Source organism: Excalfactoria chinensis, chromosome 1 (genome assembly GCF_039878825.1).
Source record: "Excalfactoria chinensis isolate bCotChi1 chromosome 1, bCotChi1.hap2, whole genome shotgun sequence".
Lineage (NCBI taxonomy): Eukaryota > Metazoa > Chordata > Aves > Galliformes > Phasianidae > Excalfactoria > Excalfactoria chinensis.
The window spans coordinates 70848949-70990608 of record NC_092825.1 but is presented as its reverse complement, the minus strand read 5'-3'; the positions used below and the strand labels follow the sequence as shown (position 1 = coordinate 70990608).

Genomic DNA, 141660 nt, shown 5'->3' with positions numbered 1-141660 from the left:
CCTTTCTGTTTCATTAAGATCGAAGTGATGTTTCTATTATTTCAAGTCACTGGGAAACTTGACTGACAGTCATGATTTTTCAAATGCAGTGGAGAGCAACCATATTAGCCCTGAGATGCATGTTATTTTGCCCCATAAGCTTGTACACATTCAGCCTCATTTGTTGGGTCTTGGACTGGCTCTACTCTTACACTGTGAGGGATTTTGCTCCCAGTCCCCACTTAGAAATTCGGGAAGAGGCATGAGTACCCTGACTGGTCATGAAGAATGAGGAAAATACCTTGTTAAGTACCTCAGCCATTTCCATAACTGAGGAGGCCAGCTCTCCTTTCTCATTTATCAGGGGAGGTACGATCTCATTTGCCTGTCTTTTCTGACCAATGTATCTAAAAAACCCTTCTTGTTTTTTTTTGTTTTGTTTTTTTTTTGTTGTTTTTTGTTTTTGTTTTTGTTTTTTTGGTTTTTTTTGTTGTTGTTTGTTTGTTTTTTGTTTTGTTGTTGTTGTTGTTGTTTGTTTGTTTGTTTCACATCCCTCACCAATTTAATTCCTCACTTTAATTCCATTTGCAGCTTGGCTTTTCTGACTCTGTCCCTTCACATCTGAACAGCAACCTGTAGGGCAAATGAGGGCAATGATAGGGCCTTTATTTGAGAAATAGGCGCTATAGGAGAAGATATCAGAAGGAATTAATTCACCGCTCCTGGTAACAGCTTGGAGAAAGGGACGAGTCGAGGAATGTGACCCTCCCCCCATTCATACAGTCGTACCACAGGAGAACAGGGAGGGTGGAAGGGGGGAACCTGCGCAGACTCAGATTGCACGGAAGTAGGGTGGCTCCAGGCCTCCCCCCTTCCACCCCACCCCCCCCCCCCCCCCCCCTTCCACCCCGCGCTGCTCCAGGCGCTCGGTTACTCTCCTAGCTCACCCATTGGTTCAGGCTGTGACCCTGGAATTCCACTACACAATCCTATGATTCTTCCCAGGCTGCTCATCCCTGCTTCCACTGTTTATACTTTTCTTTTTTTACCAGTAGTCTGACAAACAGATCTCACCTCAGCCATGATGGTTTTCTGTCTCATCTGCCTTATTTCTTATTCTGAAACATGGAGAGCTCTTGCAAATCCAAGTTGCTATTCAGCAGGAAGCCCATTAATACACTCAGGAAGCTACTTTTCTTTTCCAGCATGTACCTTAACCGTGGGGAGTAGTATGTGAGTAGTAGCTACTGTGTTATGAAGCAGACAGCTGTTACACTGCAAGATAAACATAGTCTGCTTCAGGATTCTTCCAAGTTATGCAGGGGGTTTGGAAAACCTACATGTAAGATGTGACATTATTTTGTATTTGTCATGTGCTTCTGTTTGAAAGAAAAATCTTAGAGATATTGGAACTGCGTTAGTGGTGAGCACTGAGCTGTATGGAAGAAGAGTGCAGCAAGACAGACTGCACCAGAGACTGTGTCCAACAGTGTTACAAAATGTGATGATTAAAGGTAAAAAGTTAGGAGACGCAAAGAGCATCATTAGCTCCTGATCTTATAGCAGACATGAATCTTGTGAGCAGTGATTCTTCTGTGGTGCTTCAGATCTCGCACCCAAGTAGATGGGCCACTAATGGATTAACAACCTTCCTTGCTACAGCCACACCTTCTGGTGTACTTCTGAACAAAAAGTGCTAACAGTTACTATTTAATTAGCTTGTATCAAAGTGTATGTCATGTCTCTGCTCTACATTTGGTTGACCACTATGATCAGGGCAGTACCAGAGTATTCATTCCTACCTGTGAGTTGTGTTTTGCAGTTGCCATTGGCAATGACTGCTTCTAAGCATCTTGCCTGTGGTTGAAGTGCTGTAGGAAGTTCAAGTTTTTTGTTTTTTGTTTTTCCATGAACTTGCAATTGAATTGTTGCTTTTAAAGGCAGCAGAAAGCACACTCTGGTATGGAAGAGACACCTGATTCCAAGTACATGCAAATGTGTTTTGATGTGCTGCTTTTCTACTCCTTGGCTTGTGTATTACAGGAACAACAGTGGAAATAGTGGGAAATCCTTTTAAAACATCTAGTATTTCACTGTTTCTTTGAAGACGGCTGTGCTTGCCTGTGGAACAAAGCTGTGTTGCCATTACAGTGGAATGCAACCTGACCTTCTTCTCGAAGAAGTCCTGGTTTATAGTCTGGCAGAGCCTATTTCTGATAAAGCAGGTGGTATCTTTCCATTCAGACACTTTTCTTTCACCGCCGTAGAAACTTTGTTCTGCCTTACTGTACAGCTCTTATTTTACAACTCCGTGTTAAGGAAATGGTTATATTTTTAACTTGCAAAATGTCTTTCTTATTAGTGCTTTCCCACTGCATGGGTGGCCTCAGATTCTTAATCCCAAGTTTCCCTTAACCTTAGTTAATCTTCTTGTCAATTTATATTGTCCCCTGCTCAGAAAATATGACTGTCTCTGTCTGTGACACAAAACTGGGAGGTGCTACTAACTCCCTGAAGGGATGAGAGGCCATGCAGATGGATTTAGGTAGGAGGGTTGCTCTGAAAGTAATGCCTCCTATTTTGTTATGTTGCCCCATGATGGATGTTGATGGAATGACAGTAGAGGTTGAATCTTTCTGCCAATATTTTGTTTAATTCTGAATTTCTCTTTGTGGAAAAAAATGCACCCATTGACAATCACTAACACTTGCTAAGTGTTTATGGAAATAAAATGGTGTATGTTAGCACAGTGAGGTGGTGGTGGTGTGTTTCAGCAGTAGCAATGGCAATGTGTATGAGAAGCCACATTCTTTATGGCTGTATAGATTTTTGTGAGCATAGCATGCAGATTCTTATTCATCATTAGCAAAAATACATAGCTAATGGTGGCAACTGTGTTGAAAAACTGCTTTGTAGATAAGAACTTTCTCTATTAAATAGTGTTATTGTTCTCACTGTCTTTGTTGTGGTTTTCGTGGAAATAAACAGCAGACATTACTTTTGGAGCAACCTACTTACTTCATAGCATTGGAGATTAGCAGTGACTGTGTTTAGCATTGATATGTCTTCACCTTGAATATTGTATGCAGTTCTGGGTTTTGCAGTGTAAAAAAGATGTTTATATCTTCGAATGCATTCTGAGGAAAGCAACCAAACTTGTAACAGGTATGAAAGGCAAGTCTTGTGAGGAGAGGCTGAGGACACTTGGGGTGTCTGTTCTGGAGAAGAGAAGGGTTGTGAGGCAACCTCATTGCACTCTGCAGCTCCCTAAGAAGGGGAATTGTAGAGAGGTACTGGGCTCAGTTCCTTGTTCACTGATGGCCGGGGAAGGTTCAGACTGGACAGAAGCATACATTTATTTGCTGTTAGAACAGGTTTCCCTGTGAAGTGGTTGATGTCCCATGCTTGTCAGTGTTTCTGGCTATTTCCAGCTGACAGAAGAATACATCTGTTATTTGTTACCTTTCTTCAGACTCATTCACATGTAAGTGACATACTAATAAATTAATCGGGATAACTAGTTAAGAAGAAAAGTAATAGCAATCTAGTTTATCCTGAAGTAGTGTCCTACAGTTCAACTCTCATATAAAACTGATTGCCTTTTTTTTTTTTTTTTTTTTTTTTTTTTTTTTTTTTTTTTAAGAAAAAATAAAAATAAAAAAGAAGAAGAAGAAATAGTAGGTCTTTGTGTCCAAGCTGGTAACTGGTTCATAGAATCATATAATATCCTAAGTTGGAAGAGACTCACTAGGATCATTAAGTCCAAGTGCTGGTTGTGCACAGAACTACCTAAAAATTAAAACAAATTTCTGGGAGCATTATCCAAACATTTACTGAACTCTGACAAGCTTGGCGCTGTGACCGGTGCTCTGTGGAGCCTGTTTCAGTTCCCGAACACCCTTTAGTGAAGAACTTTTTTCTAATTTTTTCTAAGAACTTTTTTCTCCCCTGACTCAGCTCCATGTTGTTCCCTCAGGTCTTGTTACTGTCATCACAGAGAAGAGATCAGTGCTAGCCCCTCAGCTCTCCCTGTGAGGATGCTGTTGGCTGCCATGACGTCTTCCCTCAGTCTCCTCTTCTCTAGGCTGAACAAACCAAAGGACCTCAGTCATCCCTCATACATCTTGACCTCCAGACTCCTCGCCATCTTGGTAGTCCTTCTTTGGACACTCTCTAATGATTTGATGTCCTTCTTGTATTGTGGCATCCAGAACTGCCCACCTTTCTTCAATCACACTGCTTAGACTTCCCTGTGTTAGTTGTGATAGTTTCCCAGTTCCAAGGCAGTCAGAAATTCCATCTAGACCCAAATATTAGCTGCAGATCAGAGAGAGATATGAAATCAAAGCTTAGTGTTGTCTCAACAGCAATTTGTCAGCTTCAGTGAAAAGTATCAGTCCTTATAAACCTCTAGATTTCTGCAGAGAATGCTTACCTATCCTGACATCGAAGATAATATTATGTGGTATTTAAAGTCAAAAGTGAAGGCAAGAACCTCATAGGGAAATTCAGAAAGCAAAAAGCCCTATTATTTTCATTATTAGTACATGAAATTTTAGTCATTGAAGCACTAATCAGGTCATGTGAGACAGAATAGGATGGGTGCTATTCATTGATTTCCCCAAGGAGGTAGCCTCTTCATAAGTCTCCATGACACTTCCAGGATCTTTTATCATGATCTGATCAAATATTCTGTTCAGTGTTTGAAATACTTCCTTGCCTCTTTCTTCCACCCACCACCATGGAGGCCGTGACGTGACCATGTTTCTGCCAGGTTATTTTTCCCTGAGAGGGGAGAACTCCAAAGTGTGCCATCAAAAAGAACTTGCTTTTATGCTCCCAAAAAGCAGGTTATATATTCCCCTTTCAGCAGCTTCAAGAGCTGTGGCTGACCAAGAACTGAGCAAATAATGAAGTCTGCAGAGATGGTTGCCTGTATAGCACTCACTGCCAGCAAGACTCCTGTGGAGGCTGCCATCAGCTCTTAATAACATAAATAGTGGCACACTACTTCTTGTTTCTAGCAGCCAGGGTTCCCTTGTTGGTGGTAGAAGTGGATCTAATCTTAAAGACCACTGCATTTAGAAAGACATCTCTCATATTTGTGAAACTGGCATGTGGGATGAGGGCAATAATCACATTGCAGAACTTACATCTTCCTTTGCCAGGTTGCTTTGGTAATGATCTCCTGAAGTAATTCATTTGTACTGGCCCCAGAGGTGCTCAGGCAACTTGATGAATGGTGCTCATGAATGTGGAGTGACCAAGACATAGATGTGAGTCCCACTCTCTATCATCCAAGTTACAGTAGCAATTTCTTCTAACAGAGTAAGCAGTACACTTTTGGACTCCAAGTTTAAGGCAGTATCGACTCAAGCTACCAGGAGAAATGGTAGCTGGAAAATAGAAACAGGAAAATAGAATATGTTTTGAATATGAATGAATATGAATGATTCACTCAGTTTGTCAGTGGATGATACTTGGATTCTTATATCCTTTTTCAGAGAAATGACATTCAACATAACAGTATGAGAAGGCAAAAATGTGACTTTTATGCCACATACCCTTTAAGTCTAAATTCTAGCTATGTTCATACTGGACAAATCCCTCATCTTTCCATGTCTGCTTTAAAGCTGCTGGAGCCATCTACCAAGGACTTAGAAAGGTGTAGGATCTCATTATAGCAACTAGCTAAAGTTTAGGATACTGCATATAAATGTAGGGGAGTAAATTCACAGAAAATGCAGGGAAATTTATTTGTGTGTGTCACTTGAATATTCACTTGCAGTTGTAGCATCCTTCTAAGCACCTAAATGAATAAAGGGTCACTGAGCAAAGAAATCATCTCAGATAATTACCCAAGCCACCTTCTCCTGACTTTCACAGCAACTTTTAGAGAGAACTGGTGCCAAACATCTCATTTGATGGAAGGTGGGCAATTTGCCTTCAAACTTGAAGTATAAGCATCTTAGCCACTGAGGTGGTCTTGATAATTTTAATCAGATCTACAGCTGTTTTTGCATTTACCCACCAAATAGCTTCTTCTCCTTGATTCATCACATTTCTAGTTTTCTTTGCACTTTATTCTTATTCTTTCAGCAGGCTGCCAGTCCAGGTGACTGCTTTCATATCCAAGTCTTCTTGAATATTGTTTTCAAGTAAGAATTCTTAAAGTACTGCCAAATACACGCTTTACTGCACTCTAGACATTATTTTATTTGCTAATTCTCTCCTCTGTTTAAACAAGAAAAAAGATCAGTTTTTTTTATATGTTCTTTTTTGTCTTTTATCCTGTGAATTCATAGCATTTTACTGATAACGTTTCAATTATTAAACACGTGATCCAGGATCCACTGGAAATTCATGGAGCTTTTTACAGACTTCCACTGATCTTGGATCAGTTCTTAAATGTTTACAGGTTACTTGTTCTGCTTTTATTTTCTCACTCTGGATATTTTGAACAATATTTATGAGATGGGAATTCACACTCTTGTTCTGCTGTTTTGTTGTTTTTGTTTTTGGTTGACTGAGTTGACTGTTTTGCTGTCATTTTTGGGGTTTTGTTTTTGTTTGTTTGTTTATTTTGTTTTGTTTGTTTCTTTGTTTGTTTTTTGACCTGAATCACTATTATTTCCAGTAATATAATCTGAAACCTTATTATTGTCCTGGTCCATCTAAGCATGTGCTTAGCTTTAATCACAGTTAATCTTACCAACTTCAAGACTGCTATTTGTCTTTTTAAAATTGAGCATATGACTAAATGCTATCTGTCTTGGACAAAGACCTAGGCAATCAGGCTGAGTGAACTAAATCCCCTTCAGTGCAGCTGAATCATGGAACTAGTTCTCAGTAAATCCTGACTATGTTTTGTTTGTTTGTTTGTTTGTTTGTTTGTTTTGTTTGTCTAAGAATAAATCTATAAGCCACTCTCACAGCCAGATGGGCAGTGGGATTACAGGTTTAAGAGAGGAATTTTTTAGGAGTGGTTACCCTGATTATAAGCAGAGGCATACTACGTGTTTGAAGCATGAAAATATCCCTGGCAGCAGAATTTCAGCACAAGCTACTATATTTTGCTTTCACAAGAAGAGAATGGATTTTATAAAGCAATATTAAGATAGACAATGTGAGAAAAAAAAAAAATGAACCATTTCTTTATCAAAGGCTAGCTAATTTTTAAGTTTACAAAAATTTGGATTTTTCTCAGTTTCTGCTTCTCTCTCTTGTTCTTGTTGTTAACCTTATCAAACTTCAGTTTTGGCATTCCAATGAATTTCTTTGTATCAGCTTCTGCATTATTTGCTGTATTCATGACTACTGGGCTGTAGTTCTTCACTGCACTGACTGTACTACTCTGACCCAAGGGTATGTTGTTGTTTGAAGTAATGGAGTATTAAGTAAACACTTAAGAGAATCATGATCTTAGATCTGACAGAAGAAGATACATCAGATAATGTTTTGGATCTGTAGAAGCTATAGCAGTTTTGAAGAATCCATGAAAGAGAAGTAATAAAATAAAATAAAATAAAATAAAATAAAATAAAATAAAATAAAATAAAATAAAATAAAATAAAATAAAATAAAATAAAAATAATAATAATAATAATAAAGAGCCTAAAAGATGTTTTCCAAGTCCTCAGTCAAGAGTCAAGATGTATACATTAGTTTCCAATGACTGTCTATTAATTCTGTGATGCTTAGGCAGAATGAATCATTTCAGTATATTTTAGACTGCAGTCCTGGAGTGTTTGCAATGTACAAAAAGTTATGTTAATTGTACTCAACATTTACCTACTGAAAACTGCTTGGGAAAGTTTTGGTGAAGTTTTGGTAATACAAATTGGCTCAGGTGGTGTAAACGGGTTACCTAGATTTACCTGTGATAGAGGCTGCTGCCCCTGGAAGGAGGGTAATGGACAAAAACAGTGGCAGCAATCTAAGGAGAAAACTTATTTTACTAAATACGATATTGGAATACAAGATAACACAATATGATACAATATAATTACGGCTAATAAATCAAAGAAGACAGAGAGAGAAAGAGAGAGAGAGAGAGAGAGAGAGAAAGAGAGAGAAAGAAAAAGAGTCCCCGAGAACCGGGAGGCCTACGGGCTGGAACGTTGCGAGAGAGAGACGACAGGGCCGGAGCACTCCGAGAGAGAGATAGAGAGAGAGAGCATTCCAGCCTGGGAGCGAGATTATATATGTGTCCTCCTCTGGTGATTCATCTCTGGCCGCGTCGTCCTCTGGGATATGTAGTTCTCCTCCAAGAGCTGAGTACTCGGGACGCTGACATTCCACGGAACTGGAGCATGAACCTTCCACACTTCCACATACCCTCTATTACATTTCCACATACCCTCTATTACACTTCCATATACCCTCAATTACACTTCCACATACCCTCGATTACACTTCCACATGCCATTAACAACTACACTTTCTTATACCATCAAAACAGTTTGCCACTATTTGTACTCTCTGTTAATGATTCATACTGCACATGATGTCATGATGTAGAATACTGACAGCAACAGCACAAAACCATGACAGGTGGAAATCTCTGTTTGGCAGGACTCAGTTCTTTGTATTATCTGGGATTAGATTGCTGTTGTCTCAAGCAGTTTTGTTTCTGAGCAAAAGAATCTTTACCAGTCTTGTATTGTGTACACTTTAAGACTTAATTTACCCGTTTTACTTGAGTTTGATTTCAGAATTAATTATGAATGCCAGTAGCGGCAAGTCTAGCTTTTGTTTCTTAATTAACATTTCTTCAAGCAAAACAAAGCCCGGTGGAGTTACATCTGAAGCAAGAAATAAATTCAGTTTTGGATGAGGCAAATCCTTAACTGCTATGTGTGGTGGTTCTTGAGGGAGGCTATTTATTCTATGCCACAGAAAGCCCCTGAGTTTACTCAGTGAGCTATAATGAATCAATCTGAGTTCTGGCAGTCATACTGCTCCATGAAGAGCAGTTGTAGTTTAAAGCTTCTGCAGTATAGTATAATGCTCCTGTAGTCGATAATATTAAATAATTATGTTGGTATTCATCATGTAGCTCCACAGGCAGTAGCTACATGGTATACAGAAAATAAATTCAGAGTTCACTACCTGCTTTAAAATGTCACAGGCATGATTCCAAGCTTTAATGTGTCAGTAATAACTTGGGCTAATCCTGCTGAATTCAGACATTAAACCCTCATGAGATCAGAATTGTTATGTATTTATTAGCTTTGTGTCAGATGGTTCCCCCTAAAATTTTATGGGCGACTTAAGCATTTTCCTCTATTTGAACTAGATTTTTGTGATATTCTGAATACAAGTGAAACTGTTAAATAGAAAGTTTTGTTCAAAAATGCAAAAGATATCCCTTTAGTCTTAGTCTTTCAATTATTGTGACCTAGATCCAAATCATTACAGCAGTGTTTTGATTTTTCTTACAGCTGATTTACAAAATGATGGTGTGAATCCTCTCCTCAAAGATTACACTGTTAGAGACAAGGAATCTGTATCCACCACCTTGGTGATGGTGGGTTGAGTTCACTCTCCCTTTGTCTGGGTGTTGTGAAGATGAAGCACACCAGTCATCTTTGGTAAAGAAAAAAAAAAAAGAAAAAAAAAAAGAAAAAAAAAAGAAAAAAAAAAGAAAAAAAAAAGAAAAAAAAAAAAAGAAAGAGATAAATAAACCTCTTCAATCCAGACGTAGTACTATAGTACTGCAGCTATTTTCTTCCTCTGCAGTTGAATTTATAACAGAAAACGGCACCACACATTTTTTTAGTAGGTCTGAAATATGGTAAGAAGAAAGCTGAAAGGAAAATAGATCACTGAAATAAGTTATTGAAAGAGAAATTTCCTGTTTCTGTCTAACTTCTGTTTTCCAGTGCCCTCACATCCCTCTGAGAAAACTGTATGCCACAAGCCAGAAAACATGGGAGTCTGAGACAAGACTGTTCCCATAAGATCTCTATTTTGCATATTTGCTGTTATGTAGTTATAGTGGAAGAAGGTATTTCTTCACCCTTACTCTTTCCTATAACAACTACCATATCCTGACACCAAGTCTCAAGAAGCCAAGACCGCTAAGATTATTGGCCTGTGCCTCTGAGTCAGATTCTGAGATCAGGAGTACCCTGAGGGGCTACTCAGACTGTTTCACATGTTTGAGGGGTTTAGTTTTCAAGGAAACAATGTAGTAATTATTATACCATCCATTCCACCTTTTCTACCTTTCATCTCTTCGGTCTGAAGAGTTCTGCCTTCTTGAGACTTCAAACACAAGGTTTTGTGGTATCTTAGTGCAGACACTGCAACTGTGGTAGCCAAGCACTTTTTGTAGTACTGAAAAATTCCCTTCCTGAAAGATTTTTCTCCGGGCATAGATGCAGGAATCATGTTCTGACCTGCAATTTGTCTCATATATTGGGATTATAGTGTACAATCTGTCAGCAATGTAGAAATGAGCAAATTTCTGTCCTCCGAACTTAATGGGAATCACATTTAGTCAGTGTGTGCAAAAGCAAAGATAAAACAGTATGCTCCTTATGAGCAGTGGGCTGTACCACACATTAATCTGACTGAAGGTATTTGTACTAATGTAACAAAATTACTGTTCAGTATTTTAATATGTATTTAGCATTTGCCAGCAAAAGTGTGGTGCCAGGGGGCTGGACTGCTAGGCTGGCACTGCCCACTCTTATGTCTTGAGCTTGGCCTTGACCCTTTGCTTTGAAGCACTTGGGAGGGGCCACATAATGTGCCAGGTGTTAAAAGGGTGTCCCCTGATAACAGAGAGGGAAGTCAGGGTGTAAGCATGGTCATGTTGCTCATACAGTAGCAGATGTGGAAGGTGGATCTTGTGGTAGGACACATAAGAGCTCAGGAGACCAGCTCTCCTACTGACATACCCTGAGACCACAGGTTCAAACATGGTCTCTAGTAGCCAGCAGGCTTGCCCCAAGAAGACTGTGGTGACCCAGACAGAGGGTAAGCCCAGAAATCTGGCAGTACAAGTCTCTAGCTGCAGGGGGTGACTGAGCCTGCTGCTGCAGGGGGTGGTTCGGAAGGGCACCATCTGCATGAGGTGCAAGCAGGTGGATGAGCTGCTCAGTCTGGTGGTAGAGCTTAGGGAGGAGGTAGAGAGATTAAGGACTGTCAGAGATTGAGAGTGGAAGATTGACTGGTGGAGTGACTCTCTGAGACAAAGACACAGGGGTTGCACAACCCAAACCATAGTGGACCCTCTGCGTTGCTGTAGTCAAGCAGAGAAAGCCAACTTGAGAGGAGAAGAGGAATGGCAGTGGGTCCCATCTGGGCAATGCAGGCAGCCCAATCACAACCTACCTCATTTCCCCAGGTGCCTGAAATGGGAGAGTGGTGTGAGTGAGGATGAGGTGGGAGGACTGCCTCCAAGCTTGTCTAAGGTGAGGCAGTCAGCTCCATGTTTGAAGACTGCCTCCTCCAGAAAAGAAAGAAGGGTGATAGTCATAGGTGATTTCCTTCTGAGAGAAACAGAGGGCCCAATGTGTTGGCCTGCCCCTATCCATAGGGAGGTGTGCTGCCTTCCTGGGGCCCGGGTCAGGAATATTTCTAGAAAACTTCCCAGTCTGATCTGCCCCACTGATTATAATCCTTTATTAACAGTTTAGGCTGGCTGCAATGAGGTCACTGACAGAAGCCTGAGGACTATAAAAAATGATTTTAGGGGACTGGGGAAGTTAGTCAATGGAGCAGGCATAAAAGTAGTATTTGCCTGTATTCCTACAGTGGCAGGGAAGAGCACTGAGATGACTAGGAAAACCCATCTTATAAACACATGGCTGAGAGGCTGGTGCAAATGCAAGAATTTGGGGTTCTTTGATTGCAGGGCTGTCTACTTGGCATGTGGCCTGAGGTCTGCTGATGGATATCACCTGTCTCAAAGGAGGAAATGGATCCTTGCCCAGGAGCTGGCAGGACTGGTAGAGAGGGCTTTAAACTGAATGTGAAGGAGGAAAGGGATTAAGCCAGGCCTGCTAGAGATGAGCCTGGAGGAGCAGTAATGGGACTAGGAGTGAGATGAGGGGCTCAGCTGAAGTTCGTTTACATCATTGCATGCAGCATGGGCAACGAACAAGAAGAGTTGGAAGCCATTGTGCAGCAGGCAAGCTATAACCTAGTTGCCACTATGGGGGACCTCTCCCATGTCTGCAATGCGGCAGTGGTTGTTTACAAACTCTTCTGGAAGGATATACAAGGAAGAGGTGTAGCTCTTTATGTTAGAGAGTGCTTTAATGTTACTGAGCTTGTGTCTGGGGATGGTAAGGTTGAATCCCTATGGGCAAAGATCAGGGGAAGGGCTGACAAGGGAGACATCCTGGTAGGCATCTGCTATAGATCACCAGCCCTTGTCCTCATGGTGGACTTCAACTTCCCTGATGTGTGCTGGAAATACAACCTAACACAGAAGAAGCAGTCTACGAGGTTTCTGGAATATATGAAGGATAACTTCCTGATGCAGCTGGTGAGAGAGCCTATGAGAGGAGCTGCCCTGTTAGACCTACTATTTGCAGAGAAGGTCTGGTGATAAATGTGGAAGTTGGGGACTGTCTTGGACATTAAGTGGTAGAGTTCTTGATTCTTTGTGGAGCCAGGAGGGGGAACAGCTAAACTGCAACCTTGGAGTTCCAGAGGGTAGACTTTGAATTGTTCAGAAGACTAGTAGGGGGAGTCCCCTGGGATTCAGTCTTAGAGAGTAAAGGGGTCCAAGATGGCTGGTTGCTCTTCAAGAAGGAAGTATTAAAGGCACGGGACAAGGTTGTCCCCCTGAGCCACAAAATGAGCCAGTGGGGAAGAAGACTGGCGTGGATGAATAGGGAGCTATTCTTAAGGCTCCAGGAGAAAAAGAGAATCTATCTCCTGTGGAAGAAGGGACAAGCAACTAAAAATAAAATAAATAATACAAATAAGTTGTTAAGATGTGTAGAGAGAAAATCAGAAAGGCAAAAGCCCAGCTTGAACTTGATCTGTCTGCTGGATTAAAAAGGAAGAAGAAACTCTTTTACGGATATATCAACAATAAGAGGAGGACCGGTGGCGCAGCGGTAGAATTCCCGTCTGCAACACCAGGGGGCCCGTGTTCGAATCCCCCCTGTGGAGCAGGGGGTAGAAGTGCCGCTCTGCTACACAGAGGGCTTGAATCCCGGGAGTTGGACTCGATGATCTCTAAGGTCCCTTCCAACTCGCACGATACTATGATCTATGATCTATGACCAAGGAGAATCTCCATTCTTTACTGGATGAGGCTGGGAACATGACCACTGAGGATAAGGAAAAGTCAGAGTTTCTGAATACCTTTTTTACATCTGTCTTTATAGGTCAGACAAGTTATCCTCAGGGTCCTCCACTCTCTGACCTGGTAGTCTCAGCTGGGGAGCTAAGCCCCCATGATTCAGGAGGAAACGGAGACCTCCTACTCCAACTGGACTGCTATAAGTCCATGGGGTCAAAGGTGATAGCTAAACCGCTTTCCATCATCTATTAGTACTCCTTCTTGACTGGTGACTGGTCAGCAGATTCCAGAAGACTGGAGGCTTGCCAGTGTGACTCCCATCTACAAGAAGGGTTGTAAGGAGGATCCAGGGAACTACAGGCCTATTAGCCTTCCCTCAGTGCCAGGGAAGGTTATGGAGCAGTTTCTCTTGAGGGTGATCATGTGGCATGTGAGGGACACCGGAGGACAAGGCCTAGCCAGTATGGGTTCATGAAGGGCAGGTCCTGCTTGACCAACCTGATCTCTTTCTATGATCCAGTGACCCATCTGTTGGATGAGGGAAAGGCTGTTGATGTAGTCCACCTAGACATCAGCAAAGCCTTTGACACTGTCTCCCACAGTATTCTCTTGCAGAAGCTGGCAGCCCATGGACAGCTACACTCTTGGCTGGGTAAGGAACTAGCTGCAGGGCCAGGCCCTGACAGTGGTGGTGAATGGAGCTAAACCCAGCCGGCAACGAGACACAAGTGGGTCGGTGCTGGGACCTGTCCTCTTCCATATCTTTATTGTTGACCTGGATGAGGGCATTGAGTGCACCCTCAGTATGTTTGCAGATGACACCAAATTGGCTGGGATTATCAATCTGCCTGGGCGTAGCAAGGCCCTACAGGGGGATATGGACAGGCTAGATTGCTGGGCTGATGTGTATGGGATGAAGTTCAACAAGACCAAATATCAGGTCCTGCACTTTGGTCACAATAACACCAGGCAATGATACAGGCTTGGGGCAGAGTGGCTAGATAACTGTTTAGGAGGAAAGGGACCTCTTGATTGATGCTCGGCTGAATATGAGCTAACAGTGCACATCAGAAACAGTGTTGCTAGCAGGAACAGGGTAGTAATTGTCCCCCTGTACTCAACACTGGCCAGGCCACACCTTGATTACTGTGTCAAGTTCTCGGTCCCTCACTGCAAGAAAGACATTGAGGCCCTGGAGTGTGTTCAAAAAAGAGCAACAAAGCTGGTGAGGGGTCTGGAGCACGGGTCATATGAGGAAAGGCTGAAGGAGCTGGGAATGTTCAGCCTGGAGAAGAGGAGGCTCTGAGGAGACCTTACTGCTCTCTATAACTACCTGAAGGGAAGTTGTGGTGAGCTGGGGGTTGGCCTCTTGTGTAACTCATGATAGGACTAGAGGGAATGGCTTCAAGCTACACCAGGGGAGATTCAGGCTGGATGTTAGGAAATACTGCTTCTCTGAAAGAGCAATCAGGCAGTGGAATTTACTGCCCAGGGAGGTAGTGGGGTCACCAACCCTGGAGGTGTTCACATAACATTTGGATGTTGTGTTGAAGGGTATGGTTTAGTGAGAACTATTGATTAATATTTCTGCTCCATTATCCACAGATTACACACTGTGAATGTCTCCAAGCAGTTAGCAAGGTGTTTATTACACAAAATATGTATAAGTAAAATTAAGTTTTGTATTAACATTTCTTTCTCAGACACAGGGAACATAATTCCTGTTGATTCCTTTTTACAGTGCTAGATGTGGTATTTTACTACATCCTTCTATTTAGTTTCTTTTTCATTTGCTGCTAAACATTTGTGCTCTGATCATAGTAAGTAGTTTAAAATACCATTTAAAAGTTAAATATGGAGAACTAAATTGATTTCTCAATGATTTTTATGACACTGATGATAAAACCTTGGGTATTTTGTTGTTGTTGTTGTTGTTTTGTTGTTGTTTGTTTTTTTTTGTTTGTTTTTTGTTTGTTTTGTTTTTTGTTTTTTTTTTTTGCATAGTGGATGATACTTTCAACTTAGGCTAACTCTTTCCCATTCAGTTTGGATTAAGCCAAGTTCTACCTTTACTTAACAGCTTTTTTTTTTTTTTAGTCCAAAGTGCTGGCAACAACGGCTGCATAACGATAAGCAAGAGCAAGACCTCATCTTCTGTCTTCATTGAGCAAAGTTAATTCCTAATCAGTGCAGGAGGATTGTCCACAATTAAAAGAGGTTAATTTTTATTTTGAATCCATGTTTCAGATTATCTGGTGGAGTTTACTTAACACTTGTAATATCAGGACCAGCTCTTTCACCTGAGATTATTGCTGGATAGTCCCTCAACCCCACCTTTCTAAAACTCCGTTAGACTTTTGCAACTCCACACTTCTGACTCCCTGTCTTCTCAGCAGCTTTACTGTCATCTGCCGTGGAAATATATTTACTTAGAAAAAAGCAGTATTACATCTTCGTTAGAAGCCTCCCTGAGCATATTATCATTTTCTGTCAAATGACCTGAATGTGATTTACAAATCCAAGTAGTCAAGTGTTCTCTTTCTTCTCTGTGGCACTAGTAAATAGTAGCAACATCCTCAGAAGGAGCATCTTCTGTCCCTCTTTTTTAGAGAGGGGCAGACAACATTCTGCAGTTATAGCTCTGCCTTACGGAAGGACTACTCAAGTTCATGAAAGGACTGCTTCTGGGCAGACAAGAAATGTGAACTGAGGAACACCCACTGTACTTGTTGCAAAGTTTTATTTTCTGTCTCAGCCCCCTAAATAAACAGGAAGCCACTCTTGATTAGCCACTCCTTGGTTAAGCAACTTGCATCTCAACTGAGACACTGGGAGATTTGGGAGGGTGAGTGAAAAGACAGTATAAAGTTCTGTCACATTCTCTTTTTATTCCTTATAGAACTAACATACACACAGCTGCTTCTCAAGCATGATTTAGAGAAGGCTGCTCATGTTCTCACCTAGTTGTATGGTGAACGTCCGCAAAATGTGATCAAACTGGCTAGAAATATAAGGTCAACATCAAAAGTTCTGTTCTACAGTGAAAATACGACTTTCAGGTGCTGCTGGCTTCAGAGATCACCAACAAAACAGAAGAAATATATACTTGGAGATCTTCATGTAAAGTATTGCCGTTTGCTGTTCATCAAAAGTACAAAATTAGCTTTTGTTTACAAGCGTATATATATATGTTTAATAAAATTATTGGGCTTGTGAATTTAAGACATTCCAGAAAAAAAGTAGTAGATACATTTTTTCTGACACAGATTTTTGTTATGTAATTTAATGGAAATGTTACTGCTAAATTCTCCAAAAACCTGCTCAAAACTGTACAGATCTACTGGGGCAGAGAATAGCAGACTCTCACAGGGAAAAGTTTCATTATCCTTACATTGCTTGATTTTTCTTACACTATGTCTGTGCATGCTTCTTCATTCTGCCATCTGCTGTAACAAAATACAGGCAAAGCATTTTTGAAAATAAGCCCTCTGCATGTTAAAAATGCTCCTACCCTTCTCACAAGCTGTGGAGCTGATTACCCTCTCCTCCTCAGTCTCTCTTGACCATCACATGCTTGATGAATTAAATACACGTACCAAGCAGGGAGAACATAGAATCCCGCTGATTTCGCCACAATGTTTCTATTTTAGAAATGAATGGTTATGCATTTTACTTCACATTGTAAATGTATGTACTGAAAGGACAGAAATATCAGGTCATTACCATTAAACTTTTAATTTTGGAACTCCCAGTCAAATTTATTTCCTGTTTGGTATTGTTTGCAGATACACAATGTATAGAGATGTTGATTGCTATAGCACTGAAATTATAGAGTATGAACAGAGTGGTTTCTAGTGCACTCTCTATATAGTCCAGTCAAAGTTTCTTCCTGGTGCAGCAGCACAAGTCTCTTGGTAGCAGTAAACTCTCTACACATACTGCATTCCTGAACACATGTTCAAAGGTGATAAAATAAGTGCAGATGGTTTCCCAAAACCTCAGAGGAACATTTTTTACTGTTGTTAAATGGACTGTAAAAAAAAAAAAAAAAAAAAAAAAAAAAAAAAAAAGGAAAACTGGAGAAAATTTAGTTTGACACAGAAAGGCAATTTCAGAATAACATTCAATCATTTGGGAGAGAAGTTAAGTAAAATAAGTAAAATGTGTGTTTATAATTATCTATTGTTGAAATAACATTGAAAATATATTGGAACTGCCCAATAGGAGTGAGTTTCAAAATACTTAAAATAAATATTGTGAGCTGGGTATTTTGCTTAAGTACTTAAACTTTAAAAATTTTACTTATTTTATTTTATTTTACTTAATTTTACTTAAAAAGAAAATGTCAGACAGGAAACTTTTAATTCAGTGTGCCATCACTGGAGACGACAATAAAATCATCCCACGCTACAGGAAAAACAGAACTAAGCTTTAACAAATTTATTACAGGCTTTGTTTACAAACTTGTTACAAAATTATACAGCATCTTATGTGTACACAGATTTTACAAGAACATGTAACTGATGTGTGCAATTGCTCTGCTCTCTGATTGAGATCTGCAGGTTTTTCTTCACTCATGGCCTGATGCAGCTTTCCCCACAGCATTTTTTTGTTGACTTCAATGTAAGTTGGATCATATTGAAAGTGCAGCACTTCTGTTCATTGCTACACTGAGGTAAGAAAGAGGCAGCTGATCCCATAAACTTTCACACTCTGTTTCTTTCCTATTTAATGTTTCTGGTGTTATATTTACTCTGATGTGCTTTTGCTGGGCACTTAGAAAACACTCAATGCATTTGCAATATTAAGAATCATAATGACTTTCTTAACTTGACTAACAAATTGTTTATTTTAAACACATGAAGAATGATCATCCCTTGATTTTCAGTGGTAGAAATAACTAGGTTATAATCTATTCTGATGTTAATTATGTTGCTATAATAATACATTTTCTCACCCGAATTTAGTATACCTTCTCTGGATATACAGTGATGTAAACAAGAGCACCATCCATACGTCAGGAACAGTGAATTCTCCGATTAATGGGATGTAAGCAACAGTGTATATCCAAGTTCAGTGGATGTTCTTCTTATAGACCTAATTGATGCATGGAAGAATGGAGACCTCTGAAGTTAATGATACATGGTAATATCTGCTCTTAGTTATTCACCACATCTGAAAATCATCTCTATTTAGAAATTTTTGGTGTAAAATTAGGTTTATAACCTGGAAATTTTTTTCACTGGGACAGTCCTCTTAAAAATATGCCTCTCCTCACAAACAGAAAAATTAATAGTCAGGGTTTATTATAACTTCGACTTTTCTGCCAGTAAAAATAGCACAAGACCTGTTGGGAGTGTTCTTTTGTTTGTTTTCCAAGGAGGGAGAATTCAGGAAAAAATCTGATCACTTTTATTAGATACTGAATTGCTTGTTATGTCATATTACTTTTCCTCTCAGGTAAATACCCTGGCCTCATACTGAAAACTGAGAGAATTCTCAAAAAAAAAAAAAAAAAAAAAAAAAAAAAAAAGCTTTGTTTATGGCCTCCCCTCCAGAATTATACCTCCATGCTCCAGCATAGTTTTCAGAGTGTCAGCTATTCCCCTGCTTGTGCTTATGAGAAACTTGTCCATTTTATGATGTGTAGGGCTCTCTGCAAGGGATTAGGGGAGACCACACAATTTGCTGCATTGGTCACCTGTTACAAAGTTGATTCTCCAGTAGTGAAAAGTATATGAATAAAGGCACCTTGTCACCATCTTTTTGCACACTCTGATCTCATTTTCATTTCTGATGTGGAATGTGCTACAGCAATGAAAGCCGTAATGTAAAAATTTAAGAAAGACCACTATGGCTGCTTTTTTGAAGGGCTTTGTTTTGAGCACTGATTGTGGATTAAGAACTAGCTAGGGGCAGATGATTTATGTGGTTCAATCTTAGTTCTGTTGACCAAAATCCATGACATGTCTCTAATTTACTTTTATGACAGTAAAGTACCATCCAGGGCATAATACAGCTAATGTAGAATGGCTCTTGTCTTCAGGTAGGGTAATTATTAGTGTCCCCACTGGAGCTACATGACAATGCAAAAAATAGCTTGAGGTATATGTTAGCAAGTTTTTCTTCCCTAACTGCAAACCTGTGTGATTGAATAACTTCATTATAGATATGGTTTACCCGAATTTAATGACAATATGGCTCAAAAAGAAAAATAAAATCATTTATATCTCTCTGAAAGGAACCAGATTTGTTGTGAGGTTCTCCCATTTTTTCCTCCATTAAAAATGGGGACTGTGTTACTGAGGAGAACAGTTTCATATAGGTGTGTGGCTTTGACAGCCATTCCAGGATGTAGTTTCTTTCTTTATTACAATTCTTAATTCTTCTTTTAACATTAAGACAATACTGCCTTTGTTTCTAATTTAAAAATTCAGATAGAGAAGAATGATGTGAAAATTAAGCATGAGATAATAGATTAGTGTAGAAGATACTACTAAATAAATAAATACTATATCCAGAAGAAATAATTATTTATGTATTAATGATCCATTTAGATCTGCTCTTGGTCTCATTAGTTTAGTTACAAATATTTTAGATTTTTAAAATACGGTTTATAAGATTACTTGTCAGCATTAGAAATCATTGCAAAACTAATGTCCTTTAAAAACAACAGTGGCTGCCTTGATTATAAACAATCATCCAGAAATGCTAACAGGGAAAATGGTAATTTCATTGACAAAACTGACACAATAAAAATAAATTCTATTATACAGTTACTTGGTGACTCTGACAACATCAGGTGCAGGCTACAACTCATATTTTAGTTCTTTTTTGTTTTGGTAGCGAGGAGTTGATACTGAATCCAATTAAATGTGAACGTATAGTGAGAAATATAAATATGTGTACAACTTTTGACATTGACCTGATTTTTAACAAGTTTACTAAGTGACTGTCACTGGTGTGGCAATAGCGAATGAAGAATACTGATTTTACACAGATTTTATGGTCAGGTTATAGTGTTCTGCCAACAAACAGTGTCACAAACATAGTCTAAAAAAATCTGGAGTTGTCCATAGCAGAGGCACACAGCCTTTAGTTTTGTTTATTGAGAGAGAAAGCTTATATGCTGCTGATTTGCTGAAGTTTAATAAATAAAGTCAACTTATAATATATAAAACAATATAAACATTTTTATGCTACATGCATATAATATAATTTAAAGTAATAACTTATATAGCAAAGAGATGCAGATTTATGTTCTTCCTATTTTTCTTGATAATGCACACACACAGGAGGTGTCTATTCTTATCCATCTCCAGCCTACAAGTTTATTGTTTTCTGAAGTCAGTGCTCTAACATAAGTTTGGGATGTCTTGCATTGGGAGTTCCAGTGCTTGTCATCAATGCCTCGGCAGCCATTTTTAACAGGTTTGGCTTCTTTACACCTTGTTTCATAAAAATATTGCTTAACTGGAGAGTTGCCCGTTTTGATTTCTCCCAGTACAGTTACCTGGTGTCCTCTAATGTCAATAGCAGATGATTTGTCCGTGACCCATAAGCTTTCACTGTCACAAACAGAATATTCCCCTCGGTGGCTCTTGTGCTCTGCATACCTTTTCCTCCGAGAGGTTATGTTTAATACCACTGAATTTCCAACATAATCCTCCGTGAGGTACAGTGGTGGTGGTTCCAGTGGTGTGTTATCACTCAGGAGAACTCGAGGAGAGCTGTAGCGTCTCTGCTGCCTTAGAAGGTCTGTATCCATTGAAATAACTGGCTGAAAGTCTGATTTCACATTTTCATCTCCATCCATCGCCTGGTGATCCTCTACTTTCTGCACTATGTTTTGATTGTTTTCCTTGACATCTATCATCTGCTTGGAAAGCTTGTTTTTCAAAATGTCTGCCCGAATTAGTTTAATAATGAGAGAATTCATTGAATCTTCTGGCAAACTCCTTTGATCCATATTGGTTGACTGAATGCCACAAAGATATGTAAGAAATATCACATAAAACAAGATGGACATCACCTTGTTCACCTGTAAGATCTAAAAAGAAACAGAAAGTCGAGATAAAAGGAATTAAATAAGATTTACTAAATGCTGTAAACAAACATTTGGATTCATTTTTAACGTTTTACATACTATGCAGTAAGGATAGATACAGATAGGCTATGTGTATTTTAATATCTTATTTAATTTTATTCTGTAATAAATGCAAACATTTTACAATTTCTTTATTCAGCATTTAATCAATGTTTCATGCACTTTTCAGAATGATCTCATTCCTTGCATAGTGACAGACATGCCAGTTAAGTCCCATCTCCAAAAATTTAGGTAGCTACTCTTGGGAAAGTATGACCAAGCCTTGATAGTGAACAGATGCTAAATCACTTTTGCAGAGTCTGTTCTGATGAGTGGATGATTTCAAAGACACAAGGAAAGTAGCAGACTCCCAAGTGATATAAAATGAAAAAGTTCTGATTTTGCTAAGTGTCAAGAATTTGCATGGGTTGAAATCTCATGATTACATCAAATTTCTTTTCATCAGTTGGCTTGTATCTAACCTTAAGAGCATCATCATACACTGAGAAATACAGTGTTTGAATAGTGCTCTCTCACTCATGCTATAAGATAGAGTATTCTTGCAGAGAAAATACTCAATTAAGCTGTAAAGTTGTGTTTCTTATATTTTGAACATCAAAAAACAATGTTTAGGCTTTTATAATACAAGTAGGAAGTTCAGATAGATCCACTGAGCTTTTTTTTTTTTTTTTTTTTTTTTTTGTGTGTGTGTGTGTGTGTGTGTGTGTGTGTGTGTGTGCGCGTGGTTCTTTTCTGGACTGGGGCCTGTTTCCTATTTTTGTTTTTTTAATGAAGTTCCCTTGTTTCATGAGTAGAACAAAAGTGACTTAAGACAGAAATATTCATGGACAGGAGGAAGACTCTCTCCTCACTCCCTGCTCTTGAAAATGAAGAGTTTTGTTCAAACAGGTCAAAATGAACTGAAGACTGAAATTTTGAAAAATGTGGATCCTGTGCTTCTTTTTTGTACTGCACTTTGCCATACTATGCTTAGTGTAGATTCCTGCATTGTCTTCCCAATTTAGCTTCCCAGTATCTTCTGGAAGCCCTTTGGCCACTTCTGGTTTAATCTTTCTATCATACTGAACTTGAGAACTGTGAGCATTTGTGTAAGGAAGTGTTTTTTCCTTTGTGGATAACTGTTTTGTATTTGCAATTGAATTTAAATGAAACTAATATTCTCTGTCAAATATAAAATCATAGAAGAAAACCACTGACTTTGAAGCAGACCAACTGAAATTTTTACACAGGCAGTGGACTGAAGATGAAAATATTAAACTCATGTTGTTACAGAACTGTCATACCACATGAGAGGCCCTGGGTGAAGTACTGCTTCAACTGACTGAAAACAGTCTTGAATTTCATTCTTCCACATTGCAAACTAGTCCACCATATGTCAATTTTCTAGCATTCTGGAATAAAGTCACAGACTCAAAAAACTGCAGAACAGCTGATGTTGCAAGGATCCTTAGGAGATCACCTAGTCTAATATTTCTTTCCAACAGAGTCAGCTGGAGCAGCTTGCACAGGACTATGTCCAGTCATTTTATTAATCTCTTTATGGATGAACACTCCAAAACCTATTCAGGCAATCTGTTCCAGTGTTTTATCACCCTCATCATAAAAAAAAATTAAAAATAACACTTCTTTCAGTAGTTTCTTCTATTTCAGTTTGTGCCCATTTCTTCTTGTCATTTTATGGAACACACTCAGTGGAGTTAATCTCCACCTTCTTTACTTTTCCCACTGAGTATTTCTACACTTTGATAAGATCCTTGAGTTTCTCTCCTCCAGGCTGAGCAGTACCATCTCTCTCAGCCTCTCTTTGTATGATATTCCCTTAGTCATCTTTATTTTGGTATGTCCATGTCTCCCATACTGGGGTGCCCAGAACTGAACTGAGCACTGCAGATGTGACTTTATTGGAACTGAGTAAAGAAAAAGAATCACCTCCATTGACTTGCTGGTAATGTTGTGGGTACTGTGTGATTTCTCAGAAGAAACTGCAGAGAAATCTGACCTTTTAAAATAAGATTTTCTATTTCAACAAACCATTCATTTTCAACAAACCTTCTGTTTAAGAAGGAAAAAAAATTAAAAAAAAAGGGAGGGAGAAAAAGGAACGAAGCAAGCCTCCTTTTAGCAACAGTGATTCCCTCTTTGTAGTTTGGAACTGCAGCAAAATCAGAGCTATGCTCTGTGGATGTCCTTTTATGGACAAGAAATGTGTTTTCTCCATTCTCAGTTTGTCACAGTATGAGTTCGCCTAAATCTAGACAGTTGTTTGCAGCAAAGCTATGTTTTGAAAGAAATTCTTAGATTTGCAGTTACCATGCAGTTACTGTCGTACCTAAATAAATACTAACTTCATGTAGAGGGATCTCAGCACCCAGACAGAGCTGTATTAAAAGACCTTTTCTGGTTTGCCCTTGGTAAATTACATTCTTTTTAAAACAGAAAAGACATTTTAAAACTTGTGTCATCCAGTAGATTTTTCATAGCACGCAGAAGAGCTAACTCACACATAATGCAACACACAAGGCCATAGAACTGTGAGGAAAGCTCTGAGAACACACCATTCAAAAGCTAAAAGCATTATTCATGCCAGCATGCAGCTGCATGTAATCACTGGTCTGCTTCATTTCAAAACTAAGTGGCACTAGCAAAATACACAAGTTGGAGCAGGTGATGAGGTGAGAAAAGTGAGACTAGAGTTCCTGCAAACTCCATTTAATGTCTCAAAATCAAATTAGTTCAAATAAACTGTTTTTTCTTACCCATGGCAGAACTATGTTAATGGTAAGAATCTTTTGTTGAAAAATATTTTGTTGACCCTAAAATAAAATGTCTTATAAATTTGGTGAGAAAGGTTTATAATACTCTGAAATTTAACCCGTAGTTTAACTTAATCTTGCTAAATTATGTGCTACAAAAAGTAAATTGTTTCATAACAAATCTTTATGATTTTCTGACATGTTTTGGGGTCCAGAATTTGGAAAGAAAATACAAAGATTGGGTTAAAGAAATTAAAGGTTTGAGTGAGTTACTATGAGACAGTTCTCCCAGGAGCTGTGTTTACCTGTGAAGATAGTGGTGTATTCAGAAATCCCAGTCTAGAAAGGTCATATAAAGTTGACTGTGACACACAGCCTTTTGACATTAAGGTATATAATCTTACCCGATTTAAGTGAGTCTTCAGCATATATCGAGTATAACCTTACGTAAAATTGAATCAGTATAATTATCTTTCTGTGCAATATTCACTATACCTGACCTTCTTGTTCTGTGGTTGTAGATTTTAGAGATCTCAGTTTGAATCTGGAAAAACTGACCTAGCATCTTCTCTGGCTTTATATCAAAATGTATCCCTTATGTTTATGATGAACTCATCATCTGACTAGGAACTCAGTACTGGAAGAACATAGCGGTAGATACCTTGATTCACTTTGTGCCTGTAGCCTCCTGTACCTCTAAGTTCCATTTCCATTCCATGTACTGCTAATTCAGGAAGGGCAGCTGACATATTCCATAAAACTTTTTTCCTGAACTGCTGAGAATCTTTGGATTTGGTTTGCTTTCATCTTTCATTATTTTATGTAGTCTTCTAGATATATGGGATGCAGTTTTGATGCTTTGAGCTACTGCTAGACTCTTGCTAGAGGTGATTTAGAAGACTGGGGTGAGTACATGGTTCAAAGAAGCCATTGTGCTATGTGAAATTTGGAGAAGTACTGGACATCACAGAATCACAGAATCACAGAATTTTTCAGGTTGGAAAAGACCTAGAAGATCATCTAGTCCAACCATTACCAATACTTCCCAGCTAAACCATATTCCTCAATGCAACATCCAAACGTTTCTTGAACACTCCCATGGTTGGTGACTCTACCACCTCCCTGGGCAGTGCATTCCAATGCCTGACTACCCTTTCCGAGAAGAAATACTTCCTAATGTCCAGCCTGAACCTCCCCTGTCGCAGCTTGAAACCATTCCCTCTAGTTCTATCACTGTCTACACGAGAGAAAAGGCCAACCCCCAGCTCACCACAACCTCCCTTCAGGAAGTTATAGAGAGCTATAAGGTCTCCCCTGAGCCTCCTCTTCTCCAGGCTGAACAATCCCAGTTCCCTCAGCCGGTCCTCATAAGGCCTGTGCTCCAGACCCCTCACCAGCTTTGTAGCCCTCCTCTGAACACGTTCCAGGGCCTCAATGTCTTTCTTGCAGTGAGGGGCCCAAAACTGAACACAGTACTCAAGGTGCAGCCGCACCAATGCCGAGTACAGAGGGACAATTATCTCCCTGTTCCTGCTAGTAACACTGTTTTTGATGCAAGCCAGGATGCCGTTGGCCTTCTTGGCCACCCGGGCACACTGTCGGCTCATGTTCAGCCGTGCATCAATCAGTACTCCCAGGTCCGTTTCCTCAACACAGTCCTCCAGCCACTCTGTCCCAAGCCTATAGCGTTGCCTGGGGTTGTTGTGGCCAAAGTGCAGGACCCGGCATTTGGTCTTGTTAAACCTCATCCCGTTGGCTTCGGCCCAGCTCTCCAGCCTATCGAGATCTCTCTGTAGGGCCTCGCTACCCTCAGGCAGATCGACACTCTTAGCCAATTTGGTGTCATCTGCGAACTTACTGAGGGAGCACTCAATGCCCTCATCCAAGTCATCAATAAAGATGTTGAAGAGGACAGGCCCTAGCACCGACCCCTGGGGGACACCACTCATGACTGGTCTCCAACTGGATTTAACTCCATTTACTACCACTCTCTGGGCCCGGCCCTGCAGCCAGCTCCTTACGCATCCAAGAGTGTACCCATCCAAGCCACGGGTTGCCAGCTTTTGCAGGAGAATAGCAATCATCATTCCTACATCAAAGTAGGAAATTATTAATTTCTTCATATTAGTCCCTTTGTATAGTGTCAGTTTCCCCTTACTCAGATATGCCACCTCAGCTTTCAAAAGTGATTGAAAACATATCAACAGGAGCAAGGATCCTTAGCAGAACTAGGAGTAGAACTGAATGGCAACTAAGCAGTCTGAATAGTATAGAGGACAGATTGGAATAGACATCACATTGTGGCAGGAAAGCCAGCAAAAACTGGTAGTATATAGAGCAGATTGTTAATGTGCACTAAACAATTTTGACTTGGAGATTGCTGACATTCATGGCATAGCAGGTAAAAACAAACATTACTAAAAAATTTGATGTATTTCAAAGTTGTTAGATCTTTCAAGTGCAGCTTAGCTTTATTTTATTTTAATGGTTTATATTCCTGTGATGTTGACAGTGCATTGATGCTGTCTAACATATATGTCTTGGGGAAGTCCTAAATTAAGGAGAAATAAATAATCTTACCTATTAGTCTCATTAAGAAATGAAATCTCCAGCAGACTCTGGTAAATTACTTTCCAATCTATTCTGACACAATGCTTTACATAAGATTGGAAAGCTTTCTTTTGTTTTATTTGTGGTGATTAAAAATAATAAATACATTCTATTTTGATTACGCTCTGAACAGTCTACACAGCTGAAGAGCAAAATGTCATTTAATATGTGCTGTGAAAATAGTGAAACCCTAGTACTGTGAGACACGGCCTAAGTATCCACTTTTAAGTCAGTGCTGAGAGGAGCCAGAATAGAAGCTGGTGGGACTGGTGAATTTTTCATTCAGCACTGTAATACCCAACATAATTTATGTAAGTCAGCTTGAAGTATGTGGCACTTTCTAAAAAATGTAAGAGCAGCCTTTTTTTTTTTTTTTTTTTTTTTTTTTTTTTTTTTTTTTTTTTTTTCCCCAGACTGATCATTGATCATTTGTGGTGGCTGACAGCATATTCAGGCTTTTGCTGATAACAGTGCAATTATTCTCATTGCTTGCTAAACTATTTTCACGAACTCTTGGAAAACAATAAGTAACAAAATGCTCTTTTCATTTTCTAATCTGTACAACTTCATTGAGAAGAAATGCAGCCCTTACCTTCTGTGCTTCTGAAGGGAACGAAAATGCACAGAATGAAAAATATCACTGCATCATGGATATTCAGATGGCAGAAGATAGATTATGAAATAGTTGTGTATTAACATTTGCACCATATTTCAGAATAGAAATTGACTGTTGATACGAAATATGCCTGCAGAAGAATTTATTATGATAGATGGCTGCAAAGCAGTGATTTCCCCAAGAGATGCTATGACCCTCCTGAACATTTCTGCTTCTCAAGACACAGAAATTTAAACATACAGAGTTTGAAACCAAAGATTTCACAAGAGCCTGGACCACTAAGAAGCCTGAGAATTCAGACATAAAATCAAGTGGGACTAGGTTATGGCAGCTCTATGTGTTAACCCTCCCATTCTCGGGGACAACCAAACTGTAAGCTAGAGTGGAGGAATATGAAACCAATTCATTCCTCTTGCAAATGGGCTGGGGAGTAGGGAAACACTGTATCTGAGGAGGAGGGACCCACAGTACATCAGTGGCTTTTAATTTAACTCAGTTGCTCAAAGCCATTTTCAAGGGAGAACACATCTCAGCACTGATAGCCTCCAGTGAGAGGTATACATAAAATACATTGCAGTAATGGAATTAAGCCTACTGAGACACTGTTGTTCACTCTTTAAAAAGTTAAATACTCAAGTATGAAAAGCTCACTTGTGCTTCAAATTACTTATTAATGCTATTTACTAATTACTACTTATTATATTAGCAATCTTGACCCTACATTTCTCTATAGAAAGCTTTCCTGACTGTTAAGGGCTTTCTGAGGGACAGTGTTGTGATAATACACCTCCTGTGAGGGATAAACTGCTTTTAGAACTGTTAAACACACTATGTAGAACTGCAGCAACTTCGGTTCTTTTCTGATGCAGCTGATTGCAACTTTTTGTGTGTCTGCATTTGTATCTGCTTCTGTAAATACATCTTTTTGGAGATCAGAATGTAATCAATTTACACCTATCTGTTTCCAAGAGAAAGGTCAGGAGCAGTTCCTCAGTGCTTGCCTCACTACTTGGAACAACTGCTTCTCTCACCTTCTGTAATGGTAATTCTACTATGGTTTGACCCTGCACCTTCGTCCCACCACCACTGACATGGAATTCAGGGCAGCTGAGACCTCCCAGAGGTCTTCTAGCTACCCACCAAGAGCCTCAAATATTAATAATGTGTATCATCTGCACTAGTTGCACCCTCTGCTCTGTGATTGGCTACAGAAGCAGGAAGATATTTCCTCAGTCACAGCTAGGTCTTTTTCTATTTTAATTCCTTTCCTCATTTATATTTTTGTGACATGATGATTACACCTGTCTGCTTCTGCCCAGAATGCCATCATGTAGTTTTGCACTAACAGATGAGTAATTAATCTGTATATTGAGAAGGTCAGGGTGAGGTCAAGGAAGGTTGGGATCCTGGTTCTTCTAATGTGTTGAAAGATTTTAGTAGAGTCAGAATCTCTGTTCATGACTTTCTACACCTGCAAAATAAAGAATTCCATGGAATGATTTGGTATTTTGTTATCCTAGATAAATACTCCAACATCCTTTGCTTTCTTCCCCAAAGAGATGTCTGTTGTTGCCCTACTAAGATTAAGGATTTTATCTCTCCACATGAGGCTTGACAAAATTACAGTATAATGCCCTTAATGCTATATGGGAGATGTCTGTCTGTTTAGAGACTAATGAGACATTTAACATTCTGTAAATGTAAATCATCCTGTTTTCTTTTGCAGCTCTCATGTCACAGATATTTGAGCACTCCAAAAACATTTATCTGCATTAATATAGGAAAAAAAAAAAGGGGGGGAAGGATGCTCTTGTTCATGCTTTAAACAGACTGGAAACAGAGAGAGGTCAGATGTAATTAAAAAGGTTGTACAGGCTTTCTGTTGCAAACCTGGAGTACAGAGAATATGTTTATGTGTTTTCATGCTACACTGACTGCATCAGAAAACCCATCTGGAATGTTGTATGGTAAGTTGATCACTAGTGCGATAACTGTGAAATGTATGGAAATAAAAATAACACTGAGATGAGCAATTAGCCCCAACTTAGTCATTAGAAAGAATTAAAGCTGTAGCTGGGGTAAACAATTTCTGCAAAAGTCTTCTGCTACTGTGTAGCTCTGAAAATTGTTCAAGGTAACAAGAAATCTAATGGTCAAATTCCTAGTTAAATCAATAAATTCCAATGACTTGTGTCTGTGTTAATTTTACAAAAACTTTGCCCATGGTTTTGCAATTTTCAGTTTGTTTGTTTGTGGTTTTTTTGTTTGTTTGTTTTGTTTTAAATCATTTGAAAAAATAGAAATAGAAAGCAGAGGAACTAAACCACGATGGTCATATAAGGTGAAATAGTATTTTCATTGCTAATTGTTAATAGAAAAAGGATCACACAGCAAGCAAATTAAATTTGCAGCAGAATTGAGGAGGTTTGCAAACAGCAGTTAGCAAAGAAAAATACGATCATCTCTGCTGGGAAGATGAAATATTGGTAAACAAATTCAAAATGAGAGTCAAACTAGAAATTACAAGTTAGTATACTGGGAGAATAATGATCGTGAGCAAAGACTGAAGAATTACTGAAAACTTTAGAAAGCTGTAGTATCTAGAAAGGTGTAATATTTAATAAATGCAATTATCATGGCATTGCATTGCAGAGCTAGGAAGGAACTGGCCATTTTTGTAGCACAGCAGAAAAATCAGGAAAGCTGTTGGAAAGCTGGAAGGTACTGTCATATGAAAATGAAATAAAGAAAGAGCAGCAAAAAAGACTAGAAAGTTTGTACAACTGACCTTTAAGGAATTTGCCTTGAATGTGCATATTTTTGCTATATTGTGATAAAAAAGGCACAACAGCAAACCTAGTGCAAAGATCTAAGAAAGTGTAAACACTGCTAAAAGCGAATGCTCACTTTAGGGTGTGGCAAAGTAATGCAGTCAGGAAAAATGAAACTAAACTAAAGAAAGAGAAGTTAGGCTGATAACCAGAAGAAATTCTCAAGCTCTAAAAGATGTTTGCAAACAAGCCCAAAGCCATATCAAAGAGGCCTGTTTATGAGTTTTGCTACAGCCCTAAAACTCCATCTAAATCTTTTTTTTTTTTTTTTTTTTTTTTTAACTGTTTGACAATCCTTTCAAGTCAATCTGGATCTACTTTGGCTCAAACAGGGCCAATAAATTGTCTTGTATTAGTCAGACAAAGTTCCTCTTTCTCCTTCTGGTAGGATATGGAAGAGCAGCATTTTAGAGACTTTGCAAAGTAAGATATGAGGTATGAAAACATCTGAGGTGTTTTAATATTTACATTCCCACTGGATGAGTCATTTGCATGCAGGATTTTTTCTTTTCAAGAAAAAAATGAGTCTTTTTAAAAAACATATTTTTAGATTAGATTTTCTGGTGTTAAAAAAACATAAGCAGGGAAGTCTTTCAAACTGTGAAACTCAAAATAATGTTTTGTTGGAATTTACTTTGAAAGCAACAGGATTTCTGTTTTGTTTTGCTTTGTTTTGTTTTAAAAACGGAAACTTTCCTCATCTGTCTTTTTAATTTTCTATTTTTTTTAATTTATTATTATTATTTTTTTTAATAAAGTAAGGAATAAAGTCAAATCAAGCAAGCAAGCAGAATTCCAAAGCAAGAATCAGAACTCTAAAAGTATTAGACCCTCACTATGAAGTCCCAGATCCCTCGACCTTTTTAATGGGTACAGGCAAAGCTCATATTCAGAAGGAAACAGATAGAGGAATTGTCAGTCAGAAGTTAAGTGACCTTTCGTTTAGTTTGAATGAGAATTACGTAACAGAACCTGGGAAACTTTTGTTGAAAAGAGAGCTTCTCTTCCATTTTCTGAAGGCATTACTGTGACCTGAGAATGCATACTTGCCTTGAAAGCAGGAATGCTATTTGGGTAATAAAATATCTCTTAAGGTCTGTAAGGTAGCATTTGATTAGAAGGGGCAGCATTCTGGCTCAAGAGCTTCTCCTAGGTACTGCATGAGACTTGCTGTGTCTCCACATGTAATGCACTGATGCCTCAGCTGTGTTCCATGGGACTGGGACTGTCATTGTGCAAGGGGCTCAGTGGAGAAGCCCTATTTCATTTTAACTAAAACTGCACCTGTGTTTGCTTTGCAAAATCCCTTGGCTCCCGGTTGCTTAAAAGCTGTGCAGAAATACATCCTTGGCAATTTTGTGAATCAAGTTTGTTTTCTGAAATGCCTCTCCATGCTCCTCAAAGGTTCACAAACCTCCAAATACAAAAGACAACATGTTAGACATACATGTGCAAAGTCTGGGATATAGATGCTGTGAAGGCAGGATTTCTGAAGGACAAGATGCCTGGTCCAAACAAACTTAATCACCAGAAAGGTTTCATGAGTTCAGCACAAACTGGACAAGTCTTCTGCAGATAAAAGGGTGGTGGATGTGGATACAGACAATGGCTGCTGGATTCTTTCTTTGTCATACATGTAAAATGTAACTCTATTGTTTGTGTTCAGACCATAATAAGGAATTTTTACTGCACAATAAAACTAATACATCTTTCATGACTATTGCACAGGTGCAGCAGTTTGCTTATAACTAGCTTACAATATCTTTAAAGTCATTCTCAGGGAAAAGCAGTCTGTATTTCTCATAGAACATAGGGAAGTGTGGGAAATATAAGATTATAAGTTTTTCTCACAAAATCACAGAATTGCAGGGGTTGGAAAGGGCTTCAAGAGGTGATCACGTCTAATCTCCCTTCCCCCCCTCTGGCTAAAGATTCCCAACAATAGGTTGCACTTGTCTTGACACCATAGAAGGTGAATCCACAACCTCTCTGGGTGAGCTACTCCAGTGCTTTGTAGCTCTGTAAAACTTACCACAAAAAGAAATTCTTCTGCATGTTTATTTGGAACATCCTATATTCAAGTTTTAGGCCATTACTCCTTGCCCTAACACAACACATCACTGAGAACAGCCTCGCCTCATCCAATTTGCTTCCAACCTCCTTTTAGATATTTATAAACATTAACCAAATTCCACCTCAGTCTTCTTTTCTTCAGGCTGAACAGTCCCAGATCTCTTAGCCTTTTCTCATTAGGGTGATACTCCAGGTTCCTAACCATGTTTGTAGCCTTCTGATGGACTCTCTCTATAAGTTTCGTATCTCTCTTGAACTGGGGAGACCAGATTTGGACACAGCACTCCAGATGTGGCCTCACTAGGGCAGAGTAGAAGAGATAGATCTCCTCCCTCAGCCTGCTGGCCACACTTTTTTTAATGCACCCCCAGCAAATTATTGGTCTTCTTTGTCATGAGGGCACACATTGGCTCATGGCCAAACTTTTTGTTCACCAGAATACCAAAGTACTTCTCTGCAGAGCTCCTCTCTACCCTAACCTATAATGCATTAAATTATTCCTCTGTAGGTGCACATGCTCTTACTGAACCTCATAAGATTCCTCCGTGCCCAGCTTTCCAGTCTGACCAGGTCCTGCTGAATGGGAGAACAATTTTCTGGTCTGTCAACCACACCTCCTAGCTTTGTACCATCAGCAAACTTCCTGAGGGTGGAGTAGGCCACTGATGATGGTGTTGAACAAGACCAGACATAGAACTGATTTTGCATGAAATGTAAAAAATAAATTTTACATACCTTATGTAACTTTTAGGATTGCATATTCTGTCAAGTTACATTAACTGGTATTGTGATTTAACCTGGCAGCTGGCTAAAGACCACACAGTCATTTGCTCCCTCTCACCTGCCAAGGTGACAGGTAAGAAAATCATGGAAAAAAAAGTAGAACTCGTGGGTTGAGATAAAACTATTTGCGAAGAGAGAGAAGGAAAAGAAAAGGAAAAGAATAATAGTTATGGCTATCTTTGTTTATACATATGAATGTATACAACAAGTGATGCGCAAGCAATTCCTCGCTACTCCCTGACTGATGTCCAGCCAGCCCCCTGAGCAGCAGAAGAGAGTGAGATAACTCTTACCCCCTTCAAAACTCATTTCACATGATGTTATATGGAATATAACATCCCTTTGGCCAGTTTAAATCAGCTATTCTACTTCTGTTCCATCCCAGCTCCTTGGGCCCTTTGCTAAGAATGGTCCTGGCACTGTTTAGCAGCAATTGTAAGCATCAGTATTATCAGCATTGTTTTTCTTATAGAGCCTATGCTTAAACATAACGTCACGCCAGACACTCTGAAGAAAACAATTCCTTCTCAGTGAAACTAAGGCAATATCCACCCCTTATCCTTATTCCCTTACTCATGTTCAGGTCCCACAGTTTCTACACATCCTAACTAATTATCATCACCTATCTTGTTTTGCTGTTGTTGTTTTAATACATATATACATGCACATTATTTCCATAGTCTGTGGTGTATCCATTTAAATTGTCCACATTATTCATGAGCTCCATCGACAGTCCTTCAGTGCAGGAGGGATTACTGCAGTGCAGTGTTGGGTTACTGCATGCAGAAGCTAGTTCTGGTTCTATCTATCTAAAGTTTGTTATTCTTTAACCTGGGTACTTCTAACTGTACTACTGTTAAAAGGGAGTATAAGAACCATAATAATGATGACATACAGTACTGTGTAGCAATTTAACATCACGCAATTCAAATTATTGGCTCTTCGCATCCAGCATCAAGCCATCTTGAGGTACACAACAGACATCCCCATCCACATTACCCACCATATGCACTTAGGTCCCTGAGCAAAAGCAATCCTGTGAATAGGCTTGCCTTTGTCTGAGGCAGGAATAACCCAGTCTGTTTTGCCCAACTCTTTCTTTATGTGCACCACCTGGTCATTTTCCTTTTCTGTGGTATGCAGGAGTTTTGACTGGGCAGGATCAGCTCGGTTGGCAGAATCCTGAGTGTTGACTAACCACACAACTTTTGTCAAATGCACATTGCAGCATTTGAATGTCTCAGTACCCACTGGTCTCAGTGCAGTCTTTAACAGTCCATTCACCCTTTCCTTCAATAGCTTCCACAGCTGATTCTGTAAGACTCCATACAGCAGCCTTCCATCTCTCATGCTTTCTCACAATGCAACAAGACCCACCAGCGAGTATTTTCCAGCAGTTTATGATGCAGGGGAGCCTCTTCAGCCCATGTAACTTCCTCTTCTGGTGATATTCTGAAATCTTAAGTCTTTGGGCCTGTCCATAATCCCTTCTAAGCTTCCTGGGTGACTGAGATTCCCCTTTTGAAACTGTTGTGTGATCCATGTGACCCATATACTCCACATAGCATCAGTTGGACAATGCGGAGACAGGACCCTCCCTTTGAACGTCTGTATGGGAGATTGGTAATCACAGCCTGAACCTCTGATTAATCAGCTGAGGCAAGTATGGGGTCAGCTGTGGGAGCACAGGTGAGAATAATGTAGCTGTGCTCCCGGGAGGGGTGGAGCTTGACTCCATCCCCTCTGAGACCTCATTTAAGGGCTGACTCCCACTGGAGCAGTATCTCTTGGAGATCGCTCACCAGGGAGGACTGCCCCAGCTGCTTCAGTCAAGGCACCACCATTGGTGAGTTTTTCCTTTACTTATTCCACTTATACCTTCTGTACATTTTGTTTCCATCTGTACATTAAAAACCAATACAACGTCAAACCCAGCACAGGCAGCTGGGGGGCCAAAAGGAGCTGTGCTTCACTACCAACCACTTCTGAAGCAGCTCAGAACCTTTCATTTGCTGCCAATATCTCTTTATCAGTAGGAGTATAGCAGGCCTCAGATCCTCCGTATCCATGATTCCAAAACTGTAGGAGTCAAACTAGGTCTCCCCTGGGCCTTTCTTCCTGAATCTCCAAGTAGAGACATTCTCCCCACCTGCAGCATAGAGCACATTTTGTTACATCTTGCCTTGTCCAAACTGGCCCTAGGGCTACTGTGTGAATTAAAGGGCTACCTGCCCTTTAATTGGTCCTAGGGCCTGTTGTTGTTCAGAGCCCCAGGTGAAATCATTCTTCATCCAGGTCACTTGATAGGGGGAGTTTACAATCAGATGTAATCTGGAATATGCATTCTGCGGAAGCCCGCAACATCTAAGGAAGCTTGTGTTTCCTTTTTTGTTAGTTGGTGGAGACATAGCTGTTATTTAATTGATCCCGTCCTTGGGGATCTGACAGCGTCCATCTTGCCATTTTATTCCTAAGAATGGGATCTTCTGTGCAGGCCCCTTGATCTTACTATTCTTTATGGCAAGATCAGCTTTTAGAAGGATTTAAATTATTTTCTTCCTGTTCTCAAAATCTTCTGCTGTGTTGCCCCACACAATGTTGTTGTCAGTGTACTACAAGTATTCAGGAGCTTCCCCCTATTCTGGAGCAGATAGTGAGAAATGGCAGGGCTGTGTTTTGATGCCTGGGGCAGTTGATTCCAGGTGAACTGACACCCCTCTAAGTTCTTACTATAGAATCACAGAATCATAGAATTACTCAGGTTGGAAAAGACCTTAAAGATCATCAAGTGCAACCGCAGCCTAAGCATAGTACCCTAACTCTAACAACCCTCTGCTAAATCATATCTCCGAGCACCACATCCAAACAGCTCTTAAACACATCCAGGGACGGTGACTCAACCACCTTCCTGGGGAACCTATTCCAGTGTTTAACTACCCTTTCTGTAAAGAAGTGTTTCCTAACATCCAACCTAAGCTTCCCTTGGTGCAATGTGAGGCCATTTCCCCTCGTCCTGTCACCTGTCACCAGTGAGAAGAGACCTGCCCCACTCTCGCTGTAAGAACCTTTCAGATACTGGAAGAGAGCAATAAGGTCACTCCTCAGCCTCCTTTTCCCCAGACTGAACAGCCCCAGCTCCCTCAGCCTCTCCTCATAGGGTTGATTTTCCAAACCCTTCACAAGCCTCGTTGCCCTTCTCTGGACCTGCTCCAGTACCTCCATGTCATTTTGTACTGAGGTGCCCAAAACTGAATACTATACTCGAGGTGGGGCCTCACCAATGTTGAGTACAGGGGCAGGATGACTTCCCTATTCCTGCTCACCACACCATTCCTGATAAAAGCCAGGATGCCATTGGCTTTCTTGGCCACCCAGGCACACTGTCAGCTCGAATTCAGCCGACTGTCCATCAGTACATGAAGGTCCCTTTCCATCAGGCACCTTTTCCAGCATGCTGTGACCTGAACTCTGCTTCCAGAGGGACTGAGAAAAAAAGCATTCACGATGTCAGTTTTGGCATACAACTTGGCTGCCTTTGTCTGCACTTATTATCTGGCAGAACAATGTGTAGACTTCATTTAGGCCACAATTGTCCACTGTTAGGCAACACTTTTCACTGGATTTTTGCACTTGCCACATGGGACTACTGAAGGGTAAGTGAGTCTTGCTGATTTCTCCTTGGTTCTCCAGATGGCAAATCAGCTTGTGAATGGAAATTAGGGAATTCCAGTTGGTATGGTATTGTTGCCAGTGCACTGCTGTACTAGCAACTAGCACCTGCAGTTCCATTCTTAGCAGCCTCACAACAGAACCGTCTTCTGATAGACCAGGCAAGGGAGACAGCTGCTTAATATCCTATGTCTCCAAGGCAGCTATCCTGAAAGCCCACCAATACCCTTCTGGGCCCTTGAAGTGCCCTATCCTGAGATAATGTGTACTAAACATGCGCAGGGCCTCTGAGCCATCTGCAATGGAGTCCTTTTGCTTACTTTGGCATCCAGTACAGTTAACCATTGGGATCCCCCCTTATCCCAGAAATACAGTTGGGTTTTACTCCTTTATAACTGGATGGCATTAGAATATGTTGTGCACAGGTGTCCACTAAAGCTTCATATTTCTTTGGTTCTGAAGTGATAGGCCATCGAATCCACACAGTCTAATACACCCGATTGTCCCTTTGCTGCATCTGGCTGGAGAAAGGTTATGGTATTCATTACTTATCACTTGTGTATGAGAGCCAAAAGGCACCCTTGTCATCCTTGGAAATAAGATTGCACTGTCATCTTTGCTGTCTGGAGAACTGCCTGCTGGAAACTGAAGCCTCCATATTCCATGGAAGACTCCCTCTTGTGATTGTTTTCCCTTACAACTCAAGTATCCACACCTGTAGGGTCGAGGTGGATTTTCCATTCCATATTGTTTAATCTTAAATATAACCTTAGACACATTCATGACTTACGCTGGTTTGAACATCGCATAGAAATTCAAGTTTCTCAAGAACTACTGTAAGTAGCTCTTGAGTTCTAGGGAAAGAAGGAAAAGTGAAAGAGGCTGACAATCTGATAACGCTGATAGTATAAAGAATATGGCTTCCAAAACTCAAAGATGACTGCAATGATGTATACACACAAAACAGCAGTTTCTCGGCTGCCAATTTTATCATTGTATAAGTCAAAGTCACACAACACAGCAAAATAAAAACCTTTTCTAATCCCCAGTAATGACAAACAATGCAGCAGGGAAAATAAGCAGCACACAAGTTTACGCAATACAGTTTCTGGAGAAGACTCTTAAAGAACTTCTGTTAACATGCTGTGGTCAGCTCTGCTGTTATCTTAATCCTTTGTGTCCCATGCTGTGTGCCAAAAATGATAGTTGTGGTTTAGCCCAGCAGGTGGCTAAGTACCACATAGTTGCTTGTTTACTCTTCCCAGTGGGATGGGGAAAACAACTGGAAAAAAGAACCAAGTAGAACTCATGAGTTGAGATTTAACTAATTTAAATATACTAATATATAGAAATGATAATAGTTCTGACTATGTATATATATACATATACATACAAGAATGTATATAACAACTGATGCAAAAGCAATTGCTCATCACCTATGAATACCCAGCTCATTTCCTGGTCAGCAAAAGAAAGACAAGCTTCTGCTCCCTTCAAAATTATCCTCTGGCATTTTTAAGTCATCTGCTCTGATTCTGTTCTCTCCCAGTTAGTATGAGATGACAAACTGGTATGGCTTTGACTATGTATTACACTGCTAAGCAGCAACTATAAACATTCTCCGTAAACTATAAAGTTTCTCCTAGACCCAAAGTATAGCATCATACCAGACACTCTGAAGAAAACAACTTCATCCCAAGGGTGAAGGACTAGGACACTTCAAAAATATATAATACTTTAGAGGATTGTGGAAGCATGTCTACATTTGCCCTTGCTCTTCCCTCCCACTCCTACCTATTCCTAGAATGTTAGCAGCATGCACAAAACCAAAATGTAAGGTATTAGGAAATACATAGTCCAGTGACACTGTTTTAGCAAAAGATAAACTTTACCCTGCTCTGGATTAGGTAACAAATGTATCAGTATTAAGAAGGAAAATGTCATTTCATGTGCTGAGATTTTTCTTGGGTTGTAAAAACTAGAAAAGATCTATTTGGTTCTTCTTTTTGAGCTCCCATGTTAAGTACAAAGTTATTTCCTCCACTCATTTATCAAACTAATTTTTAGGGATACGTATTACAGTTTTCTAACTTCATTTCATCCACATCTTCATACCACTAGTACATCCAAGACTAACAGTGATATTCTAAAAGTATAAGATATCTTTCATCTGTCTGATACCACTCTGCATTTGCAAATCTTATGTAATTATATTAAATTTTTGCACTATTTCTCTTATCTTTCTCTCCTCTTATATAAAATTATCTTCCTGCAATAAATCCAGCACTAATTTATTATTTAAAGCATAGCTACCTAATTTTTAATATTGTGCCTTTCCAATTTATTCTCTAGTATTTAATATACATTCTTTGAAATTATTTTCACTAGTATACTATCTTGGGCTTTTCATTCTGAGTCTCTTATTTCCTGCCTATTTTTCCTGTCACTTTCTATCCTATTATTATTTTTTTCCTCATTCTTTTCACCCTTTTATTCATTTGCAATACATTCATTTTCTTCTGTACTATTTATTGGCAGCTTTACCCTTTAATATATTCACAGGGCTAAATGAAGCAGCTGAAGAGATCAGTACATCAGCTTTGGTAGTTTACTTACAAGTATCCTGTTTTACAACTTACATTTAATTTTCAAGTCAGGTTTGTTTTGCAGAGTAGATGAGAGACACCAATGCATGTATGTGTGTATATGAATGGAAAAGTAGGGTTTGATGTGTGACTGCACTACGAGTACAGTGCATCCTGTTTCTTTGTCCTCCTCTTTCTGGCCTTCCTAACACTCTCCTTGCCCTCTCTTTAGGTTACTAGGTCTGCCACTATAATAGCTCTTGTTTGCACCAGCCAATTCATTGCCCTTCATGACATTTCTAACTACTTTCCTATAAGGGTTCAGAAATCTTGCTGTAGTGTTAGTGTGTAGAGTAGCTCATTCCTCACCACTCACAGCTACAGTATCTGTTCACATCCCAGAGTCTTTACGGAGCCCCCATTGAGCCCTTCCTGCCCTCCTCCATGCCTCTCATTCACTTGCTCCTACTTTCAGTTCACTTTTTGTAGCACAGGGAAGCCAACAGCTTCCACTGGCAGAATTGTCATCAAGTCTTTGGGCAAAAGAAACTTCTTTTTCAATAAATTAAGGAAAATAAACTTTCATTTGATAAAGAATGTGTGTTATTAAAGCATTTCCTTTTCTCAAGGACTACTCAGAAGCTTCTTCAGTCATACACAAAGATGAAAGTAGCTATAGTTAGAATTCTGTGGTATTAGTACAGATAAGTACTATTAGTCTTTTGAAACTGCTGGTCCTAAGGTTAGGAAAGTAGGATTTTCAAAAACAAAGCTGATACTTCTTTCCTTGAAATAACCAGAAGTTTGAGCATCGACAGCAAGGAAAGCATTGTTAATCCAATACTATGAAGATCTTAGCCACAAACCAAAACTCTTACAAACATTCATCTCATATATAAGAATATCTTAGACTTTACAAGTCTCTGCGTTAAAAAAGTCACCCTTTCTGCTCTAACACAGTGAGTACTGCTAGCAGCACATCCTTCTGTGCTTCTTCATGGTACTTACATGAAAAACCCACATGATCAACACTATATCTTGGTCTTGCTTTATTTATAAGTCCCAGCTAAAAGTAAACCCTGGAAAGTCTGTGTACTTACAGAGTCTGGCTGCTTCTGTGTACTAAGAGTAATTTGTAATAGACTGCTTTTCTTAGTTTTGTTTGTTTGTTTGTTTGTTTTGTTTTGTTTGTTTGTTTGTTTGTTTTTAATTCAAGAGAAACAGCAAAATAATCGTAGAAGATGAGTTTAAAAAAAAGCTTCGAAAATTAAATCTTGCCCTCAGAAGCTAAAGCTCCTATACATTTCTGTTAGTATTTGGAGTAGGTTTTGCATTTTAGGAAAATATATATGTTTTTAATTCCAGTAGAATATTCTAATTGTTCTCTCTTTTTTTCTTCTTTTTTTTTTTTTTTTCCCCTAGATTTCTTCTATGAGGATTATTCCTTTCTTTTCAATTTTTTTCAAATTTTTTTCTCCATAGTTTATTCTAATTTCTCTAATTTTTCGTTTCAAATGGAAACTGATGAATTTTCAGTGTTTGCTGCTATTTGAATCATCATAAAGCAAATTAGGATTAGTTATTTTATGGTGAATTCATTTCTTTGCCTTCATCCTTCTCAGTGTCTCAGGTTCAGATTGTGCCTTTACTGACTCAGTCTCTGATGACTGTTTGACAACAGCACTTAAATTAATTCAACACATTTATATTTATTTTCACAAGTGTTACAAAAGCAGGATTTGCCAGATGAGTAAATGATTAAATGCTTCTGATTACAGGCCAAATTCTGATCTCAGCAACACCTAGACAATCCTACCAAAACCAGTGAGTATCTCAACAAACCTTAAATTTGAGTCCTGATGTTTGTTTTAAAAGCATGGACTCACATGCAAAGCATTTTAGTATGTTGAATCATATACATTCAAAAGAGGAAGAGAGTATATCCATATTAGTCAACTGTTATATTTGACAGGAATAATTGTAGCGCATAGATTTCTTTGCTGGCATTTGTCAGTTTCTCAGAAGGAAATAATTCCCCAAGTACACTTAAGTTTCAAGTAAGGCCACTAGGACATACACTTTAAAACTTGGCAGATTTCCCCCTTGGTTGAAAACCTGTCTTCTTATTGATCTCTCTGTTGACTGCTAGTGATAGCCATCCAGGAAATTATTCAGCCCAGGAAATTGATACTTGCAGACTGAGACAAAGCCAGTGAAGCTTGGAGCAATCCAGGGCTTAACAACATCCGCTCACAGGGGACAGTGAAAGCTGCTGGGGTTGAGAGGTGTGAATTCCTCAGAACTGGATAATTAAAACCAACAAAATCCATCTCCTAATATAGTCCAATATCTCCTAAAATGATCTGTGGTCCAAAGATCCAAACCAACCAGGTGGCATATTCTTCAAAGATTTGTCATGTCTAATTTACAATTCCAGTGGGCTTCCATTACTCCACTAACATCTTCATACTAACCCCATCCAACATGTATTTTATTCATTCCTTTTCAACACAAAAGATGTTAGCAACAGGAGAGCCCTGAATAATGGTAGAAGGGCCTAACACAGTATGATTTTAGATTAGAACTTTGTTTTCGATTTTAGTTTTCATTATTTCACTTCTTCTGGTCATTTTTATAATGGTATTCTTCAGGAAAGAAGTCAAAATAAAGGCTATCATTACTGAAATTAAATAATATTTTAATAAATATGCTTGGAAAGTTCATTCTTTGGAAAAAGATCTTTTTTTGAGAGAGCACATTGCAAGGACAATGGAGGTAAACCTACAGCCAGGCAGAAATCTGGACAGAGATCCCCAGAGTAATGTTAAACAAACTTGCATGCTTGCACAGTGCATCACTATGCTATGGAAGATCCTCTTGATCATCCATCCCATCAATTAGCAAAACTTCACCAAGATAACTAGGTTTATTTTTGATCAAATGGCTCTGCAAAGCTCTCCAGAAACAAGTTCCCCAAATGCATTTTGTGGATCCCTCAAAAACTTGACTTAGAAGACTAGACTACTAATAAAACATTCCTACATGTAAAGAAGCTCAGATGGAGCAGAAGAGACAACACTTTATGAGCCAGCACTCTGTAACACCTGCATTGCAGGTGCAGTCTGTGCCATCTAGAAGACAAGCATCAGCTCTTCCATGTCCCCTCTCTGGATTCAGACTCACTAGGAAAGGTGAACTAAGTCATAGATTTTTTCCAAATCTCCCAGGACAATGTGCTCTTTTTGGGTGGACAGAGGCAGAAACCTTGATCTGTGCCAGAAGACGAAGGTACAGAGAGCTTCTTGCTATTTAAGATATTCATGTGTTCCTTCAGCCAGGACAATAAAACTGATTACGTTAACTTTAGTTAATAAAATAATCCCTAGAGACTTGTTTTTCTAATTGTTTCTCAAATGTTTTCCACATTATCTGATAGCACTTGTCTCTCTACAAAATCTTTTCTGAATGTAGAAACAATTTTCCAAATCTAGAACAGTAAATTTTCATCTGAAATTCTGCTCTGACCTATTTACTGCTAGATTACATCAAATATTATCTAATCATGAGTCTGATGCCACGTTCATTTGTTGGTTTTGTTTGCTCTTTCTGCAAATATGTGTTGATTTGGTCACTCTGCTTCTTTCAATGTTTTTCTCCATGAATTTCATTCAAATGAATTTTCTCATGGAAGAACTGAAACATGAAACACAGTATTTAACTTTTTAAAGCAAAAAGTCATAGGGATCACCCCTAGTCTTTACAGGTACAGAATAAAAAAAAAAAAAAAAAAAAAAAAAAAAAAAAAAAAAAAAAAAAACAAAGCTCTTGAAGTTGTATTTTAGCACTTTTCATTGAAAATTACACAGTTACTCTTATAAATTGTTCTTTATCTTAGATAACACAGGAAATTCTGTCTTCATTCTTCCTACACTGTTTAACCCCACCATTCTGGATTCTAGTTAAATTTGCATTTGTAGTGTCATAACCTTTCTATACAATGTTAATGATAGTTTATTTATGAGTAATTTCAAACTTGTTGTTTTACCAACCAGAAATGAAAATACAGCAATTGTAAAACTTATTTTGAATAGGAGTTCAAATATCCTCATAGTTCTGCATAGTCTCCCAGCCATGTCTGATCCACTGGCTCCTCTGTTTTGAATAACAGAAATTACATACACATTAGATGTATGGTATGTTTTATACACATGCATGCACATGTACATATATATATGAGTGTACTGTACATTGAACAAGACTGTAGATATTATGAGCTATGTCTGAATAGATTTTCTGTTTGATTTCTACATGACAATAGAAAGAACTAGTAAAGCCTTTGATTTTAGCCTTATAATACATTAGCAGGTGTTCTGTTTTTAAATTTTCTAGACTTTTAGGCACATAATATTTCCTTGGCATACTAATGAGGCTGGTGATACAGATCCTAAAAGTACAGTTTTCCCTCCAGAATAAACATTATGCATCAACCTTGGATCATAGATATGACCTCTGGGAAATCATCATCATTGCTATTGCGAATTCAATTTTTTAAAGTTTTTTTGCTTGTATTTTGGTTTTCTTACACTCTCTTGATGCAAACATATTTCAGTTCTTCTTCATAGTGTTCAGTGGTGTGCTTCTACTAGTCTTTTAAAATAAAAGAACTCTTGGCACTCCACTGGCCAGAAAACTTACAAAAACAACAACTAAAAAAACAGTCCAGTAGTTCTTACCTTAAATTTCATTAACAAGGATAGAATAAATTATCATCTGTCTATAATATCCCTTGGTGTCTATCCAAATGCTACACAATTTATGTCAGAAAAGTTTTAATTTGTATTCATGGTGATATTCCAGCTAATATATATATATAAGATAAGATATATATATAATAAGATATATATATATATATATCTTTTCAAATTTCCAACTAATATTTCTTGTCAAACATACAGAATGAATACACAACTGTGTTTCTTGCTAAGTATACTCTGTCCATTTTACCATCTTTTGCAGAACAATTTTGTTTTATAGTTTCAAAGAAATTCTTTACAAAATCTGGACCTACATAAGCTGATACTTTTCAATATATATACTGCAATTATTTATGCTTCTTTTACAAGTCTGCCCTAACTGGCTTTTGTCAATTCTCTCTTGTAGTACTCAGTGTAGTACTCCTGTTTTTGCATATTCCTGTGGGTTTGTGGTCTGCTAATCCAGACTGCCAGCTGTCTCATACTTTCCCCACAGAACTTGTAATTTGTTTTGTTTCTACTGGGCATTCTGGCAATTTTCATAACATTTTTCCCCCTGAATATACAGCAGGAATTTGTAAATTTTTCATGTCTCAGTTTGACTCCTTTGTGCCCCATCACTATCCAACCAGATAGAATCCAGAAGTTCCTTTGAAATTTCTTGTTTGCTCACAATTATATTTAAAAATTATAAAATAGAATTAAATAATAATAATTGCTCAGATTATAATTATTTGACATAATTATTGCTGCTCATCTTCTTTTTCAGTATCACTGTGAAAAAACAAAACAAACAAACAATTTTCTATAAAAATGAAGACAGAATATTTTATGCATGCTGACATCATCTGATCTCTAAGTGGAAGAGGCTTGCTAGGTTTCAAACTTGGTGTCCCAGTATTTGGGAAGTGGAATTTGCAATTAAGAAAGCAAATTGTTAAACTTAGTACTGTTTATCTTGCTCCACAGCTGCTGCTCTGAACAGCTTTTCTTGTATTCCCACAGCTTAGTACATGTGTACTACAGAGAAGCCTGAGAAAGGAACACCCTTTGCAAAATAATCTTAACCATTTACAGTGAAAGATACCCACATCTCAGAAGGACAAGGATAATACTTTCAACTGTCTTGAATTAAATTCTATTTAAATGTGTACTCCAGATATGTTACATTAATGTTGTTCAACAGCTTGAAAGCATGTAAAACTTCGTGGCTCCCAACTGGAGTTGGTACTAGGAAAAACTGTGCATGCTATTTATCATACAGAACATGAATATTGTATCAAGCACTATCTGTATGATAATGTGTTCTGTTTACTTGCCTTCCCATTTCATGAACAGCTTTTAGTAACTCTGACCTTTGTCTTCCCACCTGGATGTTATCCTTCATACAAATTCATTACAATTGTATATAATGCATCTTTGCTACAGAATTAGAATAATTTATCCAGAGTCAAGATTGTGAAATCTCTCCTTCAGAATTCTTTGCAACATTATCTGTTTCTCATAGAGTATATGATCTTACTACATGAAAAACAAAACAAAATGAACAATCAAACAAAGGACATAGGGATATAGTGAGAATTCAATGCGAACTACATATTTGTCAGAATTTCCAGCTACACATAATCCAGTTCTGATGTGTTTGGTTTTATGATTAATAGAAATTCATTTTCAATTAACAAAGACTAAACCAAAACTAATTGTTGGTGTACAGCTATATTGATAAAGCCAAATTGCTCATGAACTTACTTTCTGTGCCAGTAAGTAGTCCTTTCCTCAGTTTCACTCCCTTCTGCATTCTCAGCTCTCACCTCCCTGTCCATTAAACAACTACAGTATCTTATCTCTTTCTCTCTTCTCTGACTACTGGGTTGTGAAAAGGTGAAAAGAGAGCGCATCATTTTGCTGTTTGAACTCTGTGATTGCTAATGCTGATACTAGGAAGCTATAAGGTTTGTTCTTTAAAATGAGACACTAACCTTAGTGTGTTTTTTGTGGCAGTTATCATAAAACTTGTAGGACTTTCATATTTTTTGAAAATATTGCACTTCTTGAAAATTTGGTTAAATAATTGACTTCCAGATTTAGAAATTCCTGGGAAGGATTAGCAGGCTATTTGATAACACTTTTTTTTTTTTTTTTTTTTTCTTCAGTAAAACAGTCTAAAGGGCACATAATAATAATAATAATAATAATAATAAATATAATATAATAATTATTATTATACTTCATGGCACTAGAGGCACCTGATCACATGCTAGAACAAGAATTTCACTGCTGACAACTCCATTGATACAGTCGTCTCATCTACCGTCGATGTAAAACTACTGAATTCAAAGATTCATAATAGTGCTGAATACTTCTCTGGTTCCTAGCACTGCACCTTGTTTTGGAAAGATTAACAGTCTCTGAGAATTCATAATCATGCTCTTGAAGAAAACTGGGAAGAAACTTTTCAAGCTCCTTCCCCCACAGCAAATACGAACTTGCACTAGTACACAATCACATGGTAATAAGTTCCTCTTATTACTTGACTGTGGAAGGGAGTGCATCTGAAAAATGCAGTTCTTTCCACTGAATATGGGCATGCATTTTCTTTCAATTTTACATGCATTTTCTTTCAATTTTTACATATCCAAAGAAAAATTAACTATCTGAAAAGAAGCATGTTGTGTCATATTGTAGTGCAAGATCATTACATAGGACATTATCTGCCAAATGAATGCCTGCTAAGTATCCCACATAACTGTATTAGAACCTTCATGTCAGGAGCCAAGGACATTGGTTGATAAAGTTAATGTTAGCCACAGAAAGTCTGGATTCCTCAGAAAGAATTGGATTGACTTGTTCATCTGTTCTTAGGTCCTCAAATTGTATTATCATCTCATTGCGACATATTTTCACAGTAAACTTATGCATTACAATATCTGGGGTTTGTTATTTGTCAGGCTTAAGGAATATTTAATAAGCTCTTATTATCAATACTTTGCTAAAACCTAGGAATATTTTAGTACTCCTCTCTGGTCCATTATTGCTGTAGTTTTAATTTTTAATGCTATATTTTCTAAAATAGGCTTATATTTACATGTATATACTCATATATTAAACTAGAACAGACTTCTGCCATTAATTCACTCATTCTTGTTTCTTTTTTGTTACTTTCATTAACCTGTTCCATTAATTTGCTATAAACTCATGTCTTGGGGAATAAAATGACTTACTAACATGAATAGAAAACATTCAAGCAATTTCAGTTGGAATAGATTTTATTTGTTATGTGTCAACTGCAAATCTTTCTCTAGCCCCCAACTCTTAAGTTCCCATGTGTGAAGAGTTCATGGACACAAAGTTGAAACACAAGAGTTTCCCTGTGAACATCAGGATCCACTTTCAGTGTACAGGTGACCAAGCACTGGGACAAGTTGCCCAGAGAAGCTGTGAAATTTCACACCTTGGAGACTATTATTGTCTGTCCAGACATAGTCTTGAGTACCCCGCCCTGGGTGTTGCAGCTTGAACAGAACTTGTACCAAGAATTTGTCGACAACCTCAGCCAGTATTGTCATTCTGTGACTACAGTCTTTACTGAGTCATTGACATTTCATATGATAGGTGATATATAACTCAAAAAAAGTTATTATACAAAGTCTGAGAGAATATAAATATTTTTCTCTAGGACAGAGAATATTCTAACAAAATCGCTTTTGTAGGTTTCAGTAACTCTTTTTTCTTTGCTTTCTGTATGTTCACTCTCCATCATAAACACGAACAAGAAAGGTGAATTTTAAGAGAATTTTTTGTGTTGATTCCAGAAATTGCGTATTGCAAATCTGCAAAAATGAGGATATGTATGGTTACTTCTTGAAAGTGTAGTCTCTGTTGGGTAGGATGGGATAAACCTATTCTACATCTGAGTGATGCATCTACTGGGGAAGCCTGATATTTGAGTAGTAGGTATGCTGCCATAGGATGCATGTATGAGCTGTTGTCCTTCCCCTATGGAGGTCCTGTGGATCTCTGGGGATGCAGAAAATAGTAGTCTTCGCTGATAGATGCTGGAATGAATGCAAAGAGGGAAGTGAGTACAGAGGATTGCTAAAACAGGCTCCAAACTGCTTTGTTGTGAATGACAAAAAACTACCCAAATTAGTTCCACGTCAATAAAGTGATCATGTAGTGAAAGTTGTTTGATACATCTGCCCAAATAACAAATACAATTGGATGTGCACAGGGGTACAAAAATCCACTTAAATCGAGCTCTCTGTGGTTGATGATCACTCTGTACAGAGAGCCAATGACGGGCAAAACCACCACATTGATGCCACTTAAGCTTTATTATTACAGTATTTTATCTTGATCAATATCTTGATTCTAGTATTCTAATGGAGTGAATTTAAGATAGAAAGAAGGAAAATTTATTGTATTTATTCCTTTTTTTTGGAATTTTTCATTAAATTCTCCACATCTTAATTCTCCACTAACCCACTGAGATCTGGTCCATGTATAAGGGTGTCAGGAGTATCTGAATTTGCACAAATACCTGTGAAAATTGTTGCTATGTCTACTTTGGCAGTTTGATGGAGGTATTCTGCCAAAATGAGACAGAAGCCTCAGAGTGAGGCAGGAAATTTTCAAGCAAATTCAGGAGCTGACTTTTGAGTTAGGAGTGTTGACAGGAACAGAGCTGCCTGTCTGGCAATTATCAATTATTCCCTAAGTCATAGAGCAAACCTAAGCATCTTCAGATTTTGGCTGAGCAGAAGGTGTACTCAAGATTTATTTTTCCAGAGACATTCTAGTTCTGCAGATCTGGTTCTGACTTAGATCCAAAACTGCAAGAGGTATATTTCCATGCTTCAGGAACATCATAGCAGAATCTGCTGCCCATGAAAGGCTTCTACCCAACATGAAAGAAATTTCAAAAAATATCTTGCAAGATTACAGCATTGTCAAATAAGAATATAAACTCAGCACCAGTCTATTTGTCTATTTTTAATTCAGATCCAGAATACTGGTTGGTTTTTTTTGTTGTTGTTGTTTTTTTTTTTTTGTTTTTTTTTTTTTTTTTTAGTATATTGTACTGTTTCTTTAGCACTAAACAAGACATACGGGCTGTGGTAGGAATATAATCAGACAAAAGGTGAATGACAGTTTTTCTTGAAGTGTGAAACTTTCTTAATTTTCTGTTAAATTATTCTGTCACTATCAGCAGTTTCAGTTATTTCCATAGACTTGGCTCATAAATGTTGCATGTCTGCCTAGCTGGGAAATTGCATTTCCATTTTCAACACCTGCTATGTGCTAGACTTCTATTAGAGGGCTAGCTGGATTTCTATGAGTGTGGGATACTTACATCTAGAACTGTTACCCATGGTCATTTTAAAAACAAAATTAATAATCATCCTAGATTTACCTTTGCTGTAAGATGATTTCAGTTTTTTATTAAGTTTAGAACTCTTCCCTGATTTTTGTTGTTCTTACAGTGAAATCATGCAACCATATTCCTAGCTTTTCCTTATAAATCAGCCTACAGTTTTCTTGTCCAGTATCTACATCTGCATCCATTGTTTCACCGCGTGCTTGTTGGTGACTATTTTCCAAGATTTGCATTTCATGCTGTTGTATGTATACGGGCTGCAGAGAATTCAGCAGATTTACTGAAGACAATAAAACATATGCACACCAGAGGACATTATTTATAATTGCAATTACACATGGCTGCATTCAGTTATTCATGGAAGCTCTGAAGCAATCATAATATACTTAGTTTACCAGATTTCAATGACTATTTTAGTAAAACAGACTGAAACAGATTCAGAGCTACTCTCTTAGAAGACTGGCAAACTTTGATTTTTATTCATACACAGAAGGAATATAGAACTAACACACTGTTTATTTCCAACACCATGACATAAAAATATGTAAATATTGAACAACTTTCCCTCAACCTCCACAAAAGCACACTGAATGAAGCACAAAATCCTCTCAGTGCTGCATGCCATGAACATATCTTTCCCAACCTTCTGCTTACCTTTACTATAAGGCTGAGGCCCGCAAGGGCAGCACAGGGACCTTTGGTGTCATTCCTCCAGTTTCACTTGCCCTGTCTCAATAATTAGATGCACAAGGATGTATACTATACCATTAAATTGAGAGATGACTGTATGCCTTGTAGCTAAAAGCAACCTAATGTTCAATTATCAATCCTAATACTTTAGGAAATCTAGCAAAATTATTATTTTTTAATACATATTAAATTTATGATTATTCCATGATATATTTATTAATTTCAAGTACATACTAATTAGTTATTTTTCTCAATTTTTAAAAATGAAAATGTAATCTGTAACCACAAAATTAAAATTTGTATACCAGCTCTCTCTTTAGTGCATTCTATATTCTATTCATTTTTTTCTCTACTGTCTTTTGCTACTCTGTGAATTTACAAAGGCAATGAATTCGGAAATAGGAATTTATTGAAATAACATATGACACCTCTGTGCAAACTGTATCATTCATCAACCAAAAATCTGCAAACTTTCTTCTGCATAGGCACTTCTCTCTGCTGTAGTAGCCCCAGAGTTCTCAAAAACAGAATGTTCCAGACAAGAAAATAATACAGAGTCAAAAATGAACATGAAGAGATTACCACTCCCTTGCTCCCAAACTCTTGCTTCCTCTGTATAATCTGTTTATGTATCTGCTTCTCATTGGCATTCAGAATGAAAACTTTACACATTTTATAAAATCTGTAGCTGTGCTGTAAGGATCCCTACATCTTCTGCCTGATGTGTCCTTCAACTAAGCAGGGTTTATCTTGCTGCATGTCAGAAGCCTTTTTCTGGTCTTTGAGTGCTTTGCCAGTGTGGGAAACCTAAGTGGCAAAATCTGAAACATGAATTTCTTTCATGTATGATAGCTAGTAAATGCCATTTTTAAATGCCACCAAACCATAAAGCAAGAATGTTGCTTACATCCTACTAGTCTCATGGGGATTGTTTTTCATAGACACCCAGGGAGAAATTTGCTTAATGTCTTAAGAGACATTTGATATGTTTGAAACATCCCTGCAAGTCTAGACCCAGTTTATTAAAGACTCCTTCTTGTCCAGAGTTATATACAATATCGGAGGATATGTTGAATCTCTTTGAGCACATCAGATGGCAACAGAAATCAGTGCTCAGGCAGCAAGTCAAGCCCCTAGCTTACTTTGACGATTACAAGATAAATAGCCTTTGGTGGCACGTTTGCTATATTGAGGAGTTTCTGAAAGCTTTAAAACTGACTACCACACTGTCTTGTTTGATGTTTTATTTATTTATTTATTTATTAAAGAAACATAGGCCTAAGTGCAGTTTTTAATCTTTATCTAGGATATTAATAACAAAATTTTACTGGAATGGTTAACACGTGTCTGATAGACTGATGATATCTCCCCTGTATGTTACGATCTCTTATTCTGAATTACAGTATTCAAGCTTTCTTCCTTAGATACGCACTTAACGATTCTTCAATTCTTAGAGTTTCAGTAGCGTTAATAGCCACAGCACTAAGCAAAGCCTCAGCTGTTAATCCTCTAAGTTGCATCACACAGCAAGAGTCCTCATCCATATGTTACAACTCTGGAAAATGGAGGCACAGAGTTAACATGTCCAATGAGCACAGTTACCCTAGTTTCCAGTGCTTAATGAATTTCTTGCTGCAGCCTTCAAGAAGTATGAGTTTAGCTTACAGCTGGCAGTAGAATGAATATCAAAATGCAATTTCCTGCCTCAGACTAAACTAAATGCACCTAGGGGAGATATAAGTGTCTGTAGCCATCAGAGTGGAGGCTGGATGGCATTTCAGTTTTGCTGTGGCACTTTCTGTTGGAGCCCATTTATCAGCTGTGTTCATTTCTGCAGATTATGCTAAAGGTTATTATTGTTCTAGATTTTATGCTAGTTTCAAACATTAATCAGCAGAAATTTCCCTTGGAACTTTTACATATTTACTGTCTTGCATGACATATGTATATATCATTACTGAAGGTTGATAACAAATGAGAAGGAAATATTTAACAGACACAAATAACCACTATGTTTAGCCCTTGATTTATAAGTTTTAAATGGTGTCCAAGTTCTAGAGAAGGGAACTTTGTAAACTACATATTCAGCTTTGTATTTTGCATCACTGTTAAAAACAAACAAATAAATAAATAAATATAAAAATTAAAATTAAAAAAAATCAACAATTATTTTCATTTATTTAGTCTAAAATGAATATCTTAAGTTGTTTATGAATTCCTGAGATGTGTTTTCATGCCAAGTTAAAAATAAGTATAAAAAACCACCCAAACGCCTACAAGAAAACTCAAGTACCTCTACTTCACAGAATTTTCTGTGTTAAATACGATGTGCTTATGCCCTTGCAAGGCAGTCTGCCCAAAGACAAAACAAAGCAAAACATTGCAGAGTACTTGAAAACAGATTAATTCGCAGGAAAAGTCCTTTACTTGTCATTCCTGGAAGGCTGAGGGAGTGATCTCTATTCTCAGCCCTGTGCAGAAGGATTACATTTTGCAAGGACCAGTGAAGAGGTTTCAGTAAGAGATAGAAACAGTGGGAACATGTTATGGGTTATGTGTCCAACCCACAGGCCAGGGGCCACAAGGGGCCTTGGACAGCTAAGAATGCAGCCCTGCAAGATAATAAAGTTTTAACATTATTATGTCATTTCTACTGATATTTCTCATGAGTTGACCGCATGCAGGTTCAAGCACAGACTGTGTAGGCAACAAAGGAACACTGTGGAGGGGTGGGACAGCCACGGTGCAGTGCTAACTCCCATCTCTCACCACATGCACTTACATGAATCAGAATTTTTGTGCATTCTATGTTACAGATAGTTGTCGCATTTGGCCACTAAAATGAAGTGATTTAGCAACAATAACATCTTAACCTACCTACGTGTCTGTGTTTCTGTGAAGACATGTCTTTTCTGTTATTAAGCAGATTAAGATTTCTTAATTACAAAACTTGAGCTTGTGTTTTGTAAAATAATAAGTTCATAAGTTAACATATTCATTAGTTTCACAAAAACACAGTCAAATATCCCAGTACTGTTATGTACTTTTAGCCATCTTTTTTATGTTTTAATAAAAACAGTTAAAAAATAAATTACATTGTTAATTTTATACTTTTTCTACATTTTTATTTGTGGCCCAAGCCAATTCCACTTCACTCAATGAGGCCCAGGCAAACCAAAAGTTTGGATATTCATGCTTTACAGTGTTGGAGTTCCTTTTCTGACAGCTAAGAATTGGATATTCAATGCAAAACAACAGTGAAGATGAACAAAAGTATTTTCCAAATAAAATGGAAGCATAAAACAGAAATAACATTCCTTATCAAAAAGCAAAGCAAAGTTCTGCTCTATTCTGTTCTGTTTTATAGTGAAAATATTTGGACTTCATAGATCAGTTCAAATAAAGTTAATTGAAAGGTTCATAAGGACTTTGGTGTTATACTGAACCGGTGTTTTGTGGACAGGCTTCTGGCAGGTGAGATTCAGTTCTGTTTACTTTATTCCAGAAATAACACAATTCATTCTTGACTTACACTCTCCTTTTGTTGAGTGACAAAAAACAGGTAGGCTTCTGTGGAAGTGAGTCTTTTTTGTCTCTCTTCTTCACAGTGATTGCGAACAGAAAAGCAGGAATGGAAAGCAAGACAACACAGTTGATGTACATAGAAATTAAGAGCTAGAACTAACTGTGCTAGCTGGTGAAGTTATGGTGCTCAGGGAGACACAAAGCATTGCTGAGATGCAGTGTTTACATAAAAAGTCTCACAGCTCATATTTGTATTATATATTTATAAATTCCTGGAACCCAATTTTATAGGGTTTTTGATTAATGGCTGTATTGCAGTTCAGCTCCAAGCCTATTGAACTTACTGTACAGGAGCTGAACAAGACACACTCTAGCCAAATATGAACACTACTACTAGAGAGTGATTTAATAGTGGTTCACTGCTTAAAGGCATTACTGCGCAGGCACACAGAAGAAGGGCCTCTTAGAAACTTTCTTAAAACCAAAGTCAAATGAGCTTGTTTCAGATGCATCCATGGCAGAAGAGGTGAAGAACAATCAGAAGTGCTGTTTTCTCTCCATCAGATTTAAATTAAATTCGGTGCAGTTCCTGAAGATTTACCAACAGCTAGAAAAATTCCTACAGACCCCTGCATTCAATCCCAGAGATGGTATATAGGATCACTGGAATTTCATCTACCCTCTTACAATTAATCCTTGTAAAAAAATAAAATAAAACAGAGGGTTGATAACTGTTGTTTATAATACAGATCTTCTGAAAACATAAGGAACATTTGTTGTCCCCTTGAAAGTGTAGGACTTAATACTACTAATCCTGTTTTATCTCAGTTCTTTCTAAACTTCTACCTTACATATAATAGAAGGATGAAATGACACTTGAAGTGAATGATGAAGTGAAAGATATGACATTTGGAAATGCTCAGACTCTCTCTTAAGAAAATAAGTCACTTTCCCCACCCAGTGTATAACACCACCACCAACCCACACTCAGTGTAAATTCTGTAAAACTGAATTTGCAAGTGAAAAATTAATGCTGGAGTGTTTCTTGTTATTATTTTCAATTAAAAAAAATATATTTTCCCCTTCTGGAATAGGGCATTCTGATTTTAAAAACAGTAAACAAACAGTTGCAATGATAAAAGAGGTATGGGATTGCTGATATTAATTTAATTATGCTTCTGCAGCTTACTTTTGGGCATGAAGACAAGGTTTATTCTTCTTTAAATGAAAATATTACAAGTTGCTATGGCATTTAGAAGAATGTCCTTCATTGTTGTGCACAAAATATTATACACAGGTTTTACATCAGGATTTCAAAGAAGGAATTATTTGTAATTGTGTTTGACATCAGTAAGAGAAGAGAGAATTTATATGTATATGGTACACAGAAGACCATTCACTCTGGGTAGTTAACCTACTCACAAATTGGTATTACTTGCCATCTTGGATATAGCCATCTCTGGGAGTAGCAGGAGCCAAAAGGGCAGAAGAAGAATGAGGAACTTCATTCTTCTATTCCCAGAGCTAGAAATCTCTTTGACACAGTACTTAGATGAATCATGTAAGAAGATGACAGTCTTCATTACTTGATAAAACTGTGGGCATAATGGATTTAGAGGATAAACTCCAGTATCCAATATCCTGACATACTGTATTACTGGATATAGGAAGGGAATACCAGATATATATTAGGGAATACCAGAGGGATTGTGTATTTTCATCCATACTCATTACATAACTTTAAGTACTCACAAAGCATTCCCCAGTGTTTCTCACAGCTTTATCAGTCCAATTCCATCTCACCAAATGGAGACAGAATGACGCCCACTGATTTCATCTGGAGATGGATTAGAATACAAGTCTTATGAGGAACAGCTGAAGGAACTGAGATTGTTCAGTCTGGAGAAGAAAAGGCTCAGGGGAAACCACACCACTCTCTAGAAGTACCTGAGAGGAGGCCCTAATCAGGTTCTGACTTCACAGACCTAAGACTGTAAGACCTTATTTGTAAGTCATAATGAATGAGACCCAACAGACTTCATCACATAAGGGGAGAGGAAGTGGGGACGTGCCTTTGGCATTTAGTGCTGGAAGGCAACTAAGAGGCTCTGGGACTGTCCAGTGGGCACACATCCAGTCAGGAAAAGGGTTATAATAAGCTGCAGCTGCAGCTGAAATAAATTCCTGTAGTAAGTTTGCTTTCACACACAACCCTATGAAGTAAAATACACAGCTGCAATTCAGTGATATTTCTCCTGCTTCATGACCTCAGTTAATCCAGCATATAGATTCACAAAGCAGGGAAAAATTCACAGAAGTGTTTGTTAAAGAGAGAAAACTTGGCCTTCTCTGTACAGGAACTACAGGACTCTGATGCTAAGCACTCAAGATCTGACGGCTTATGTACTGTCATGAAGCAAGATATATCCTCCAAAGTTTGCAACCTAAGAAAAAAGTTTTACTGTATACCTTACAGAAAGACATTAGGAATAAGACTGATAAAAGAGTCCATTTTAGTAGACATATATGTGGCTTGGTGCTCAATTCATAGTCACGCCATTTAGGCAGTCGATACCAGCAAACACAACAATAAACCATACTGGTAAATATATATTTTGCTTACTCAAACTGTTAACAGTAATGACAGAGAAGAGAAAAATAACAAGGATGGGTAGGAGGGAGGACACTTTTTTAAATTAAGAAATAAAATTACCAGTTTTAGAATTGATGAAAAAAATTCACTGGCATCAGATGTTAAAACAGTTCCTGCTTGGTGTGTATGCTGGTTTGATAAACAAAGGATTATTTTCTTCCTTAGGTGATATTGTTTCATAAAGCTTTGGAACACTTCCAGTGAAGAACCAGATCCTCAAAGTGATGCAAACAGGAATGATACTGTGCTGCAGAAGATCTGGACATCTAGGCAAAATCTAGATACTGGTAATGTCAGACAGAAAGGACTTCAAAGGCTTTTAAAAGTTTTATCTCCTACTTTTTGAACAGTGTTTCTAGTTACAATAATTCCACTGCAATTATATTATACTTCAGGTTATTGATTTGCTAGTATCTACCAAGCAGATATCATGCATCCCACACTTCCCAAATCCCAGAAAATATATTGAATAAGAAAAGTCCAGTCAAACATCAAGCCATGTGGAAAGAAGCCCTATTAACTTCAAGCAAATAGACAACTTGTGTTTTTAAATTGTTGCTTATTTCTTTTAAAATTCAAGTCAAGCAAGAAGCTTTAGTTTATCAAATCCAAAGTATTTTTAGGTGGTCAACTTGTAAACTTTCTGACATTGACTCATGGATTTCCTTTCCAAGTTTCTAACTTTTAATACTTTGAGACTACCTCTGCTTTTGAGATTCCTCTCTTCTAAATTTTAAACAGTATTTCAAAAGGCATTTAATTTAATCTTTAGGACTGTAACTTTAAAGCTTTTATTTTTTGAAATCCCAAGACTTAGCTCTAAGAAGAAGCTAATACTTGTTTTATTTGTTTTATAAATTTAATTTAATTTCCTTCTCATTTCTACTCAGCAGACTTTATCAGCAGAGCATGTGACTTCACTCTGTTTTGACAAGCTTTGAAAATGTCTTGTTTTTCAAATGCATATTCAACTTTGCTATGTTAAAGAAGACAGGCCAGCGAAGAAAGCTTTCTTCTGGGCTGAGATAGGCTAACAAGGTCTTGTATACAGAGAAGTTAGCTTTGCATCAGACATTTGTACTGATTGTCAAGAGATAATCCTTAGCTTCATGAATTGATTTGAATAAAATGCCCTATAGACATAAATCAAGATAATGGTACAGAATAGAATTATCCTAAAAGCTTTTTGTGCTGATAATTACACAATTAAAAGTGGAATTAAAGCATTGAATAAAAGCACACAGTCTGCACCATGGCATGTTGAACCAAAAACATTTACTTCGTGATCTTTAGCTATGCTAGAGCACCAGTTTGCACTGAAATTCCAGTTGTGCACAATATCTGAATACTAAAGAAACAGTATTTCTGAAACCATGATATAGAGAATGTCACTATCCCTCTCTCACTACCAGAAAAGTTCAATTAAATGTGACTAAGATCCTAACACCTATTTCTTTTGCACATCGTCTTGGCTTTACGAGCTGTGAGTGATTCCATACCTGTTCAAGAGCCAGAGTAGAGGCACATATTTTAACCACTCCCAGTTAAATTGGCTTCAGTTTCTTCATTCAGTTACTAGTCTCCTTTGACTGCCAGGATTCTCCCTGGAGTTGGAAAATATCTGCTTAACAACATGGGAAGAGATGTCCATGTTTTGCAGAGCTTACACCTCCCTGTGGAAGTCATTCTACAGAAATGTCAGAGAGGGATTTTCTTCGTTTCTTTGGTCTACTGTTGAAGTAGACATCAGAAGGAGTATGGGTTGTGGCATGAAGAATGAAATAACAGTTGTGTACAACAGAGACCCTGTGGCTAAAGTAGGGATAATGGGGGAAAAAACAAACAAACAAACAACAACAGAAGTGTCTTAGAAACACAGAGCCCATCACACCTATTTTAAGGCAATCTCTCTAAAATATGAGGTTTTACATAGTGATACAGTCTACATTCCTCAGCCCCTCAGTAAATTTTGGAAGAAATATAAGATCTATGTAGGAAAAATTTACATGTAGATCTGGTCTTGATCTTCAGCTGAATTATTGCCAGGTTGTCTCCATCAGCCCAGTAGGCAACAACTACAGGTTTACAAGTTTCATTTCTGTTCTTTTTATGGACATAGCTAACAAGCAGAACAGACTAAAGAGGAAAATTCATTTTTTGCCAGGACAGATTCAGAGACACACAATCTTCTGCCCATATGGCTGTGTTAATGACAAGAATTAGAGCAGCCCTGAACGATTTTCCTGTAAAACAGTACATTTCTGATATGGGTTCCTTGGAAATTCCATGGATTAATTGATTCAGCTTTTATAGTTGTCCATTTTAATCCTGTTTCTTTGGTCTTTTTGTCACCTGCAGAACACACATAATTGACAGCAAGCAGTATAGACCAGACGTGAAGAATGTGAATATTGGAAGAGAGGTCAGGAGGACAGTCTTTTATCACTCACACTTAGCTTACTCATGTTTTATTACACTAGATGCAGTGGTGTTTCCTCCAATCTAAAACAGTGTTTAAGGAGAGGCACAGGAAGCATCCAGTTGAATTAGCTGGTAATTGCACTGAACAGTTTGGACAATTTTAAGTACATCCATTTCTTACACAGCAGATGTATGTAAAGGCATACAGCAAATAATTATTTAGGAAGTTGCTAAATTAAATTTCTTCCAAGAAAAAAAAAATCAAAAGGAATGAGCTGCCCAAGAAAAATGTTATACTTAGACAAAGCATAGAAAAAATTCTTGAAAGGCCTTTGATAATTGAAAATACAACCTAAACAAATCCTACTTGACACATACTGTAGAGCAAAGCAACGGAGAAAAAAAAAAGAAAAAAAGATAATAAGCTTCTGTGCTGCATTACTTCAAAAATGCACTTGAATGAATTCAAGCAGTATGATAATGAACTAAGTCAGAGAGCACTGTTTAATCAGCTGTAGAATTTAAGGGAGTTAATAGTAGGAACACTTACAAATGAAGAGTTGTTTGGGCTTATTTTAATGGAAAATAAAAGCCTTGTGGTGAGTTAAATGACATTTAGAAGATGGAAGAGAGAGAGTCTGATCAAAGTGATCTATACTAGCTCTTCGTACCAGTAAGGCCTTAAAATCAGGTCATGGGGGTGAAATGAGAATTTGCTTTAAACTGCTTCACACAAAGGGTATGTGACATACCTCCGGTGGCACAGTGGTAGAATTGCTGCTTGCAACACCAGAGGCCTGGGGTTCGAATACCCCCTGTGGCGCAAGTGGCAGAAATGCTGCTCTGCTACATAGAAGGGCTCAAATCCCGGGAGTTGGACTCGATGATCTCTAAGGTCCCTTCCAACTCACACGATACTATGATATGATACTATGATATGGAGCCTAAAGAGTAACAGAGCAACTTACTCTAAAGAGTAACTAAAGCAAGGAGCAAGAATCTTTTAAAAAGAGAAAATGAAAGCAAAATGTGTGAGGAAATTTTCAACTAGAGAATCTTCAAAAGGAATACAATTCCTTTGTATTTATTAATTCACTCATCAGGAGTAGCCAACCACTATCTGGGGACTGAAGAAAAATTGTGATGGAAGTAATTTGTTTCTTTTCCCCTCTTCCTAACTGTGTAGTCTGTAGGATTTTGTTTCATCACAAATACTAAATTTTGCCTTCCCAGAGCACCAACAAGAAGAGCTAATAAAATCTAAATAACTGTGGATTCAACATGAAATGTTACCTTTGCTCTTTTCATTCCCCCAGCTTTAACTGAAAGTCTCATGATTGCGAAGATTTTATTTTACTACAAAATGGACAATTTATTTCCTTTTACATCTCTGGAAAAACTTTTTGCCTTGAAAATGTTCTCCTGGCATGGTCTGTGTAGAATAAAACATTGACAAGAATGCCATAGGACTTTTCATATCTTGCTGTAGTTGAATTCCTTTAATAAATTCTTTGATACAATGGATTTTTGCCTGCTAGATATCTCAGGTACTTACTCTTACATTACATATTGAGCTGAAGTGTAGTAATTCCTTGATTAACATACAGTAAGTGCTAACCAGTAATATAATGCTCTAGGACAAGAACTCTAGGGCCTAAGGTGCAACAACTAAACTAAATGAAGTTAGATAAAAGTGGTAAAGAGGCTAAAACTACATCTTCTCGTCTGAACCCATTCAATCCTTAGAATTACTCAGGTTGGAAAAGACCTTAAAGATCATCGAGTTCAACCATGACCCAACCATACTACCTTAACTGACAACCCTCTGCTAAATCATGGAGAAAGCCTCAGAATGGCTGAATTCATAATACTACAGATTTTCCTCAACTAACACAAAACACATTACTTAGACATCTTACCACAGATAAGCAGAATGAAAATTTGCCTACACTTTGTATGCTGGAATGTATGTAAAGTTAACACTCATTAATGCAATGGCTTTAAATCCATTAACAAAACTGAAGGCTTCTGGAACTGAAGTTGTAGGAAAATACTGAAAATGATTCCAGAATTTTAATTTCAAATCTTGAACCCACAATATTCACGTACTGTCAATAAATTTCTTTAGCTATAAACAAACAAAAAAAAAAGTAAGTTAAAAGGTCACTGTGTTTATGCTGTGATTAAACTCTTCTTCACCTCAACTGACAAGTAGGGAAAAGGCAGTGAAATTACAGTATATTCTTCAAGGAGTTGTATTTGTATTTTAAGACATTTCTTTCATTACAATCTAGATAAACTAAATGCTTTCCTTGCAATATTTTTTCTTTCTTTCACATAGCTATAGGCCATCAGAACCATCAAAGATGACTCCAAGTTTCACAGCACAGACTCAAGCTTTCCCCAAACTTAAGGAAAACAAAAGATTTTGGAAAGTTGCAGAGGACAAGTAGGCTTTATCTTCTTGTTCACAAATTTACATATACTTCCTTCCTTGCTTTAGCTAGAGATGGAGAGACATGGAAAGGTCTCCTCGACATTCTCTCTTAACTTATACCATGATAAATCTGAAGAAGCATTATTTAAGACAGTAGTTATTTTTAAGTCTAAACAAGTAACTTGAATCGGAAGACAGGACAATGTTTCATAAGATTTTCTCAAGTAAATGGAATTTCACTGATGAGGAACATTAACACCACACCAATTCCCTACAGGGTTTCCTCATAACAATTCATCAGTACTGACATTAACTTAATACAATATTTAGCCAGTTCAGACACTATACCAGATTATGATCTGTTGTATGTGTCTACAGTCTGTTCCTTCTGGACAAATGAAGGCAGAAACTGGCCTCTGAGCTTCAGTTTTTATGAGTTACATATACAGATTTCTCCCTAGGCATAGTAACTTAAAATAAGAATAGATAGTCTGCAATTTTATTTAATTTCTAGCAGTCACAAAATTTCTTCTATCTTCCCTAAATAACATGGACATAGCATTTTCTCTGTAAATTTAATCCCTGCACATGCAAATGACTTCAGTGCTCCTGATAGCCTGAATCTTTCAGTCTTGATCTTCCATGCTCTTTGCTGCTTTTCACTTAACTATATTTTGATTGAAGGTGAACTGAAAGCTTGAAATTGCAATCTGTTCTCCCCTGTGTACAGTAACAAGAGATAGACCTTAATTACATGGCGAGGGAAGAAATTTCTGAGGCTTGATGTGTTTTCAATAAAAAGATGGAGGAGGGAGAAAACAGAAGCGCAGAATAGAAAAGAAGTACGTGCATGATACAGCTTTTTCTGGAGGGTACAGAAATATAGTGTTTGTAATCTTCCCATCAGTGCAAGCCATGGATAAGGTTACCTTCACTCCCTTTGCTGTTTGCAGCTCATCAAATCTCTTTGTATTCCCACTGTCAGTAAAGTCTGAGAACATTATCCACTCTGCAGCCAGTTACCCCAAAAACATTGATTAGTCTCTTGACTTTAAAGAGCTTTTCAATAAGTTTATCTCCCAAACCTTTATAAAGATGAAGTTGCTTTGTTTTGTATTTAAAGCAGGATCCCTCCCATATTTTCTAGTAAAAGACTGAAAGTTGGTTCAGAAGCTTAGGAAGATGCTGATCTTTCACAGGTTTCAATTAACACAGTCCCACATCTTTGAGTACCTGTAATATCCTGTATTGTTTTAACACTGACCTTCATCTCTGTCTACATATACAATATATTTGCTGGGTTAAGTCCACCATATGTTGCAACAGCCACTAAGTAGTCAGGCGGGAATGTAAGTGAAGAACACATCTCTCTCCTTCCCCACAACTTTGTTCTCATAACTGTTGAAGCTCAGCCTGCACCTTGCAATTCTGCTGGAAGCAAGGCTGCTCATTCAATGCACCCTTCTGAAAGGAAGTAGATTGAGAGAGGGTGTTAAGATGACAAAAGTGCAGACAGTTCAAGCTTGAACCTAGGCCCCTTCCTTACTAGGAAAAGTAAGGAATAACAGGAAATTAAAATGCTCCATGAAATTAGTTAAATAAATTAAAAAAAAAAAAAAAAAAAAAAAGTATCAGAGCAAAGGGAGCGTGTGGTGGTAGACAGAGGACAGAGAGGAACCATGTCTCTAACCTGATGTGTGCTACAATTGGAAAGATTAGCATAGTAGAAGGGCAATACAGGAGTGCAACAGCAAAGGGACTAGCACAGACAGAATGGAATTTCAAATGATGGGTGCTCACCCATCTTCAAAGACCTAAACTCAGAGGAAAGACTCTGAAAGGGAAGAATCACCAACCAGAGATTCTTCTAAAGTGGCAGTCAGCTTTTAAATGGGATCTAAGAGAGGTGGAGCCAGGCTCCACCCCTTCCAGTCACACAGGTGAAATGCCTTCACCTGAGCTTCCAGGGCTGACAAAGTTCTTTCCCCAGGTGCTCAATCAGTGGTTCAGGCTGTGACTCAATAGTTACCATACAGTGTGATTCTGGACTTTGCTACTGGGGGATGCAGCTGTGTATTTCTCTTTGTATAGACTACACCATGAGGTTATACTATTATCCAAAATAATCTTCCCTTATTCCCTTACTTCCTGAAGCACAAGAGCGTTTGGCTTCATTTTAATTGTGGATTTCTACTGTGAAAATTGAAGGCTAGGACCACACCTTTGCTAAGTGAAAAATTAAGTCTTTCAGTTGATTGCTTTGTCTTTGAGCATTATTATGCCTGATTTGTATTGTTCTACTTTTTTAAGGCATACTGCAAGTTATTCTTATTTTCTGAAGGCCCCTGATATCTTCTACCTGATCCAGGCTTGGACAGTTTTGCAATGTTTTCAGGATCTTCTTCTTTCACTTTTCTTGCATCCCAATTACTTTTGGCTTCACTAGACTTAGGATTGTTTTTCTCTACTACCCTTACAATATAAATAAATATGACATAGAAGCTCATCTCATTTTGATCAGCTCACTCAGTGAACTTTGGTGTAGAAAGGAAGTTGGGGCCTGAGGTCAGTTGAGAAGAAAGAGGAAGAGACTAGTTCAGTGAGTAGAACAAACCACAACTTAGGTCTCTTGAAAAGGAAGCCTGCACTTCTTACATGGCCTTGGACTTGCATGACAAGTCTCATAATCTGTCTAGGCTTCTCTTTAAGGAGAGATAAAACCAATGTTTAAGCCTACTGCTATGTATCTCATTTGTCTCCTTTCTATTCCCAGTGTATAACCTTGCTTATCTATCAAATACTTGGAGATCAAATGCCTGGCAGCAGACAGTATGTGTTAAAGTATTCCCAGTTATAAAAATCTTCTTTCAAATATATTTCTCAAAAAGGAGGAGGGAGGGAATATCATTCTGTAACTACATCAAAATGGCAGCTGAACTGAAATATAAGAAAAAGTAATGCAGTGCCAAAAAGGAAGGTAGTTTTTAGATTAGCTTTGGACCAGGCAGAGTTGCAGAGATTGCATTAGTGCAACAGAACACAGACATTACATCCTGACTTCAGAAGGGAGGTCTTGTTCTGCAAATTAGCAGATACCAAGGATGCAATTTTGCAGAGCATTCAGCTCAGAGATTCACACAGCAACAATCTTGTATTTTAGTAGGGAAGCATTCAACTTTAAAAAACATACACCAAGTTAGGCTAGGAGCAGAATTCTCACACCATTCCTGAGCACTAAGCCCTAAACATGTGAAACTCACAGTAAAGTGTTAACTGAGAGTCAAAGTTAGAAAACTTTCATGTCTCTAGGAGAACTGCATACTGAAAAATTTCTCCATATGAACACTCACAAACTAAGGAACTTAAAAGCAATTTTCCACTTTAGGCACATTTTTACAAGGTAAAAAAAATAATAATAATGCAGAATATCTAGAACACCCTGAACAGTTTTTACCCTCAGGGCAGACTTACTTGTCAACAATTTGTTACAGAATAATGCCAATTCTTTGAATGACTTTTTCTCTAAAAGGACAGTGGCTTTTTTTAAGATTTAGATGCAGCAGAAAAAAACAGTCTTTCAGGGCTCATATTGCATTTGTAAGCTCTCACTGCAGTTAGGAGTTGTTCTATGAGAGTCATCATTTCAAAGTGTAAAACTGGGTAACATTGCTGGAAGAGCTGTCTCATACTAGACAAGCCATCTTAGTTTCAGTTTGGATGGAACTATTTACTTCAGAGGGTCTGGTATGATTTTGGTTCTAGGACAAAAACAATGTCAATAACATACTGATGTTTATAGTTGCTGCTAAGAAGTGTTGTACAGAGCCAGGACCATTCTTAGTGAAGAGCCCATGGAATTAGAATGGAACAGAATTAGGACAGTTAGCATAAATTGGTCAAAGGGATATTCCATACCATATGACATCATGTAGGAGGAGTTTTGAAAGGAGGTGAAAATTCATCTCACTCTCTTCCACTGCTTGAGGGGCTAGTTGAGGGGCTAGTCGAGGAGTGCTAAGCAATTGCTTGTGCATCAGTTGTTACATACATTCACATATTCATATACAGACATAAATATATATATTTCTTTTTTCTGTCTTAGTAGTTTTATCTCAGCTCAGCTTTTTTTTTTTTTTTTTTTTTTTTTTTGCTTTTTTGCTTTCTTCCCCCCCCCCAGTTCTCTCCCCCATCTGCATAGGCACCTGCTGGGTTAAACTACAACCATCAATTTGGTGCCCAACATGGCGCTTGAAGAGTTGAGGTAACAGCAGATTTGACTGAAGTGCATTAACATGGGATGTTGTGGTAGTTAGATTGTTGCTGGTCATCTTGCATTCTGCTATCATATTTAGTAAATTAGTTTTCTCCCTTTGTTCATTGCCACTGTTTTGTTTTTAGGCCCATCTCAGGGTGTGAGTCTGTGGGTCCTTTCAACTTCCTTCTTTCCCTAGAGCTCAAGAGCTAGTTAAAACAGCTCTTGAAAAATTTGGCTGACACGCCTGAAGGCTGTGCGGCCATTCAGAGAGACCTGGACAGGCTGGAGAGCTGGGCAGTAAGAAACCGGATGAGGTTTAACAAAAGCAAGTGTAGAGTCTTGCATCTAGGTAGAAATAATTGCATACACCAGTACAGGTTGGGGGGAGACCTGCTGGAGAGGAGCTCTGCTGAGAGGGACCTGGGCGTCCTGGTGGACGACAGGTTGGCCATGAGCCAGCAGTGTGCCCTTGTAGCCAAAAAGGCCAATGGCATTCTGGGGTGCATTAAAAAGAGCGTAGCCAGCAGGTCAAGGGAGGTGATCCTCCCCCTCTACTCTGCCCTGGTGAGGCCTCATCTGGAATACTGTGTCCAGTTCTGGGCTCCCCAGTACAAAAAAGACAGGGATCTCTTGGAAAGAGTCCAGCGGAGGGCCACAAAGATGGTGAAGGGCCTGGACCATCTCCCCTATGAGGAGAGACTTAGGGAACTGGGTCTGTTTAGCCTTGAGAAAAGAAGGCTGAGAGGGGACTTGATCCAGGTTTATAAATACCTGAGGTGTGGGAGCTACAGTGGCGAGGCTGGTCTCTTTTCAGTAGTGCGTGGGGACAGGACTAGGGGCAATGGGCTGAAACTCCAGCATAGGAAGTTCCGCACGAATGTGCGCAAGAACTTCTTTACGGTGAGGGTGACGGAGCACTGGAACAGGCTGCCCAGGGGGGTGGTGGAGTCTCCTTCTCTGGAGATATTCAAGACCCGCCTGGACGCCTACCTGTGCGACGTGGTGTAGGGAGCCTGCTTTGGCAGGGGGGTTGGACTCAATGATCTCTAGAGGTCCCTTCCAACCCCTATAATTCTGTGATTCTGTGATTCTGTGATTCTGTGAATATCTGGGGGATTTTCAATCTAGCATGCTCCTATTACTATGTGTCATGAATGTGCTTCAGATTATGTTTAAGATTAAACAACTATTTAAAAATATCACCTTGCAATCTGCCCCAAGGCAGGATAGTACTGAGTGGCAGAGAGTATAGGATGATGTAGAAAGGTAGGGGATGGTATGAACAATGAGCGCCCATAGTAGTTTGGACCTTCACCTCTGAACAACAGCAGAACCCTGAAAAACTAGTAGTATATTTCAAAAAGATCTGCTATTGCCCTGATAATCCTAAAGAGGCATAGAACACTGTAGGATGCTGGGGCCAGGCCTATCCTATTCAGGATCCTCAAGGGGAAGGATCTGATGACAATGAAACAAATCCTTCAAGTACTGTCATAGACCCTGAAGCATCTCGAGTTCCTGAAAGAATGAACAACTGTGGCCTAACTGGTCAGACTGCAACAAAGTGATCCACACTGGAACTCCAATATTACCTCTCCTCCAACTCACTAGGGAGGTGAGCAAGCAACTACGTGGTACTTAGCCACCTGCTGGGCTAAACTACAACTATCATTTTTGGCACACAGCATGGGACACAAAGGATTAAGATAACAGCAGAGCTGACCACAGCATGTTAACAGAAGTTCTTTAAGAGTCTTCTCCAGAAACTGTATTGCGTAAACTTGTGTGCTGCTTATTTTCCCTACTGCACTGTTTGTCATTACTGGGGATTAGAAAAGGTTTTTATTTTGCTGTGTTGTGTGACTTTGACTTATACAATGATAAAATTGGCAGCCGAGAAACTGCTGTTTTGTGTGTATACATCATTGCAGTCATCTTTGAGTTTTGGAAGCCATATTCTTTATACTATCAGCGTTATCAGATTGTCAGCCTCTTTCACTTTTCCTTCTTTCCCTAGAACTCAAGAGCTACTTACAGTAGTTCTTGAGAAACTTGAGTTTCTATGCGATGTTCAAACCAGCGTGAGTCATGAATGTGTCTAAGGTTATATTTAAGATTAAACAATAATTTAAGAAGAAAATCCCGAGATCTGCCCCAAGGCAGGATAGTTCTGAGTGGCAAGGAGTAGAGGATGGTATGGGCAGGTGTCTAGAGCAGCAGGCACCGGTAGTGGTTTGGACCTTCACCTCTGAACAACAGCATTACACTGAAAAACTAGTAGAATATTTGGAAAAGATCTGATGTTGCCCCAGCAGCCCGAAAGAGGAACAAATCACTGCAGCATGATGGGGCCTGCCCTGTGCCAACTGAGCCTTTTTGTTGCTCCAGCTCATGTAATGAGCCCTGTGGTTGCTCTAACTCCTGCAATGGATTTTGTGATTTCTCTACCTCTTGCCACAACTCTGCAGTTTCTCCAAATCCTGCAATGAATTTGGTGTTCTCTCCAGCCCTCATGATGGACCTTATGGCTACTCCAACCCCTGTGACAGATTCTGAAGTTGCTTTGACTTCTGACCCTGCAGTTACTCCAACCCTACTGAAAGGCCCTGTGGGTGCCATGATCCTCACAAGCAGTCCTATAGTCACTCCAGGCCTTGTGACAAGCCCCACAGTTCAACTGGGGAACCAAATAGTGCCAATATCAGTTGGCACTGAAACCATCTGACTCCTAACAGTAAGTAATCTGTGAGATTTGCAAGATTACAGCTATTGGCCAAGTGATGAAAAACCAATAGTGGACAAAGTGGCTAGCCTGCCTTGATAGTATGAAGATAGTCTCTCTTCCTCCCCAGGGGCCTGTGACTAAGCTGCAGAGAAACTGGTTCAACAACTCAAAGCAAATGAAAAAGCTTCAACTGCTCCTCCTGCTGTACGAACCCCTATTTCAAGGGTTCAAGGGAAGCCTATTCACAGGATTGCTTTTGCTCAGGGACCTAAGTACATATGGTGGGTAATGTGGATGGGGATGTCTGTTGTGTACCTCAAGATGGCTTGATGCTGGATGCGAAGAGCCAATAATTTGAATTGTGTGATGTTAAATTGCTACACAGTACTGTATGTCATCATTATTATGGTTCTTATACTCCCTTTTAACAGTAGTACAGTTAGAAGTACCCAGGTTAAAGAATAACAAACTTTAGATAGATAGAACCAGAACTAGCTTCTGCATGCAGTAACCCAACACTGCACTGCAGTAATCCCTCCTGCACTGAAGAACTGTCGATGGAGCTCATGAATAATGTGGACAATTTAAATGGATACACCACAGACTATGGAAATAATGTGCATGTATATATGTATTAAAACAACAACAGCAAAACAAGATAGGTGACGATAATTAGTTAGGATGTGTAGAAACTGTGGGACCTGAACATGAGTAAGGGAATAAGGATAAGGGGTGGATATTGCCTTAGTTTCACTGAGAAGGAATTGTTTTCTTCAGAGTGTCTGGCGTGACGTTATGTTTAAGCATAGGCTCTATAAGAAAAACAATGCTGATAATACTGATGCTTACAATTGTTGCTAAACAGTGTTGTACAGTGCCAGGACCATTCTTAGTAGTTTTATCCCACTGAGGCATCAGCCTTATCATTACCTCAGTATTTCTGAAGCCAAGAGCATTATAGATCTCAGCGTCTAGTGGTATGGCAATTTAATCTCGAAGAGAGCCTACTGGGATAACTGGTTAAATGTCTACAGTGAATTTATGAGGTCTATGTTATATAGCTGAAATCTGTAAGATCTGATCTTTTCTTGAAACGGAAACCATATTCTGCCCAAATCCCATCTCTCAAGAAAAGTTGCTTTCATTCATTCATATAATGGTTAGTGGTAGAAGGGACCTTGAATGTTGCCTAGTTCCAGACTCCTTTTTGTGAGCAGAACTGCCATCCAATAGGCCCCATTCTAACTGGCCTTGAATACCTGCAAATATGCAGCATTCATATGGCCATAAGCCAGAAGTGTGTCCTTGTGAACAAGAAGGCCAACAGTATCTTGGGATGCCAGCAGGCTGAGGGAGGGGATCCTGAATTATTCAGCCATTTATCAGGACCTGGACAGTTTGGAGAGCTAGGCAGAAAGGAACCAGATGAGATTTAACAAAAGCAAGTGTAAAGTCTTGCACCTAGGGAGGAATAACTGTAAGTGTCAGTACAGGCTGGGGGATGACCTGCTGGAGAGGAGCTCTGGGGAGAAGGTCCCTGGGGGTCGTGGTGGACGACAGGTTGGCCATAAGTCAGCAGTGTGCCCTGATGGTCAAAAAGGCCAGTGGGATCCTGGGCTGCATTAAAAGGAGCGTGGCCTGCAGATCAAGGTTGGTGATTCTCCCCCTCTACTCTACTCTGGTCAGGCCTCACCTGGAGTACTACATCCAGTTCTGGGCTCCCCGATACAAAAAAGACAGGATTCTCCTGGAAATAGGAGGGCCACAAAGATGAGAAAGTGCCTGGAGTATCTTCCCTATGGGGAAAGGCTGGGTGACCTGGGACTGTTCAGCCTTGAGTAAAGAAGACTGAGAGGGATCTTATTAGTGTTTGCAAATATCTTAAGCTTGAGAGACACAGAAATATGGCCAACCTCTTTTCAGTGGTCTGTGGGGACAGTACAAGTAGAAATGGCCATGAACTGGAGCATAGGAAGTTCCATGGTAATGGCCCAAAACCTGAACGTAGGAAGCTCCATACAAACATGCGGAAGAGGAGAGGCTAAGGAAGCTGGGGCTGTTTAGTCTGAGGAAGAGGAGGCTGAGGGGAGACCTCATTGCCGTCTTCCAGTACCTGAAAGGTTCTTACAGTGAGAATGGGGCAGGTCTCTTCTCACCAGTGACATGTGACAGGACGAGGGGAAATGGCCTCAAGTTGCGCCAGGGCAAGTTTAGATTGGATATTAGAAAGAACTTCTTTACAGAAAGGGTGGTTAGGTACTGGAATGGGCTCCCCAAGGAGGTGGTTGAATCGCCATCCCTGGATGTGTTTAAGAGCCGTTTGGATGTGGTACTCAGGGATATGATTTAGCAGAGGTTTGTTGTTGTGGTATTTTTTGTGGTTGTTTTTTAAGAGATAGGCTACTGGTTAGGCTGTGGTTGGACTTGATGATCTTCAAGATCTTTTCCAACCTGAGTAATTCTATGATTCTATGAACTTCTTTATGTTAAGGGTGACAGAATATTTGAACAGGTTGCTCAGGGAGGTTGTGAAGTCTCCTTCTACAGAGATATTGAAGACCTTTCTGAATGCCTACCTGTGCAACCTATTGTGTTCCTTTAGCAGGAAGGCTGGATTCAACAGTCTCTTGAGGTCCTTTCCAATCCTTGCAATTCAGTGATTCTGCTATTCACAACATCTCTGGGCAGCCTGTTGTGCTTCACCTCTCTGTGAGTAACAAATGTCCTTGTCTTCTCTAAAAATTTCCTTTTAATTAAAAAGCATTTCCCCTTATGCTATCACTAACAAAATGTATAAAGTCAGTCTCCCTTGTGTCTATAAGCTCCCTTTAAGTACTGGAAAGCTGCAATGAGGTCTCCCTAGAGCCTTTTCCAGACTGTATAAGCCCAGCTGCCTCTGCCTTTCTTCATAGAAGATGCCATAGCCCTTTGATCATCTTTGTGGCCTTCTTCTGGACACTCTCCAGCAGCTCTAAATTTTTCTTGTGCTGGGGCACCCAGGCCTGGGTGCAGTACTTCAGCTGGGACCTCATGAGGGCAGAGAAGAGAAGAGCAATCCCTCTCCCTGCTGGCCATTCCTCTTTTGATACAGCTCATGATACTGTTAGCTTTCTGGGCTGCAAGAGCTCACTGCTGACTCTCATCCAGCTTTTTATCCACTGGGGTCCCCAAGTCCTTCTCTGTACAGCTGCTCTCAAGGAGTTTTTCTCTAAGTCTGTGCTTGTATCTGGGATACTTAGGTTACTTCAATGAAAGTACTACACCTTGCACTTTGTCTTGTTAAATCTCGTCAGGTTCACCTAGACCCACAATGAGAAATTATGCATGTTCACATCCTGGCTGTGGAAAAAGCCATAGGAGAGGATGCTTAGAACTTGTCAAACCACAGAGTTATTCAGAAGCAGCTGTTGGGTTTAAATTTCACACCCACAACCTGAATTCACCTCTGAGGGTAGACAAGCCTTTAAATGTTCATGTATAGTAACTTCTGTAACTGTCTGTCGTGATGTCAGATAGCTCTGAAAATGCTAACTTAGACTTCTGGCAAATAGAAGTAAAGAAATAAATGTATCTGAGTTAATTAGATGAACAATTTCTTATATGTTAACTTAGGTAACATAAGATAAGACATGCAATAAGTACAGTAGGGACAAAACCCAAATAAAGGAATTTAGTGCTGGAAGATGTGAGAGAGCAACTGAAAAGCAGCACTTAAGTACCACAATGGGTAACACACACAGCTGAAGCACAGAAAATGTTGGAAGAGTACTATAAATCTTACCAAGAAAGAAGAAATCCTTGAGGAATGTTTTCATTGCCTTTGGTACAGGCATGTAACATATAACAAAAATGGGGCCTGTTGAATGTGATCTGTATATTTACATGGCTAGATGAGCGGTAACTCACTCAAAATTACAAGCAGTGTAGCACTGAGTCATGCACTCTGTTTTTGTGACGCTGCTTGTTGGAAATATGGAACTTGCCATCCTTGTCATGTGAATTTAAATCTAATCAACAGGTTACTTTCTTGAGCTTCACATGACTACCAATGAATTTAGTTACAGTAAGTACAGACACATGACCTGTGTCTGTTATTTATTATTATTTTTTTTGCCCCCTTTTACACATATCTTCAACATGTATTTCTGCAGAGAAAAATTTCAAACACAAACCTACAAGTCAGACTGGGCAAGACCTATGTGCATATGTGTGTGTGTGTGTATGAAGAATCAGAGAAGAGAGAGGAGGAGAAAAACGAGGGAAGGAGGACTGTATGATCTTGTTCTGAGCTTTCCAGGTGATTGTTGTCCTAAAAGGACAAGCTGTTGTGCTGAGCTTGCTCATACAATGAGATGCTTGTATCACACAACCACTGAATTGGATGGATTGTGCTCTTTTATTCCCAGCACTGGAAGACAGCTGCAGGATCACCTGACTTTGTAGACATCATCATGAATACAAAGGAGTTCAGGTGGATGCAAACACTCCATGCGCCTCACACTGAGCACAGATGATCTACTCATGCTTTGAACACTTTCCTGTAACCACCTAGCAATAATAGTGCCTGTAAAACCCTTTCTCTTCTCCCAGCCAGCTGGCAGATTGAATTACCATTTGCTTTCTATAAACTAAATGGTTAAACAGGGAGAAAGTGTGCAGAGGAAGACTAAGGTTTTAGCCTAACCTGCACTGGTGGCAGTTTTTTTTCCTGTGGGTGCAACACTGTTTTTTTTTTTTTTTTTTTTTTTTTTTTTTTGTTTGTTTGTTTGTTTGTTTCTTTGTTTAGTTTGGTTTCTTGTTTTTGTTTGTTGTTGTTTTTCAGGAATTGATCCCTAGAAAAAAGATGGAAAGAGATTTACGAACTTTCATGTGAATAATGTAACGTAAGGAAGGGTGGCAGATGACCCACTTTATCACTGTTGGGAGAAGCACTCAATAACAGCAGTTTGCACAGGCAGGACAAGGTGCTGTAACTTCTTGCAGGTTCACAACCAAGGGAAGTACTCTTTATGTCTGCCAGTAAGGTAAACAATTGTCAGAGAGCTAAAGCTGATGTTTTAATAGCAAAATTTCCTAAGATGTCTAACATATCCACTGAGACAGAACTGGTAAGAAATGAGACTTCAGACAGTTGGTAGCAGTGCCTTGAACCTTCTCCTGGAGATAAGGTAAGTACCAACACAAGATATATTCGTATGGATGATCTTTTATAACAAGGAGCTGGGCTGCAAGAAGCAGTTTTTTAACTTTTGTAGTATTAGAGATGCCAAGGGAGAAATAGGTAGTTTAATAGTCATATTCCAGAAGTGAACAACACTAAAAGGAAGGCACTTTGGTTCCTGGTGATCCACAAAAGCAGGGCTGCAATTGGGTTCACACTCTCCAGCTTCACTCCCAAAGCTACAAATGCTTTTACAACTATAGGCACCTAAGACCAAGATCTGCAAGAAAAAAACATACTGGCAACCTGCATATAGTGGGTGACTCCCTTTTAAGAGGTATTGACATTCCTTTCTGCTGGACTGACAGGGTTTCTTGGGTGGTATGCTGCCTCCTAGAATCCAAGATCCGGGACATTGCTGAAAGCATGCCACAGAATGGACTACTATACCCTGTTGCCCTTCCACATGTTCATGAATGACACTGGAAGCCAGAAAATTGACAGAATCAAAGAAAACTATAGAGCCTTGGGAACACAAATGAAAAACACTGGTTCCCCAAGTTGTCTTCTTAGTTTTGCCAGTTGAAGGAAAGAGGGAAAACAGAAATAGTTGTATAGTTCATATTGGTTCCTGGGTACATGGCTGATGCTTGCATGAGTGTTTTGGATTTTATCACAGTGGGGTTTCCTATGAAGATTGTAACCTGTTAGGGAGGAATGGAGTCCATATGTCTAGAAGAGACAGGGCAATCTTCAGCAGCAGGCTGACTAACCTAATGAGGAAGGCTTTAAACTAGAGGACTCAAGAAGTGTGGTTGAAAATGACAATGCTGATACCATGGTTATGGCTGGAGAATAAGCCAGGTCAACCAGAACAGTGACAAGTGCTCCTTAGCTGCCTCCCATTACATGACCCAGAATGCCAGCCACCTCAAATGTGTGTATAGCTATGGGGGATCCTTTTGAATCCCTAGGAATGTATGATAAACAGGTGGAGAGCTCATGGGTGAAATCTAAGGGGCAGGCAAATGTGGGAGACACCATTGTCAATATTTACTACAGGTTTCCTGATCAGAAAAAAGATGATGAGACCTACAGACAGTTGAAAACAGCCTCACAATCACAGACAAAGGGAAATCATGCTTGACCAATCTTGTAGTATTCTATGATGTCATCACTGGCTGAGTAGGTGAGAGGAGAGCAGTGGGTGTTGTCTATTGTGACTTTAGCAAGGCTCTTGATGCTGTATCCTGTAACATCCTCATTGTTAAGGAAATGTGAGATAGATGAACAGACAGTGAGGTGGGTTGAGAACTGGTTGGCTGACAGAGCTCGGTGGGTTGTTATCAACAGCCCAGAGTGCAGTTGGAGACCAGTAATTAGTGGAACTCCACAGGAGTTAGACCTGGGTGTGGTCTTGTTCAACATCTTCATTGGTGACATAGATGAAGAGGTAGGGAACACCTTCTTCAAGTTTGTGAGTGACATGAATCTGTGAGGAGTGGCTAATACACCAGAATTCTGTACTACCATTCTGTGAGACCTGGACAGTCTAGAGCATTGGGCGATAAGGAATTTTATTATGTTCTACAAGGGCAATTGGCAGAGTCCTACTCCTGGGAGGAATAATTCCATGTATCAGTAAAGATTAGGGGCTTCTGGAAAAGATCTCTGCAGAGATGGACCTAGATCTCCTGGTGGCCTATAAATATCTTAAGGGTGACTATCAAGTGGATGAGGTCAGGTGTTTTTCGGTTGTGTTCAGCAACAGAACAAGGGACAAAGAGTACGATCTAAAACACAGGAAGTTCCACATGAACTTGAGAAAAATCATCTTTACTTTGAGGGTGGCAGGGCACTGCAACAATCTGCCCAAAGAGATTATAAAGTCTCTTTCTCTGGAGATACTTTGCTGTGCAACCTACTCTAGGAAACCTGCTTTGAGCAGAAGGGTTAGACTTGATGATTTACAGAGGCCTCTACCAATTCCTGTGATACCATGATTCTGTGATTTTATATATCCACACATCTATCATCACTCACAAGGTGCATTTATCTGTGCCCCTTGCTTGCTTGCCTCTTGCACTTAGCTTCCAGGCTGCTCTACATCTATACATGCATTACCTCCTGCACTCTAAGACAGCCTTCATCAGAGTAAGAGGCAGATAACTGCAGACTGTCTACACCCTCACAGAGTCCTTCCCAATCCTCATTGCTCTTCCCTTCACCACCCTGAATTGTTGTCATTCTCCCAGGTCCCACACCCAGCTCTATACTTGCTACCTATACCTCGTTTATTTTGAGCATACTGTATGCACAACTCACTTATCAGACAGCTGATCACTTCTACCACCTTCTCTTCTGTAATCCTTGCAAATACACATGAACTGGCAATTTCTCTTTTTGCTCACACACCACCATTTCTCACCCCTTGTTACACAAGCTGTCATTCTCATTCAATCCCAATTCATGCCCCACAACTCCTAACTCCCCTCACCTATCCACACACATCACACTTCACTTTTGACATTAGTACAGTCACGTAGTCTATAAAGTACTGCAGGTAGTTCACTCTCCTATTCCTTCTCTCAGCCCTTTATATCTTTAGTCCTTTCTCTGCAAGCACATTTGTTCCATCCCCTTTTTCTGCTTCTGTTAGCTAGTATCTACTACAGAGTCATAAGTACGTTTGTTGCCTCACACTTAATAGAATATCACCCTTTTTTATTTGCATGTGTTCTCCCAACCTCACATTTTTGTTTGTTACTTTCCCCTATTCCTCAGCTGCTTCCCCTATTCCATCCTGACTGCAGATAGGAGGCATCCTTTGTTTCTAATGGACAAGTAATATTGCACCTTTGAACTACTTCCTCAGTTTGACTTCAAAGTAACACAAAACTAATATTCCTCTTACCCTGTGCTGTCTCATCCTATACCTCCATTAGATTCCCCTTTGCCCACACATCTCTTCAGAAAATCCAGCTCTTAATATCACCCTTCAACCCTCTTTATTCTTTCCTCATTCTCACACTTCATGAGAACTGCCACATCTTCGTATTTACAGTTCACCCTGTCCCCATAATTTTACTTATCTTGCATATCCTCGCAGTACCTTTACACAGCTTTTTCCTTCATTCTGCCTTTGCTTCATAACCAGTCACAACATGTCCATAATACTCCAGCAGGCTTATAGCCTCGGAAATTTCTATCAGCACTCCATGCTCCAAATATATGAACGATGCACTGAAAGTAATGCCTCCTTTTTTATTTTGTTGGCCTACTACATCAGAGGTGGATATGAAAGACAAGCCACATTCCAGACAGCCACGCAGATATTTATGATTGTGGTATGCAGACTCTTCCTCAGAGCTAGTAAAAATGCATAATTAATTGAGATGACTGCTGAAAAATACTATTTTGTAGCTGAGAATATGCTATATAAAATAGTGTAATTTTGCTCTTTGTTGCAATTTAATGGAAATAAACAGGAAGGTGTTACTTTCAGAGAAACCTATGTACATTTTTCTTTCTCCTCCAGACATCCTTCCTGCACTGTGCTTTCACCTTTCTCTCTACACTCCCACTGCATACTCAGCCTCCTCCCTCCCCCCCACCCTTGCAGACTCCAACATCCTTGCAGGTCCTTTTCATATTTTCACCCAGTATCCAGTCTGCATCTTTTCCCATTCCTCTCAAGTGTTACTTCTGTTTCTGAGCTCCTAAACTTTTTTCCATACATGAAGATCCTCTTTGTCCAGTTGACTTGCAGTAGTTCCCCTTTTATGCTGACTACCTTTGCATGGCATACCTGCTCTTACTACGCAATATATAACACAGTACATTGTGGATTATTTTCAGTACTGAATACTTTGCCTACAAACTCCTGAAGTATTTTTTTCTATGAATTATTGAGTTAATTTTTCCCTAGGAAAAAGTAAAAAATAAAAACCACAAAATATATTGGTTAACTCGAAATATACCATCTTCCTACACAAGGCACTCCTGTCCTGACCGTTCTGGTTTACCTTCTCCCTGTATTTTGAGTTTTCCATCTGCAATTGTACCTAATTTTCCACCCCCTACCATACTCACAGACACAGCTTCTGGTATTGACGTGCATCTAAGAGCAGTCTTTATACTACATGTTGTTGAAACCATGCTTAACTCTCATTCTCTGCTGCTTTTGTCTATTTTGTCACAAAGCAAGGTAGGTATATGTTCAGTTAGATTTTCATTTTTCTGTTATCTTAAGTGTTCTTGTACCACTCCTCCACTTACACACTTGCACAGGCCACATAGTTCAGTGCCTGAGAATGTCTTTCTTATTTGTCTGGGTATTTTCCTGAGGGCACAGTGTTAAGGCAAACTTTACATACCATTTGCACTTCTCATGCAACAAATCACATGAGCCTAAGAGCTAAGAGTGCTTTCTGAAGCACTCTGATTCACATCTATTGTCTGGACCATACAGCACACTTCTCTGTTTATTTAAAAAGGAAAGAAAAAGCACATACCCACTCCTCTCTGAATAACTAATTTTGCAATATAGGAATGAGAGAATGTGCATGGCAGCCCTATTCAATCCAAAATATCCATCTCTCTGAATAATGTGTATTTATAGTTCAAGAGATAGGATCAGCACAGAGCTTTCTCGTTTATTTTAATAAAGGATTAAGAACTGATCAGAAAACTATCTAAACCATTCAAGGATTTTTTCCCCTCTTGGCTAATAACATTTGGTAACTCCATAAGGACTCTCCAGTAACTATTGCTTTAAGCTACATTTCAGCTGTTTAGATGAGAACCAGCTTTCTATTTTGCTCTCTATGTGTATGTATTTATTTGTTGCGTGCTGTATTCCTAGAAGACATTTACTGAACACTGGATATTGTAGCATAAGAATAGTCTCCCTGCCATCCTAGTACAAAGTGAGTGTATCTTTTTCACCTAGACACAGATGTACAGGGAATCCTTTGATCTCCAGTTCCTTCCAGAGAATTTAGTGTTGGGTTTGTGGAGAAGGGAGATTGATTCAAAGGCCACAAGCAGGATTTTCAGTGTCTTGACAAGCACAAAAAATGACAAAGCTCCAGTGAAGTTAAGTACCCAAGACAGGAGAAGTCTAGGAATTAGGAATTCTGACTTTGCGTGTCATGGGCTCTAAGTTTCCCTTAGGGCAAGACTGCTGTGTATGCTGAAGCTGGTTCCTGCAGTCTTTACTCAAGATTTGCAACTCCTTTTGTTACATCTGAAGTTTCTGGTTTCCGTCTCAAAATAAAACCAAGAGTCTCCTTTGTTACTGCTCTTAAATCAGATTCCTTTAGCACCTCGTATTTTTCCTCAATTTTCTTACCAGGGACCTGAACAACAGTGTACAGAGCAGGAGGAGAGAGGAATCTCAGGAGTAAAGAAAGCTGTAGGGCAATTAGAGGTGGGGGAAGGAGGAGGCACAATGGGAAACGCAACAACATTTGGGACAGATCACTTCTTACAAGACACCCCTCCCAAACTACCATTGTAATTCTTTAAAGAATCCCTCTCCCCCCTCCTCTCCCCGCCCTCTTAGGACTCTATCAGAAAACGTCAAATTTCTCTTACCGTGGTAGGAGTAACCATGGCATCCGTGTAAATGTTTCCAGAAAAGTCGACATGAAGAGAAAGGTAAATGTAAATATGTTCATTCAAAGTCCAAAAGTTGGTCTGCTTGGGTTGTGCAGAGTTGCTCTATGGGAGAGGAGCCTTTAACTCTGAGTCCCGTGAACATAATCTCCTCGATTATAACAAACCAGCTCAGCCAGATGGCTCTGTGCTCTGTAGATTAACCCCTTTATTGCCTTGCTCTGCTTTCACTACCTACCATATATAAAAGTTTGCCTGGCTGGGGAATTTCAGAGACTTATACTTTTTTATTTTCTATTTTCTATTTTTTATTTTTTTTTTATTTATTTATTTATTTGAATAATATAATTGTCATAAAAGTCTTTTTTTTTTCTTCTTCTTCTTGTATGATTTACAATACCCATAGTATGTCTATTTTTTATTTTTATTTTATTTATTTTTTTTTTTTTATAAATCCAACTTGTTATTTCATTTCTTTTCCTGGCAAAATCTTTTCATGTTATAAAGAAAAGTCTTAGTACCCAGAAATATTTTAAATAATTCTTTTGCTAAATCATAACCATATAACCATCTCTTCCGGACTGTGACTTTCAGAAGTCAAGTACTTCACTGCAGGAATGTCTCTGCATTTGGGCTCTTGCAGTCGATTCCCTCCTCTCTGTCTGTCTCTTTCTTTCTCTTTCTCTGTCTCTCTGTTCCCCCCACACTTGCTTTGTCTCTCACATGCATACTCACATACATGCACACATGCAGTCTTTGGTCAAACTGCCATCATGTGTTTCTATTCTTACCCATATTTAGAAATTATTATAGGACATGTAAAACAGGTGAAATAGAGAAACAGAATTGAAAAGCCATAAACTTCCAGTCTCTCTCTGGCTTTATTATTGGTATTGTTATTGCTATTACTTCCAAATTCTAGGTACATTTGTTTATATTGTCATTGCTTCTCTCAGCCAAGTCACTCCTCACATCATAAAAATAGAAAGAATAGACCTTAGAGTGGAGTTTTGTCCAGATATGCCTCCAGTTTTGATTCGCAGATTAGTCCATTAGGAAAAAGATGGTGAGTGCCAAAAATATGGAAAGTTAATCAGCAACCAGTAGTGACTGGTTTCTAAAATTCTTATTTAGAGTGATTGCTCATAGAGATGGCTGATAAATTTAGCTGCATTCCTCTAAGTCTCCCTCTAAATTTACATGCTTAAGTCATCTTTCTTTTCTGTTTGATTCAAGCATAGCTGAACAAGTTAAAACCATAAGAATCTGCTTATCCTTGCCTCCCTCCTGTAAATTGGAGTGAGACAATAAGATAGACATAATACTTCAAAATGGAAGTCATCAGATTGCTCCCTTAAAGAATGTTTCTTTCACAAGCTCATGAACCTTTCTCCTTTGTTATTTAACAAAGAATTTTTCCTCTTTCTCCTCCCTTTGTAAGGATGATTAGGCCTCTAATGCTGTCAAAGCACTGTACCATCTTTTAAAAGTTAATTAAATATACCTAGATAGTTGTCACCATTTTATAAATTATTTTCTGCTGTGGATTGTAACATGATAGGTATTGTGTTTGTTGGTGTTGTCATTTACCTACATTTTCTCAACCATAAGATAATTGTATTTAAAGAAGTCTAAATTCTACACGTTGCATCTCTTTCTTAAGTCCTGCTTGTTTTCCCTAACTGTACAGATGTGCAAGGAGAAACCGACTCTTAAGAGCATTCCATTGAAAACTACTGCTTTGTCATTTCACACACACACACAAAAACAAACAAATCAAAACAAAACAAAAAACAAACAAACAAACAAACGAAAAAACTGTAAACCAAACCAAAAGACACTCCGAAACCCACAGAACACAAATCTTGACCAGTTAATGAGCCTTTTTGTCTTTGCTATTTGATTGAATACAGTTTCCATCCATTTTAGATCTTTCTCAGCTAAAAGGATGTAAGAATTAGCTCCTTTCTGGGATGGGGATATCAGCACTCTAGTCAGATCTGAGAAATGTCTAAAATATGACACAGCTTTTGGTCTCCTCAAGTAGGTAAACAGCTCTAGGAATAGAAATCATTCTGTTGGCTTGTGAATTCTCCCTTAGAGGTAGGCAAGGGTTAAGCTTCTGAAAAAAGCCCTACCCCAGGAACTTCACTTTTGCAGGTAGTCCCAGAAAAAAACAAAACAAAACAAAAACAAACAAACAAAGAAAAACAGTAAAAAAAAAAAAAAAAAAAAAAAAAAAAAGGTGTACAACAAAATGTCCCAAGCAAAGGGGCTGCTTCCATCTGATAGGAGGTGAATCTAATTGAGCCAGGCGGTATGCATGAATTGAGGGAATTTGCTTGCTACTTGTTTGTGTTTGTGGGCAGTCAGACACCTTGTAACATGAGATGTGACAAATTAATCTTGCCAAATATGCATGCAGTGTTAAAAGTATTGTAGATGGTGTGTTTTTACAGCTATAGAAAATGGAAACATGCTTGGTACTTGCAGTTTTGCACATTTTTCTCCCAAGATGTTTCTCTCCTTAAACTGTTTTTGTCTAGATATTTTTACATCTTCTGCTAGGTCATTTGGTGCAGTGTTATATCTTGTTTTTAAGTATAAGCTATAAAACACACAGATTTATTAGTAGTAGTAGTAGTATTTAACACTTCAAACATGCTTTATAGTGGTTTTTTGTTGTTGTTGTCTTTTTTTTTTTTTTTTTAACAAAGATAAAGATCTCAAGCTGTTAATTTTAAGTGTAGTCCTTGGTTCTGAGGTTCTGACATAACAATCAGGTTGTGTTACTTTTTGCAAATCTCTGTTAAGTCTTGAAGAAATTGAAATATTGCTCTGAGAATATTGTGGAAAATAATCTTCCATTTTTGAAGATTTTAATTGGAATAATTTCTAGTTATTTACCTGATTAATTAGGCCTTTGTTTAGACTTCAGAAAACAATATTTTACACACTGTGAATGTAGAGGGTTTTTGTTGTTGTTGTTTTTTTTTTCGTTTCTTTTTCTTTTTTTCCTAGAACTATTAAGACACCCTGTAGTTATATATATAGTAAAGAAGATGTGTATGTTAGTAAGTAAACGGATGAAGCTTTTCACTGGGTTTGATGGGTGCCTTGGTTCATTTCATATGCAGGGAGTTTCCCCATTTACGGTTAGTTTTGCAACAGCGTCACCTTGTGGTAATGATCCTGAACAGATACTGAGAGTAGGAAAGTCTACTCTAGTTTCTAGTTTGAAACTACTAGTTTCAAAATTTTGTCCTTATAGTTGCTTTGACACACACCAAGAAATACATTAATCTACAATAGAAATATATTCCAGCCATGTGCTTCTCCATTTATAAGAAGGTAGTTTTGAAGTTTTTTGACTAAAAATACGTAGAAGCAGAAGAGTAGCTCTGAAGATTTTGTCTAAGAACATAACTTTTATTCAAATTTCCAGAACTTTAGTGTTTGTAAACATCTCTAGAAAAAATTTTCAGTGGCAATTGTTGTAAATGTTTTGTTAAAAATTGAAATCAATTCAAGCATAATTTTCTGTAATTGATAGAAATAGCAGCAGGAAAGGATAGGTTGTTTGGTGAGGGGGGAGGGGCAGGGAGGGGGGAAATAAAGCAAACAAACAATCAAATAGTTTAAATATTGTTTCAAGAATACCAGAGGTATGATTTCAGAGCTGACAGAATTGCTGAAACATCACTGAGTTTGGCCTCCCTTACATCTGCCTCAGTTCTGAACTTAAGCTGTCATTTACACTTGTGCTGGAGTTTCTTCTCCTCCCTTGTACTCTAGAACTCAATGTAGAGAAATGATAAGTGCTAAAGAGAAATTCCAAGTAAGCTTTATAAACAATGTTATATTTTGTTCTGTTATACATTTCTTGGAAAGTTGTCTTCAGCAGTTTTTTCTTTCACTAAAAAGGAATCTGATGAGTTCCTAAAATAATCACATTAGATTATAACAATTAACAAAGCAGATTCAAGGTGACACACTGAAAAACACATATCCAGAGCTGCAGACATTCCAAGAAGTAAATCATTAAAATACAAGGCAAGAACCATGAATTAATGTCATACTCTGAAAGCCACTGCTGCTCAGATCCATTTCTGAAAGTACTAGTCTCTGCATGGTTATCTCACCTGTAAAACTGTTTTCCTGAGGATTTAAAAGGTGAGATAGATCAGATTCAAAATTTTGTGCTTATAGTAATAAATATCAGACTATTTTGAACCTAATAAGTATAACTAACACTTTCTCACCTGAAATATTTTACACACACAACATAGCATTATACACACACACACACACACACACACACACACACAATTAAACTGTTTCACAAATAGTTTTCATTTTGGGGTTTTCTTGTTTAATAAATGTAGGGATCTGTACTCCTATATAAAAATACTAAGTGTTATAAAAGAAGAGACATATACTTGCCAATGTATAACTAAGGTTTGGCAATAATGTTATGGAACATCACAAATCTTGTCTACTGTAATATCACTTCTCAGTTTAGCACATATTTGGGCTTGTGTAGTATTTGTCTTTTTCTGATAGTATCTAGTTTTTCCAGAGGCAGTTTTTTTATTGCAGGAATAATCAAGAAACATTTCAGCAGAAGGAGATTATCTGATTACAGGCACTATTTCTGGAAAAAAAAAAGAAAAACCTTCCTAACAATAGACATACTTTTAGCCTCTACTCATCTGTTTTGATTACCAAATTAGTTGAACAGAAATCATATGCCTATCTGTAAAAAAATCATTTTTTGTTTGTGGAAGTGCTGAGAAGATTTTCTCATTGGAGGAACCAACCACTGTGAACAACAGGGCTCCTTAGTAAAATGCTAAAATTTTCAGGGCAGTAAAGTTCAGTACTGGTTTGTGCTCCTGGACTGATGCTTCTGTGTCTGTGAGATACAGAGGAACTATAATTTCTGAATCTGATTCTAAGAGAAAGAAAGAAAAGGAAAAGGAAAATATTTTCCTTTTATTCAGTATTTAAAAAAATAAATAACTTTTAAATCTTCCATTAAGTTAAACAGTACAAAAATTAAGGGCCTTGGGTCATTGCTAGTTTGCCAGCACAGCATAAGCTGTGTTTATTAAGTTCAGACATGTAACTCATCGCTGAAATAAAAGGGACAGTTCCACATCTGATTTCTACTCACAGGGAAATGTGTCTCAGACTTTTGTGTCTATATTTTTAGTCTTAGTGTGATATATATCTGGTGCGCTGGTTTTTGTTTGTTTATTTATTTATTTATTTATTTATTTATTTATTTATATTTTCCACTTCCTGTACTGCAGGAAATAGAAAATAAGGTAAATAAGGTACGCAGCAACATAAGGTAGAGTAACACTGGAAATGCAACTATGCTACAATATTTTTCTTAAATCATTTCAGAGTAGGGTTTTTCTTTTGTTCTGAGACTTTGTTTGCTATGAAATGAAAGCTTTTTATTCAGTTAATGAGATGTGTTATATATGAGAAATCACCTTTTGAAGTTTATGGGGCTCTTCTCATCACTAGCTTTTATACCTGGTATATAATATTTGTGGGTTCTGTTCTGACCTTGGTTAAGGTTTTTTTTGTTTGTTTGTTTTGTTTTTTTTTGTTTTTTTGTTTTTTTGTTTTTTTTAACAGATGCTGATGCTCATTTGGCTGTGCTTCTGAATTTTAATTTTCTAAAATCTTATTGTGAAATCACATCTACTGGAGGAGGGATAGGATAGCAAATATTGACTTTCCAGCATTCTAAAACTGAAAGTCCCATTTCAGTTAATTCAGATGTATAAGCAGGATTTTTTAAACAGCTGTGGGTCAAACTATCATCTGTTGATGCCTATCTTTTTCAAAAATAAGAAATTCCCCATACTAAGGCATACTAAGTATGCTCATTTACTGCCCAAATACTTCTTTAGTACAAAACATTTAATGCATTTATCTGTTACGTTCTCTGCAGCAGTTCCCAGGTAGTGTTTGGCAGGTGCCATTTCCAATGTGCAGTTTGTGTGCTGCTGCCCTCTTTAATACAGTTCTTTAGCACAAATATGAGCTGCTCCATACCTGCTGTTGTTATTTATGTTATGTTAGCTGTATGTTAGTTTATTAGTATTAGGTGTGGCTTGGTAGTGATGTCATTAGGATCTTCTATGCACTGTAGTACCCAAATGCGAATTACTATTATAAGAGTCCTAATGCAACAAGTGGCATGAGAGTAAGTGGAAGCACACAAGTCCAGAACCTTCTCTCAAGACCAGATTTGTGCTCTACCCAGATGACAAGCTTGCAAAGGCAGCTTCAAGCATGGCCACAGATCATCCCCTGGAATATGTAAGGCTCCAGGTACCTCTTTTGCACTCTACAACTTCCATTCTTCTCGTTTGCACTCTACAACTTCCTGAAGGGAGGTTGTATGAGGAGGGGTTTGGCCTCTTCTCCCAGGCAACAAACAGGACCCGAGGAAATGACCACAAGTTGTATCAGATGAGGTTTAGACTGGACATAAGAAGGAACTTTTTCTCTCAGAGAATGGTCAGGCACTGGAATGGTCTGCCCAGGGAGGTGGTGGAGTTGCCATCTCTGGCCATGTTCAAGAGGCATCTGGATAGGGAGCTAGGAGATATGGTTTAGGGGTTTTCTGTAAGTATGGTAAAGGGAGGATGGTTGGACTAGATAATCTTGTAGGTCCTTTCCAACCTTGTGATTCTATGATTCTACCAGAGGCTAGAGGCATTGTACAGTTTTGATCCCAGAGAGGGTTGTGCTCTACATGCAGTGTGAGATGCACAAGACGGATAATCAAGGATAACCTACGCTTACAGTCAAGAGCACTGCTTAGGAGTTGTGTAAAGTGGAAGTGTTAGGGTTTTTTGTTTTGTTTTGGGGTAGTTGTTTTTTCCTATATGCTTAGCCATTTTGGAACTTGACAATAAGAAAGAGAATGCTGACATCTCACTTTCTTGTAACCACATAAATAGACAAACTATTTTCTGACAGAATCCATTCTTTCCCAGTTTTTTTTTTGTTTGTTTGTTTTGTTTTGTTTTGTTTGTTTGTTTGGAAGGCGTAGAAGGAAAAGTTCAGTCTGTAATGACATAGAAAAAAGAAAGTAAGTAATGAAGTGAAAGTTGACTTTAAAATGATCATTTCTTTTCAGTCTGAAGAACTGATGGAAGGGCTCAGTCAGATGTTTGATCCCACTTTTCATTATAGAAAGAAGAGAAAAAGGGGGTGAATGGAAAAATCTAGCAGGTTCTTGTGAATGAACAGTACTAGTGACAGTTGAAGCTGATTGTAATACAGGTTGTCCATGACAAAAATTATGTTTAAGTTCTTAGTTGTAGACTAGCTGTAACTTTGAGTTGTGCTTCTCTCTCTCTCAAAGGTATCCTGTTCCAAATATTTTCCTGCTACATGGTCATGGTAAATCTCTCCTCCCAAATACCAGTCATCACTGATAGTTCCACATATGCTTATGAGTGTATAGAAGGATCCTGCTCACTTGTTTTATTGCCTGCCATGTCTCCCATTCTCATTGTGTAGCTAAGGCACTTCTTTATCAAGAGCCACAATGACCACAATGACAACTGTGGTTACTGAGCTGCAAAGAAGGAAAATGAAGAAACAACATGTTGAGTAGACAACAGAAGATGTTCACAACAGCGTGATGGGCTTGGTCACATCATTGTCCATGGCTGGGATGACTGTATCAAGCTTGATTACACAAGCAACAATTGGAAACTTTATGGGGCTTTACAACTGTTATGAGGTTAATACATATGTATACTCTCCAATACTCACACTGTGTTTGACATTCAGCATTGTTTTAGAGTTTAATTCACTGATACATTCCCCTTGAAGCCTGATACGTATGACTTTCCTCAATAGCCAACATTTGGTAAAGACAAGCTTTAGGCCAGCGTGCTATTTTTCTTACATAAAGCAAGACTCTTTTATGTCATGTAATGTCTTGAAATAGGTGTGTGTGGCTGCAAGTGATAAATTTCATAATGCAATATTGCATACAAACATCTTGTCTTTTTCTTAATTGTCGTGCTTTCTTCCTAAACAGTGTGAACAAGATTCCTTTTCTTTTCTTTTCTTTTCTTTTCTTTTCTTTTCTTTTCTTTTCTTTTCTTTTCTTTTCTTTTCTTTTCTTTTCTTTTCTTTTCTTTTCTTTTCTTTTCTTTTCTTTTCTTTTCTTTTCTTTTCTTTTCTTTTCTTTTCTTTTCTTTTCTTTTCTCTTCTTGGATGACTAGCTCCTTTGAAATTCAAAGTTGTTTTTGCAGCAAAGTTCTAATCAGTATTGTAGTCAAATGCAGCTGTTAAATACAAATATTCCAGCTCCCTTAAACCTTAAGCAAAGCAAAACTGTAAAACTGTATAAATCCTTGACCTTTTTTTTTTTTTTTTTTTTTTTTTTTTTTTTTCTTTATGGGAACATAATCATAGGGGAAAGACAGAATATTACACAAATAATCATAAATTTAAATTAGTTCACATCAAACTCCACATGTAGAACATTACTTTTAATTAAACTCTTGTGGAACTTGTGAGAATTAGAGCACTTTCTTCATCATATCTTGATGCCTTCCCTGTGCCTTTCTTCAACATTTTTCTCTTCTTATATGAAATCTCTGTCTTTCTCAGTGTGAGACTCTATCCAAAAGAAGAACAAATTGCAGTTCTGACAGAGCAAGTGAGTAAACTGCAAAAAATCCTTATAAAAAATGTATGGCTAGAACCAAAACATTCCCTATCATACAATGTTCTAAACCCTGCCCCCACAGACTGTCTTTTGTCCTGTGACGTGATACCTTCAGCAAGCTGTTTCATATGGAAAAAATAGCCATGCAACCTTACTCTGCACTGAAAGGAATGCCACATGTCATTTTTGTTTCTCAAGGTCTTCAAGAGCAATTCCATGCTTCAGTGTGTTTTTCCCAGAGATGGTATTCTGAATCAGCTTAGTAAAATGAAGAACATTCAAAACTTCTAATTATCCTTGGATTAAGAGGTAATCGACATGTTCATATGTACTCATAAATGGCTTACACTAGTAAAACATCATTTTTCTGTAGCAAAGGTTAATTACAATCAATGCTTGCTTCAAAAGACCTGTACTGCTGAATGGGATAACAATAGATTGAAGATGGGGGGAGGAGTGAAAAAAATTAAAGAGAAAACTGTGCTCTCTCCTTAAAAGTAAGAGCTAAAAATCACTCAAAGACTGGGTTTTGCATTAACATGTCTGAAATTACTAAGAAACTGTACCACCACACACAGAGAAACTGGAGTTCAGGTATCTGTTGTGGTTGTATGGTCTGTGTGTATGCAGGGTGTCAGTATGGGACACTTTATGATTATGAATTTGAGCTTGCACATTATGAGTGTCTCAAGTTAAAATCTCCTGGTTTTGTTGTTGTTGTTGTTTGTTTATTTGTTTAAGTTTATCCTCAGTTCATTGTTCTTTTCCATTTTTCCAGCAAAAATAAGCTGGATATGCCAATATCATCGTGCGATCAACAGTAACTCCTTTCTGAAGTGCTTTTCTCCCATAAATATTGTTCAATATGCAAATTTCTATTACTGACTCCTATTCATAGTCAATTTCACCTTCTTGCACTGTGATTGTGTTAGATAGTGAGTATAACACTGTCACTGGTCCCAAACTGGCACTTAGCATATTGCCTATCCTTTTGTAAGACTGAATCTGTTAATTTCTTTGAAAAAGTGAAGTGCAGTGACAGACTGTACAGGAGCATGAGACAAACAAGAAGGTTTAGAGGAAAAATGGAAAAATAGCTAGAGAAATAAGTGTTACCGAACTGTAGCTTGAGGAATTAAGAGAAACACAGATAAATTTTTGATTGTGTACGATGAGGGTACAAAAACTTGCCAAGAGGCAGAGGAGGGTGATGTGACATGACTTTATTTCTTCTTCAGTGGCCTGAGGCACAATCCTTTCTGTAATTATTTTTGTTTACTGTCTTCCCAGGCCAGCTGTTAATAGCTACAGTTGAATAGTTATCTTACATATTCAGAATGCACCCAGAGTACAGCTCTGGCAAGAAAATACAGTCCTTTTCTACTTCACCTAGATTATTATTGAACAGTTTGCGTTGGAAGTATTGTATTTTGAGAAACTAAAAAATAGTGTTCCTCCTATTGAACAAAAAAATAAATCAATCATTTTATTTCTAGGTCTGATTAAAAATAAATTTAGAAAAAATGTTAAAAATATTATTTTAGTTTTAAAACATTTGTTTGTGAAAGGATTCCATTTGCAAAGTTCACTTAGAACCTCATAATCATAGAATATTGTGTGCCTCCGGTGGCGCAGCGGTAGAATTCCCGTCTGCAACACCAGGGGGCCCGGGTTCGAATCCCCTCCTGTGGAGCAGGGGGTAGAAGTGCCGCTCTGCTACACAGAGGGCTCGAATCCCGGGAGTTGGACTCGATGATCTCTAAGGTCCCTTCCAACTCGCACAATACTATGATACTATGATGATGATGATATTCTGAGATCAAAGGTAAGAATAACAATTAAACTGGAAATGATGTTTTCCCTTTCTCCAGTCAGAAGGGACTTCATCTGACATGCAAAATTTTTCATATATGATGGAGAATTTCTTGGCAGCCACATCGCCCAGGTCTCTGGAATGCCTGTCATCTGGCCTCATAGACTTGTACACAGTCAGCCTCACAAGGATGATTTTCTCTCCCTACCCCATCAAGAAGCCAATGGAGATGTTCTGGACTGAACCCTGGACCTCACACATGCAAAGCAGGTCCTCCTTCAATGAGCTACATTTCCATCACATAGTTTCTAAATTATCATTATAATCAGTCTGAATCATTGAAATGTTCAATAATTTAAGGTAAACAACTGGAAAACTTAACTGAGAATCACATGTAACAGCAAAACTTACTTATCTATTAATTTATTTATGCAAGAAGTCTATTTTGAATAATAGATTTCCTTCCAATTTGTATGAAAAGTAAACTTCCTGAAATAACACTGTTATGAGGTAGCGTAGTATAAACAGTGTGGGATATTACACCTTGAAAATTTTGTCAGTAATTTCTACAAAAGCAGAATTGGGGGTCACTGACACGTATTGATACTTTTGACCTCATCTCCTTGAAACTGAATAGAATGATATAGGTACAGGTTTGAAATTCAGAAATGTCCAGGACAACAAGTATTCACATTAAGCACTGAATATACTGTGTTATGGATGTTTATGACTGAGACAACATAGTCAGAAAATATTCAGTAATCACAGGACAGTGTCTGAGTAAAAGAATAAATTGCCCATCCTTATCTTATTGTGAAAAGCCAAAATCATTATTTTTTTCTGCAGTTCTCCTATGTCTGCTAATGTCAAGCAAGGCAAGACTAACATTTCATACTAGGGGTTAGCGTAACAAGGAGTAGAAGAGCACACTTCAGGACACAGAGAGGTGGATGAACATAGTGCTCCCATGCTGGAAAGTGGCTGCTCTGCTGAGAAATGCCCTTATGTTTTGTCAGGTTTGTGAAAGGAAAGAAGTGCAGCAAGAAGGTCTTTTTACCTTTTACACAGGTATTTTTACTGCATAGACACCAGAAACCTTGAGCCCAGAACTGAATAAGCTACTTTCAAGCAGTAGCTCTATACAGTATCATTACCAAATCCTGGAATGGTAAGATGCAATTTAAAAGTTACAGATAATATTTTACTTATGACCATATGAAGGCTCTAAAATAATGCCATCAAACCATGCAAAATGTACAACATACAAAACAGTTAATTAACAGTCTCCTGGAGTGTGGGAAATGCCTGGTTTTAAGATAGAGGTTTCCTGTTTTTTCAGATAAGCATCTTAAACTGATGTTATAATAATAAAGTTTGTCTTAATTGTGCAAAATCTGAACTTCCATCAAGGTTTCTGTTTATTTGTTTGTTTTACACTCTTGTCTACAGTTGAAAAAATCATATACTGCCCAAATTTCTTTTAAAAAGAAATATCTAAATAAAATGTGGTTAAGGCTTTCCTCTCTTATGCAATTACTAATCTCATAGCACCATCAAGGAAAGAAAAACACTTACAATCTTTCCTTCCCACATCCCCAAATATCTGCCTCCCATTCAATGTATGATCTGAGTTAAAATTTATATTTTACAGAGCCTATTGTTTTCACTGGCATCTAATTCTTTAAACTTTTATTATTACTGTTATTATTATTAAGTCTAGCTCTATGGAATGTTACTTAAAACTAATTGTGGATGATGACATTCTCAAATTCATCTTCATCTTTAGCAGATGACCAGAATGCTGGGGAATCTATAAACAAAATCAAGAAAATTAGATGCACCTGCAGTGACAGTTGACAAGAATCAACTCCAGTCTTATGAGACTGCTGAAAAATCAGTTTTAACAGATTTGCTTTCTGTTTTTTTCTTCCTCCCCTTCTATTTTAACATCTCTGTAATCTAGAATGGCATAGACCATTTCCTTTTTCATTGGAAAAGACATAAAATCTTTTTTGCTGTGCACTTGCAAGGTGAGGTTTTGTTTGTGTGTATGTGTGTGTGTGTGTGCATACCTCCTTTCCCCTATTTTCTTATTGATTTCAAAGTGTAAAATAAATTGAATATATTTGATGTTCAAGAAGTCAAGACACAGATTAATATCTGGATGTCTATAAAAAAACTTTTACAAAGTAGATTACATTTCATGATGCCCAGAAATGAAATAATCAGTTACTGTTTGTTTGACTTCATAAAAATCATAGTGTAATTTGAAAATATATCTAACTCTTTTCTTCTGAGGTCTTGAGTCACATTGTGAGCTGTCCTTGTATTTATAGTAAACTGCTTGATGGTTAGTTGGATGATTAAATGGTTGATCATAGAATCACAAAATATCGTAAGATGAAGGGGACTGACAAGAATCATTGAGTCTAACTCCTCAATCCACACAGAATCAACCAATATTCAAACCATATGTCTAGGAGTATTGTCCAAATGCTTCTTGAATTCCATCAGGCATAGTACCATGAACTTGAGGAGCCTGTTTCAGTGCGCAACCACCCACTCTATGAAGAACCCTTTCCCAAGCAATAGAAATCTGGAAATGGCAACAACATATCTCAGAAAGTCCTTCTGATGCAAGTTATAACCAGACAAAACTTCTGCTTCTCCCTATGGAGACAGCTAGAATGTGTTCATTTACATATCTGTAAAAACCTCTGCAGGGCTTATTCCTTAGACACCAACAGATCACAAAAAACTTTTTTTTTTTCTTTCTTTCTTTTTTTTTTTTTCTTTTCTTTTCTTTCTTTTTTTTTTTTTTTTTTTTTTTTTCTTTCCTGTGTGGTTGAGAAATTGGATACAAGAATGAAATTTGAGGCTAAGATTCCATGGGCAGAGAAAAAAGAGGGAGCTGGCATGGGGATGACACACTTAATGGAAGGCATTGTTCTCAGTGAAAAGACTTTGGTACACATTCCAAAAGAACTCAAACTGACATTGCAATTTAGTAATACTGCAGCCATTTGCACTTTGAGAGGTTATTTATACGGAAACATTGGCTCCCTTCCAGGAATATTGCAGCATATTAGTAGAAAGGAAAGGCTTTCCTTTCTAAGAAGTCATTGTAATTTTGTAATTCAAGATGTAGCCAAAAATGGGCACTAAGTTATACCGTACAGCTTCTGCCCTTCATGACTCAGTATTTCATATTATATCTAAGCAGTGGAATGTGCTGCTATCAGAGCAGGCTGGACTTTTTATGTAAGACTCTGTTTTTCACTTACTATAACATTCTAGAGATACTGGCTTGTGAGACTGTGAGAAATGCTCAAATTCAAAATTTTCAGGTGAGGCAAGGATCTTAGTGATAGCAGCAAAGTTGACTCATTATTGCAATAACGGGTGTACACCCCCTGTTGTTAAGGGAGAAGTTGCACACTGATCAGTGAAATCCACTTTATATACCCTATACCCAACACAGGTAATGCTCTCCTGGCGCTTGCTCAAAGGTCAAGCATCTCAGGCTCACAGTCTCCCTGGCACTGTTGCTTTGGTATATTTTCATACAAAGTGGTTACCAATCTGTTGTTTTTTGATGTACTGTACCCTGAAACATTTGGGCATTTTTTCTTGAGGCACGTTCACTTTGTTCTGTAGTAGGCTCTCCCTCCTCCCTGCAAACCTGCCTTATCTTGTTCCTGTACTCAGTCCTACCCATGTCAAAATGCCGCACTAGTGGAAGAAAAACAATCTACCCCTGCCAGTGCTCACTGAATTAGTGGAAGAAAAATGACTCACCTAACTGTTTCACTGGTCATGAGAGGGATCAGTAGCCTACACTACATACAGAAAATGTTGGTCCCATAAGGCCTAATATACCTACCAGAAGCACTTGCTTCACTGCAAAAACACAGTCTACCTCCCTCAAGACTTTGCCAGCTGAGCCTCTTCTGTTGCTGGTGCATACTGATCCCTATCCCCCCTCCACCCAGGAGTCAGAGAAAGCCTGGAGGAATATACCTCTCTCCTTACACCTTGGCTGCTACCACCACATTAATTCCCACCATTAATTCCTGTCAACATCACATAAATTCATGCTTTAGTGACTTCCTCTCTTTGTAATTATACTTCCATTCATTAATTAGACTTCCATTCATTACATAAATGTGTGTGGTCTGCTGCATCAGAAATAGTAAAGAAGGTTCAGGGAAAGCTTACAGTCATCTTTCTCCTATTCATACAGAATTCTGCCAAGCTGGGCATTGGTCAGGCACCAGCATCCAGCAAAGAGGGTGCAACCAGCAGCTGAATGCATGTGGAAAATCTCCAGTAATTCAGTGTAAGACATAGGTTTCACAGTCACATTACTGGTGTGAATCTTTCCATTTGTTAAATGCTTCCATTGAGCTTCTGTTGGTTTATATTCTAACATTTTAAAAAATGTAGTCACCTTAATTTCACTGTAGAAATTACATTTCAAAATGAGGGAAAGTGAAAAGAGCAGTATTCATCTTCTGGCACAATGCACGCTGAAGTGGCAATATGTTGGAGAAAGAATATAGCATGGGGTTCATATATGCACTAAGAGATCTGAATGCATATTTAGTTAATGCAAATGTTTAAACAGTTTAAACATTGGAACAGGCTGCCCAGGGGTGTTCTGGATTCTTTTCCTCTGGAAACATTCAAGATCCGCCTGGACGCCTACCTTTGCAACCTGGTGTAGGAAACCTGCTTTGGCAGGGGGGTTGATGATCTCTGGAGGTCCCTTCCAACCCCTACGGTTCTGTGATTCTGTATTTCAACTGAATTCAAGTCATTTAAACAGTGCCTTCTTATTCTTTGGACCAAGAAGTAGTTCATTTGGACTTGATGATCTTTGGGGTCTTTTCCAACTTGGGTAATTCTATGATTATTTCTGAATGGAAAAATGTTATAATTTTGATGGGATCCCATAGTCCTCACTGAGTCTACATTCTGCATTTTAACAGTTGTAAATGGTGTTGGGACTTGATTAACAGAATATTTTTTGTCCAGTATCCTGGTCCAAGAAGTGACACCATGACAGAGCCACTTCTAATTATCTTAAAACTATCCCTAGTATTGAAATAGCTCATGAGATCAAGAACAACTGGACAAGTGTATCAACAGAAAGCCCCTGCCAAACTCCTTTGGTCATTGGAGAATCTAGTTAAAAACAGACTGAAAGATGGTTAAAACCATTTTAGAGTAAGTTTTTTTTTGTTTGTTGGTGTGTTTTGTTGTTGTTGTTTTGTTTGTTTTTTAAATCACGGAGGTAAAAACAAGTAATCAACAGAGAGGGTAATGAGTGATTAAAGTAAACTGGCACAAGAACAAAGAATATAATCTAGGTAGAAATATATTTAGGCTGAAAATTTGATAAGCATTCCTAAATTTTCAAGGATAGAGGTTCTTGGATTAGTCTTTCTGCAGGAACAAAGGGGAAGTGAGTAAATGATCCAAGGTGTTTTGAAGAAAGAGTCCTATTACTTTATTAACAAGATTATATGTTGTTCCCTGAGATTATAGCAATTAAGGTTCAATGATCTGAAAAAAAACCCACAACAACAACAACAAACAAACAAAAAACAAAAAAAAATAGCTTTTCATATATCTGCTTTGTGGTTCTCAAGAAAGGGATTTCATAATAACAGTAGTAATTTAAAAAAGCAAATAAAAAACAACAGAGAAATTAAATCAATAGTCTGCAAGTTAGTTATCAAGCTCTGACTTTTTCTTGTAGGATGTACCATTTCTGTCAGCAGCCTATAGGCATAAGTGCTATTGGAAGAACAACTCAGTAAAGAGACCAAATACTTCAGCAAATCTGCAGCTGCCATTATCATTGTATCCTGGCCCAGTGTATAGGAAACTATTTGTAGGAAGACTGAACTTCCTGAGCTGCACCCTGGTAATGCTCAGGAGGATCACCCTCTTTGTCAGACATAGTCTTTCTCTTTCTTTGTCTCTAATGTTTCAGATCCAACTATTTTGATTTAATAGCTGATCTGTGCATCTTGTTCCTTTCCACATAGCTCTCCAGAGCTGTTTTTTTCAGCTCCTCCACATGTGTAGTTTTATCTCTGTTAAAAGTCTCCTCTAAGACACTCTTTTATTAACATGCTTCTCCAGAGGACCATCTATCCTCTTCTGTTGGTGTTCAACTAGAATGGAGTGCAGAAAAGTAATGAAATACTCCATATACAGTGCAAAGCTATTATGAAACTGCCATAACACTGAGCCAGTGGCTTGTGGAACTTCCTACCTGGAGAACAGTTCAGCCACAGGGTGAAATTCCTCCTGCCTTGGGTCATGTTCACCTTTCTCCAGGGATGTTTCTGGCCAGCAACAGTATACCTCTGGGCATGTGCTGGGCTTTGATATTTCCATTAACTCTCTCACCTGCCACACAGCAGCCCAAACTCTTCTAGAGTTGTAAAAATCTACTAACATAAGGGTAGAGAGGTGGAGAGAATGAGAATAGTGTACTGGACATATATTTGTTAGCTCCCAATAAAATACTTTTTTAAGAAGCATTTGTATTGACTTCAAAACACAGTAATATCAAACTGGAAATACTGTGCCTCAGTTCTTAAATAAACTTGTAGATATGTATAATTTAGTTACAATAAAATTTCCTCAGAAACTGTGAAATGAATTTTTGTCCAAAATGTATCCCTTAAAAGCCTGAGATATAGGAAAACTGACTGACTTCTCTTTCTGTGGAATATCCCTGATTTTCATTTATGCTTATTTCCCTGCTTTATAAATTCTGTGGTTTTGGGCACTATCCTCTCTACCTTAGACAGCTATTACTTAAGCTATTAATCTTTTCATCTTGTACTGTTTCCTTCATTCCTTTGATCAGTCTTCCTTTTTTTTTCCCCCTCTCTTAACTCCACTCTGTCTTCTGTATGCATTTTATATAGAAGTCACAGCAACTAACAAAGGAATGTAACTGAAGATTTTTGATGTGTCTGATTTATGTGAAGGTGGAATATATTGAGAAAAAAAAAGATGAAAATATCTGATTTTCATAAGTTTTGTCATAAACAATGATATCTTATGCATAGTAAATGTTAAACTTTCTTCTACCATCAGAACTCACAGGGATTAATTTACTCCCTAGATGAATTCCCCCAAGCTCCTTGGAATTACTTGTGTGCATAAAGATAAATCTTTATGCAGGTGTTCACAAGACTACTACATTTTGCATGTATGAAGTGAGCATATACACTAGTTTTGATATATTATCTTTTGATGAATTTATGACAAACTAAAGGAGTAAACGTTAATTATTTCTGGAATAAATACCAGAGACTAAAGGTTTATAATACTATCTGTATCCAAACAATTAAAAAAAGTTTATTCCTTTAGTTAATTGTATTAAAACAATTTTTGCTTGGTTGTTTGATTATAGAGATATTGGTTTGGATTAGTTTTGTTTTTTTGTGGTGTGTGTGTGTGTGTGTGTGTGTGTGGTTTTTGTCTTTTTCTTTCTCTCTCTCCCTCTCTTTTTTCTTGCTATGCTGCTTCTGGATGTATGTTTATTTTCTTGTGGCTTTCAGTTACCTTCTAAAAGCTATACATGAGTCTGGTTGGGCCTGAAGTTGGAGTTAGTTAATTTTTATGAAAGCCTCTGCTGTTGTCATATTTCTTACATGTAACTTATTTCACCACCAATAATTTGTACTGACTGGAGGTCATCTGGGGAAATGCTGCCAAGCCACACTGTATAATCTAGAATGCAACATGCAAAGCAATTTCTCTATGTCCCTTCTTTGTGGAATATCTCTTTATTTTCTGGTATTGCTGCAAAATGCTGATTTCACATCAGCATAAGTTTATTAATACCAACTTTGGCTCTGATTCAAAATGATTTGTACACTACTAGTAGCAAAAAATGATCCCATGATCCGAGTCTCAAAAAAAAAAAAAAAAAAAAAAAAAAAAAAAAAAAAAAAAAAAAAGAGTCTGTGTATATTACTTTTTAAGGGCTTTAAAAATTATTTCCATTTTTACACGAGTTTTTGTGCCTGCATATTTGAAGCAGCATTTTGCAGGTGCATAATGAAACCACTGAAGACCTCAAAAAGATTCCAGCTTGTCTAGAGACCTAATTCTAGCATTAAGTAAGCCCAGGCAGTTTAGTTTGGGTGACATATTTATTGTCTTTTTACGCTATGGTGACTCCATTTGTGTACAGTGATACTGAAAATACCTAATCATACAACTCTGGATTAGAAGCTGTAACACTCTACGCTCAGTATTTTAAATCTATATCACCTATTTTTTTTATTTTTATTTTTTTAAAGAAACCAGTGCCTACCATCAACCACCTCACTTACCAAAATCATGCATGAAAACGAGTCCCTGTCCAGTTTGAAACATGAGTAATTTCAGCTGTTTTTTCTTCTGTTTCTTTTGTTACTTTCTAGTGGCATTATTAAGCAATTTCTTCTATCTGACTTCAGGTCTTTCAGTTTATAATGTAATTGTTTGAGACATTCCTGGCTATTTTTTTATTGTGTTGCTATGGCAATGATGTCACATTTGTTAACTGCCTTTGTTGGGAGAGAAAGAATGGACTCTGTCACTTTACGAAAGTGATAACAGAGACCACTTATTGAAAAAATACATCTCTTAATTAATACAAAGCATACTTCTGATTGTTTGCCAGCATGAATTATGCATAATTGTGAGCCCCCGGTGGCGCAGTGGTATAAAGTGCTGCTTGCGGCACCGAAGGACCCGGGTTCGAATCCCCCCTGTGGCTCAGGGGGTAGAAGTGCTGCTTCGCTACACAGAGGGCTCGAAACCTGGGAGTTGGACTCGGTGATTTCTAAGGTCCCTTCCAACTCGCACGATACTATGATACTATGATACTATGATAACATCTCCATAATTGATTGGTTAGTGTATGGATGGCATGAGGCAATCATGCACCTAGGTTTCTTCTCTGAATCACTGGCAGCAAGCAGCTACTTACCTCACCCTAAAGCATAACTTTTTTGCTCTTTTGCTAATGCAGCTCTTTTTCTGCATATGTATCTCCCTATTTTTGCAGACTTTGTCAAGGACTGTGACTGACCATTGTCAGTATAACATGCACCACTACGTGTAGTCCTTAGCCTAGGCTCACAAAGTCATGTCCTCCACTAAGCAAGTATGTGTCTAATTCCTAACTCCCCCTTTTTCTGTTTGAACTAAAAAGACTACAGAAGCAGCCTAATAAAGTGCTTTCTGTACACAGTTAGGAATGCATGGGGATAGTTGCGAGTGCAATTAGAATTACAATTGTGATTACCATTCCACGTATTAGTAAATCCTTCAACCATCCTGTAATGCCTAAGCTTGCTAGCCATTGCCCTAAAGAGGAATTTTCCACAACTAACTTTTGAGATAACTTTTGCAAATCTTGTATGGATTTGTGAATACATTGTGAACAATTTGAAAGATTCATACAGCACATACCATCAAGGTCTTCATAGCCATGACCATGCGCAAGACTCAAAAACTCTACAGCAGAATGATTTTGTAACATAGCATGTCTCACAGAATCTACATCTAGTAGCAATCCGCTAAGAGCCAGAGTAAGTAGTGTTTGTTTGCTTAGCTAGCCAACATCCAAGTTTATTAAGAGTGTTTAATGCTTTAGCTGATGTGATTGGAGCTAAAAAGGATGATTATTCTTCCACAGCTGCAACATTCTACATTATCCTTGCAGTCTGATTTGAATGCATGCACTACTCTTTTCTGGCATCTATGATTTCTACTGTGTTCATAAATCATAGTAAGATTGGGTGTTAATAAGGTTAGTCTCCCCAAACTACAAGGACCTCCACTAATGTGGGAATGAATGCCAGGCCACACTCTGTCCCCACACATGAAGAAAACACCTGCTTATAAGCTAAGTTGTCTGTTAGTAGATCTCGAACTGTTAGGTGAAGTGTAGAAGCATTACAGAAGTAAGCAGCTAAGCTAGAATTAACGCACTGAGTTAGAGCTTGATTCTTTCCACGATAGTTAAAATACAAACAATAGTCCATTTTAACTGATCCTAATAATTCAAGTTCCTGTGGTTCAAGGTTACCCTGCTGCAAGTAAAATGCCCACTCATCTCATCGGTTGATCATGTCACTCAAGTTAGATGACATCTGTAGAACAATTATCTGGAACAAAACTTGGAATGGGCCATTTATCAAGTGGCTGTCCAAACAAACATGTTGAGAACGGGTTCTCTGGCGATGTAGTCAACAAGCAGATTCTGTTTCAGCTGTGTAGGTATTCAAAAGGCCATCATGGTGGTGCAGGCACAGGTGAAGATGATGATCAATGCAGATATGGCTTCACCCATTTTGCTGGTAACCATCACTGTCCAGTACTTGTGGAAACTCAAGCATAACCTCGACCCCAAGTCAGTAACACAAAAGGACCTGTCCACTGCCCTGTCACTGCATCCCGTATCAATACTTTCACTTCATTTTAAACTTCTATAAGACTTCCTGTCATACCTTTGATATGCTGTACCATCAGAGGAAGGTTCTCACCATCCACAAAGTGTATGTAATTAAGTAGATGTAATGCCTCATTCAGATGATCATGTGGACTTACTGCCTCCCCTTTTTTCTGTTTAAGAAGCTGCTCCTTTAGCACTCTGAGCACTGGCTCTACTAATGCCTGATCTGTAGGTGAATGGGGTATACCTGTAGAATGAGCAACACCCTAAAGAGCCAGGAAAGATTGTGCTACCTTACTAACATGCCTGGGCTCATTATCAGTTTTGATCAATCTAGGAACTCCAAGTACTGCAAAAACAGATTGAAGATGACATTGAACGTGACAGCCTGTTTCAGCAGTTTGTGCTGTGGTCCATATAGCATGCAAAAAAAGTATCAATACAAACATGTACGTACTTAAAACTTCCAAATTCTGACACATGAGTAACATCCATTTGCCACATATGTAAGGAGTGTAAACCTTGTGGGTTAACTGCTCCGCCTTGGGCAGGCACAAGGCCTTGACACTCCAGACAGGACTGGACAATACCTTTTGCCTCCCCTAGGGGTAGGCCAAACTGTTTTGCAAGAACTTTGGCCGATTGATGAAAGAAATTGTGAGATACCCAGGCTTGTTTGGATTTATCTGGTGGAGGTCCTGACAAAACAGGTGTGACAAGTTTATCAGAGCGATTATTGCCCTCCCCTAGAACTCCTGGAAGACCAGAATGACTGTGAATATGGCAAATGAAATAATCATGTGTTCTCCGTTCAAGTACAAACCACAAAGTGCAAAATAGTGCATGTATTTCCTTCTGTTTACATTCTTTAAGCACTGACCGTTCCAATCATCTAACCACCCCCACTACATACAGAGACTCTGTCACAATATTCACAGAAACATTAAACCATCTTTTAAAAAACTAAAAGAACCACTTGTAATTCAATTTGTTGCACCAATCCTGTGCAACTTAACACCTGCTTATGCCAGGAACCATCATGTTGCCACAACTCTTTAGGCCCAGCCATCCAGCCAGTGCTTCACTCAGCAGAGTGTATGCCCACCCAGACCATGGGCAGCCATCTTCTCCACCAGAATGCTATGGGGACAGTGACAAAGGCCTTACTGAAGTCCAGTTAGACCACATCGACAGCCTTACCTTCATCCACTAAGCGGGTCCCCTTGTCATAGAATGAAATCAGGCTTGTCAGACAGGATCTACCATTCATAAACCTGTGCTGACTGGGCCTGATCCCTGCTTGACCTTTATTTGGTCCATGATGGTTCCCAAAGTCATTCATTCCATAACCTTCCCGGACACCGAGGTAAGACTGATGAGCCTGTAGCTACCAGGATCATCTTTCCAGCCCTTTCTGAAGATGGGTGTCACATTCGCCAGCCTTCAATCCACCATGGTGTCCCCAGTCAGCCAGGACTGCCAAAAAATGATGGAGAGTGCCTTGACAACCACATCCGCCAACTCCCTCAGCACTCTAAGGTAATCTAAGGTAATCTAAAGTAATCTCTACATCTGTCCTGAGGTTCACTCTAGCACTGCCCAAAGTGCTGGCAGACCTGGCACCCTGGGATGACACTATTTGTGTCTTGGCATGGCAAGTTGGTGCACTGGGCGACCCATTTCCTGGCCTCTCAAGAGGTAAACAATTTTGATGGTATTTTGAAAAACATTTTCCTTCCCTGTGTCCTTCCTTTTTACAGTGTGCACATATCTCTCTCTGTCCTGTCTCGGGTCTTGCTTTGTGTGAGAAATTCCTTTTTCTGCACTGAGCTCTATGATGACATTGATTCCTGGAGCTGTAACATTTCTGGCCTATACGCAGAGCTGCTGCAGAAGTATCTGCTAACATTGTCATAGAGTGCTCTGTTAATCCAACTGCATTACAAGCTTCAAACATACCAACTATAGCAGCATTTTGAGGTAAGCCTAATAAAATCAATTTACAATAAATATTAGAATTTTCAACTGCTAATTTCATGAGAATGGCATCTTTCACTTTATCATCAGATATCTGTTTATTCAAAGCGTCTCTGAGTTTGTCAACAAACTGCATGCATGGCTCTCCATTGCTTTGATTAACTTGCATAAAAGACTGTTTTCTTTCCCTCTTCTGGAAAAGATAGCAATGCCTTAAGAGCAAAATATGTTGAAGTATGCAGTGCATCTACTGGCAATTGTGCCTGATCCTGTGGGTGTCAAAATGGAGGTACTCCTAACATTTGAACTGCCCCTACATGCTGTAGTGGGTCTCCTTCAGGTCTGTCTAAATTACACAGAGCCTCAGCAGCACACAAGCACTCCCACCAATCTCTATAACAATTTTTGCATGGTTGTTACTAACAATCCTACTAAATGTTCACAGTCCCAAGGAGTTCATAGCCCCAAAGATGTAACTCAGTAAAGTCTGTGTAAAAGGACCAGAAAGGCCATGACCTGGCACTGCTTGCCTAACTTCTTTAATCAGGTCTCAGTGAAATGGAGACCATTCATGTCAATTAGGCCTTACTGATACAGGAAAAGATTGAAGGGGTCTCCTCGCCTTCAGCAACTGCTGCCTGATGAACCTGTTGCCATCTATTTTGCAGATCTTGTGATCCTCCCAGATACTGCCCTTTCCAGTATCCCTTCTCTCTAGGCTTGCTGTTTTTTACAGTCTCAGCTCCCAAAGCATTTGGTGGCCAGGTGTCATCATAGGGAGGAAATGAATCAGGTTTGTCTTCACTAGAATCAGTCTTTTGCAGCCACATGGGATGAAAATGGCTCAGTTTGTGAAGAAGGCACCATTACAAGGGTTTTGGGCATTACAGTCTCTGAGACCTGAGACCAAGGTAACGATGGTGCAATAAATAGGTTTTGATTGCTCTTGTTTGCCTTTAATTGATGACTGCTCATCTAATTTTCTTGCAGCAGATGTGACCTTTTGCTCAGCACATGAGGCAAGGATGCTCTGGTGTAAAATGTACCACGTAGGACCTACTTCTACTGCTTGCTGACCCCCTTTGCCTATAGCCACCCATACTGTATCCCCAACTCTTTCCACGCTTCAGTATCAAATGCAGTAGCAGTGGTAGTTGGAAAGCCATTAGCTTTGTACCATGCCAAAAGTTTATGCACCATAGATGCATTACATTTAATCCCTCTCTTACAAAGGATATGCAGAAGGAGTCTGATGATTGCCTGTTCTTTGACAGATGCTCTCTGCCCCATCCTGCCCTCAGCAATGCTCACCACTCCACTGGCCAGCAATGTCTTGGTCTAGGTTCTGGGTCAGTCCAGCTGCCCTGCTTCTGCCGAGGTCTCCTACTGAGTCACTGTGCTGGTCCCAAAATCACATCAGGGTCACCATTTATTGGGAGAGAAAGAACAAACTCTGTCACTTCATGAAAGTGATAACAGAGACTGGAATTGGAAAAATACAACTAATAATAGAGAGCATACTTCTGATTGGGTGCTGGCACAAATCACATATAACACCTCCATAACTGTTTGGTTAGAATGTGGATGGCATGAGGCAATCACACACCTAGGTTTCTACTCTGATTTGTTGACAGCAAGCAATTTCTTACCTCACCCTAAAGTGTAACTTTTTGCTCTTTTGCTAATGCAGCTCTTTTCCTGTTTATGCATCTCCCTGATCTTGCAGACTTTGTCAAGGACTGTGCCTGACTGTTGTCAGTATAGCAAGCACAACAGCATGTTGGCTTTAGCCTAGGCTCATGTAGTCATGTCCTCCACTAACCAAGTATGTTTCTATATGCCAGAGGTAAAATTCCTAAAATGATAGACTTAATTTCTGTTTTATCACTGGTAATAACAATTTTATATATTGAGGAAGCTATTTCCTGAACTGTGTCTTACAATAAAAATATATTAATAATCCATGATGCTCTAAAAATTCTCAAATACATTATCATAAGGGAGGATTTTACCTGTGTTGTAAAGGCTCATGTGGGCTTTGCGGTTTGTGATGCATTAGGCCCTTCCCCTGCCATTAGGCAAGGTGACGTATGTGCTCCTAATGGGCGTACACGAAAGGCATAGAATATATGTGTGTGTCAGCTTCAATAAATCACCATTTTACTGCTCACCATATTGGTGTCACCTCGGTAATTGGCCACGCCATGGTCCCCCGGAGCAGCCAAACAGCGTATTTTACAGTGTTTCATGGAATTTTTTGTAAAACTAAAGTAAATCAATGAAATGATGTAAAGTATACTTGTAAAAGTAAAATATGCTTTCTCTCTAACTAGGTATTCAGTTTTTAAGCATCCGCTAGACATAAAAGATGTATTTTTGCTACTGAATATTAGATGATAGATATTAATGAAACAAGAGATCTGATGTGCTTAGAGAGATTAAAGTTCTAACTGGCCTGTAGGGAAAGAGTTTAAGTAAAGGAATTTGTATAGTAATCTGTATAAAAAATGCCATATTGTTTTACAGTCATAAACAAAACTTTGAGATCTGGACAATGTCTTTGTAATATGATGTTTAATATGTGGCTAGCTTCCATGAATATGTCCTAAATTTTTTTAAATATGTATATATTTCATATCCATATCCTTACATGATAATGAGTTCTGTAATTTAATTGTGTATTCTGTGCAAAAGCATTTCCTTCCTCTTTTTCTTATATATCACATCTTGCCTCCATTCCCGAGTTCTTTTTCTGCAAGAAATAACAAATGATCTTTCCTCAGCCACGTTATCAGTTGTTACTTGATAGCTTCAGTCTGACACCTGCCTTCCAAGATGAAGAGTCTGTTTAACATTTCCAGACATGAAAGACTGTTCATTTCTCGTAACACTCTTGCCAACCTTCTCTAGGTCTGTCCTAGTCCTGCAGAGTTCCTCTTGAGGTGAAGGGGCCCAAGTTGCATCCAATATTTTAGATATGCCAGATACACAGTAGCATAAAAAAAACAAAACAGAACAAAACAAAACAAACAAAAACAAAACAAACAAACAAACAAAAAAAACCCACGTTTTTTTATTTTGCAGAATCATAGAATGTTTTGGGTTGGAAGGGACATTTAAGATACCTATTTCCAGCTGCCTGCTATAGGTAAGAGCACCACCCATGAGTCCAGGTTGCTCAAAGCCCCATTCAGCCTGACCTTGAATTCCTCTAGGGAGGGGGCACCCACAACCATGCTGGTCAACCTATTTCAGTGCCTCATCACTCTCACAGTAAAAAATTTCTTCCTAATATCTAGTCTAAATCTACCCTCTTTCAGTTTAAAGCTATTTCCCCTCATTCTGTCTCTACATGTTTTTATAAAAAGTCTCTCCCCAGCTTTAATGTAGGCCCCCTTCAGGAACTGGAATGTTGCTATGAAGTCTCCCTGGCACCTTCTCCAGGCCGAATAGCCCCAGGTCTCTCAGTCTGTCCTCATAGGGGAGGTGCTCCAGCTTTCTGATTATCTTTGTGGCATTCCACAGGATCCACTTCAACAGCTCAATGTCCTTCTTGTGTTGGGGGCCCAAGAGTTGGATACAGTACTCCAGGTGGGGTCTTACAAAAGTAGAGTTGAGGGGCAGACTCATCTCTCTCGACCTGCGGGTCACAGTTCTCCTGATGCAACCCAGAATATGGTTGGCCTTCTTGGCTGAAAGTGCATTTTGCCAGCTGACACTGAGTCTTTCAACAACCAACACCCCCAAATCCTTGTCTTCAGGGCTGCTCTCAAGCCAGTCTCTGCCCCGCCTGTACTTATGCTTGGGACTGCCCCAACCCAGGTACAGGCAATTGTACTTGGCGCAGTTGAACTTCACAATGTTGGCACTGCTCAAACTTGTCCAGATCCCTCTGGATAGCATCCTTTCCCTTTAATGTATCAACAACAGTGCTCAGCTTGGTGTTTTCTGCGACCTTTCTGATAGTGCACCTGATTCCATCATCCATATAATTCATAAAGATGCTGAGGAGCACCAGTCCCAAGATTGACTCTTGGTGGATACCACTTGTGATAGGCCTCCACCCAGACATAGAACTGTTGAACACAGTCCTTTGGCTGTGAACAGACAACCAGTTCTTAATTCATCAAAATTATCCATTGTTATAATTCTGGAAGATGAAATTCTCTAGAAACATTCATAAAGAGATAAAACAACTACCATAAATAAAATAAACTGCTTTTGTAAACAGGTGGGGAAAATAGAAAACAGTATGGGGAAAACTGTTTGTTTATACTGAACTTAGATGAAAATACAGAAATTACTCATAGAAAGATAACTACAGTCAATAACTAAGACAGAGAAGGAAGTTTTTTATAGGAAATAATCCATATCTGGAATATGCATTCACCAGAAGCCCCAGGTGAAATCATTCTTATTCCAGGTCACTTGATAGAGGGAGTTTACAATCAGATGTAATCTGGAACATGCATTCTTCAGAAGCCCACAACATCTAAGGAAGCTTGTGTTTCCTTTTTTGTTAGTTGGCGGAGACGTAGCAGTAATTTAATTGATCAGGACCTTGGGGATCTGACAGCATCCATCTTGTCATTTTATTCCTAAGAATGGGATCTTTTGTGCAGATCCCTTGATCTTACTATTCTTTTATGGCAAGACCAGCTTTTAGAAGGATTTAAATTGTTTTCTTCCCATTCTCAAAAACTTCTTCTGCTGTGTTGCCCCACACAATGATGTTGTCAGTGTACTGCAAGTATTCAGGAGCTTCCCCCTATTCTGGAGCAGATAGTGAGAAATGGCAGGGCTGTGTTTTGATGCCTGGGGCAGTCGATTCCAGGGGAACTGGACACCACTCTAAGTAAAAGCATAGAATCATAGAATCATAGAATTACTCAGGTTGGAAAAGACCTTAAAGATCATCAAGTCCAACCACAGCCTAACCATAGTACCACACCATTCCTGATAAAAGCCAGGATGCCATTGGCCTTCTTGGCCACTTGGGCACACTGCTGGCTCATATTCAGCAGACTGTCCATCAGTACACCAAGGTCCCTTTCCATCAGGCACCTTTTCCAGCATGCTGTGACCTGAACTTTGCTTCCAGAGGGACTGAGAAAAAAGCATTCATGATGTCAGTTTTGGCATACAACTTGGCACTTATTATCTGGCAGAACAATGTGTAGACTTCATTCAGACCACAATTGTCCACTGTTAGGCAACACTTTTCACTGGATTTTTGCACTTGCCACATGGGGCTACTGAAGGGTAAGTGAGTCTTACTGATTTCTCCTTGGTTCTCCAGATGGCAAATCAGCTTGTGAATGGAAATTGGGGAATTCCAGTTGGTATGGTATTGTTGCCAGTGCACTGCTGTACTAGCAGCTAGCACCTGCAGATCTATTCTTAGCAGCTTCACAACAGAAGAGTCTTCTGATAGACCAGGCAAGGGAGACAGCTGCTTAATATCCTCTGTCTCCATGGCAGCTATCCTGAAAGCCCACCAATACCCTGCTGGGCTCTTGAAGTGCCCTATCTTGAGATAATGTGTACTAAATATGCACAGGGCCTCTGAGCCAGATGCAATGGAGTCCTTTTGCATACGTTGGCATCCAATACAGTTAACCATTGGGATTCCCCTTATCCCAGAAATACAGTTGGGTTTTACTCCTTTATAACTGGATGGCATTAGAATACATTGTGCACAGGTGTCCACTAAAGCTTCATATTTCTTTGGTTCTGAAGTGATAGGCCATTGAATCCACACAGTCCAATACTGTGTGGAAAGGACTGTCCCTTTCCTGCATCTGGCTGGAGGAAGGGTCCCTCTAGTTTTGGTTATGGTATTCATTACTTATCTCTTGTGTATGAGAACCAAAAAGCATCTTTATCATCCTTGGATATAAGATTGCACTATCATCTTTGCTGTCTGGAGAACTGCCTGATGGAAACTGAAGCCTCTGTATTTCGTGGAAGACTCACTCTTGTGACTGTTTTCCCTTACAACTCAAGTATCCACGCCTGTAGGGTCGAGGTGGCATTTCCATTCCAATTCCCCATATCCTTTCCATGGCCATGAAGGTAAAACCACCGAATGGTACGTGGTCTGTATCTACTATATCTTCTCTCTTGAGCAGAGGAATGCTTACTCCTTATGGTATGGATGACATAGGGGTTCGTACAGCTGGAGGAGCAGTTGAAGCTTTTTCATTTGCTTTGAGTTGTTGAACCAGTTTCTCTGCAGCTTAGTCACAGGCCCCTGGGGAGGAAGAGAGACTATCTTCATACTGTCAAGGCAGGCTAGCCACTTTGTCCACTATTGGTTTTTCATCATTTGGCCAATAGTTGTAACTTTGCAAATCTTACAGATCACTTATTGTTAGGAGTCAGATGGTTTCTGTTTCTTCTTCTCCCCCTGTTCTTGTGATGGTCACACTCAATTTTTTTTTTATTTTATTTTATTTTATTTTTTGCTCTGAACTTATAAGTTTCTCTCTTTGCTAAATATTTTAACTTTTGTAGTTATCTTTCATCTTTCATCAGGGTCAACTGATATTGGCACTATTTGGTTCCCCAGTTGAACTGTGGGGTTTGTCACAGGGTCTGGAGTGGCTATAGGACTAGTTGTGAGGATCATGGCACCCGCAGGGCCTTTCAGTAGGGTTGGAGTAACTTCAGGGTCAGTCAAAGAAAGTCAAAGCAACTGTACAGGCCCCAGCACGCTGCAGTGATTTGCCCCTCTTTCGGACTGCTGGGGCAACATCAGATCTTTTCCAAATATTCTACCAGTTTTTCAGCGTAATGCTGTTGTTCAGAGGTGAAGGTCCAAACCACTACGGGTGCCTGCTGCTCTAGGCACTTGCCCATACCATCCTCTACTCCTTGCCACTCAGAACTATCCTGCCTTGGGGCAGATCTTGGGATTTTCTTCTTAAATAATTGTTTAATCTTAAACATAAACTTAGACACATTCATGGCACATTCAGCTGCAGAATCTGTCACAAGGGTTGGAGTAGCTAGAGGGTCCATCATGAGGGCTGGAGCAGACACCAAGTTCATTGCAGGAGTTGGAGAAACTGCAGAGTCACCCCACCTCCACAGGGTGAAAGATTATATTCCTTTTCCAATTGCTTCATCAAAGTCACTTTCCCTACAAACAGATCACATTTTTTTGGCTTCATTACCTAAGTGGAGAATACTGGTTCCACCATGCTAGAACTTAAGCAGCCAGGTGGCAATATGCTTACCTGGACAATGGCTGTAATCTTTTCACAAATTTTGCAGCTCAGTCAATGTTAAAAGTCAGTCTTTATCTTGCTTTTCCTTCTGCTTTTGTGATAGTCATGCTCCACTTTTGTCTTCTTCTCTGAATTTATAAGCTTCTCTTTGCTGACCATTCTGACTTTCATAGACATTTCTTCATCTTACAAGGCCAACAGATAGTGGCACTGATTGGCTCTCTAATTTGTCTGTGGGGTTTGTCACAGGGCCTGGATTGACCATAGGACTGGTTTTGAGAGTCATGGCACCAGCAGGGTGTCAGAAGGTTTAGAGTAACCTCAGGTTCTGACAAAAAAGTCAAAGCAAGTGCAGGACCTGTCATGAGGGTTGAAGTAGCCAAAGGGTCCCCCACAGGGTTGGAGCAGACAGGTTTTGGAGAAACTGTAGGGTCATCGCAAGAGTCAACGCAACTTCAAGGTTGTCAGGAGTAATCACAGGGCCTTTTGCAAGAGCTGTAGCGATAACAGGGATTGTTGCAGGAAGTAGAGTGACCATAGGGCTTGTCATAAAGGGCTCATTGTAGAGGCTGGAGTGACAGCAGGGTCTGTCGCAATGCCCAGAACAGCCACTGGACATGCTGCATGAGTTGGAGCTTCCACAGGATCTATAACAGGAGTTGGGGGGTCCAGAGCATTGTCATCATGTCCAGAGGTATTCTCTTCCTCTTGAGAATGCTAAATAGTGCCGAATGGAGCTGGATAGGCATAGGCCAGGCCTCGGCATGTTACAGTGATCTGTGTCTCTTTAGGACTGCTAGGGTGACAGAAAATCTTTTCCAGATATTCTACTAGTTTTTCAGGAATCTGCTGTTGTTCAGAGGTGAATTTCCACACCTCGTGTTATGCCTACTGCTCTAGGCACTTCCCCATACCATTTAAAACTCCCTGGTGCTTAGAAATATGTCACCTCAGGCAGATCTCTGGGTGATATTCTTAAATGACTGTTTAATCTTAAACATAACCTGAAACACATGCATGACTCCCAACAGTTTTATGGGCTGGTCTGGCCCCATTCCGTGACTAGTGGGGCAGAGGGCTTTTGCAAAATCCACTCCTCCAGAACAGGGAAACAGGGGACCCCAAAATAATTAAAAACAGTGGCAATGATCTGAGAAGAAACAAATTAATTTACTAAGTATGGTATTGGAATACAAGATAACACACTTTCTCACTTGTAGCAACCCCAGAACAGATGGATCTTCTGATAGGCCAGGCAAAAGAAACAGCTGCTTAACACCTTCTGTGTCTACAGCAGCTATTCCAAAGGCCCATTGATACCCCTTGGGATCCATTAAATATCCTCTTCTAAGATAATCAATACCAAGCATACAGGAAGTCCCTGGGCCAGTCACAATAGGGGGCTTTGGCCAGTCTTTACCAGTGAGGTTTATTTCAGCCTCCAACATAGTCAGCTCTTGGGAACCCCCAGTCACCCCATTGTCATGGGTTAACCTAAAAATCTACCTGCACACATGACAGGGGTATAGACGGCCTTCAGGGCCGCTATCCCAAAAGGAAAGGGGAAAAAGGGAAAAAGAAAATAAATACAGCGGCAATGAACTAAGGAGGCACACTTATTTACTAAATACTATATCAGAATACAGAATAACACAATATAATACAATATAATTGGAGTTAAGGCTAGTGAATCAAGTAAAATAAGAGAGAGTGAGTCCCGAAACCGAGAGGCCTACTGTAACTCTAGGTGAAATGGCTGGAATGCTTCCACACACTCCCCCATGGCTGGCAGGATCCAAGAGCCGAAGTCCAGCCCCGAAGTCAGATTATATAGTGTCCTTGTCATATGACTTATCCCTGACCGTGATGTTCTCTGGGATATGTAGTCTTCTGTGAGCTGTAAATTTAGTTAACATTATTTATGCTTTATCATGATGTTATGATGTGGAATACTGATAGCAAAATTACAAAATTGCAAAACCATGACACCCATGAATAGAAATTGATTTTATGCCTTGGTGACCTGAGGGCATTAGAGTGCCCTGTGCACCAGTGTCCACTAGAGCCTTATATTTCTGTGGTTCTGATGTGCCAGTCCATCTAATCCACACAGTCCAGTACACTCTATTATCCATTTCCACCCCCACCCGCTGGGAGCAGGGCCCCTCTATTTGTTACCTCTGTTGGTCTTATGGCTATTTCTGTGTCCTGCAGCAACTGGAGCAATCACCTTTTTGGAGAAGTTCGCCTTGGTGGCTGATCTTGCAATTCTTTTACCTGTGCTTGAAGTGCAGGAGTGGACTTTTTATGCCACTTCTTCATATCTTTTCCATAGTCACATAGGTAACGCCATAACACAAAACGTGATGTAGTCTTACTGTTGTCACCTGGATGAGAAGGAGGACATCTTTTGATAGCTGAGACATTCGATGATGCAAGTTGTGAGGAAATCAGTTGGGAATCCTGGTCCCCATCAGATGTATCTTGTACCACCATGGATCCACCAGCATTAAGCATGGTAGACAGTTCATCTATTATATCTTCTTGATTGCGCTCTGTTCTGCCCAGTTTTTCACTCACTTATGCAATGGCTGAAACACAAGCTCATAGAGTGGTTAAATGTAACTAAAAGTCTTGAAGTTTATTAATCAGTTTATAAGGGGTCTTCTTTACCCTCTGCCATACATTGCTGCAAATGCATAACTTTCTGGTGCAGTCTCTGAAAATATGCCACATATTTGGTGTAGACCTGACTCTCTCAGGATCATGCGCTTGGTCTGGACCATCAGGAGCGAAGATGGGGTTATGTAACATTTTCACCATGTCGTATACTCTCAAATAACGGATACCTTTCTCTGTATCAATCCATTTATTTTTCTCAGGCATCAGATCGTCTTTGAAGGGGTGTCTTTCTTTCATGGCTAATAACATCCACTTCCAGAGGGTCAAGGCCTGGTTCTGGCATGTTCCAGCAATGCGACCCAGTTGGTGAGCTTCTCTACTATCTAGCCAAACACTGTTGGCCCCACTGTCCCAGCATCAAAGTAACCAGGTGACAATAGGGGGGTAATTTGGGTTGCATGAAAAGTCTTTTCTTAGACCTCTAATTTCATTAATTTTCAGAGACTGATCAGTAACGGCAATGATGTCTTACTTACCTCTTACCCTCTCAGGACTTGTTACCCTCCTGGGAGCTGGTGAACACAATCATACTGAGTGCCCATTCCCTGGACTCAGGGGCACTTCCCCTGGATCTTGGAGATGCTCCTGTGCATCTCTTTCCTCCTCTTCTCTTACAGTGTCTGCTTCCTCTAGTTTCTCCTCCTCCTCTTTCTTCTATTCTAACTGAGTCAAGATTTGTTTTATTTTCTGTCCTCTTACAGGGGCAACTGACATTGATTCTGGTGTCTCCTGTGGTTGATCAGGTTGGGCAGTTCTGATGCTCTCACTTTCCAGCTCAGCTCAGAGTCTGTCTCATTCAATTGAGGACATTTAATTTCAAGCATGGCTCGATGAGACTGAATTCTATTTAGTTCATTTTGGAGACTGAAAATTTCATGCTGGAAGACAGCTTGCTCAGTTTGGAATACATCCCTCTCGGACTTGAGGATGCCCTTCTTGGACCAGAGGGTGTCTCACTTGGATGGCAGGCATCTCGCTCAGATCAGAGGGAGTCCTACTCAGATTGGAAGGCATCTCTCTCGACTAGGAAACCATCTCACTCAGCCCGGCAGTTCTCCCTCTCAGCTCTGAGTATCTCCTGGATCACAGAATAGTATGGGTTGGATGGACCACTAAGGATCATCAAGTCCAATCCATCTGCTACAGCAGATACCCTGCTGTGGCCTCATAAGGGCATAGCAGAGGGGGAGGATTACCTCCATCAAATTGCTAGCCACTCTCTTTTTAATGCACCCCAGGAGACCATTGGCCTGCTTGGCCATAAGGGCACACTGCAGTTTCATGGCCATCCTGTTGTTCACCAGCACAACTAGTTCTTGCTGTGCAGAACTCATCTTTAGCAGGTTAGCCTCTGCCCTGTACTTGTGCATTCCTCCATGGGTGAAAGGCTGTGCATTTGTTCTTGAAGCTTACCAGGTTCCTTTCCATCCAGCTCTTCAGTCTGCCCAGGTCTCACAGAGTGGCAGCACAGCCTCCTGGTGTATCAGCCACCCCTCCCAGCTTTGTATAATCAACAAACTTGCTGAGAGTGGACTATATCCCTTCATCGAGGTCACTGATGAGGATGCTGAACAAGACCATACCCACTACCAAGCCCTGGGGAACAGCACTAGCAACAGGACTCTGACACTCCGCACCGTTGATTTTAAAACTCTGAGCTCTGTAAGTCAGCCAATTATCAATCCATTTCACTGCTCACCTGTCACATGCTTCCTAAGCTTAACTATGAGGGTGTTGTGGGAGACAGCATCTTAAGCCTTGCTGAAGTCAAGGTACACAGCTTCCACTACTCTCCCCTAATGTATCCAGCCAGTGATGACATCATAGAAGGTTACCTGGTTGGTCAAACATGATCTCCCCTTAGTGAATGGACTACTCCTGATAACTTTCTTTTCTTCCATTTTCTTGCATATGACAATCGGAACACTTTGCTTCGTTACTTAAGCAGAGACAGAGGTGAGGCTGATTGGCCTGTAGTTTCCTGGCTCCTTCTTCTTGACCTTTGTGAAGACTGCAGAGACAATGGCTTTTGTCCAGTCTCCAGGTATCTCTTCCATTCTTTCTGACAAAGCCTATTGATGGAGAGCAGTTCGATAATCGCTTCTGCCAGCTCGCTCAGGAATCATGAGTTCATTCCATCAGGGCCTGCAAATTTGTTGGCATCGATTTTTGCCTAAATGATCTTTGTCCAGCTCCTCCTCAACCAAGGGGAACTGTATTGCTTCTTCCACATAAGATCCTGAACTCCACTGTCTCATGGTTGCTATATTCCAGTCTGCCCCCAAGCATCACATGCCCAGCCAGTCCTTCCTTGTTAAGAAGAACAAGGTTCAGTAGCACACCTCTCCTTATCAGTTCTTCCACCACCTGCATCAGAAACTTATCTTTAGTGCATTGCAGGAGGCTCTTGAACTGCATGTATGCCTGGCAGTGTTGCTTTTCCAACAAACTTCAGGGTTGTTAAAGTACCCCATGAGAACCAACAACTGAGATCATGAGGCTACTTCCAGCTGCTAGTACAAGGCCTCATCAACTTCCTCCTCCTGATAAGGTGGCCTGTCGTAAACACCCACAGTGAAGTTAGCCACATTTGCCTACTCCTAAGTTCTCACTCACAAGCTCTTCACTTGTTCAGTTTTCATCCTTAGGCAGAGCTCAATACATTGCAGTTGTTCTCTTACATAAAGAGCAACTCCACTGTCTTGCTGGCCTCTTTTTTAAAATAAACATAACCATCCACGGCACTGTTCCCATCACACAGGCTGTCCCACCACATCTCCTTGATTGCAGTGAGATTGTGGTCCTGCATCTGCATACAGATCTCTAATTCCTCTTTTTTATTCCCCATAATGCGTGTGTTGGCATGCAGATACTTTAAAGAAGAAAAGGAAGCAGAGGGTGTGAGTATCCCTAGAGTGATGCAAGAGAATTCTCTGCTGCTATACTCAATATAGACAGCTGCTCTTTTGGCTCCTGTCATGAGAGGCAGCTAAGGAACATTTGTCACTGTTCTGGCTGGCCTGGCTCCTTTCCCAGTTGATTTCAATGGCATGAGCATTGTCACTTTAACCCCTCCCCACAAGTCCTTCAGTTTAAAGCCTACTTCATTAGGTTAGCCAGCCTGCTGCCAAAGATCACCCATCTCTGCTAAACAAGAGGATTCCTTCCCTCCCTAATAGATTGTAATCTTTGTAGAAATTCCCACTGCTGTAAAAACCCAAACCCTGACTGTGGCACCAGACATGCATAGCCAGGAGCTGATATGCAACATATATCTTTTTCTAGTTAGTCCTGTAACTGGGAGAATCGAGGAGGAGATAACTTGAGCTCCAGTGCTTTTCTCTTGTACTCCCAGGGCTTTGTAATATTCTTTGATTCTGCCTCTGTTCCACCTTCCTGCATTGTTTGTTCCCACATGAAAGAGAAACATCGGAACATAGTCTACACTTTTGACAAGCTTTGGCACTTTCTTAGCCAATCTTAGGTGTTCACTCCAAGGAAGCAGCAAATCTCTCACAATTCCATATCAGAGAGGAGCCTCAGTGCTATTTATCAGGTAGTCACCTTCTACAAACATGCAGTATTTCCTTTCACAATATCTATTTCAGGCTGCCGGTATGACTTCTTCCTGCAGAACTTAGTCCTGGGTGTCATTCATCTCTATATCTGAGAAAGCTTCATACTTATTTTTGGTAGTGTAGCTGGAAGATGAGATCTACTTCTATGTATCATCAGGGATAAATGTGCCTCCCTCTCAGTATTGTCCCCTACTGGAACATAATAATTACTCTCTCATCACCTCCATTAGTACACCTCTATTAGTACTTTTTAATTACTTCTTGCAGGTTTGCCATTTGACTTTAAAGAACATCCACATGCATGCATCTTGCCTTATCACTAAGAGGAGTTTCAAGACACTTGGTACAATCAACCACCTGAACTAAAGTTTCCTTTCTTACCATGCCTGTCTGGGTGAATGTGTCAGATGTCCCCAGGGATTTCCCTGAAGGTGCACTGATTTAGCCCTCAGGTGAGTGCCCATCACCACACTGATAGAGGCTGAGAGTGCTTCACCCAGTTCCAAACCTGGAAGTTGTTTGACTGTGTTGGAGTACTACTTACTTGCATAGCTCATGGCCACTAGTGCTCCCTAGGGACTATCTTTGTATTTGCAGGGGTCTTATGTCGTTGCTGCTCCTGGCCCCATCCATGCAGGTAAATTAGGATAGGTAAGGGTAAATTAGGTTGGGTAAAGTTATACAAATTCTGGAGAAGCTAAATGAGGGAAGGGAAGGTTATGCAACCTGTCTCGTCAAGACATCCATTGCAGGATGGGGTCCAAGGAGTGGAGGCTTGCAAGCTGGAGGGTCTCAGGCTCACTGATGGAAGTTCCTCCAGCATCCTTACCTTATACTCATTTTACATGTGCTTTCCCATGATAAATAAGGATTATCTATCTGTTACAGGGTATGCAGACTAAGAAAGGGTATGAAAAGCACATAACTTTGCAGAAAAGAAGAGAAACTTCTATAAGAAGGGACAGACAACTTGAGGAGAGTACAGAGAAGTTGTTAGGATGTACAGGGAGAAAATTAGGCAAAAGCTCAGCTTGAACTCAGCTTGGCCATTGGGGTTACAGAAAAAAACATTTTTACAAATATATTAATAGTAAGAGGAGAGCTAAGGAGAATCTCCATCTTTTACTGGATGTGGTGGGGAATGTGACCACTATGGATAAGGAAAAAGCTGAGGTTCTCAATGACTTCTTTCTTCTGTCTTTAAAAGTCAGACCAGTTATCCCCAGGGTACTCTAGTACTCTATGCCCTAACCTGGAAGCCTCAAATGGGGAACAGAATAAACCACCTACCTACCTACCACCTACAGTTCAGGTGGAAACAGTTGAGACCTCCTATACCATCTGGATTGCCAAAAGTCTGTGGGGCTGGATGAAATCAACCTGCAGGTACTGAGGGAGCTGGCTGTGGTGATAACCAAGCCACTTTTGATCATCTATCAGCATTCCTGGTTAACTGGAGAGGTCCCAAATGATTGGAGGCTTGCCAACATGACTCCCACCTACAAAAAGAACCATAAGGAGGATTAGGGGAACTGCAAGCCTGCCAACCTGACTGTGGCACCAGGAAAGGCTATGGAAGAGATTGTCTTGAGGGAGATCACATGGTATCTGTGGGATGATGAGGGTATCAGCCCCAGTCAGCGTAAGTTCATGAAAGGCAGGTCCTGCTTGACCTATCTGATCTCCTTCCACGATTCAGGGGCCTGCCTGGCAAATGAGGGAAAGGCTGTTGATGTAGTCTAACTAGACTTCAGCAAAGTCTTTGACACTGTCTTCCACAGTATACTCCCAGAGAAGCTGGCTTGGACAGATACACTCTTTTCTGGCTAAAGATTTAGCTGGAGAGCTGAGCTTAGAAAGTGGTGGTGAATGGAGTTAAATCCAGCTGGTGTCTGGTCATGAGTGGTGTTCCCCAGGCGTCATTACTGGGGCCTGTCCTTTTCAGTATCTTTGCTGAAGACCTGAATGAGGGGATTGAGTGCACCCTCAGTAAGTTTGCAGATGACACCAAGATGGCAATAAGTATTGATCTGCCTGGGAATAGGAAGGCCCTTCAGAGTGATTTAGACAGGCTGGATCACTGGGCTAAGGCCAGTGGGTTAAACTCCAACAAGATCAAGCATTGGGTTATGCACTATGGCCACAACAACCCCAGGCAACGCAATAGGCTTGGAGCAGACTGGCTGGAAATCTGTGTGGAAGAGAATGGACTGGGGGTATTAACTGATATTTAGCTAAACATTATCCACCAAGATAAGAGGTCTCCTAAGTGGCCAACAGTATCCTGGCTTAAATAGAGTAGTGCTGCCAGCAGGAGCAGGGAGGCGACTGTCCTTTTTGCTCAACTCTGGTGAGGCTGCACGTTGAGTACTGTGTTCAGTTTTGGACCCCTTGCTACAAAAGAAGACACAGAGGTCCTGGAGCATGTACAGAGAAGGGCAATGCAGCTGGTGAGGGGTCTGGAGAACAGGTTTTACGAGGAGCAGTTGACAGAGCTGGGATTGCATATTCTGGAGGAGAGGGGGTTATCTAGATTTGACATGACATCAATATGCATACTGAAAACTAATGCTTCTTCTGTCAGGATGCCAGAAAAGTGTTTGACAACAGTTTTGGTCAGTCCTGACCATAGCCATGTGTTACAATCAGAAAGATTAATGTAGTTAGGCAAATACAGGAGTAGAACAGCAAAGGGACTAAGGCAGACGGGATGCCTTTTCAAAGGAAAAGTAAAGGTGCTCACCCATCTCCGAAGATCTAGGCTCACAGGAAAAACTTTGAAAGGGAAGGATCTCCAAACACAGATCCTTCCACAGTGTCAGTCAGCCCCCTTAATTGAGGTCTAATAGACCAGGCTCCACCCCTTCTGGTTACATGGCCTTCGCCTGTGCTCCCAGGGCTGACAGGGTCCTTTACCCAAGTGCTCAATCAGTAATTCAGGCCATGACTCAATAGTTACTATACGCTATGTCTGATGACTTGACAAAGGTCTTTTGTCTTTTCTTGTTTAGCACTTGACCAATGCTTAATCCTGGGAGTGATGTCATTTATCAGCACTCTGGTCTGACACATAATGATAAATAATTTACAAGGTGAAGGTCGTAGAGTTAAGAATTTGAGAAGTTTCATAAAAACAAGGTTTTCAACATGCAGAAGCTAACAATAGACTGCTTATTATTATTTATGTTCTGTAAGGACACTGTATTTTCTGCTAGAATATCAAATACTGGACTTCTTCAGTATTTAAAAACAAGTATTACTCTATTCAGGTATTCATCACCTCTCTCTCTCTAAGTGCCCTATAATATTTAGTGTTCACAGTGTGATGCAAATTTTACTTTTTAAATTTGCCAATAAATTTCATTAAGTGTCTTCAATTTGATAGGAAAAAAATATATAGCTTTAAAATACTACTGAAATTTTACATGATTTCTTCCTCAAGTAATTTTCTGATGTTTTAAACCAGGAAGGCAGATCCCTAGAAATTTCATTTAAAAAAAAAACAAACAAAAACTCACACTGTGCAAACTTTTCTAACTCAACGTTTTATTTGTCTGTAGCTGTTTAATGTGTTACCTTTCTCTTCATTATGCCAAACATATTACTGTTTTGAACAAATATTTCATAAAATTATCCAGCAACAATATGTTATAAATCATGAACAAGGTTGTTTGCAAGATGATTTCTGAGTTTCTCATGTTTTTATGTAGTTTCCCCCTTAATACAAATCATAACTATATCCTTAATTAGAAAAGCATTACATTGATTGGTCTGCAAACAGAGTTTAGGATTTGCAGATTAACCACTAACATTACATAGGTTCTGACAAGTAAGGCAAGACAAAAATAGACAGTCCTTTGCTAATTAGTTATTCAAAGAAATGTGATGTTTATAACCTGTCCATTCATACAGCTAGGGACAAAATCTGGAGCTACAAATATCCATCTTCTCTATTCAGATATTGGTTATGTGAGTGACAGAACCATGCCAGAGGCATGATGTAGTAAAAGCCCCAGAGTAAAAGCCCCCATAGTAAAAGCCCCAGAGATTATATTATATAATGTCCCACATAGGTGGAAATTATAGCCCTGAAATGTGAATAGTAGTGTAAGTAAATCTCTTTGAAAGCTCAGTGGGGGAAAAATTGAATAAGGGTATAAAAGAAATACAGAGGTGTGTGGCCAAGTTATCCACTGAACTAGTGGTTCTGAGATGTCCATATTCTTGTTTTATAAATGCTTGGTCTGTCAGCCATGAGTAATAACTCTTTGTGTGCAAAGTAAGCTATTTCTGAGAGCTTTTTACACAAAACGTTTTTTCTGAGATTTGTTGATGTCACAGCCATCACATCTATCTGCCATTGGTTTATGTCCTACACTGCTCAGACTTCTGCTAGAATCATACTGTCCTGTCATTTTACCCTTCCAATTAGACTGTAACAAAGCATCCATCTTCCAAAAGTCTTTTAAGGGTTGAATGCTCCTGTTCATAGCCCTGAAGGATTATTCTGAACACCAAAAAGAAGAGATGGCAAGAAATTAGGTATGGCAAGTAAAGAAAATTGTGCTGAGGATACAACAGTTATATATTTCTGAAATGCTAGCAAGTCTTAATAGAGAACAAAATGTAGCATAATAGGTAGCTTGAAGAAACAGAGGAGATATGCTGATTAGCACAGGAAACAACTTAGCATGTTAACCACTTTTCCTGTAGTGTTAAAGGTCAGTCTCATGGAAATAATTTTTACTTCTTTCTATGTCTGATAAATAAGATAAATGAGATTAAACTGTATAACCTACTATTTGCTGTCTTTCTGAAGTTCTCCATTTAGAATATGGTAGGTAGCTCCAATTAAGATAGTGTACAGTATTTGAAGAAACAGATGGGGACTATCCACATCTTGTCTAATGGGAGTATCTGAATTTCCTTGTCTAATCATTAAGGCAAAGGATGCTTAAAGAGGAATGTGAAGAAAAGTGACAACATTTTGTTGCAAGATACTCCACCAAAAGGGAAGAAAATTTAGAGAAAAGCCAACAATGTCTTTCAACCAAATCTGATTAATGATTTGTGGAGATTATCATAAAGAAAAGAAAATGAATGAAGCACTACAAAGTTGGTTCCTAGAATTCATCTAAATGTTTCTAACAAAACTAGATGCATGACTGTATAATCTCTCCAAATACAGTTTGTGAGACCTCTTTTTGTGATGAAAGTGAGAAAACAGTTGAGGTTCTTTTACTATACATATACACTGACAGGCAGAGGGATCTGGGCTTGTTCAGCCTTGGGAAGAGAAGGTTGCAGGTGGCCTCACTGCAGCCTTTCAGTTCCTAAAGGGAGCCTATAAACAGGAGTGGGGTGTCAACTCTTTACAAGGGTAGATCATAGATAATAGGACAAAGGAAAAAGGTTTTAAGTTGAAGGAGGGAAGATTTAGGTTGAATATCAGGGGAAAGTCCTTTACTATGAGAGTAATGTGCTGTAAGAGGCTACTCAGAGAGGTTGTGGATACTCCATTCCTGGAGGCGTTCAAGACCCTTGGCAACCTGGTCTAGTAATGAATGTAGAGGTTGGCCACCCTGCCTGTGGCAGGGAGTTTGGAGCTTGACAATCCTTAAGGTCCCTTCCAACCCACATTATTCTATGGTTCTATGTTCCTAGGAAAACACGTCACAACACCATCTAGATCTATCTGTGTCCATGACAGGTGGACAGCAGGCCCAACAGGCCCAAAAAAGGGAGGGTAGGTTATTGACGGTTTATGGGCAGGCTTGGCCCAGTTCTGTGAATAATGAGGCAGGGGATGCAGAGATCCATGCCCTGGGAAAGGGGGTAGGGTAGGGAGACAGGAGATGAGCCTAAGAACAGAACAGAGGCAACAATTTAAGGAGGAAAGTTAATTTACTAAATATGATATCAGAATGCAAGATAGAACAGTATAATACAATATATAATTGGAACTGAGGCTAATAAATCAAATGAAATGAGAGAGAGGCCAAAACTGAAGGCCTTACTCTAAATTGAAGGCAAAATGTCTGGAAAAGCGCACACACACACACACACACAGCCAGGCAGCAAGAGATAGAGCATATCCTATGACTTTCTAGCTTTGTCTTCCCCTCTGAACCCTAAGTCCTCTGGGGTATGTAGTTCTTCTCTTCTGAGAGCCAGGTATTCGGAAAATCTGCAGTCCATGGAAGCGGGGCATTAATTCTTTAGCTCCCAGTGCTTTACGTGATGTTATGATGTGGAATACTGATAACAAAAAGCATAAAACCATGACATAACACTAGACAACTAACATTCTTAATGTCAGCTTTCTAAGCAGGCCAATGGATAGATAGGCTGTTTCAAGAAAAGCATTATGCACTAACCTACAGATGCATAGTTTTCAATTCAGTGAAACCTTGTCCAGTGCTGGACCTGAAGGTAGCTCTATACGTGGTTCAAGCTTGATTGTTTTGCTTCTATGTAGTGTCAGGCATTTAGCAAATGATGACTGCTACTGGGGGAGTGTTATAGCAGGTGACAGCACAAGTTGCTGATCTGATCAGTCCATGATGACACATCTCCAGGTATTTCAGGTATTGTTCTCCTGTCATCTGTTGATCCAAGTCTCATTACACTTAGTTTTTTGTTCACACTGTCATGTCAGCTGTTGTTAATCAGACTGAGTTGTGCATCTTTTGATCAAAGCAAGGTCACAGTAATCTACATTCCGTTTTTGTTATGATGTGTAGGAAATACTTATAGGCAAGTGAGAACACCATCTGTCAAGAACAGCAGGAGTAAATTTGATCCTGCTCCAGGACACAGAGGAAAAAATAGACAAAATATTTTTTTGCAGTCTTATACTTCTAATGTATATCAAAGACAATGTTGTGGCCTAGGGAGGGACAAAATAGGAATATAAGATATTCCAGACAACTTGAATAAAGTTAAATAAGAAAATGTATGAATGTTGAATTGGAAAGAGAACTTACATTACAAATAACATAATATAGGTATATTTAGCAGGGTTGTAAATGTGAAGAGGCTTCACAATCATAATTCATAGAATGATTACGAAGCAGCTTCTCAAGAGGCCTGTCTCTTTCCATAGATTATAGCTGGCTAAAGGTAAATCAGATGAATACCAGTCAACCCACTTGAAGTGGCTCTGTTGGCAAAATAGGAAAAACTGATCATAGCAAACAGTAAGGATTTGTGTGAATTCACTAGAAGTAAGAAAGGCCTTCATTGCAGTTTCTTTATTTCTGTATTCCATTAACTTTTTTCCTCCTAATCCTGGCAGTACAGGTATCACATGTAATCCTAAAATACTGGTGCAGCTTCAAAGAGAAAATGTGGTTCATTGTTGAGAACACAAATGGTACGATTGCAATAGAAAAACACATCTGCATTTGTGGAGAAGAGAAAGATAAGTATTTCTTCCAGAATGCAGCAGTCTGATGCAGATTCTGCATTACAATCAGGGAGATGTTAGGATCCAGTCATAGATGGTGCTGTAGGTGAAAGTCTGGGCTTTCAAAGGCAATAATACCTATGGATCTGAGTATACATACCCCAGAGGACTTAGGGTTCAGAGGGGAAGATAAAGCTGGCCCTCCATTAGCCACATAGGAGAATCATGGGGACAGAAAGCTGAGCCTGACTACTACCTGACTATCACAGGTACTACAGAGTTATGTACAATAATCTGCTGCAGATTATGAAGGAAATCCAACTAGGTGCATTGAAGTCTGCAATTATGCTAAGCAGTTAAGATATTATAAGTTTTCATTTTAGCAATCTGGCCTGCTGACAGAGTAGGTCTATGAATGAGAGAAAAAAAAAACACCACCACCACACTACAAAGCCAGAAGTGAACTGACTCCAGAATTACTTCAGGTACTTTTGAGAATCTATCAGCACAAGCCTTGATATCTTGACAGGCAGAAGGATTAATGCAGTAGACTCCTGGGGGAACCAGTTATCTTCCTGACACTCCTAATGATTTGAACAAACCTCTAGGGCTGCAAGCATGTCAGTCAGTGAAGTGAGTCATTGGGGAATTTACTATCACAGCTGATTTAGAAGAAAAATTAGAGAAGCTTCCACATGTTTAAACTTGTCTGCTGTGTAAGGATTGCTCTAGAGCACTCCTTACATCCTTCACTAGAAAATCTGATAGTCTATTGATTTGGAAGTCACTCCAAAATTGTAAAATCAGAAACATATGGACAAACTGACAAGAAACTCTTAGGAAAAGCCTTCAAAGTAAAAGCGCTGACAATCTCTCTGTAGTAACCCATCAAGAGGGTTACTACAAGAACTGAAACTTGCACTTCAGCAAAAATCAAAGAGAATAAAAATAACTCCACATGGGTATTGTATAACATATCCAAAACCATGTAAATAATTGACTTGCTCAAACTTTACCACTTCACCTTTTCCCACCAGGTATTTTTAATTCCATCTGTTTCTGTAATTTCAGGGGAAGGATAGCTATCCAAACAGTTTTCTGTACTCATCCTCTTTGTCATTCATTTTTAACTATCATTTTCCTTAAAGTTCAGCTGAATATGTCTAACAATTTTCAGGCACATCGTTCAGTGGCTTTTGGAGAAGTGACACTTCAGATGATGGATTCATCACAAAGGAATAAAGACTGTATTAGAAATAATCTAAAACAAGCATCTCTACTTCAAACAAGGTTCTTGATAGGAACCCAGTCCAATTCTTAAAAATGTACCGTTTACTCATTTATGACATCTTAAACATTTTTTTCCCCACAGTTCAACTTAAAAAATTGAACACATACATCCAAGTTTTTTTACCTATTTTAAACATGGGCTTTTCTGTAAAGTTTCCAATTCTTCATCTTTCATCATAGATACCCTTCTATATTTGGAGGAACCAGATAAAATGAACAGTTCCACTTTACATTCAAAGAATAGAGGAAAAAAATCTCATAACAATTGCAGCTGCACAGTTTCATAGAATCATGGAAACACCAAGGTTGCAGAAGACCTCTGGCCACAAGTTAATAAATTTTAATCTCGGATTACCTTCTGTGATTAAAAAAAAAAAAAAAAAAAAAAAAAAAAAAAAAAAAAAAAGTGAACAGAAAAATGGATGAGAAATAGGAGAAATCACTAGTGTATTATTGTTGCACTTTTTTAGAGTTGAAACAGTAAAGCTGCTACTGAATTCGGGATATCTGAGGAACCCTACCTAGCATTCTGTGTGATGTGCTTTTTTTTTTTTTTTTTTTGCATAGTGACATTCTGGAGGCCTTGTGTTTTGTTTTTTGTGCACTCCAAGACTCTGTTCAGTGTTATACATGTTTTGGGTTGGCAAAGAATTCAGTGCCAGGTTTTAAGTGTTCAGTCTTCCACAGCAAAACAAGCGTTAGCGTGCACTGTGCAGTTACCAGTCAGTTTTAAACTTCATAGTAACTTAATTATTGTCTATCATAACTATGTAATTGGGAACTTTGAATTAATGAAGCCCAGAACATTTTTGCAGGTTCTGTCGGGAGCCAGAGCTCTCAGTACATCCATTCTAATGAACCGACATGGGGTTGCGTAGTGGTTTAACACCAGTATGTATCTCAGCACTACCATTATGTGTCTACTACAGGCCCCTCTGTCAGGAGAAGGAGGTCAATGAGGCCTTCCAAAAGCAACTGGAAGTAGCGTCACGTTCCCAGGCACTGGTACTTATGGGGGATTTCAATTATCCAGATATTTGCTGGACGACCAACATGGCCAGGCATGCGTGGTCCAGACAATTCTTGCAGTGTGTTGAAGATAACTTTCTGATGCAGATGGCCGAGGAGCCAACCCGGGGTGGGGTGTTGCTGGACTTTATTCTCACCAACAAGGAAGGACCTGTTAAGGAAGTAAAAGTCAGCGGTAGCTTGGGTTGTAGTGACCATGAGATGGTGGCGTTCGAGATCCTGAGTGGAGGAAGCAAAGCAAAAAGTAGGATTGCTACTCTGGACTTTAGGAGAGCCAACTTTGATCTCCTCCGGGACCTACTTGGGGCTATCCTGTGGGCCAGGGTCCTAGAAGGCAAGGGGGCCTGTGAGAGCTGGTTAGCATTTAAACAGCTCTTCTTCTGAGCTCAGGATCGGTGCGTCCCTGTGACTAAGAAATCAGGAAAAGGTGCCAGGTGTAAGAGGCCATGCTTTTTACATTACTGTCTCAAAGTCTGCTGAAATGGACAAGTTCAGGGAAGCCTGGCCAAGGTTCCAGAGACGCACAGAAGGACAAGTCCAGGCAAGTCTGAACCACGGTTCCAGACCCCCTTTGTTTAAGGGTGACGTGACAGATGACAGACAGATGACAGATGGACAAGTCCGGGAGCTACGAAAGGGAGATAAGATACAGATGAATGGCCCTAAAGTGGTCTTTTTGTGTGGGCCCATGTCAAGGAAGAGGGCCATCTCCGAGGTATTCACAGGACTCTGACCCAAGCCTTCCAGAAATGTCCCGAAGGCTGGGAAGAAGTAGGATAAAAAGAGCATGGACAAACCATGGATTTAGAGGTTTTCTGACATCAGATGCCTCACTTCATGAACAAGGAGGTTGTCTGACATCAGATGCCTCACTACGTGAACGCCTGCATGCTGAAGAAGATGCATGCATGAAGAACTTTGAGTTATCTGGCCTCAGATTCCTCCAACGTCGTCCTACGGCGGACAACGGATTCACCTGGGCTTGCTGCTCGAGACTCTGCTCCGTGAGACCTCGCTGCTCGAGACTCTTCTCCGTGAGACCTCGCTGCCCGAGACTCTGCTCCGTGAGACCTCGCTGCCCCCCGAGACCCTGCTGCCTTTTCTATGTCCTGCTCTGCGCTGCACCGATCTGCTGCTTGCAGCCTGACACTCTGCTGCGGCTCTCCCCTACGCTTGTTCTCCCTGGACCAACGAGACAACGTGCAACAGGACGCTGTTGCATCCAGGAGGTGACTTTCCCCGCTTTTCCGTAATTCTTGCCTTTTCCACCTTTCCTATCGCCCACTTTCCCTTCCCCATCACCCTAATTTTGATATCCACCGCTCTCCCTTCCCCATCCCCTCAGACGTCTACTATTCCTAATAAACTGGTTGGATCAACATTTGAATGTTTCTCTTCTTAATCTCACGCCGAGCATAATTTATCAAAAGAACCTTGCCTCTCTCCTTAAATGGAGCGAGACACCAGGAGACCTGTGTGGATGAGTAAGGAGCTCATGTGCAAGCTCCGCGGAAAGAAGAAAGTACATGATATGTAGAAAAAGGGTCTGAACACTTGGGAACAATATAAGAATGTAGTCAGGGACTGCAGAGAAGCGACCAGGAAGGCTAAAGCCCACCTGGAGTTGAATCTAGCTAAGGAGATAAAGGATAATAAAAAAAGGCTTTTTAAAGTATGTTAACAGCAAAAGGAAGGCTAGGGAGAATGTGGGCCCCATACTAAGTGAGGGGGGCGTTCTGGTAACGGGGGATGCTGAGAAGATGGAAATACTGAACGCCTTCTTTGCTTCTGTCTTTAGTGAAAGGGCTCTCCCTCAGGAATCCCAGACCCTGGAGGTTGATGAGAGAGTCTGAGGAATGGGAGATTTCCCTTTAGTCAGGGAAGAGGTGGTCCGTGAGTGCCAAGGAAACATTAAGGTCCATAAATCCATGGGACCTGATGGGGTGCATCCGCGGGTGCTGAGAGAACTGGGGAGGTGCCTGAAGACTGGAGGATGGCCAGTGTCACTCCAGTCTTCAAAAAGGGCAAGAAAGAAGACCCAGGTAATTATAGGCCAGTCAGCCTCACCTCTGTCCTGGGGAAGGTGATGGAACAGCTTGTGCTGGATGCCATCTCCAGACAACTGGGAGAAAAGGAGGTTATCAGGAGTACTCATCATGGGTTCACCAAGGGGAGGTCGTGCTCGACCAACCTGGTGGCCTTTTATGAAGATGTCACTAGCTGGGTGGACAGGGGGAGAGTGGTAGATGTAGTCTACCTTGATTTCAGTAAGGCTTTTGATACTGTCCCCCATGACATCCTTATAACAAAGATGAGGAAGCATGGGATAGATGAGTGGATGGTGAAGTGGATTGAGAATTGGCTGACTGGCAGAGTGCAGAGGGTTGTTGGTGGTGGTGCGGAGTCTGGCTGGAGGCCTGCAATTAGTCGCGTCCCCCAAGGGTCTGTACTGGGTCTGGTCTTGTTCAACATCTTCATCAACGATCTTGATGAGGGGATAGTGACCACCCTCAGCAAGTTTGCTGATGACACAAAACTGGGAGGATTGGCTGACACACCTGAAGGCTGTGCTGCCATTCAGAGAGACCTGGACAGGCTGGAGAGCTGGGCAGTAAGAAACCGGATGAGGTTTAACAAAAGCAAGTGTAGAGTCTTGCACCTAGGAAGAAATAACTGCATGCACCAGTACAGTCTGGGGGAAGACCTGCTGGAGAGGAGCTCTGCTGAGAGGGACCTGGGCATCCTGGTGGACGACAGGTTGGCCATGAGCCAGCAGTGTGCCCTTGTAACCAAAAAGGCCAATGGCATACTGGGGTGCATTAAAAAGAGCGTGTCTAGCAGGTCAAAGGAGGTGATCCTCCCTCTCTACTTTGCCCTGGTGAGGCCTCATCTGGAGTACTGTGTCCACTTCTGGGCTCCCCAGTACAAAAAAGACAGGGATCTCTTGGAAAGAGTCCAGCGGAGGGCCACAAAGATGGTGAAGGGCCTGGAGCATCTCCCCTACAAGGAGAGACTTAGGGAACTGGGCCTGTTTAGCCTTGAGAAAAGAAGGCTGAGAGGGGACTTGATCCAGGTTTATAAATACCTGAAGTGTGGGAGCCATAGTGGCAAGGCTGGTCTCTTTTCAGAAGTGCATGGGGACAGGACTAGGGGTAATGATCTGAAACTTCTGCATAGGAAGTTCTGCATGAATGTACACAAGAACTTCTTTACGGTGAGGGTGACAGAGCACTGGAACAGGCTGCCCAGGGAGGTGGTGGAGTCTCCTTCTCTGGAGATATTCAAGACCCGCCTGGACGCCTACCTGCGTGACGTGGTGTAGGGAGCCTGCTTTGGCAGGGGAGTTGGTCTCGATCTCTAGAGGCCCCTTCCAATCTCCTACAATTCTGTGATTACACTTACTCACAGAAAACAGAGAAAATAATGATAAAAAAACATGGTTTAAGATAAAGAGGGGAAATAACCAGTTACCGTTAACAGGCCAAATAGACTGAACATAATTAATGAAATGTATTGCCTCTTGTTAACAAACTAAGCAGTGAGAACTAGAAGTAAACTAAAGATAATTTCTCCCCCATCCTCTTTCTTCTACCTCTTCCACATCAGATAGAGCAGGAAGGGAATGGGGGCTGTGGTCAGTCTTTGTCACTTCTTAATGGTTACTCTGTCCCTGTTTCAGCATGGGGACCCTCCCACTGACTTGCAGAATCAAACTCCATAACACGAAGTAGTCATAAAGCAGGTATGTTTAATGAGTGATGTGCATACACCCTGGTGCAAGGGGGATAGCTCCACCTCTAACTTGCAAACAGTTAGGAGAAAGCGTGCAACAGATATAGGCTGAACTAATACATAATCAATAGTTTGCAGGAATTTGGATACATATTCATTACATTCCTGAGACCCCATTAGCATGCAGTCCCTCCCCCCTTGTGCATGTGTAGTGAGTTGTGGGGGTGGTCGTGGGATGAAGGCTCATCATCTTCCTCCCTGTAAACTTTTGACCCTGCAGGAGGGGCACCCCCCAAACTGGTTCCAGCTTGCTCCATGGACATTTAATCACCATACTGTTCTCTGGCTGTTCCACCCTGTCACAGATTACCTAGATTTACCTGTACCTGTGACAGGGCAGCCGCCCCTTAGGGCCTCCCCTCCCTCCCCTCCCGGGGCCCTGGAAAGGAAGGGAAAATAAAACAGTGGCAGCAATCTAAGGAGGAAAACTTATTTTACTAAATATGATATCGGAATACAATGATTGAGGCTAATAAATCGAACAAAACAGAGAGAGAGAGTCCCCGAAAACCGAGAGGCCTACTGTGAAGTCTAGGCGACACGGCAGGAATGCTTCTCACTCCCTGAGAGTCCGAGAGAGAGAGAGTTCCAGCCTGAGAGCAAGATTATATATGTCCTCCTCCCGTGACTTATCCCAGAGGATGCCGTGGCCAGAGATATGTAGTTCTTCTCCGAGAGCTGAGCACCTGGGATGCTACCATTCTACGGAACTGGAGTATGGATGATCCATACTGCACATGATGTTATGATGTGGAATATTGACAGCAGCACCACAAAACTATGACATTCCACCCCTTATTCTACATTATTACATCATGGTTAATATATATACATATATGCACGTATATAAAACTATGATAGCTAAATAGTACATCTAAATGTAACATAATTAAATGTATAATTATAATAACTAAAACACACTATACATGCAAATATATACATAGATACATAGAATTATTGATTGCACTCCCCCAGCATCAAATTCCCTTGTGGTACACATTGAACATCCCCATCCTTCTGCATTACCCACCAAGTGCACCCAGGTCCCTGGGCAAAAACAGTTCCACGGACAGGTTTTTCTTTTCTGGAGGCTGGAAGGACCCAAACAGCTTTTCTCAACATGTTCCTTACATGTACAGCAGGGACCTTATCTCCTTCTATAGTGTGTAGGGGGCTAGACTGGCTAGGACCATCATGATTGACAGATCCTCTTGTATTGACCAACCAAGTGGCTTCTGCTAGATGCTTTTCCCAGTGCTTAAATGTTCCACCACCCATTGCTTTCAACATAGTTTTCAACAACCCATTATATCGTTCAATTTTACCAGAAGCTGGTGCATGGTAGGGAATATGATAAATCCATTCAATGCCATGATCTTTGGCCCAAGTATTTATAAGGGAATTTTTGAAATGTGTCCCATTAACAGATTCAATTTTTTCTGGGGTGCCACGCCGCCACAGGACTTGTTTCTCAAGACCCAATATGGTGTTTCGGGCAGTAGCATGGGGTACTGCGTATGTTTCAAGCCACCCAGTGGTTGCCTCCACCATGGTAAGCACATAGCATTTACCACTGAGAGACCGTGGCAAGGTGATATAATCAACCTGCCACGCTTCCCCATATTTGTACTTTTGCCATCGCCCTTCCTCCCAGAGAGGTTTCATCCTCTTGGCTTGTTTAATTATGGCACATGTTTCACAGTCATGAATAACCTGTGCAATAGCGCCCATAGTTAGGTCCACCCCTCCGTCTCTGGCCCACTTATATGTTGCATCTCTTCCTTGATGGCCTGAGGTCTCATGGGCCCATCGAGCTAGAAATAGTTCGCCTTTATTTTGCCAGTCCAAGTCGATTTGAGCCACCTCAATTCTGGCAGCTCTATCTACCTGATGGTTGTTTTGTTGTTCTTCAGTAGCCCGACTCTTGGGCACGTGTGCATCCACGTGATGCACCTTTACAACCATACCTTTTGTTCGGGCAGCAATGTCTTTCCAAAGTTCAGCAGCCCAAACAGGTTTAGCCCTCCGCTGCCAGTTATTCTGTTCCCACTGCTGTAACCACCCCCATAAGGCATTTGCCACCATCCATGAGTCAGTATAAAGATAAAGCATTGGCCACTTCTCCCGTTCAGCAACATCTAAGGCCAGCTGGACAGCTTTTACCTCTGCAAACTGACTTGATTCTCCCTTACCTTCAGTGGCCTCCGCAACCTGTCGTGTGGGGCTCCACACAGCAGCCTTCCATTTGCGATGTTTTCCTACAATACGACATGATCCATCAGTGAACAGGGCATATTTCTTTTCATTTTCTGGTAGCTCGTTGTATGGTGGGGCTTCTTTAGCACGTGCCACCTCTTCTGTTGGTGATGTTCCAAACTTTTTACCTTCAGGCCAGTCCCTGATCACCTCTAAAATTCCTGGATGATTGAGGTTCCCCATCTGTGCTCGTTGTGTAATCAGCGTAATCCAGGTGACATCGGAAGCATGATGGGTGGAGGGAACCTCCCCTTTGAACATCCAGTTCAGCACTGGTAGCCGAGGTGCCAGAAGGAGCTGCGTTTCAGTACCAACTACTTCGGAAGCAGCCCGAACCCCCTCATATGCGGCTAAGATCTCCTTCTCAGTTGGAGTGTAGCACTCTTCAGACCCCTTATACGCTCGACTCCAAAATCCCAGGGGTCGGCCTCGGGTCTCTCCTGAGGCCCTTTGCCACAAACTCCAAGTGGGACCTTTCTCTCCAGCAGCAGTGTAGAGGATGTTCTTTACATCCTGTCCCGTTCGTACTGGCCTCAGGGCTACAGCATGGGCTATCTCTTGTTTTATCTGCTCAAAAGCCTGCTGCTGCTCAGGGCTCCATGCAAATTCATTCTTCTTCCGCGTTACATGATAAAGGGGGCTTACAATGAGGCTGTAGTTTGGAATGTGCATCCTCCAAAAGCCCACTACACCCAAGAAAGACTGTGTCTCTTTCTTGTTAGTTGGTGGAGACATGGCAGTGATTTTGTCAGTCACATCTGTTGGGATGTGACAACGTCCATCCTGCCATTTTATACCTAGAAACTGAATTTCTTGAGCAGGCCCTTTTACTTTGCTTTGCTTAATAGCAAAACCAGCTTGTAGAAGAATTTGAATAATCTTCTCTCCTTTTGTGAAAACTTCCTCTGCTGTATCACCCCACACAACAATGTCATCAATGTACTGCAGGTGCTCAGGAGCACCACCCTGTTCCAACACAGTTTGGACCAACCCATGGCAAATGGTTGGGCTGTGTTTCCACCCCTGGGGCAAACGGTTCCAGGTATACTGAATACCCCTCCAGGTGAAGGCAAACTGTGGCCTACATTCTGCGGCCAGAGGGATGGAGAAGAAAGCATTAGCAATATCAATGGTGGCATACCATTTGGCTGCTTTTGACTCCAGCTCATACTGGAGTTCCAACATGTCCGGCACAGCAGCACTCAGTGGGGGTGTTACCTCATTCAGGCCACGGTAGTCTACTGTTAGCCTCTATTCTCCACTGGCTTTACGCACTGGCCATATGGGGCTATTAAAAGGTGAGCGAGTTTTACTGATCACTCCCTGATTCTCCAGCTGGTGAATCAAATCATGAATCCCTGTTGGTGCGGTACTGCCGCCTGTGCACTGTCTTTGTAGCAATCGGTACTTGCTGCTCTTTTACTCGTAGCAGCCCCACAACAGACGGGTCCTTTGACAGGCCAGGCAAAACAGACAGCTGCTTAATGTTGTCTACAGCAGCTATTCCAAAGGCCCATCGATACCCCTTAGGATCCTTGAAATGCCCCCTTCTGAGGTAATCAATACCCAGTATACATGGAGCCCCTGGGCCAGTCACAATAGGATGTTTTTGACAGTCTTTACCAGTGAGGCTTATTTCGGCCTCTAATACAGTCAATTCTTGAGAGCCCCCAGTCACTCCAGAAATATGGATTGATTCTGTCCCTTCGTGACTGGAGGGCATTAGAGTGCACTGTGCACCAGTATCCACCAGTGCCTTATATTCCTGTGGTTCTGATGTGCCAGGCCATTAAATCCACACAGTCCAATAAACTCTATTATCACTCCCCCCCCCCAACTGAGGGCAGGGCCCCTCTATTGGTTACCTGTGATGACTGGAGCAATGGTGCTGGTGGTTGGTATGTTTTGTAGTTCTCTCACCCGTGCTCGTAGTACAGAAGTAGGCTGGTCGTGCCACTTCCTCATGTCTTCTCCACGGTCACGTAGGTAGCGCCACATGGAAACATGTGGTGGAATTGTATTGTTGTTCCTTGCTTGAGCTGGAAAACGTGTGCGTCTAATAGCTGAGACTTTTGATGATACAGGGCAGGAGTAGGACTGGACTAGTTTGATCAGATCCTTCATTAAACCTGGTGGCTCATACGGGAATTGACCTTTGTCAGTCGTTTCTGATTCTACCATGGGATCATTATGATTCATTGATGGAAACATTTTCTTGCACATTTCATCTAGTCAGTCTTCTAGCCATGAGATGGCAGAAACTGCGGCGCGCAGTGGGGGGAGCTGTGTTCGATGTTTTGAAGTGTCATAATCAGTTCAACAACTTGGGGCCTTCTGTGTTGGTCCTCATATCCTCCAAAAGTTGTTACCAGTGACTGTGCGTATCTCTCTGGTGCTGTACTTGTGAGTTTCTGCCACATGTCAGGACCGGTTCTCACTTTCTCAGGATCACGTTCGTTTGGATCAGGGTTGTACAACATTTCCATCATGGCCATTTCCCTCAGGTACTGGATACCTTTCTGGATGGTATCCCACCTAACAATTTTAGGCTTCAAAGCATCCTTGTAGGGGTACCTTTCTCTCATGGCTGTTAACAGTCGCTCCCAGAGGGTGGCATCTCCATCCAAACTTCTGCTAATTCCTCTGTCAACACCTGGGTCTTGGGCAATACTTCCTAGTTGGCGAGCTTCATTACCATCTAGGGACAAGCTGTTGGCCCCACTGTCCCAGCAGCGAAGCAACCAGGCAAGGACACCTTCATTTTGACGCCGTGTAAACTCCTTTCTTGAGCCTTGGATTTCAGTCAGCTTCAGAGGTCGATGATAAGTAATTTCCTCCTCATCATCAGTTTCTTCTTCATGCCTCTTGGTTTTTCTTTTTGCCTTTTTCAGTGCCGATCCAGACGAGGTGCCTGGTTCTTCTGCTGCCTCCTCTGCTTCTCCTTCTCTTCATTCTAGACATGTGGACACCCGTTTCCATTTCTTGCCTTCCACAGGGGCAACTGACATTGTTACTGGTGCCTCCTGTGACTGATCAGAGTTGACTTGGGATTTTCCTTTTTTGGCTTGAATCTCAGATCGGAAACTCTCTCTCTCCAGAATAGTATTATACAGAGCACGGCACCTTGGAGATGGCCATCTTCCTTGAGATAAGCTCACACAAAAAGACCACTTTAGGGCCATTCATCTGCAGCTTATCTCTCTCTCGTAGCCCCTGGACTCATCCATCTGTTACCCTCTGACAAAGGATTTCTCATTCCCTGCCCAGGGCTTGCCTGGACTTGTCCATTTCAGCAAACTTTTGATGCAATAGTGTAAAAAAGCATGGCCTCTTACACCCTCATAGTGGAGTTGTTCCATCCCTTGGATCATATTTGTGACCTTCCTTTAGACACACGCCAACAGGTCCTGAGAACTCCACATTTAGATGCAGTAACTCCACATGAGATCCCACCAGCTCAAAGTAGAGGGGCAGTGTACAGTGGAAATAATACAAGTATAATGTACAGCTGGAATAGTACAAATATAATTAGAAACAAATAGCCAAAGGGTAACTAAGGAATAGGACTCACCAGCTCTGTGACCTTCAAGATAGGTGCTTGCCAATGCTGAGATTTGCCACAAGAACTCCACACAGGAGCAGTCTCCAGAAAGAAACGTTATCTTAGTGGTGGTCAGCCCTTAAATGGGATCTGGGAGAGGTGGAGTGAAGCTCCACCCCTTCGGGGAGCACAGCTGAATTACCTTCACCTGTGCTCCTGCAGCTGACTCATCACTTGCCTCATATGGTTAATCAGAGTTCAGGCTGTTCAATTGTTTCCCTTACAAGCAGGATCACCTCTCTTGACCTGCTGGACATGATTCTTTTTGAGCAACCCGGGATACTGTTTGCTTTCTGGGCTGCAAGGGCACATTACTAGTTCATGTTGTCCACCAGTACCTATGAGACCTTTTCAGCTGGGCTGTCCTTAATTCTTTCTTCCTCCAGCTTGTATTGATAGTAGGAGACACCATAACCCAGGTGCAACATACACAGTACCCCATGCTACTGCCAGAAACACCATATTGAGTTTGGAGAAGCAATTCCTGTGGCGATATGTCACCCCAAAAAGAACTGAGTCTATACTGGAACTTATTTCAAAAATTCACTTATGGATATTTGGACCAGAGAACATAGCATCAAGTGGAGTTTTTATCCTGGATAAACTTCTGGATACCCAGTTCTCAGAAGAGAAGAAGAGCTACATACCCCAGAGGACTTTGTGATCAGAGGGGAAGATAAGACCCACAAGTCACAAGACTCTCTCTCTCACTCGCTGCCTGGCATTCTGTGGGTGTACTTCCCAGCCATTTTATCTTCACTTCAAAGTAAGGGTTGTCAGTTTTGGACACTCTCTCATTTTATTTGATCTAATCTATTAGCCTCAATTTCATCTGTATTATACTGTGTTATCTTGTATTCTGATATCATGTTTAATAAAATAAATTTTCCTCCTCAGATTATCAGTGGTTCAGTCTTTGGACCCACTTCCCATCTCCCTACCTTCCCCCCATCCCTTCCCTTTATTGAGCCTGGAGGGGCATACAGGCCTACTGCCCCCTGTCATGACACAGACTGATCTAGATAACTCCATGACAAGGGTACAATACAAATTCACCTGATTACTCCAGGGATAAAAACACTTGCCCACTCAGGTGCTTGGGGCATTGGCACAGATTCTGGAGAAGGTTACAGTGGACCATAATGGCTGTGTTTATCCATACACTGATGATATCCCCACAGGTGGGATCAATAAGATCAACGTACCTTTCACACAGGTGAAAAAATTAGGTGGATGAATTAACTAGGATCCCTTTTGATTAATCCACTAATACACCTTTGTCCCTTCCCCAAACCATGAAAATTTACTGGAGAGTAATAAAGGAGCATTCAGGTGCACTGGGTTTATATAAGGAAGCCCTAAGTTGAGAATGCTCTATTACCAGAGACCACTGGTCTCTACGGTGACTTCTACATGTGACAACTGTCATCTCCAACTTGGGTAACATCCTCTGAAGTGGAGGCCCTTTATACTAGGGAAGATAAGGGTTTGTTGAAGGCCAGGCAGGTAGACTATGTAGGGCCATTTAGAAAGTCTGCCAGCAAACTGTATGTTCTGGTCAGAGTAGAAATAAATGGTTTCTGGAGCCATCCAAGAGGAAGCAGAAAATACTGTGAAGGGGATGAAGGAATGGTTTAACCACCTTCCTATGACAAACACTGTACAATCTGATAATGGGACACATTTCACTGTCCAGTTAGTGCAGGAATAGGCTAAGCAGGAGGGGATAAGGTGAGTATTCCACACCTCATATTATCCCCAGACAAATGTGTCATGGTTTAATGATATTTGGTTATTGCTATTTCACATCATAACATCATGTAGTGCATTGAGAGTTAAAGAGTTAATGCTCTAGTTCTGGGTACCTATCCCAGAATGAAAAACTACATCCCCAGAGAACTGTTCACTTTTCTGTTACCATTTCAACTCAGAGCGAAAGACAAGCCACTCGTAGGTCACTTAAGCTTCTTTACATCAGCTGGCTCACCTCTGTTGTGGGTGCTGTCTAGTCACAACATTAGAGTAAAGCCTTTCGCATTAGGACGCTTTCATAGTATTTGATTTATTAGCTTCAATTCTAATTATATTGTATCATATTGTAGCATGTTATCTTGCATTCCAATATCTTATTTAGTACGTTTCTCTGCAGATCGTTGCCACTGTTTTGTTTTTAGAGCCATCTCCCTACCCTTTTCCTCTTTTCCCTTTCCCGGGGTGTGGGTCCGTGGTCTCCCTGCCCCACTAGTCATGCAACTGGGCTGAATCAGCCTGTAAACTTTTGACACTGTGGAATAGTTGAAAAGGTGAAAGCTTGTTAAAGTGGTTTCTCAAAACACAGGATTCAGGGTAGACTGGTCACCTATCAGGTGCAGTAAGGGCTGTCAATAAATAATAGGCACAATTCCCTTCCCTTTCCTTTTCAGAATGAAGAGGACATGGATCAGCAGAAATATCCTGTATGAAAAACAAAGATGATCTTGCTCTTGGAAGTATAGGCCTTACTGGGATTGACTCAAAATGGGGAAACAGTTAGTCAGATGAATCAGCCTGGAGGACAACATGTGGGCGTGACTAGCTTGTGAGGCAGTTTACGCTACTGCCTTTTCTATGACAGGAGAACAACCTGATATTGAATCTGTGTTTCGCATGTAGTAAAGCAGCTCTCTTGCTGTTACCTACTGACATACAGCCCTCATCTCCTCCCAAACATACTGAGGGTATGTCAGCAGTCCCAGAGTAGATTGCTACGTATTGGTGAAAGGAATGTAATGTAACATAGAAATGAAGCAGTCAGTGTAAGAAGCTCAGAAACACTTTTTAGGGACAGATTTGTGATCATGGTAAGAAATGACAGGAGCATACAGAAAGGATCTATATGAAATATCTAAAGTAACAGAAATTATTAGTAGAAAGAAGCAGCAGAAAAAAAAAAAAAAAGAAAAAAAAAGAAAAAAAAAAAAAAAAACAACTAAAAACCCTTTTCATTAGGAAGAGTAAGCATAGCTCTTCCCACCTATGACCAAATTATGCCATTTGCACCAAAACACCCTCATGTTAAGGAGTGACTGTGACAACGAGGTTAATTTCTTGTCATGCATGGAAGCAGTCTCACTAGTGGGCATACCTGCAATGACTGTCCATAGCCACAGACAGCTCAGTGCTTTGGCTTGCGCATTTGCCAAAACCATTCATGTTACTTCACAAGTTATCATTACTATAAGCCAAGAATTAGGACAAAACTGTACAGTCATATTTGTAGAACCATGCTGCAACTGATTACTTGATGTTACACCATAATCACGGATACGAGGATTTTAAGGGGATGTGTTATTTCAATATATCTGACAAATCACAGCTATTAAAGGAGAGAACTAAGGACTTTCAATCACTGATGTAAGGACTCAAGCAAGATGATGATAGTTGGCTCCCCAACTTCCTCCATTTGTTGGGACTAATGGGGTGGGAAGCCTGGTTGATGTGAATCAGTACAACATTGTTGGGTGGATTTATCTTCCTAACACCGAGCACTGGCCTAGTGAAGTGTATGATAAGTAGGCTTTTCTCTTCTTTTTCTGTTCCTTCTATAAAGTTATGTATGCATCACCACTGCGGATGACCGTAGAGAGTATCAGGCCTGATGACAAGCAAAGAAAAAATCTGAGCCACAGGTTGGAATGAGAGGATGAACTGACTTGGCTCAGACTCCATGACAACACGGTACTGAGCTGTAACACTATGAATTCCTGCACTTTTTCTGATTGGTTAAGAGATGGAGTTGCAGGTAACTGGTGAGTAGATACAAGCCCGTAGCAATCTTGTGAAGGCCTCATCACGTTGTGAGGGATATGATGGCAGAAGCCTTTCTTGTTCTTCAGCATGCAGGCATCTTCAGCGTGCAGGTGTGAGGTCGTGAGGAATCTAATGTCAGAAATCCTAACTTCATGGTTGCTGATCCCTTCTTTATTCTCCTTTTTTCCTGCCTACGTGACATCCCTGGGTACACTCCCAGAGGTGGCCATCTTCCTCAAGATAAGTCCACACAAAAGACTGCTTCCTGGCCAATAAGCTGCAGCTTATCTCTCTCTCCTTGCCCCTGGCCTAGTCCATTTGTGTCCCTCAGACAAAGGATTTCTCAACCCTTGACCAGGACTTGCTTGGACTTGTTCATCTCTGTCTTTCAGCAAATTTTGAGACTATGGTATAAAAGAATAATCTCTTACACTAGGTGAACTGGAAGGTCTGTGAGCTTCAAATACTTCTACCAGTGAGGAAAAGAGGAGGGAGGACAGGGCATCGGGAAGAAGGATAAACGATAAGCTGTGACTTCTGCCATGTTGAGAAATACTACTGGAAAAAAAAATACCTCCAGTAGACTCTCCCTTTATTCCAATAAATAAAGCTCTGTTTTCTTTTGAGATAATGATAATTGAACAAGCCTATTTGAGCAAATTTTTCCCAGTTCTTTCATGCTAGAACAAAGGGTTTATTCCTTCTAAGATTGATTTTCTTGTGATCAAAATCATTTAGGCAGCCAAAACACAAGCAATTTTGAGTTACCACCTTTATCCCAGATAGATAGTTTCTGAGCAGATACTAGAGACTGGGTTCACTTTGTTAAAACTGGCCTAATGTCAGGTCCTTGGAAGCACTTTGGGATGGAATTATAAACAATTCATTTTTTAGCATTTTGAAATTCATCTTTAAACTTGCCAAAACAGATGTACTGCTCCTTTTTCTGTACCCTCCAGGCTGCTGAACTCTGGTGAATCATGAGCAGAAATTAGTTCCAGACTTTGCCTGCGGACATGGCAGGGACTGCATTAGACTTCATGAAAATAACAATATGTTCTCAAGTTCTGTTAGAGACCTTTTGAATCCGTAGACTAGGCAACTTCATACTTGATTATGCAGCTTTTCAAAGAGTTAGTCCAGTGGAAAAATATTCCACTAGAATTAGCAACAGTTTAACACACCCCATATTTTGTTCTGTTTTGTTTACTGAATCATGCTGATTTTTCAGTCATTGTTTTCATGCTATCAATTATTAATTTTCAAAGCTTCATTTAAAATGAAAGAGATAAACCTATATGCATATCATCTCCCCTTCCCCAACAGAATTAGAATCAACAACAACATGTATTGATAAGTAATAAGGCCAAAACAAAAAAACACAGTTTAGACTTGAAAGCAGAAACTAAAGACAGAAAGGACAAAAGGCTGAGGCTTGACTGTATTACACAAAAAGAGAGGACAAGAAGAAAGACTGCAAAATATATGATTAAGTTTTGTTTCTAAATACTTTTTAGAATGCTAGTTTTTAGTTGTGAACATAAGTGGATCATTGATTAAGCCTAAAGACTACATTTCAACAACATCCAAAAGCTGTTCCATATAGCTGTTCTCTATATTTTACTTTCATGCTTCACTACTGCAATGCTCCACCTCTGCCTGTGTTACCAAAACTGGGAGCATTAAGGAGAAAAATGCCTGCAACCATTAACATTTCCAATGCTGAATGTAGGCCTTCTATGGAAAACATCACACTGCCAGTTGCTGATATTACTTCTTGTGGAGCATTGAGACTGTTTTAGATAGTGATGCAACACAGCTTTGTAAGACCCTTATTGGATAAGCTTGTAGTTTTTTCAGATAATGAGAAGGGTCCCCGTGTTTGCTTTTAAGTAGATAAGGGAGGTTCCACAATTCCTTTTATGGAACACTTATGTACCTCTGCAAAGGCCTCTGAATGAATGTGTGTAAATCAAAGACCTTTTTGTGCAAGGTATGTGTGAGAGGAAGAGAGTATCCCTCACACATCCAGCGCTGATATTAAATAATGCCTTCTTGCTAACACTTCAACTTGAGTCTTAGTTTTTTGATCGACCCCTTTGTGGTAACAACCATTAGATTTTTTGCAGAAGATTCCCGCCTACACAGCAAAACTGATCCACTAGGCAACTCCAAAGACAAGAACCAGTAATAACTAGTCTTTGGGGGCTGTTGCTAATGAAGCATCCCACAGAGGAACTTTCTGTCCCTAATTAGGTAAAAAGACCAAAGATTTATACTAAAGAACACACTGAGATTACCACCAGGGGTACAAGGACTACCACCACAAAAAAAGTCTGAGCATGTGCAAGGAGGTGGAGCACTATGTTAATGATTTCAGAGCAAACATTTAAATATGTATGTACTTCCAGGGAAAACTTTTACATAGATAACACAAGTAGAGTATGTAAGCAGAGGATCTTTTTTGCTGAGCATGCATGTTTATGTAGAATGATCCCTCATGCATCTGGAGTTGTAATAAAATAATGTCAGTTTCTTAATACCACATTGGTCTTAAGAAGTTCTCTTTCAGACTGATGTTTTTGTACACTAACATACAGACCATGCAGAAAGCAGCTGCAGGTAGAAGTTCTGTGGACCTCGCTGCTTTGAGCTGTCAGTACTTATAAGTCCAGAAGATCTCCTGGCCAGATGTTGCCTGGATCTGAAGGAAAATCACTGTATTCTTGGCCATTTCTTATACTTCACTTAGCATCAACTTGTTTTGAATGAATAGATTATTTCATCTAACTGGTCATTAGATACAATGCACATGATAAGGATGAGCAAAGCTCAAGCCTGGAAACTGATCAACACACCACCAGGATAACTCAATGATACATTGCAAATCAGTGTCTCTATGTGATTCTGCATTGTACCAGCCAGGCAGCGGTTTACTTAGAGTACATGGGGTGTTTTTAGATATGGAGATGCATAGTCGAGTCCTGTAAATACCATTATGCTGGAGCTATGGACAGCCAATGTGACAGATAATGGAAAACTTGATTCAAGAGATCTGAATTGTCTAATTCATGCTGCTGAAGTGTTGTTGATAAAATGTGATAACAGTTTCAGTGTTAAT

General features: G+C 39.8%; 1 protein-coding gene across 1 annotated transcript; it reads right to left on the bottom strand.

Moving 5' to 3' along the window:
- Positions 1–20090: 20090 nt before the first annotated feature.
- Positions 20091–79024, bottom strand: NTF3 (neurotrophin 3). Its single transcript, XM_072350158.1, has 2 exons — positions 78873–79024; positions 20091–21299 (listed from the first exon to the last, which is right to left on the bottom strand). Exons 1-2 carry the CDS (start codon positions 78888–78890, stop codon positions 20505–20507), a joined length of 813 nt encoding a protein of 270 aa, XP_072206259.1. The 5' UTR covers positions 78891–79024; the 3' UTR covers positions 20091–20504.
- Positions 79025–141660: the final 62636 nt, after the last annotated feature.